General features: G+C 47.4%; 3 protein-coding genes, 1 long non-coding RNA gene and 1 other non-coding gene across 15 annotated transcripts; 2 read left to right on the top strand and 3 right to left on the bottom strand.

Annotated features, from left to right (window-relative positions):
* Positions 1–52,094: 52,094 nt before the first annotated feature.
* EVX1 (even-skipped homeobox 1) lies at positions 52,095–101,446 on the bottom strand. 9 transcript variants are annotated; one of them, XM_064575126.1, is made up of 7 exons: positions 101,337–101,446; positions 85,877–85,970; positions 59,879–59,987; positions 56,982–57,824; positions 55,958–56,014; positions 55,120–55,367; positions 52,095–54,478 (listed from the first exon to the last, which is right to left on the bottom strand). In XM_064575126.1, exons 4-7 carry the CDS (start codon positions 57,406–57,408, stop codon positions 53,933–53,935), a joined length of 1,278 nt encoding a protein of 425 aa, XP_064431196.1. In that variant the 5' UTR covers positions 57,409–57,824; positions 59,879–59,987; positions 85,877–85,970; positions 101,337–101,446; the 3' UTR covers positions 52,095–53,932. The 9 variants fall into 9 exon arrangements, with proteins under 9 accessions (XP_064431196.1, XP_064431197.1, XP_064431199.1 ...); XM_064575127.1 differs by lacking the exon at positions 59,879–59,987 and having other exon boundaries at positions 56,982–57,722; XM_064575129.1 differs by lacking the exons at positions 59,879–59,987; positions 101,337–101,446 and adding an exon at positions 99,021–101,212 and having other exon boundaries at positions 56,982–57,498.
* Positions 78,337–78,443, bottom strand: LOC123836245 (U6 spliceosomal RNA). Its single transcript, XR_006788919.1, has one exon. It is a non-coding gene; the product is annotated as a U6 spliceosomal RNA (small nuclear RNA).
* A 63-nt stretch (positions 101,447–101,509) lies between the features above and the next one.
* On the top strand, positions 101,510–109,040 carry HOXA13 (homeobox A13). Of its 3 annotated transcripts, XR_010406455.1 has the most exons (4): positions 101,510–102,553; positions 103,289–105,486; positions 106,849–106,947; positions 107,782–109,038. XR_010406455.1 is itself a non-coding variant. In XM_045865126.2 (2 exons), the coding sequence occupies exons 1-2, from the start codon at positions 101,629–101,631 to the stop codon at positions 103,531–103,533; spliced, it is 1,170 nt and encodes a 389-aa protein (XP_045721082.1). In that variant the 5' UTR covers positions 101,510–101,628; the 3' UTR covers positions 103,534–106,832. The 3 variants fall into 3 exon arrangements, 1 of the variants encoding a protein (XP_045721082.1); XR_010406454.1 differs by having other exon boundaries at positions 106,849–109,040; XM_045865126.2 differs by lacking the exons at positions 106,849–106,947; positions 107,782–109,038 and having other exon boundaries at positions 103,289–106,832.
* Positions 109,041–112,529: 3,489 nt separating this feature from the next.
* On the bottom strand, positions 112,530–115,672 carry LOC135362095 (uncharacterized). The gene is made up of 3 exons (XR_010406456.1): positions 115,534–115,672; positions 114,935–115,125; positions 112,530–113,248 (listed from the first exon to the last, which is right to left on the bottom strand). It is a non-coding gene; the product is annotated as an uncharacterized LOC135362095 (long non-coding RNA).
* Positions 115,673–116,472: 800 nt separating this feature from the next.
* On the top strand, positions 116,473–120,615 carry HOXA11 (homeobox A11). The gene is made up of 2 exons (XM_045865127.3): positions 116,473–117,362; positions 118,827–120,615. Exons 1-2 carry the CDS (start codon positions 116,624–116,626, stop codon positions 119,057–119,059), a joined length of 972 nt encoding a protein of 323 aa, XP_045721083.1. The 5' UTR covers positions 116,473–116,623; the 3' UTR covers positions 119,060–120,615.
* The last annotated feature ends 2,501 nt before the right edge of the window (positions 120,616–123,116 follow it).

A 123,116-nucleotide genomic window follows, 5' to 3' on the forward strand; every position in this document is an offset into this window, starting at 1 on the left:
ATGGAAGTAAATAAAAATGACGGAGGGGGAGAGGGTTTTCTTGTCTTTTTACGAGAAGGAGGCACTGGGGTGTCCTACAGGGAATGTAGTGAAGAAGGGAAGCCCTTCGAGGCCGCTGGCTCAGCCAGGGAACAGAGACTCCAGACACACGGCCAATCCCGAAATTTCCCATCCTCCGGTCTCCCTGTGACTGTTTTCTCTTTGGAAACTACCCAGGAATTGTTCTATAAATGTTTGTGGAACTGAACCGTTGCAAAACAGAACTGGCTGACATAAGGACTTTTCTCAGCATCTCTGGAGCCAAAGTATATACTAGCAGGCAGAAAAACACCAGGTATACTTAGGAAGGGGACTGGGTCAGTTTAAGTAGACCATCAGGCAATTTGGGGGAGCGATGAATAATAAAATTCAAAGCCAGTATGGTGTTAAAATGTTTAGTAACTCATATGGTTATAAATCTGATAGTTCTGATACTTAATATTTCTGATTTATTTTTGATTTCTGATTTTATTTCTGATAAATATATAAAATACTTAAATATATTTCTGATACTTAAAATATATCCTCTTATAATCACTGAATAAACTAAACGATATATGGGTTTGTGTGGAAGCATTATGGCAGTTGCTAGAAAATAGGCTTTGGTGTCTTGTCAGCCTGAGTTTGAATCCTGGCTCCACTAATTTTTATTACCTTTGAGACCCTAGGCCAGTTATTAAAATACCCTGAGTACCCATTTCTAGAGCTATAAAATGAGGGTGATGATAATAATAACAACCTCACAGAAATGCTGAGGATTAAAAATACTGGAGGGTATTATGCTAAGTGAAATAAGTCAATCAGAGAAAGACAATTATCATATGGTTTCACTCATATGTGGAATATAAGACATAGCACAGAGGATCATAGGGGAAGGGAGGAAGAACTGAATGGGAAGAAATCAGAGAGGGAGACAAACCTTGAGAGACTCATGACTCCGGGGAAACAAACTGAGGGTTGTGGAAAGGGAGGTGGGTGATGGGCATTAAGGAGGGCAGGTGATGTGATGAGCACTGGGTGTTATATGCAACTAATGAATCACTGAACACTACCTCAGGAACTAATGATGTACTACTATATGTGGGCTAACTGAATTTAAATTTAAAAAAATAAAAATAAAAAATAAATAAAATTTATGTAAAATGCAAGCTCTGGCAGTATTAAAACTCAATAATGTCAGATATTATTAACATATAATATAAAAATAATTCTTTTGCATTCTTTGAATGCCACCAAGACAATAAACTTCTTGGTTATTTCCTATGTCATTGTCATTACCAATATTTGCTTTAACAACAATTACCTAATTAAGGCCTTTCTGTCTGAATTATCTGGGTAACTGTTTGGCTTTGGCTAGGAAGGCCTGGCTGAAAAGGGAGGTCAGGAGGCACCTCACTGTGGGGCATCCCAAGGTAGGAGTGTTAAAAGTGAGTGTCCAGATCAGACATAATGCTGAATAATGGAAATGTTCTATTTTCATACAAAGAGATAAATAAATGGAAATATTTTAATTAGTTATTTTAAAAATGAAATAAATATTAATAATAATCAAAACAATATCCAAGATCTTTTGTTGAAAAGATCAAAGTACTGTAGAGCACAGATAAGATAATTACATGTAGGTTTATAATATAAATGTATACATGTATGCATACACACACACCATGCATATATGTTTGTAAATGCATGGACTGTTTCTGGAAGGATATATAAGAAATAGTTTCCTTCCTCTCTGGGAAGAAGAACAGATGGAGTCAGAAATGGGGAATGAATTCACTTTTCATTGTAGGTTTTTCTGCTCTGAATTTTTCTTAATCATGTACTATATTCGTTTTATAAAAAATAATTTTAAAAATCATAAGCCAAAAATGGCTGTAAATTGCATGGAGAAAAACAGCTCAATACATTATAGTTGAAACAAAATTTTAAAGTCTGAGAATACCAGGTGCTGGCAAGGATTGGGGAAAATACAAACTCTTAGACTCTTTTCTCTTGGCACACTCATTTTGAGAAGCATTATCTGGTAAAAGCTGATAATGTACAGACCTTACAAACTAGCAATTCTAATCTTAGACATTTATCTAAAGAAATTCTCAGCTGTGTATCCAAGGAGATGTGAACAAATGTTCACAGCAATTTTGTATATCAATAAGAGAGATGAGAAAATAACCTATAGTATAATTATATATTGGAATACTATATAGCAGCTAAATGAATGAAGTAGCTTTACATATATCAATGTGAATAAAAAAACATACGTAGTTTTAAAAATTGTAAAGCAACCCAATGAGTATAATATTATTTATGTATCATAGAACACATGAACACCCAAAGTAATTCTATATAATATAGAGAATATAGAATACATAGAATATATATATACACACACACACACATATATGATATACACACACGCACACATTTATAGTTTAAGCACAGAAACATTCAAGGGAAAAATACATCCCAGTGCCTCCATGACAGTAACTACCTAAACTAAGGAGGGCAGGAAGGGAAAAAATTGTAGGGAGTTGGAGGGTGGGGGTTAACTGTGTCTCTAAAGTCTATAATCCATTCTTAACCAGGATCTGTGAGGTTGGGCAGAAAGAAGGTTGATACATTTGAACCCTGTCTGGGGTGAACACCTGGTTGATTTGCCCAGGGGCAGAAGAGTCACCTGTGGATGAGACTGTGGGCTGCAGGGCACAAGGTCTGTGCGTAAGATCCTGGCTTGGACATTTGGGAAGGCACTGTGTCACTTTAAAGAAAGTTATTTAACCTCTGGACACCTTAATTTCTCCACCTGCAAGAGGAACTAGTAATAGTACCCAATTCACAGGATCGCTATGTAGATTCAAGGAGAAAATAAATATAAAATGCTTAACTCAAAGCCTGGCACATAATATGGGCTCAGCAAACATTAGCAATTGTTGGTCAGCCATGGGCGAAGCCATGAGTTCCTTCTTGCCCACCTCCCTCCTGAAGAAGAGAGCTACAGTTTCTAGAAAGACTCCCAGAAGGAAGGTGTGTTGGGAGATGACCTTCCCAGGGAAAAATCTCAGACTCCCCCAGAGGTCTGATTTAGTGCCACACCTCCAAGGAAGCCTGTGTGAGAAAAGGACATTCCAGGCAGTGAAGTCAGCAAGTTAGAAGATAATACTTGCAGATAATTGGCTCAGGTTTTCCCAATGCATCTCTAACAAATCACCAAGTGAGAAATAAACCACTCCTAGGGAAACAAGAGCATCAAGACAACTTTTCAGTGACTTCAAGGACACAGCTTGTTTATAAGGGAATCATGGTCACCCCTGTTTGAAAAATTCAGTTCTTATGTGATAATAGGAATCTAGGAGCGGCCTATTGTGACTTTTTTTTTTCATGAGGTTTCTGAAACTCTAGAGGCTTTGAATATTTCAGAAAATAAGAAAATTACATTCTCTAAAAGTATATCACAGCATCTCATAACAAGGCAGCTTCTGAGGCCCAGATGTGGGTATCCTGCTGGTCACATAAGGGCAGAGTTAGAATCTTCCAGGAAAACTCAGAAAGAAGTCATCTGGGAAATAATAGCAGTAATAGTAACATCAGTGGCTAATACTTAGCTACCAGGCACTGCACTAATTACTTCGAGTGAATTATCTTCACTCAATCCTCAGAGTCTCTGTGAGAAACTAAGGCCATGAGTGGTTAGGGAACTTGCCAGGGATCTGAGAGCTAGGATGCAGTAGGGTGCACATGGGCCACAACCCAGCTGTGAGCTGGGTACCTGGTCACATCGCCTCTCTGGATCTCCATCTTTCCACCTGTAAAACTAAGGGTGAATTAAATGATCTCAAAAGACCCCTCTATCACTGAGATTTCAGGCTTCTATGAAATCAGGGAACCTCCTCTCTGCCAACAGAACTAAACTTTCAAAACCTTTTGTAATGCAGTTTGCCTAAAAAGGACAAGGCTCCTTCCCTCATACTACTAGTAAATAAAGGTTTCAGTGTTTTGGTCAGAAAACCTAAGGGCACTGAAGAGCCCTATACAGCAGTGCTTGTGTTTAGGGATTTGGAGGGGGGGGGTAGTATGGGAGAGGTAAGGGGTTGGAGCGGGCAATGTGCAGGAGGAGCGAGCTACTGGTTTCTGGAAAATCATGAAAGTATCTCCTGCTTGAAGTCATCAGTTCCACTAAACCAGGACCCCTGAAAACCAACCTTGTGACCTTTCTGCTGGGAATACTAAATGAGCCCCTAAGGTCTTTAGAAATATGGGACTTACAAATAAGGCCAAATATTTCACCTCTGATTCTGATGAAAGGTTTATGAGCCCCAGAATAGTTCAAGCACGACATGTCTGGATTGAATATTTGGTGTGCACTTAACACCAACGGGTTTCAGAGGCTTCGTGTTTCACAACTAAACTTTGGCAGAACTGTGTTAGTGACCTGATACCCATGGTAGGGGACATTTTCTCACTTCTCGGTGCCATAAATAGTGCAGGCTCCTGTCTGTGGCATATGCGAGTTAATTAGGCACATTAAGCTTCAGAGATTTGCTGGCATTGCTGTCCCTTGACTTTCTGACCATAGAAAATGAGGCTAAGGAGATGATGACATGCAGCAGACTGAGGTCCTAATAGGGTAATCATGGGCAGGAATGTTCCAGAAAATGCCATCTAGAGATGCAGCTAAGGATGCGACTGGTCAGGATCAGATTTCAGAGACCAGGCTCTCTTTACTCTGACATGCTAAACAAGGTCTAGGTTAGAACATGAAAATAGAGATACACAAGGGCATGGCCAGAAATAAGATTCTCGGAATCTCAGAGAAGATTCAGTTCCATGCGGAGATAAAAGAGCATAACCAGCCCTGATTTATTCTCAAATCACTATTTCATTAATTGAGATCTTTCCTTAGGAAACATACCCAAGGAATTAAAGGCAAGCAGCTTGAAGGCAATAAATACAACTGATTTCTTAAAAGTTGGACTTTGAATATGCATGGCATCTTCCAGTTTACAAAGCACTTTCTCCCACATAAAGTAGCCTGCTTAGCCAGCAATGGAGAGATGAGAACTGGAGCCTCTTTATTCCTAGGTCCCTTCTTTCCACTGTTCCTGGCCGCTTTCCTTCTGCACTCCATTAAGTACCTACCATGTATAAGAAACTCTGAGGAATACAGGGGCTCCTGGGTGACTCAGGCGGTTAAGCATCTGCCTTCGGCTCAGGTCATGATCTCTGGGTCCTGGGATCGAGCCCTGCATTGGGCTCCCTGCTCAGTGGGGGGGTCTGCTTCTCCCTCTTCTGTGCTCTCTCTCTCTCAAGTAAATAAATAAAGTCTTAATAAATAAATAAATACCATCATTGAAAGAAAGAAAGAAAGAGAAAGAAACTCTGAGGAATACAAAGATAAATAAAATGATACAACCTCAGGGTTAAACTGAAGATCCACAGGAAGCATTGAAGAGCTAGAGCAGAAGAAGGGAGTGATTCCATTGCTCCTGGTGGGAGGCAGGGAAGTCCTTAAAAAGGCTTCAATTTTGAGACTTCCTCAAAGGCAAAGAGCTGTCCAAGTGGAGAGTTGGCAGGATGGAAGAGTATATATGTACAAGGAGGGAAGGTGAAAATGGGAGAGCATTCCAGCATGCAGAACTGAAGCAAGGGCATGCCCATGACACCGGGGTATGACCATTCATTGGGCAGGTAAGGAATGTGGTTGGAGAGGAAGCTTGAAAGTGTAGTTGGGGCCCAAATCCAAAGGCCTTTGAAAGGGATGCTAAAAAGTTACAACAACACTTAAAAGAAGCCCTTTCTGGGGACCCCTAAAACATGATTTTTAAGAATTTCCTTCTGCCCTTTTCTTCTCCATTTTTTTTAAGAAGTTGGCTTCCTAAATTCTCAGAGACCACAAAATTTCTCAGAGGTCAGACATTGTATATACTATCTCACATTAAGAAATAAATAATACTTTCAGAAAGCAAAAGCAACAAGAATGGAAGAGAGGACAGAGTTGATCTGGTTTCTCGTTCTGGCCCTCAGCCTGGTTTCTCAAGGCATGGGCAAGAAGGCAGAGTCCATTCTCATGTGTAAACATGTGTCCTGCTGAGACGCTGGCAGGCCCATCTGCCTCACCAGGTGTATCATGCCCCCTTTGGCACCCCTCCTTACCAATCCCTAGTTCAAATAAACAACTCAGAGTCAAAGCCAAAGAGAACTCTCCATGCAGGGAATCTGGAATCTGCCCAAGGGCCCACTGCACCTCAAATCTAGTGTCAGGTTGTGGCCTGATGGGCACCCAGAGACCTCTGGTAAGGGAAGGAGGGCCCTCCCCTGGAAGGCACCCAATCAGCCTCAGCTGACTCCAGTCTCTAAACCCAAGATGTTTGGTCTGGGATGGAGTTTCCAGAAGCATTCTGACAGGTATCAAATTATACTGGTATCAAATTGTATCTGCATAAGCACTTGCTCTTCTTCAGAACCCTTCCACATCTAGGGGCACCTGGGTGGCTCAGTCGTTAAGCGTCTGCCTTCGGCTCAGGTCATGGTCCCAGAGTCCTGGGATCGAGCCCCGCATCGGGCTCCTTGCTCGGCGGGAAGCCTGCTTCTCCCTTCCCCACTCCCCCTGCTTGTGTTCCCTCTCTTGCTGTCTTTCTCTCTGTGTCAAATAAATAAATAAAATCTTTAAAAAAAAAAAAAAGAACCCGTCCACATCTAGTGTCTTTCATGATCCTGACAACAACCCTAGCAGGGCAGATATTACCATTTTAACTTGGGGCCCAGATTATAGGAATTACCTGAAGTCACACAGCAGAATTCAAACCCAGCATATCTAATTCAGAAAGCATTGTCATTTTCATACTGTTCTTTTTTTTTTTTTTTAAGATTTTATTTATTTATTTTGAGAGAGAGAGAATGAGAGAGAACACATGAGAGGGGATAGGGTCAGAGGGCAAAGCAGACTCCCTGCCGAGCAGGGAGCCTGATGCGGGACTTGTTCCAGGGACTCCAGGATCATGACCTGAGCTGAAGGCAGTCGCTTAACCAACTGAGCCACCCAGGCGCCCCATTTTCATACTGTTCTTAAGCAATGATTGGCAAACAATGGCCTGGCCTCTGACCAAATCCAGCCCACCACCTGATTTTGTAAATAAAGCTTTATCTGAACACAGTCATACCCATTCATTCAAGTAGTGTCTATGTTGCTTTCCCTTACAGCAACAGAGCTGAGTGGTTCCAACAGAGACCAAATGGTCCACAAAGCCTAAACTACTTACTACCATCTAGCTCTTTACAGAAAAAGTTTGCCAACCCCTGTTCTGAAATATTATCATTTTACCTTTAGAAATTGGAATCATCTGGTATAAACTCATTAGTAGGACTGACCATATACTGGTCCTGTGACTGGTCACAGGACACTGCCTCTTAAAGAAAAGGGCCTTTTACCAGGTCTGTGGCCTTGAAGATACTTAATCGTCTGAGATTCCATTTCCTCATCTGCAAAAGGGGTAAAATAATAGTGCCTACTTGCCTTAGTCTGCTCCAGCTGCTATAACAAAATATCACAAACTGGGTGGCTTTTTCTTTTTTAAGATTTTATTCATTTGACAGAGAGAGAGCACAAGAAGGGGGGGCAGCAGGCAGAGGGAGAGGGAGAAGCAGACTCCCCCCTGAGCAGGGAGGCCGATGCGGGGCTCGATCCCAGGACCCTGGGATCATGACCTGAGCCGAAGGCAGACTCTTAACCAACTGAGCCACCCAGGCGCCCCACAAAGTGGGTGGCTTACACAGAAATTTATTTTCATGACTTGGGAGGCTGGGAAGTGCAAAATCAAAGTGCCAGTTGAGTCTGTTTCTAGTGAATACTCTCTTCCTGGCTCGTAGATGGCCGCCTCCTCTCTGTGTGCTCACATGTGAGAAAGAAAAGTCTCCAGTGCCTCGTCTTATAAAGACACTAGTCCTTTTGGATTTGGGCCCCACCCTATGACCTCATTTAGCCTTAATTACCCTATCTCCAAATACCATCACATTAGGGAGTAGAGTTCCAACATATGAATTTCAGGGAACACAATTCAGTCCATAGCTCTTCATGGGGTTTTTGCAAAGCTTAAATAAAGTAATACGTGTTAAAAGATTAGCTGAGGGTCTGGCTTTTAATAAAAGTGCAAAAACAGTAACAAGTATTGCCTTTGACTTATTAACAAAATATAGGGAAAAAATACAGTACTTGAAATCAGAAGACTTGTTTGCTTGATTTGAGCAAGTCACTCAGTCACTTTGGCCTGTTTTCTAATCAATTTGTTTCATATGTTTAGTGTGTTGGCTTCTTTCCTGTTGCCTGTCATCTCATGATTGCAAGACAGTTGCAGCACCTCCGGCAATTTCATCTACAGTCCACAAAAGAAGAAGGTAGAAGTAAAGACCAGGCACAGGCCAGCTAGGTTTATCTCTTTTTACCAAAAAAGCTAAAGCTTTCCGAGAAACTGTATTCAGCTGACTTCCATTTATGTCTCATCGGCCATAAAAGTGCCACATGACTACGTCTATCTGGAAAATAACTAGGGCGAAGGGGTTTGTGTTACTGTCTGCTGTAAAGTAGAAAGGTTTCACAGAGTGAAATCAATATTCACATGTTATTGTGGTTGTACTAGAGATGACAAGGCAGCCTTATTGTGGGGTCACCCAGGATTGTTGTCACCTTTATCATGTGTGGTCATTGGCAACCTTCATCGAGAGCATCCTGATCCACACATTGTACCAAGAACTAACTTGGGAAAGAGAGAAAAGGAGACATTTATGCTTAGACAAATCTGAAAAGAAAAAAATGCCACAGCACGTGCCATACAAGCAGAGAAGCTAGCTTCCTCTGTCGAGGTAGCATGGACAGCTCCACTCTGTTCACCTTCCTCCTCACACACCCCCATTTTCAGAGACCATTCGAGCAGTCCCAACAGAGACACGACTCACTTTTAGGTTCACACCATTCCCTAACCAAGGCACAGTGAGAAGCCTCAAGCCCTGACTGTGACTTGTCCTACCCCAAATGCTGAAAGGCTTTTTAATGATGCAGGCATGCACTCGACCTTAGCCAGGGCATCTCCTCCACAAAGGGAAGATCAAGGTCCCAGAGGACAGAGTAAGCATCATTTAAAGCACAGAACCTAGGCAAAGTGGGGAATCTCCATGTCATGGGAGACAAAATGTCTAAATAACTCTGCAGACATTCCAAAAAATCTCCTGTTCCTAAGGGCTCGACTGGAGGTGGCCAACTTGATGTTTTTCATGAGCACTGTCATGAAGGATCAATAGGCTTCTCTTTCCTCTACTAGCGTAAGCAAACAAATCGCCAAGCCTTGTTTATTCCAGGAGATTTCATGCAAATATTTTAAAATTCAGATTTTTGTCAAACTGGTTTAACCAGGAAAGCCTAGTTGGAAGAATATGCTAATAAGTCATTAAAGTGCACTCATATCATGCCATATGGTACACTTGAAACATAAAACACTGGCCTCTATTCTTTGGGCAGGGTTGTTTGATAAAAGAGAGCCCTGGGGAAAAGATTGTTGCTCTGTCCACCCTCCTTTATATGCTAACTCTTATTACAGGAGCTTGTTTGTTTTGATGAGGCTTGGCAGATACGTGTAAATGGCACTCCATTTGAGAAAGCTATTGCAGATAATGTGTTAATGTAAAATCCAAGCTGGCAGAAATATGCTTGCATAAACTCAGTTTCCAGGATGGCTTTTGTTTTGCTAATGATTAGTACAGTTGTGGATAATTATATTCTAAGCTTCCTATCTCTGATGTCTGGTCTTCAAAATAATTACTAAAAAAGAAGGTATCCTTGGGATCGGTGCATATGACAGACAAACAGATTAGACATCAAAATTTTTAGTTTAGTGGATGTCTTTAATATGCAAGTCAGGCCTAGGGAGATGCACATTCAGAGGCTGAACTTGGCAGTGTGGGAGTTTAATTGTATTGTGGCCTGCGCACCACAAATGAGGCAACCGCAGATGAATGCAGAAGCCCAATATTTGGTCTCCGGCTTCAGCGTTCCCTCCAAACCCATCCCACAGCCTGTCAGTTCAGAGAAGGGACACGGACTGGAGTCACCAGAAAGACTGTCAAAGTAAAGAGAGTTTCATGTCAGCCCTGGGTTATTGAGGAAAATACTATTTTGGAACTTTGGGACAGGCACTCTGCTTTTTATTTTTGCCTGAACCTCAGTGCCCAAACTCACTTCACGTCCCGGACACTCAGGTACTTTGATGAATAGACAAGTATGTTTGCCACAAAGTCTCCCCTTGACATATTGTATGGGAAAATTAGTTTTGAGTTATTCGGAAAGAAGATCCTCTCTCCTAGTCTATAGAAGCAAAAGATGAAAAAAGAGAAAGAGAACCACTGCCCCGCACTCTGCCCATAAGAGAAATAAGCGTCCTGAAAACGTCTACACGCTGCAGGGCTTCCTAGACTGTGGTTTGTTGGGCCCCAAATCTACGCAACGGCTAGAGGTAGGACAACCTAACAGCAGGATCTAAGACCGTGCTTCTGGGTTCCCGGAATGAAACAGCATGCCAATTATTCGTCCTAACGAATTTTATAAGCCTACTGCTGATCAATGAATAAGAAGTATTTTTTATTTTTTACCTCCATGATTACAATTTCTAAGCAATGCTGACTTACTATATACAGGCATTGCTTAGAAATTGTATGATAATTATATAATAATACAATAATATTTATATAATAATAATTATAATTATTTTATATTATTATCAATATATGAATTTATAGTCTATATTTTATATTCTTATAAATAATCATTTGTATTATAATAACTATTATAACTATATAATTATGTCTGTATAGTAACTATTCCATTTCCCCAAATAAATTATTAAGTGAAGAGGGAATTTATAAAAGAGTGTCTACTATGATGTCATTTTATTATAATTATTTTTAATCACATCTGTATTTTTGGTTTGGTTTTTTGTTTTTGTTTTTGTTTTTTTACAGATAGAATACCTGCCAAACAAACTCAAACACAGAACGAGTTAGTACTAAATATAAGCTCTGGGTAATTCCTTCTTTCCACCACTACGAGGGCTCTGTCATGTAGAATTTCTTTTTTTTTTTTTTTTTTTTTTTAAGATTTTTATTTATTTATTTGACAGAGAGAGAGATAGCGAGAGCAGGAACACAAGCAGGGGGAGTGGGAGAGGGAGAAGCAGGCTTCCTTTGGAGCAGGGAGCCCGATGTGGGACTTGATCCCAGGACCCTGGGATCGTGACCTGAGCCGAAGGCAGACGCTTAACGACTGAGCCACCCAGGCGCCCTGTCATGTAGAATTTCCATGTTACACATTCCTGAGATGGAGGGGTTGTGTGTGTTTGTGTGTGTGTGTGTGCATGTGTATCTTAATGAACATGCGATGCTGTTGTCTGAAAAAAGGCTTTTGCGACTTATTTTTTAAAATTTTTTATCACTATCTTTTTAAATTCCAGTTAGTTAACATACAGTGTTGTATTAGTTTCAGGTGTACAATATAGTGATTCAACAAAGAAGTATGCAATTTAAAAATTTGCATTTTTCATCTCAACCGCTTTTTGGAAAAAGCAGCAGAACAAAGAAATGACAATATTTTTTAAGTCATCAAAATTATTTATTAACAATCTGGGTAATCCCTCCATTAACCCCAAGAGTAGAGCAGGGCATTCAAAAATCACAGAAACCTGAAGGTTTCTGCATAACCAGGTGCCTGGGACTCCTTAGAACATAACTGCAGGAACCCAAATGTTCCCGGATCCCGTGGCTTGCACTTTGCTCCCCAGGGAGACCAGGGTCCCTGCAGTCACACTCTGCATCACTGCATTCCTGGATCATTACAGCAGCCGCCCGCTGTCTTCCTGCCCAGTGGAGTGATTATACAAAAATGTTGAGATGAATTTGTCTCCCTGTTCCCAGCCTCCAGCCCTGTAGATTCTTCCCATTCTTCGCTGCCAGATTCATCTTAGTGGGTGATGGGAGAGATGGCCAGAGCACAGTTTGGGAACCAGAGAGACCTCGGTGAAAACCCTGGGGCTTCTTGACTTACTGGCTGTAGACTTGCTTAAATTAGAAAATACACACCGTCACCTGTAAGGATACTTGCCAAAAAAAATGGACTTTGAAATCTGATTAAGCAGGCTGTCGGCACCAATTCATAGGACATCGAGGGACAGAGGAACATGTTACACGGAACAAGGGGATGTAGCAGCAAAATTCGGAATGTGGAAAACTCCAGGGACAAAACCCAGTTTCTTCAACAAATAATTCCAAGGAAAAAAAGGAGAAGGCTGGGGACTTTCTCAATTAAAAGGGACTTAAGAGACTTAGCAACCAATTTCAACATATAGATCTTACTTGGTTTCTGATTGAAATGAAAGAAATTATTTGTTTTTCATTTATGAGACAATCAAGAAAATGTGAATAATGACTATTTGGTGATAGTAAGGAATTGTTATTAATTTAGGTATGATGATAGTATCACATGGTTTGTTTGTTTGTTTTTGGAGTCCTTGTTTTTGAAAGACATACACTGAAATATTTATGAAGTAATATGACAACTGGGGTTTCCTTCAAGATAATTAGTGGCGGGTGGAAAGTGAGGGGTATAGATGAACCGAGATTGGCCATAACTGATAATTGCTGAAGCTAAGTGATAAATACATAGAGGGTTCATTATACTATTTTTTCTTCTTTTGAAATTTTCTTAATATAAACTTTTTTTAATCCTGCAATTTCTCACATTCTAGATTCTGTTGTTTGCATTCTCTGTATCAACCAACATGCTCCTCTGTTCTCTGCGTGTCCTGTAAACTATTAGAAATGTTTAGAGGCTTGATCACATACAAATTCTATTTTTGGTAAGAACATTTCACAGGTGATTTTTGTACTCCTATCAGGAGGCACTTAATGTCCGCAATAAAAAATATTTTTAAATTGGTTTTCCCAATTGAAAAATAGGGATGCTTCCTAGAGAGGTCATTTTAAGTTAAACTGTTTACATAAGTAAAGAACCAACACAGAGCCTGGCACATCATAGATGCTTCACAAATGTCACATTTTTTCCTCCAACCTCTCACTAACCTCTCTAATAATTCCCATTACCTACTGGATCAAGTTTCAAGTGCCCTTAAAATGCCAGGTCTTCCAGGATCTATTCCTAATCTACCTTTCTAGTTTTATCCTCTACTTTAAACACATGCACTCTTGTGTGCACACGCATGTGCACGCACACACACACACACACACATGCACGCACACACAGCATTCCTTAACGCCCACCCTTTACTTACACCGATCCCCCAATTGGAATGTCTTTCTTGCCTCTCCTCTGCCATCCTCCGAGACTCTGTTCAAGCCCCACCTCCTGCAGGGGAATATTGTGATCATAAACAGCCTGCGAGGCCTCCCTTAACACTGCCCTGAATTGCTGCTATTCAACCCTTACTTATTACATTTCTCATGATAAGCTTTCCTTCCCCGATGGCCCCAGGGCATTGGAAGGACACCGGCCTTCCCTGCTTCTTTCACAGCACATGGTCCAGCACCCCACACACCGTGGCATGAGTGTCTGCCAGATGAAGAGAACGAAAGAATGAACCATGGGCTGCCTGGGTGGCTCAGTCGGTTAAGTATCTGCCTTCCGCTCAGGTAATGATCTCAGGGCCCTGGGATAGAGCCCTGCATTGGGCTCCCTGCTCAGCAGGGAGCCTGTTTCTCCCTCTCCCTCTGCTGCTCCCCCTATTTGTGTTCTATCTTTCTCTGTCAAATAAATAAAATCTTAAAAAAAAAAAAAATGAATGAATGAACCAGGAAATAGCTTCCAACCTGAATAGAAGAGGGCAAACTTGCCCAGTCACACTTAAACAGATGCTCAATATGGGGAAAGGATGGAATGTATGAAGATGCTTTAATTTCCTCTGAAAGAGAAAATATCGGCCAAATTTATCATCCTTACTTTGCTTATCTCACTCTGACTTCCATGTATGGAGAAGTCAAGAAATTTTCCAGGCCCTGATACCATTGCAATCATGGGCAAGATGGGATAAAATCAAATGACAAGCTCAAGTGTCTGAACACACACTCTGTGTCCCCAGTTATGACTAGGTGGAGAGGGAAAAGGGCAATTAAAGCACAGATATGGGTCCATGTGCACTGCTGGTATGACCTTAGCCCCACAATCATTTCAGAAATCAGCTACTCTTGTTCCCGTGAGATGTACTTCAAACCTACCTAAAAACTGTCTCTATAAAAAGAAGTCATGACTGCTTGAGTCATAAGGTGGCAAAGCGATTCTGGAACATTCTGTGTTTGAGGAGTAAAAATTCCACCTTCTCTTTTCTCCCAAGACCCCAGAGAGGCCTCCAGGCAGCAAGCTGTCCCGTGACAGACAGTGGTGACCTTGAGCTAAGCCTGAAGTTCCCATAGCTCTTTGCCATATAATGAAGGAGAGCTCTGCAAAATGGGAATGTTGGCTTCACCGCTGGACTCCAGCTATTCGGTCTTTTAATACTATTAACAACAGAGCCTCCTACGACTCTATGTGACACTGCTCCTTGGTGCCTGGCATGTAATGGGCGTCTGTCTCACAGTTTACCAAAAGACTCGAGGGCAGAGAAGGCAGAATCTGATGCAAGTTCTAGTCCTCCTGAGAAAAATGCACAGGTGCATGCAAAATTTTGCTATATCATTGAAACAACCAGTTTATTCCCTCATCACTCCCACCAAACCTACTTCTTACCACTGGGGAATAGTGAAATACTACTTCTTTAAAAAATGAAATGTTCCCAAACCATGCCAAGTTCCTTCAGAAAAGTTACCTTGCTCTTATGCTGTAACAATTCTCCAACATTCCAGGAACTGCTTGAAACAATGGTCAGGGTCAAGCGGCCTTTGTGAGAATGTGGGGCAATCCTGGGTGATTTTTTAATAAGGTAGTCATCACTTTTTCAGGGAGGACAAAAAGACAACACATCACTTAATCGGACATGGTGAGTGGGGACCTAACAGATGGTAGGGCTACAAAAGCAAGGCTAGAAATAGAGTGGTATTGATTTGGGGATACTTCAAGGGGGCAGATAAAGGGCCCTTTCCAGCTATAGTGTGCTCAGAGCTTGACCCCTTTTGCTCCCCAATACGGTCCAGGAGAAGTGTTTTCACAGTCCCCATCCGTTATTAACGGAGTGACAAAAAAGGGGACCCAATTCGCAAGTCATTCTCTGCTATGCCGAATTCCCCATCGTAAAATGGCTACTTGCTTCCTCGAGCACTAAATTCACAAAAGATTCATCCATGTCCCTGTAACCATGTTTTCACTCCAGCTCCAAAACAAAATCATCATGTTCCCTATTATCTTAACTGCCCATAGTTGATAACTTTCCTAATTAGCATTACACATGTTTAAGTCTCTCTAATTACTTAATGATGGTCACCAGGTAATCCATAATAGCAATTACATATCCGAACTGTCATGGACTATTGGACAAATATGTAATGGGACATTTTAAAGGCATTTAAAATGTAATGCTAATTAGAGAGTTTATCAAATATGATACTTACCATAATAGGGAACATGTTGGAATTTTTGTGTAGAAAACAAGAAACTAGTGTTTATTAGTACTTAGCTTTTATGAATGTAAGAATAAAATCAAAGGATATGGAGAATTATCCGGAGCCAGATACATAGATTTAATGCAAGATTCTCATTGTTTTATTTGCCCATTTATTAGAAAAGCATCAATTAATCACCTACTGCATTTCCCTACATATGCAAAGCTCATACCAAAAAATTAAGAAGAATATGTTGCTTGCTCATGCCCTTGGAAAGTCTGAAATCTGGTTGGAGAGACAGGCCATACAGAAATTAAATTACCAGAGATTAATTAAACAATTATAATGTTACCACTATAAAAAAAAAAAAAAGAAAACAATTCTGGGGTGCCTAACTGGCTCAGACAGTAGAGCAGGGGTCTCTTAGTCTCAGGGTCATGAGCTCAAGCCTCACGTTGGGCATGGAGCCTACTTAAAAATTTTTAAAAAAGGGGGTACCTGGGTGGCTCAATTGGTTAAGTGTCTGACTCTTGATTTCGGCTCAAGTCATGATATCATGGGTCATGAGATCGAGCCCCTCCCTCTCTAAAAATAAATAAATAAACCTTTAAAAAATTTTTTTTAAATTTTGCTCCCCAACTATATACAAAGCCTTGAAGAATCATGACAAAGACTCCTGCATGAGACAAATCACAAGAAAATTCTTAAAAGGGGCAGGAGGTAGAGTTGATGTGTACTGACAGAACACCAAAGAGAGAGTGTTCTAGACTGAGATAATTGAGACTGCAGGATAAAAACTCAAGAAAAGATACTGGGCTTAGCAATCAGAAAACTTCAAACTTGGGTTGAAATCTTGGTTCTGCTTCTCACCAGCATTTTGACCTTAAACAAGGCAACCCCCATAACTCTTAGTTTTTACGCCAGTGAAATGAGGATGATAAAACCTATCTCATGGGTTAGTTGTAAAGATTAAATTACGGAGCCTATGTGAAAGTATGGTGTTCAACAAAGTGTTTGACATAAAAGGCATGTAGGTGCTCTTTAAACAAATGAAAATAAAGTTGTAACCGGAAGTCAAAGCAGAGAATGTGTTTAGGGAGCAAGAAGTCTATGAGGTTGTACAAGTAGAGTTGGTTCATCTGGTAGCATGCCTTGAATACAAGGCTGAACCACATTAGGTTTGTTCAGAGTGACTATCAGGACCTACTATCAGCCCTTGACTGGGGGTGTGGGAAGGCGACCTTGATATTGTCCCGACAATTATGGGAAGATTGGATGGAGAAAGGATCAAATGGAGGTTGGAAACTAAAAACCTGTAGAAGGATTTAGACATGGCAAGATAAAACACAAGCAAATGTAGCTACCAATCAAAAGAGAGACAAAAAGAGAAGAGATCAAAGTTGAACATGAAGTAATCTGCATAAAGTTGGTACTTAGCACTATCACCCTGGTCCAAATCACTACCTCTCACCTATAGCCTACAAGATCCTCTGCATTAGTTAGAAATGCTTTCAGCTGCAAGTAGCAATTCAGCTAACTATAAGGGGGCTTAAATAATAAAGGCTTTTAGTTGTTTCCAAATCAAAAAGTCTGGACAAGGCGGCTCCAGGGTTTTTTCAGTGGTTGCATGTCTGTGTCTCTGTAACTTTCTTGGCCTTTCCCTCATGGTCACAAAATGGCTGCAAAACAACTCCAGATATCATTAGATCAAAGGCAGAAAGCAAGGGTACATGGCAATGGGGGGGGATGCCGTACCAGCCAACCCTCATATCTGTTCCTTTTATCAAGAAACACAGTATCTTTTCTGGAAGCCTTCCAGCAGACTTGTTTTTATGACACAAAGCTCAGATCTGGGTCACATGGCCGCCTCCAAATGCAAGGGAATTGGGAAAGTAAAAACTAGACTTTCAGACAGTGTGGTGAAAGGAGGAAAGAGACCAGAAGTAACTTTTATGTAACCAATCAACAATATCTGCCGTGCATCTCTAACTAGTTCCTTGCTTCCGGACTTGTTTCCCTGTAGTCCATTCTCTACACATCAGCCAAAGCGTTCTTTTAAAAATTTAACTCTGATTTTATTATTCCCCTACTTAACGCTATCAAAGATTTCCTATTTACTTAGGCTAAGTAAATAGGAAATCCTTACTTAGGCTACTTACCTAGGCTACAATGCCCTGCACTATCTGGGTCCTGCCTATCCCTCTAACTATACTTCTCATGGCCCCTCTCCTCCTAACTCACTATTTCATGGTCACCATGACTATTAGTTCCATTTGGAGATGAATACCCCTCCCACATCTCACCCAGCAGCTCCTTCTCATGCTGCTCTCTCCTCAGAGAAGTCCTCTCAGACTATGCTATTTCAGGCAGGTCTCGTGGACTCAAGCCCCATTGTTCTCTTTTACCAAACCTTGTTTATTTCCTTAATTGTACTTACCACAATCTATAATTTCACTTATTTTGCCTGTTTTCTTATTGTCTATTTCCCCTTTAAAATGGGAGCTCTGTGAAGGTGGATACCACCTTCTTGTTCACCATTTCATGACCACTTCTTAGCACACTGCCGGGCACATAACAGGTGCTCAAAAAATATTTGCTGAATAAATAGATGAGTGAGTACATCATCAAGAACTGGGTCTTAAATGATGAGATGATAAAGGAGAACCAGTGAAAGAGAGAGAAAGCGTGATCAGAGAGTTAAGAGAAAAATCAAAGGAGTGTGTATCATGTCGGCCAAAAGAGCTTGGGGTTGGGGGAGGGAGGATTCATCAACTTCTGATGCCGTAAAAACAGCAAAGAGAGAAAGAGTTGAAAATAACAGTGGATTCAAGTAGGAGGGGGCCTGTGGTAACTTGGGTGTAGAGGTTATATAAGAAGTGCATATTCTACCTCTTGTCTTAAGAGTTTCAGAATGAAAGAGAGGACACAGTGGCCCTGATAGCAAGTGGTTTGCTTTCTTTCTTGGCTCCAAAGACACTGTATGGTATCTTTTTATGCTTTAGTTCTTCAGTGATGAAGCAGTAAGAGAAATATCTTAAATCTTCCTCCCTACGTTGGTAGAACACCTCAAATGATTTAAGCACCCAGGATGCTATAAGACAAAATAGATTAATAATAATTAATTATTAATAGATTAATAATAATCCAGGAGACAGGTGTGTTTTTGGAAAAGGACCCAAAACAAGCATGTTTATTCTTCTCCACTGGAATAACCACTGACTCCATATCACTCAACAATCTTTACCATGCCTAAATCCACTCTGCCTTATATAACTTTCATACACAATTATCAGTAGTAGGCTGGCAGAAAAGCCACACAAACTAGTTTTGAGTGAGGAGATTTTGAGAGTAATTGCCCTGTAAACTTCTATCTTTTTCACTTAATTGCCATGTGATACGGTTCAAGTCATTACTAGAGGGAACAAAGACAATTCTGACTCACAGCTTATGAATCATATCATACCAAGAATGAAACTTGGTAACATTTAGTAAAGAATATCTGAAGGAAATCAGAAACTTCCTGGTGGAGTCTTTCCAGAGTTATTCTCATGCCACAAATCCATGTGACTATTTCCATTATATGTCCATGAGCTTTAAAATATTATCCTACATGCTCTTAGAAATATCAGTAGAAACAAATGCCTTACTTTCTGTATATATGCTGCCAAAATGAACACATAAATAAATGTCTTGCCTTCTGATCCTCTTCAGAGCAGGATTTACTTGGACATCACCAAAACTGTTTCTCGTGAATAGCCCAGTAGAGAGGGAAAGAAAGTGGATCAGAAGTTAGGCAGCCAAGATTTCATCTGCTCTGCAACCATGAGAAAGCCTAGGAACCCCCTCTGGGTCTCAATAAAAGTATGGGTCTATCTAGATGATCTCTTATTTAATTCTGTCTAAAAATTAATAAGAGCACTTAAGAAGATTCAATTGTAGCACAAAATGATTTGCTGGAAATAAAACTGATATAAAAAAATTTAAAAACTTAGATGAACTTTAGAAGAGGATGGTTGGTCACTGTGGGGGTGTGAATTAGAGGCAAAAAGAAGAAATAGTATCAAGGAATAGAACAAAAATTCAAGAGGCAGAAAATATGAGGGAAAAGGCTGAGTCTTAGGGGTTATCTATTATGTGAAGACTAGAAGTTCTAAAGAGAGACAAACGAAGTGATGATGATGAACAAATGGAAGAAATGTTCCTTCATCTGCAGCTTAAAAAGACAGATCAAGTTTCTAGCAAGTTCGGTGATAGAGGACACACCCCTAGGAATATCACTGTAAAATTCCTGAACTCTTAAGTACAAAAAGAGAAGCTTCACAGCTTCTAGACAAAATAAGTAACTCAAAAAAGAGCTCTACTGACACTGATCTTCTCCTCCAGAGGGGAGATGAACTAACATCACAGGTGTTTGAGAAAAGGGAAGCTGGAACCTATGAATGCTAAAGTCTTTCTAGATATCACTCACTTATAGAGGTGAAAGCAAGATATTTGCATACGTAAGAGGACACAAAGAATATATCACCCATGCATCTCATCTGAAGAAACATAGTTTAGAAGTACAATTACTAACCATCTCAGCCTAACCTAGGAGATAAGAGCAGAAGAGAAGTAGGGAGAGAAGTACCAAGTACAGGATTTCAAAGATCTCATCCAGGAGAGGAAGGAGACAGAGAAAGGGGGATGCACACGTACATGTACTCCAAAGGTCTAATCTTTGGGACTGCGGGATATCAAGAGGAAACATAGCATCTTATCAAGGAACAGAGTAGACATCTTGCTTCAAGTAATAGTAGAGATACTTGTGTGTGATTATGAATGCTAAGAAAGGACAGAAACCACTAAAAAAGTCAATCAAATGTGGTTCCACTTTATTCACACATGAAGAAAGGCAAGTTTAAATCATTTTTAAAATGCCATTCTCATCTATGAGATTGGCAAAACATGAAAAGTGTGACAATATCCAGGCTGGCTATCAGTGGGGGTGGGGAGGCACCCTTACATACTTCTGATGGGAATATAATAAATGTAATCATTTTGAAAGGCAATTTCCATTACCTAGCAAATGTAAAGTGAACATACTCTATACTGAATCACCCCATTTGTATTTCTAAATGCACATATATGAAATATATATTAAAGTTATGAGGATACTAAGAAACTCTTAACTGTGGTTATGGGGGGGTCAGAGTTTGAGAAGGGAATTTGTACTTTTCACTTTCTGCACAGGTTTTCTTAAATATATAAAACTAGTTCATCAAAAATATACGTGTCCTTTACCCACAGATTCCATTTCTAGGAAGTTATTCAGCCATTAAACATTATCCCTGCACATGTGTGGATAGATATTGGTATAATGAGCATTCTTATTCATGGGTTCAGTGAAAAGAAGAAAAAAAAAAAAAACTAGAAATGACCAAAATGTCCACCAATAGGGAATTGGTTAATAAATATGGGTACATTCTTACAATGGTGTGTAATGCAACCACCAAAAAGAATGAAAGTGATCTATATCTATATGTACAAATGTAGAAAGATCAAGTTTAAGACATTGTTTGCTAAACAAAACAAATTGCTAAACAGTATTACAATCATATTTGTAGACAGAGTTTTTTCAAGGACATATGTACATATGACAGTAAACATTTATGGCAGGAAATTTCACTCTTGTTCTCCTCTGGTGGTAGAAATGAGGATTGAGAACTAGGGAGATAGACTTCTGTTTTTCCGCATATATGCTTCTGACTTTTATATAGTTTTAATTTTTTTCCCATGAGCATATTCCTTTTATAATTTAAAATATCAGTTAACTTTTTAAAAGTGCAATAAATGGTTTGTGTATCTGTATATGTATATTCATGCACACACATATATGGAAGTAAGTGTGCCTCGTAGTACATTAGAAATGCCACATGGTATGAAACATCAAAATGCTGATTACAAAAATACCATATTACCACATGGCATCTTTGTTAAATAGTTTGCACTTAATTGTCGAGCATTTTTATCTTGGTATTTGGGGATCCCTTTTCACACCTTCTGTAACTAATTACTCAACACTAGTTGTTTCTTTCAGAAATGTGTTACCCCATTGGGAAGCCCAATTGCAGGGCACATCTACCATACTGGATAAAATCCCTGTCTCCTGAAATCTTCACTATTCTGCACAGCATTTGAGAAACATTTAAGCCGTAATATCTAGCAATGAGAAAATCAATGTAATGTGCTATGTGTGAAGTACAGCATCTTGAAAATCTATTGCTGAGCAGCTTCGTCATCAATCGTATCGATGTAAATCAAACCCTCTAATAATAAGGATAATTACAAGAATCTCACTGGGTCTGTTATAAGCACATTTTTATTTGAAAAGGTCTGTTAATAAAGCAACCTTATCTGCACATTCAAGAATGTTACTTCTTAGTAGCTTTCTAATATAAAATATTTGTCACGTTTCTCTTTTGCAGTCTGTGAGATTCCACACATCTTGCTCATGTCTTTCTCCAATGAGACACTTACCTTCCGTGATGAAAGATAAATGTCCTTGACACGAAAGGAAAACGTTTTAAGCACAGAAGTGAAAGGGTCCTTTAATGGCATAATAAGCTCAATGCTCAGAATAAAGATAAATCTTTAGAAAATTAGGTTCTTTCATCTAGTTAGTCTCTAGAGGTCTTTTCAGGATATCACAAATGAAGAGCAAGCAAATAAACTTTCTTCTTTCTTTTCACTTATGTGCGTGCTTCTTGCCCTCGTGAGGGAGGAGATAACAATCCAACCAAATCTAGCATCTAGTTTATTTGTTATTATTGGACACCACCAAGTGCCTACAGAAATCAACTAACCATTCAAAAACGTTTCCAAATATTTGGAAACCGCTCTCCAAAATACAGACCAAGATGGTCTATAATAAACTCTGATTCAGAGGCAAGCTTGCCGGACTGGAGTCACATGACCTGGGTGCAAATTCCAGGCTTCTCATTTTCCGCTGCTGGGTGCTTTAGAAAACCACAGGGATTCTTTTTGAGCGTCACTTTCCTAGTTTGTCAAAGAGAAATGATAATTACGCCTATCTTCCATCAAAAACACTCAATAACAAAAGCAAGATTATGTGGAGAAACAGATGAAATAACAAACTTGCAAGCATGCAGCAGGTAAAATAAGAGTATACAAAGATTAGTTACTGCCAACAGAGCAAACCAAATATAGCAATGAGGTTTCCCAGCCCCAGCACTGAACTGCCTGAACGCCATCTGCCTTCACCTCTAACTTAAACTCTTCAAGCTTCACCTGTTAAAATTGAGATAATAACCTTTCTTATTTCATAAGCTATGGGGAGGATTAAGTGGAATAATGCATGTGAGCATTAGAACAGTATCTAGCCTATGGTTAAGTACTCAGTACATGTTTGCTATTTTTAGTAACTACATTAAGTCAGCTTTGAAGAGTGATATTGAGGACTAACTCTAATCCCAGCCCCAGGTCAGACCTTCTTCCCTTGTGGGATTGGGAATTGCTGATTGTCTACATGCCGTGTGTTTTGTCACCTTGAGCAATGACCCCTCTGGTTCCTCCCACTGCATACATCTAACAGAATCGTGGAAATTAAAATACTGTGTAGTTGCCCAAAAGCTTTCAATGGCCTACGTGCAATAGGAGACATTCTGAACTAACCCTTTACAAGGATAGTCAAATTCAATGCAAACAGAAAAATGAAAATGCTGAGCCCTGGCACAGTCCCAGTAATATACCAACATCACCCACATCTCTAGGAAAAGTGCTTTTCTAGAGTAGTGGAAAAAATACAGTGCAAATTTACTGTGATTTTTAAGATGTTTAGAGTCATGGATCCTTTTGAGTGTCTGATAGAAAGTATGCTCTCTCCACAGGAAAAAAAATGCATATGCCCATATGTGCAAACAATTTCACATATAATTTCAGAGAGATCAGGTGTTCCCTGAAGTCTACCCATAATTAACTTCAGTTTAAAACGTACTTATGCATGTGCCAAAAGATATATATACACATACATATATATATATATATATTTTAAGATTTTACTTATTTATTTGAGAGAGAGAGAGCACAAGCACGGGGAGCGGCAAGGAGATGGAGAGGGAGAAGCAGACTCCCCACTGAGCAGGAAGCCTGATGCAAGGCTCGATCCCAGGACCCTGGGATCATGACCTGAGTCGAAGACAGATGCTTAACCGACTTAGCCACCCAGGCACCCCAAGAGATATATATATATTTTTTTAAGATTTTTATTTATTTATTTGACAGAGAGAGAGACAGCGAGAGAGGGAACACAAGCAGGGGGAGTGGGAGAGGGAGAAGCAGACTCCCCACTGAGCAGGAAGCCTGATGCAGGGCTTGATCCCAGGACTCTGGGATCATGACCTAAGCCAAAGGCAGACACTTAATGACTGAGCCACCCAGGCACCCCCCAAAACATATATTTTTAAAAGAACAATAAAGATGAAAAAATTTTAAATCTGAAAAGGAGAACACCAAAATATTTCATTGTCTCCTTTGATGAACTTGTACTACTTTTATGACTTTTTAAGTTTAAGTATATTAATATTACACTGTACAACACAGAACAGATTTGGTTGGTAACCTAAATTTGAACTGGATTCAAAGGTAAAAATTCTCACTCGATGTTTAGTAATACGTAGGTGAGTTTGTTGATACAGGTAGGGTGAAATTCAAGAGAAGCTTCAAGGAAGTGAGGGAAAAGTTCAACACTCATTTCTTTTTTTAAGATTTTATTTTATTTTTTAAAGATTTTATTTATTTATTTGAGAGAGAGAATGAGAGAGAGAGAGCACAAGCAGAGTGAAGGGCAGAGGGAGAAGCAGACTCCCTGCTGAGCAAGGAGCCCGATGCGGGACTTGATCCCGGGACTCTAGGATCATGACTTGAACCAAAGGCAGACGCTCAACAGCCTGAGCCACCCAGGTGCCCCTTAAGATTTCATTTTTGAGTAATTTCTGCACCCAACATGGGACTCAAACTTACAACCCCGAGATCAAAAGTCACATGCTCTACTAACTGAGCCAGAGAGGTGCCCCAACACTCATTTTTATTCAGTAGCAGATAACTTCTGGAAGAGGTGGGATCTGGGTCCATGAGGAAAGAGGATTCCTGATAATCACTCTCCATGGATATGGTAACCATAGCAATGGAGCCTAGTCTTCCCATTTTCAACCCCAGTTCTGAACCAGTCAATACCGGGAAAGTATGAATGGTCAGGGAAAGAACATAGTACTCCATCCTGCCTGGGATTCCCAAGGACCCAGGGTTCAGCTGGGCTGTGAGTCATAGCCAGTCAGAAACAAGGAGAAGGTCAGGTTGGCCTTTAAAAACAGAGCACATCAGAACATGCATTTACCCACAGTATTCACCACCCCATGACAGTGCCAGTGCCAGCAAGGACTGGTCCAGGTAAAAGATCAGTCTACAAATCAGCTGCTGGGGTGAAGGACAGGCATAAAAAATGTGAGCAGAGCAAAAACTGAAATGAAGGGAGGTCCTATTTGCCCAGACTTTCATAACAAAGTACTTTCCTTGGGGCACCTGGGTGGCTCAGTCGGTTAAGCGACTGCTTTCCTCTCGGGTCGTGATCTCCAGGTCCTGGGATTGAGCCCCCATCAGGCTCCCTGGTCAGCAGGAAGCCTGCTTCTCCCTCTCCCACTTCCCCTGCTTGTGTTCCCTCTCTCACTGTGTCTCTCTCTCTCAAATAAATAAATAAAATCTTTTTTAAAAAAGTATTTCCTTGATTAAAGTATGTCATTGATTACTTGGTCCTCACTACTACCCTTCCAGATATTAATAGAAGGCATGGCAATTCTCAGCCTTCTCTATTAAGTGTCCCTGCCTATGGAGGCTGAACTTTGATCATGAAGATCTTAGGAAGCAGTTCAAAACAGTCCAGCAGAGCCATGAAATTTCTTTGTAGTTCTTGCGTTCTTACAGATTGCTCTTAAAATCATGCAAATTTCACATTCTAGCCAACAGCATATTTTTGCTCATTCAGAATTATTACAGCTATATTTTTTAACAAAATGAATGTTCATGTATGGTGACTAACATAACATAATAAAATTTTTAAAAAATGAATGTTTGAACATTTCTGCTTATTTGAGAAGTAAAGAATCAGGCATTAAATTTTCTCCATTTTACAAATGAGAGCCATAGAGCTATTTGGTGGGAGAGCTGAGATTAAACATGCAATTCATTCCAAATTGGCAGCGTTCTTTCTATGATTACATGTGGCAAATGAGGAGAAGGCAGAGGGATGGGGAAAGTAAAGGACTTCTTGGTAGAAAGTCTATAGTCCAAAAGTGGAATGGTTAATGAGGGATCTGCCGAAGGCTTTTAAAGGACTAAATAATGAAGCTGTCAACCAAGTACATGATAGTTCCAAAACTCTCAGCACCTCAATTTCCTTATATATAAATTGGAACCAATAACACTGACCTCCTAGGGTTGTTGCTAGGGTTAAATGAGGAAATCTATGGAAATTCCTCAGCCCAGTGCCTGCCCCATGGTAGAACTTCATTAAATGATAGTCTTAGTTATCCTTGGTCAAGTGGTCATCTTTACTGTACATCTCTTAAGCACCTTAAATTGAACATTTCCCAAACAAGAGTTATCATTCTTTTCCTCACCCTTCCCCTTCCTCTAACCTCCAAGAGAAATTGTTCCCCTTCTTGTATAGTCTCAGTTGTGGTTAATGGCTTCACCATCTACCCAAGTTAGAGCCTCAAATTCACCCTGGGGATGCCTGGCTGGCTCAGTCAGTGGAGCATGAGATTCTTGATCTCTGAGTTGTGGGTCCAAGCTCCATGTTGGATGTTGAGATTACTTAAAAATAAAAATCTCTATTATATATATATAATATAAAAATATATAAATCTATTATATATATAACATATATATACAATAAGATCCTTAAAATAAAGAACAAACAAAAAAACACAAAATCATCCTGCACGCCTCCCTTTTGTCACCCACCACACAACACTATTAAGAAATTCTGAACATTCGATCTCCTAAATATATCTGCATTCCATTCCCTCAGCTTCTTTGCTACTGCCTTTCTCACCTCCTGGACAACTATAATAATTCCCAACTGATTTCTGTCTATTCTCTACACTGCTGAAACAGTGAAAGTTCTAAAATACAATCTGATGATCTCGCTACAAGATTAAAAGCATAGAAAATCTCAAGTTATCTTCTACAAAAGGCCAAAGTCTCCTCACAATCTAGACCCAATATACTTTTCCAACTTCTCAAGTTCTCCTACATACACACACACACACACCTTAGAACCCTGCCTCACAGACCTTTGCAACGTTTCTCCTAATACCTAGAATCCCCTTCCTCTCTATATTACTGGGAAATGCCTACTTATCTTTCAAACCCAGACAAAAATGCCAACTCTTTGAGAAGTTTTCCTAACCCTTAAACGCTTCTCTCACCAAAATCATCTCCTATCTGGTCTCACCACATTTCCTTTTTTTTTTTTTTTTAAGATTTTATTTATTTATTTGAGAGAGAGAGTGCACACAAGTGGGGGAGGGGCATAGGAAGAGGGAGAAGCAGATTCTCCACTGAGCGCCAGGCCAGGGAGGATGCAGGGCCAGGCAGGATGCAGTGCCAGACAGGGGGCCGGGTTCAAGGACCCAGAGACCACGGCCTGAGCCAAAGTCAGATGCTCAACCTACTGAGCCACACAGGTGCCCCTCACCACGTTTACTTCTAACCTATTCTAATCTGCTCTCCATGTTGTAGCCAGAGTATTCTCTTCAAATGCAAATTCATCCTGTGTCAGCCTCTCTCCCCTTTTTGTTATTTTTTATTTTTATTTTTTTTAAGATTTTATTTATTTATTTGACAGAGAGAGAGTGCGTGCGTGCACAAGTGGGGGGAGGGGCAGAGGCAGAGGGAGAAGCAGGCTCCCTGCTGAGCAGGGAGACCGATGTAGGACTCGGGGATCATGACCTGAGCCAAAGACAGACACTTAACCAACTGAGCCACCCAGGCACCCCTTCTTCCCTTATTTTTTTAAAAGATTTTATTATTTTATTTGACAGAGAGAGAGAGAGAGCACAAGCAGGGGGAGCAGCCGGCAGAGGGCTTTCTCCCCTTTTTAAATGGCTTCCCATTACTAAGCCCCAAATCCCTACCTGGATCTACACAACCCACTTCCACAGACACATTCTATGTCTCTTTCCCACTAATTCTCTGTGACTCAACCACACTGGTCTTCTTTCAGTTCCTCAAACACAGCAATCTCACTCATACAGCAAAGTGTTTGAATATGTGCCTCCTTCTCCTTTGCTGGTTAAAGCTTACTCATCCTTCAGAACTCAACTCAGACATGATTGCTTCTGGGAAGCCTTCTTAGACCCTCTGCCCTAGGCCAAATCATTGTATTCCCACCACCTAGCATAGTGTCTGGCATATGCAAAGTATTTAGTAGATATTTGTTGAAATCCCTTTTCTCCCATCCTTAACCCTTACTCTTTGGCATTTATCACACTGAAATAGAAATATTTATACTAGACTGTGTACTCTTGAAGGATCTGGAAAATAGCATCTCTCTCTGTCTTTTTTCCTTTCTTCTTCTTTCTCCCTCTTTTTCCTCCTCCTGTTCCTCCTCCTCCTCAGTATCGCCTCACATATCCTTGTGCTTGCTGGCTCATGGTTGACAATGTCAAAATGTCAGTCAAAAGAATAGACCCTAACAACAATATAGTTTACAGATGACATGGAGAAAGTCTAGGTCACCATTATTTGTTCTAAACAGGAATGATTTCTACAGACTTTTTCATGGACCAGGGCTCATTAAAATAGTGTGGGAAGGGAACATGCCATCGTATTTCCCTGGGAAAGAGAGCAAGTATGTGGAATAATTCTGTTGCTTTGGACCAGGAAAATCTGCCTCAGTGAATAGATCCTGCTGCAAAGATATTTTTAAATGGCATCCACAAGGATGTTAAGAAAGAGGGTCTGGTATTTTCCCAGCAGGAAAAATACTGGGTTAGAGCAGCCTGTTTAGCAAACATACTCTGTTAGACATTAGAATGTAATATTTCCATTCTGATTCCAATATTCTAGGTCAGCTTCTATATGGCACAAACACAATTTATTTCTACTTAGGGCCCCCATTTTCACACAAAAAAATCCAGAAACACTAAAGGACACCATGGTCCTCAGAGGTACATGACGTTAACTAAGGCTAGAATGGAAGGAGAAATTGAGTCATGTACAGTAAGAACAGAAAAGAACCCAAGGCCATAGATGTTCTACTTTTAAGAAAATGGCAGGTCTGTGCCAAAGACTTTCCTTCACTTACCGATTGCAGAAATATTTATTGAGCTAGCTAGGACATGCTTAATATTTGATCTCAGGTAGCAATTCCTTCTTTATCAGATTGTTCCTCATGAACAACCTCTTAGAGAGGAAGGGAAATCCATGCTATAATGGACATTAATGCACAGAAATGATATTGGTTCTCATCAGAGCTGGATGAGAACTTGAAATTCACTTAGGCTATTTCCCCCCTTTTATCATCAGTAGTAGAAGTAAAATTCCTCCCATGTTTCTAAAGTAGTAGGAGAGAGGTCCCAATTCAGGACAAGTAAGGATGAGCACACTCTACTCTGTTTCTCCCACGGAATACAGCCATAAAACCTAGTCATAATTTCAGGATTCTGAAAAGCAAATAGTAGTAGGCAGAGAGGAGGAAAAGAACATAATTCAAAATACCACTGAACAGATGATAAGCCTCCTATATTTCCTCTGGTATTCCTCAGCCTGTATTCAAGACAGTCAAAACCCAGAGTGGGTACCAGGCCACTAACAAAGACAGCTCCAGGAGAAGCACTCTAGTATGGCTTGAGAAACATAAGAGGGAACTCATAACCTTCGAGAAAATGAAGAAATTGCCCCATTTTTCTTTTTTTGCTTCTTTTCTCCATTTTCTCATGCTCCAGCCACCCCCAAGTGAATCCATAGTGGTGGCAGCTGTGTCAGCCACTGTGGCAACAGCAGAAGGCTTTGGGTGTCTAAAAATCTAAAGGAGATTCTCTCTGATCCAAGCAACTATGGTCTAAAAGGGGTGATGTGAACTCCCAATACTTTATTTCTCTCTCTGCTCTTGCTACTTGGCTCCAGACACTGGCACAGTCATAAGAAGTATATGACAAAGCAGGATAAATAGAATCACAGCCTTCTGGTCATAGGACTAAAAAGGTGAGCTTCAGGGCAACAGAAAGTTCCAGACAAATTGCAGAGAGAGTGGAGCTTGGGAAAATGATACCATAAAGCTTTTTAGAACTCCTGAGCCCACCTCTACCCTGTGTCTGTGTGGATCTGATCTTAAACAGCTCATAAAAAACTTTGAAAACTGAACAAAGTAGATAGACCACTGCCCAGGTGCCAGACTGACCACTGGGTGGCACACATGTGAGACAGATCTAAATTGCCCTACAAAGGCTCTGAGAATGGTACTGACATTGAAACTACAACCCACATAAGACTAGGCAGAACTTGGAACCTAAGTACAACTGGATTGATTGGCTGATACAAAAAAAATATATATATATCCAGGATACAATCCAAAATTACTTAAAATCTGAAGAACTAGGAAAATCTCAATTCACATAAGAAAAGGCAATATCAACCTCAAGATTAAACAGATGTTGGAATTATTGAAAAAGACTTTAGGGGCGCCTGGGTGGCTCAGTCGTTAAGTGTCTGCCTTCGTCTTAGGTCATGATCCCAGGGTCCTGGGATCGAGCCCTGCATCGGGCTCTCTGCTCAGCGGGAAGCCTGCTTCTCCCTTGCTGCTCCCCCTGCTTGTGTTCCCTCTCTCGCTGTTTCTCTCTCTGTCAAATAAATAAATAAAATCTTAAAAAAAAAAAAAAAGAAAAAGACTTTAAAGTAACTCTGATATAGATGCTCAAAGAAATAAGGGTAAACACTTTGAACCAAAAGGAAAGATAGAAAATCTCAGCAAGAACAAAGAAAATATAAAGATGAACCAAATGGAACTTTTAGAACTTAAAAATATAATAATCAAAATTAAAAACTCACAAGAACTTGATAGCAGAAGAAAGTCAGTGAACTGGAAAATAGATTGAGAAAGATCCAATATAAACAACAGAAAGAAAAAAGATTGGAAAAGATACCAGAGCTTTAGGAACTTGTGGAACAATACCAAGAGGTCTAACATTCATGTCATCAGAGTCCCAGAAGGAGAGGAAAAAAAGTACAGTGAAGAAAAAATATCTGAAGAAACAATGGCTGAAAATGTCCCAAAGTTAGTGAAAGACATAAATGTACAGATTCAAGAAGTACAGTGAACACCAAATAGGATAAAATCAAAGAAATCCATATTCATATCCAATCCAACAAAATCAAACTGCAGAAAATTAAAGACAAAGAAAATATCTTGAAAATAGCCAGAGAAAAATGGCACACTACCTACAAGGGAATAAAAATTCAAATGACTGCAGATTTCTCATCAGAAACTATGAAGGCAAGACACAAGTGGAACATTTTTTGAAAATCCTGGAAAAAAAAGAATCATCAATCAAGAATTCTATATTCAGCAAAAATGTCCTTCAGGAATGAAGGTAAAATACATTCTAAGATGAAAGAAAATTAAGAGAATTTGTTGCTGGCAGACCAGCTAGAATTGCTAAAGTAAATTATTCACATATAAGGGAAATGGCATTAAAAGGAAATTCAAAACATCCTAATTGAAGACAAAGCAATGGAAATTTTAATTATCTGCATAACCACAAGAGATGATTCTTCCTTGAGTTCTTTACAATGTTTGATGATTGAAAACAAAAATTATAAATTATAAATGTAACTTGTATTTAAACATAAACACAAATTATAAATATTATATAAGTATTTATGATGAGTTTTTCAATTTACATAGGTGTAATACATAAAACAAATAAAACATAAAGGGGAGAAACTATCTGGTAAAGTTTCTACATTCTGCTTAAAGTGATAAAATATTGAAGTGATAAAATATTGATAAAATGTAAAAGTTGATTGTGAAGAATTGTATATGTTATAATCACTAGAGCAACCACTAAAATAACTATACAAAGAGGTATAGTGATATAGTAAAAAACAAACTAGATAAATAAAATGCAATATTAAAAAATTTTTCAATAACCCAAAAGAAAGTAGGAAAGAAAAAATAAAGGAGTGAAAAGAGGGGAAAAAACAGAAAATACATAAAATAGGGTAAACATAAATCTAAGCATATCAATGAGTACATTAAATATAAATTTCTAAACATGCCAATTAAAGACAGAGATTATCAAAATAGATTTTTTTTAAATATTACCAAACTATGCACAATATATCAGAAAATTACTTTAAGTATAATGATATAGGTAAATTGAAAGTAAAAAGAAACAAAATAAAAACACTAATCCAGAGAAAGCTGAACTGGCAATATTAAAGTCAGGAAAAAGTAGATTTCAGAGTGGAGAAAATTACCAGGGATAAACAAGGACATTATATAATGACAAAAGAGTCAATTCACTAGAAAATATGATTCTAAATGTGTATACACTTAACAAAACTTCAAAATACATGAAGCAAAGACTGACAGAATTGACAGAAGAAACCAGGAGAACAGATCAGTGGTTGCCAGTGGGAGTTAGTGTGACTACAAAGGGATAGCTAAGGGAGTTCCAGGGGGTGATGAGTTCTTTCTGATTGGTGGTGATTACATGAATCTATACATGTGTGAATATTCATAAAACTACATGCAAAAAAATTTTTTACTGATTTAATTAACATATTAAAATTTTAAGGCAATTATTTAAAAAGAAAAGTATAGAAATGATTCAAAAACAAGATCCAAAGGCCTGGACTCGAGTCCTGCCATAAAAGATATTAAAACTTTGTCCTGGGGCGCCTGGGTGGCTCAGTAGTTAAGCGTCTGCCTTAGGCTCAGGTCATGGTCCCAGGGTCCTGGGATCGAGCCCCACATCGGGCTCCCTGCTCGGCAGGAAGCCTGCTTCTCCCTCTCCCACTCCCCCTGCTTGTGTTCCCTCTCTCTCTGTGTCTCTCTCTGTCAAATAAATAAAATCTTAAAAAACAAAACAAAAACAAAACAAAAAACTTTGTCCTTTATAAATCCTCATTACTTGTCACTGAAATCTTTTCCCTAAACACCCCACTCTCACCCCTGCCCCATTCCTACATCAGTATTGTGTTCATGAGGTTCCCTTCTTTCAGAAGATATTTTTCCCTCCATTCTGGTATTTCAGCCTGCTCAAATTCTACATCCTTCAATCCCCAATTTTAAAATTACCTTGTTCTTGATGACTTGCTGAGTCATTCCCTGCCCTCATTAACTGAAGTTAAATTCCCTTTTCCTTGTAAATAGCCAAATTATTCTGTCTGGACCTCTTGTACAGCACTTGCCAGTTTTTCCCTACTGTCATGGTTCTCTACACTGCCTTACTGCCTCTACCAGGCTATAGTCAAGAACTAGCAAGGGTCTGAGACTTTCTCCTGCTCACAAACTAACCAGTTAGCCTGCTACTGTTTCATAGATGCTGGCAGAAGACATGAGACTCCTGGGTCAGAGACCAAGGACTTTATTACTCAAGGTAAAGCAGGCAGCATCAGGTTCCCAGGCTGTCCAAGTCCTATGGAGGCAATGCAGAGTGGCTCAGGAGGATGCTGCACACAGTGGGTCTGTATCAGAGCTGAGGTTTCCTGAGCTTAGGAAACCCCCAAACTTATAAGAAGACTGCTAGCAAACCTGCCCCAGAGGAAGATTTTGCCCAGGAGAGAGATATTATCTGTATTATCCTGCCCTCTGCCGAGGAATAAGTATTATCTCTCTCCTCCCAGGCTGTTTACCAAACAAACAGCCTTCAAAAGATAGTCCAGGACAAACTCTGATACAGATGTGCAGAAACTCCATGAAGACTTGCCCCCCAACAGCTATCATCTCCTTGAAGATCTATATCTGATTTTCTCTTGAGTCACCTGTGCATCTCCCCAAAAGATACTTTTAGGGTAGGAGATGTTCAGTATTTGTTAATTCTGTAATCATAGGCTTGTCAAAGAAATTTTAAGTTGGGGTGGAATAAAGAAGAATGTGAAGTCTTGAGTGGAAGAGGACAGACAGTTCAAAAATAACTCTGAGTTTATGTGCCTAAATGACACCATGTATGGGGAGGGGGTGGAGGATGGGGTAACTGGGTGATGGAAATTAAGGAGGGCATGTAATGTAAAGAGCACTTGTTGTTATATAAGACTGATGAATCCCCGAACTCTACCTCTGAAATTAATAATACACTATATATTAATTAATAGACTTTTTAAATAAATAAATAAATAAATAAATAAATAAATAAATAAATAAATAAATAACTGACTCCATGTGTATAAATGAAACATTGTGACTGATGTCAGGACACCGCATCTACTATATTTAGTCCAATTTTTCTCAAAAGATAAAGGGAATCAGGGCACCTGGCTGGCTCAGTCGGAAGAGTATGTGATCCCATGGAGTTTCAGTTTGGCAAGATGAAAACAATTCTAGAAATCTGTTACACAATGATGTGGATATAGTTACCACTGCTGAACTATATGCTTAAAAGTGGTTAAGAGGATAAATTTTACATTAGCTGATTTTTTCACCACAATTAAAATAAAAATTAAAAAAACACAAAAAACAGATTTCTAGGCCCCACCCATGATCTGGATGAGAACTTTGGAGGTTAGTTTTGGAATCTGCATTTTAACAAGCTCCCCAAGTGGTTTGGAAGCCCATTCAAGTTTGAGAAGCTCTACTCTGGAACATCTTTCCAAGTATCTAAGCAAACTACTACATTCTTTGTCCTCTGCGCCCTCTCCCACCCTTACCACGTGCAGGGGCAGGTGGCAATCCCCTGTAACATATTACACACAGGCATCTATCTGATTTTCACAGAAAACTACTTCTTCGAATTATTTTTTTCTTCTGCAGTCTTTCTCCCCTCAACTTTTCTTTTGCCAACAGGAATCTCTGACTTTGTCCTCTACTAAAGGGCTGGATTGTTACCACTATCAGGTGACCTGTTCCTTCCCCTGGTAGTGCCCAAGCAAGCCCTTAATGGTTTCCTCGTGTTGTTACCTGCACAGACATTTGTGTGTTCAGATCTTCTCAGAGTGTCCTCCTGAGTCTTCACTCTCAACACCAGTCAACACAGTGCAGCCCAATTAAGAGAACCCTCTACTTTTCTCCAGTAACCCACAGCATCAGACCTGTTTCAAGTTTAAGTGGGAAGATACTTCTCTTGATTAAAAGACTTGGTTGGCCCTACCAGGTTGTATTTGTGTTTTCAAAGAAGAATGCATCTATACAAGTAAATCTCTAATGTAAGTAAATTCCCTAACAAAGAAGTTCAACAGAAGGTAGGATCTGGTGGTAGGTAATCCCCGTTTTATGAAAAAGAAAGCAGTCAGAAAATCTTTGGCTTGGCCAAAATTAAACCACAAAATGTGGAAATGAAGCTCTACCTTCTAATCATTGACTCCAAACTTCACCCTCTTTCTGCTAGTCAAAGTAATTCAGAATGCATATTTATAAAATTTAAATGTGGCCATTTACCAATGATCCCACCTCCAATTGTCAATTTTTTTTACATCTCATTTTAAAAATAATTTTTTTACAAGTATGATGTTTATTTAGTCATTCACTCATCAAATATTAAAGACGTTCATGTTCTAGGCACTGTTCCTCTTTTTAAGATTTTTTTAATTTTTAGGGGCACCTGGGTGGCTCAGTCATTAAGCGTCTGCCTTCAGCTCAGGTCATGATCCCAGAGTCCTAGGATCAAGCCCCACATTGGGCTCCCTGCTCGGCAGGAAGCCTGCTTCTCCCTCTCCCACTGCTCCTGCTTGTACTCCTGCTCTCACTGTCTCTCTCTCTGTCAAATAAATAAATTTTTTAAAATCTTTAAAAAAAAGATTTTTTAATTTTTAGGGGTGCCTGGGTGGCTCAGTCAGTTAAGCATCATGATCTCAGGGTCCTGGGATCGAGCCCCACATCAAGCTCCCTGCTCAGTTGGGAGTCTGCTTCTTCCTCTGCCCCTTCCCCACTCATATTTTCTCTCTCTTTCTCTCTCAAATAAATAAATAAAATCTTTTTAAAAAAAGATTTTTTTAATTTTTAGGGGTACCTGGGTGGCTCAGTCAGTTAGGCGTTTGCCTTTGGCTCAGGTCATGATCCCAGGATCCTGGGATCAAGCCCCACAGGTGGGATCAAGCCTGCTTCTCCCTCTCTTCCCTGCTTGTGCTCTCTCTTGCTATCTCTGTTGCTATCTCTCTCTCAAATAAATAAAAATAAAATATTTAAAAAAATTTTTTTAATTTTTATTTTTAAGTAATCTCTACATCCAATGTGGGGCTTGAACTCACAACCCCAACATCAAGAGTCACATGCTCCACTGACTCAGCCAGCCAGACACCCCTAGGCACTGTTCTATAATACATATTTAAGAAAAAATAATCTATATGTTGAGTATTTAATATCTAGCAGCAAGCCCAGGAAGCAAAATACTAAAGATGAAAAAATAAGAAACAAAAACTAAATGAGAGCTTTGAAGCACTATATTGCAAATATCAAAAAATAGAAAATATACTCCCTTTAGGCCTAGACTTCCATATCTAGCCAGGCCAATTATTCAGCAGCCTAAAGGATCTGAGATAGCCCACCAATGTAAGTTTTAGGACTTGCTATAAAAGATTAAGACAGAGGACCAGCATTTAACTTTAATTCAAATATGATCAATGCTTTCTCTCCTATTCTTTTAAATTAAGTAGGCTCCATGCCCAACATGGGGCTTGAAATCACCACCCTGAGATCAAGAGTCGCATGCTCTATTGACTGAACCAACTAGGCACCCCTCTCCTTTTTCTGACTTAAGGTCATTAACTTACCCTTCCTGGCCTCAGTTTCCTCCTCTATAAAAATTCAGGCCTTAAGAAAGTCCCTTCTGGTCATGTGTCCATAGCTTTATGATCCAAATCAGCTGTACACTAAGAATGGAGTGAGAAATCCAGTCTGGAACCTTCTGGGGCTCTCAAAACTATGGAAAGTATATGAATGGCCCCCAAATGCCTAATCAAGTTCAGGCCAGTCTCTGTGGTCCTGTGACAGCCTGGACAGGATTTGGGGTAAGGTTGGAGGCAGTACAGATAGGGAAGGTGAGCCTGGTTGCTCCCTAGTGTACAAATCTCTAACGTGCCAGTATCACTGAGGAGAAGTTATCAGAAGCTAGTGCTTTTCAAACTGTGGGTCAAGACCCTCTAATGAGTCAAGAAATTTAGTGGGTTACCAGCATGTTTTGGAATGGAATGGAATTAAAATGGAATGGAAAAGAAACCATCAGAGTGTATGAGTAAATATAAATATTGTTTTAGCAAACTTTTGTTTCAGTGTGTGTGTGTGTGTGTGTGTGTGTGTGTGTACTGGGTCGTGATATGTCTTTATTGTGAGAAACACTGAAGAGTTTGGAAAACACAGATCTAGTTTTGTGTGGAGGGAGGGGGATAAGAAGAGTCTTTCCAGGCCAGGGATGGACCTGGGAGAGGGAGGAGAACAGAATAATGAGATTGGAATTCATCCCGTGGCCCAAACCCCCAACCTGATACTCTGAAAATTATCTCAGGATCTTTGAGAAAAGGGAAGAGAGGAAGGCCTCCTGTATCCAGACAGTGGCCCCGGCCTGTTTGTTGAGCTCCCTGGGCACTGGCCTGTGGCCAGTGGCTTGGCTTTTCTGTGTATTTCTCATCAAACAGCTCACTGTGCAGAGCCAACCAGGGCTTCTAAAGTCTTTGCACCAGCTACTGTCCCTCACATCACCTTGATATTTCCAAAACTCAAAATGGTCCAAACAGGATTTTCAACTTATCTGTGTAGTGATACAGTTTGCAGTTCTTACTCCATTCTTGGTATACATCTCCTCCAGGGAAGATTATCCCTGTTGATACAGTCTGCACTTCAAAGCTTCCTACCTTATCTGCAGGTACAGGAATTGTTAGAAGGATGTGTGTTACTAATTACTCAGTCTTTAAGAGGGGGGTGGGCAGGAAGGGAGTAGTGTGCTATCAGTTTTACATTCCTTATTACACAGGAGCTAGGTAGGTATTCTTCCTCAAAGAGGACCCTGAGGTTGAGGAGGTTAATTTTCACACACAGCTAGTAAGTGGTAAAGGGGGATTTGAACTCAGGCTTTCCTGGTTTCAAAGGCTACACCTTTTCCACTACATCAGTTTACCCTTTTTGTTGCTGAGTAAGCAGCTTTGTTTCTTATGAATCTGGATCTACTTCCATTTGAGCTGTTCTAGAAAGTATTCATACTGCTCTCCCAGTTGAAGAGTTGAAATTACTCTCAAACAATAGCAAAAACCAATGTTTCAGGTTCCACAGAATTTACAATAAACAGAGATCACTGAGTGTGGTATTCAATGGGAATTGAAATTCATACAGGTTGATTGTTTGCTTGACCAGCTTCTTTGAAGAGATAGGAAGGACTGGGACTTAACTTCACAGATAAGGAGCTTCTTTAAAGAAATAGGAAGATCAAATGCACAGAGGCCGGGTGTAGAGAATACTCCTCGACATGAATCCTGGAAGTCTAAAGCTGGATTTTCAGTATGTGTCAGGTCAAAATTATTTACATTAAAAACATATTCCCAAAATTATAATGCAAATCATTAGTAAAGCATAACTGAAAATACACAATTCCTGGAGCACCTGCCTGGCTCAGTTGGTACAGCCTGCAACTCTTGATCTCGGGGTCATGAGTTCAAGTCCCACCTTGGGTGTAGAACTTGTATATAAAAAATACACATTTCCTCTTAATAAAGCTTTTTCATGTCCCCGCCAAGTACATAACATTAAGTCAACTTATATCAACGCTTCATATATTTACAACTAGAGCTTATAAAATCCTTGAAGTAAGAAGGTGCTTTTTTAAGATTTAACTCTTTGAGGGGTGCCTGGCTGACTCAGTCAGTAGAGTGTGTGACTCTGGATCTCCGGGTTGTGAGTTTGAGGTTTGACCCCCACATTCAGTGTAGAGATTACTTAAGAAAAAATAAAATCTTAAAAAAAAAAAAGATTTAACCCTTTGAAAGCCATTTAACAATCTTACATGAATATTCACTTTAATTTGGCTCATTTTTAGCTCCTGAGATAAAACATTTTCCTCTGAGATAAACCAGCGGAAGATGCTTAGTTTTTCACCTTTTACAAAATCAACATATACACTGACCTATTTTACTGTATCAAGTAACTGATAAGCAAAATTTTGGAAATCAATTATCCCCACCCCCATCCACACCACACTGTTAGGTCCCTGTGCCATTCACTGTTTTTTCATGATTCAGTGTCGTGGGAAATGAGACATTGCCTGAAGAATAGGATTAAAGGCAGAGTGCCTGGGGCGCCTGGGTGGCTCAATTGGTTAAGTGTCTGATTCTTGGTTTCAGCTCCAGTCATGATATCAGGGTCATCAGATCTAGCCCACTGCATCCGGCTCCACACTCAGCGTGGGATTCTTTCTCTTCCCTCCCTTCCCCGCACCCCCCCCCCCCACTGGGCGCATGCACTCTCTCTCTCTCTCTCAAATAATAAATAAATAAATAAATATTTTTTAAAAATAAAAAGATAAAGGCAGAGTGCCTAAAGCAAACCCAAAATGAGGCTATTTCACATACCCCTTCTCCCAACAATGTGTTGCCTTGCCCTGAAATTAGAATAATTGACTTTGAAGGGAGGAAGGAATAATGCACAGAATTTGTTCTAAACCATGTATATTAGCCAGTAGCTGAGGCAACTTTCTTTAACCAACAGATTGTCCATCAACAAAGCATTGGAACACTTAATAAGTCAAGGAAATCTCTTGGACAACATGTCTAAAAATTACATTGTAACAAAAGGACTAAACTAAATCTTTATGTCACTGGGACTTAACTTCACAGATACTGATAAAAATTAAGGGGTCCACAGTTGATCTCTGATCAAAGTCATCACTGATGCAAAGCACCATCCCACCACTAGGCAAACCTAAAGATACCACACATCCAGAAATGCATCCACTATGTTGAAATGGCATTCAGTTAAATCTGCAGGATAATTCAGTTATCCTTCAGCAGAAACTGCCTCTTCAAAGATTTCTAATAACCTTTAAAAAGTTTTCATGGATCTCATCCTAATAAGGTGAAGACTCCAATATGAAGAGTATTCCTGGTAGTACTGTGGATAGAGGGGTCATGGGAAGTGGATCTGAACCTCAGTTCACTGTAGGAAGGTCATAAGAAATACAAAGTTTGTATACTTGAAACTTACATGATGCTAAATCCCAGTTTTACCTCAAAAAAGAAAAAAGAAATGCAGAGTTCAAGAAATTTAGAGTCTGACAGAGACCTCCCCACAAATAGTTGAGGACACCAGCACCTGACACAAATAAAACCCAGAACTCCCCTCTGCTTCTTCTGAGTCTGTGTAAACTCTCACTCCATTCTTTAAAACGAGAGGCAATCTTGTGACATGCAGACAGAATAGTCCATTAAATGTCCACCCTCAATAGTCACATGAAATTAAGGAGGGCACGTACTGCATGGAGCACTGGGTGTTACACGAAAACAATGGATCGTGGATCACCACATCAAAAACCAATGATGTATTGTATGGTAACTAACATAACATAATAAAATTTTAAAAAAAAAAGAAATAGTCACATGAAGTCATCTAAGTGTCCTTGGTGCTCCCACTGTGTTGTCCACAAGCCTGATTCCTCCACAGATGGGGAAACACAATGAAACTAGCAAAGGACATTTTGTCACATCTTACTAAAACCCGGTTGCGGATAAAATAAGAGTGGGATTTTCACCAGGCCCAAATGGTAATTCTAGCTTACCAAGAGTATCTGACCTGGGGTAGAGTGGTCAGTATACTCTAAGAGTGTGATCAGTGACTTTCCTCTAAGTACCTTCAAGAGCAGAGCATGCACACTTTATACCATGAGCTCAAATCAAGTGTGGGTCTCCAGACCCAAGTGGCATTTCCTGTTTCCACCAGCCTGCTTTATGCCCTGAGTGATGTGCTGAGATTTGCAGTTATACTCTACTCTGCCTTTCTTTTCTATCTCCTCTGATCTGATCCAGATGTCCTAGCAAATGCAAGCCTCTGGCTATGGCAACAGAGAAAAGACATCCTTACCAAAACATCTCTGGTACTTCAAGAACTACTATGAATACATTGAACCAAATCTATTTCTTTAAAAAAAAATAATAACCTTTCCCCTGCAGAAAGTAGAATTATTGACTCCTTTACAGGGAGATCATGGTACTTCAGAAGCAGACCCTGTTCATGCAGTGCTAAGAGCAGTTTCCTAGAATGCTAGAAATTCTCCTTAGAAGTGGAAGACTGTTTTTACACATTTCTCTCAGAGTCACTCGTACCTCCAAACCTTATTTTTGATCTTAAACAACCAGGATTCCCAAAGCCACCTGGTCACTTCTGGTCCTCTAGATAACAGAAACTAGCAGAGCTCTCCAAAGCTTCTCCCCCCCCTCCAAGGCACACTGAGGTCAACATGCAGGCTTAACTTCTGGAGCCTGCAGGCAGAGCTTATAACTCCTCCTTTGCACTTCTTTCCCAGTAGTTTAGTGGGGCAACGTCTAGGAGAGATTGTGCCCCCCATTTCCCTGTTTCTCTCAGCACCCTGCCTTTCACTAATTTCAACTGCTGACCCCAGAGATGAACAACTGGAATGTCAACTTTCAATGAAGTTCCTAGAACGTCATTAAGAAATGCAACTTTGACCTTTGGATCTGGACATGTTAGCATTGCCCAAGTGAAGCTCCAAAGGAATGTGCAATCACACCCCCTTTGGCATCAAAATAAAATGAGAACCGAGGTGGTGTATTTCCTATGCAACATCCTGTGTCTGCTCTAAATCCACAGTAGCCATACAAGATCCATTTTGCCTAGAGAAAACTGAAAGACCTATAAAGTGAAGTCGTTGGCCAAATGATCTTAAGGGTCATTGCTGGTTCTAACTGGCAGGGTGCCTCCAGTTTATGTAGTTGGTATATCCAAACTACTAAAAGTTGGGTTAGTTGATAGATAATCTGAGTGGATCATCTATATTTAAAGATATTTAAAGATCATCTATATTAAAGATATATTTAAAGATAATAAAGAGACCCAGTTCTTTTCCTACTAATCCCAATCTCAGCTCAATTACAATTAATAGCATTTACTGAGTACATAATACATGCTAGTGTATCCTTATGCTTTCCCTTCCCCAATGGTCCCAAATTTTGCTGTGTGCTGGGATCACCCAGGGGAACTTTGATAACTACATGTCCACACTACCACTTTCAAAATTCAGATTCAGAAAAGTCTGCAGGTGATTCTAATGTGCAGCCAACTTCGAAACCTTCCACGGTTTCTTAGATACTGTATTAGTGAGGATTACGTTCCATTTCATGGGACAGAAAATTCAAGATAAGAGTGACTCAATGAAGATAGAAATTTACTTCTTTCTCCTGTAAAAGTAGTCTAGAGGTAGGTGGTCCAGGGAGATTCTACAATACTAGAGAACCATGCTCCTTCTATCTTGTTCTGCCTTGCACAACACATGGCTTCCTTCTCATGGTCCAAAACAGCTTTTTGAATTCCATCCATTATGTCAGGTACCAGCCAGAAGAAAGAAGAAGGGGTGAAGAAGGGCGCACACACACCTCTTTTAGAAGGCACTTCCTTTTAAGTCACACTACTTATATCTCATTGACCAGAACTTAATCACATGGCCACATCTAGCTGGCTGGGAAATATAGCCTTTATTATCGGTGGCCATTTGCCTCACTGAAAACAGGGCTTCTTTTACTAAAGAAGAAGGATCTGACAAGACATGGGAATCAAGTCTCAGCCAGGATTCCCTTCTTGGTACTTCAGTCTTCCCATCTAGAACCACGGCCCTAACCTGAACCCCAGCTACCTAACACGTCTGGGAACCTTATTTGTCTTGCTCTCCTTGCACCAATTTCTCTTACCAGTCCCACAGCTTTTATCTTTTACCTCAGACTGCTGAGTACTAATGCATCTTCAACTGCTGTCCTCTTGCTCCTGGGGTCCACCTTCCTGAGTAGCCCCGTACTGACAGTTTAGAGAATCAGGACTGAGCGCCTTTGGATGCTGCAACCTGACCTCTTTGTTGTCCATTTTTTAGTCCACTTTTAGCCAAGTTGATTTCACTAACTAGGTCAGGCAGGGCTGGTATCTGACATCCTGCCTTCCCACCTTCCCCACCACTTTCATGCCATATCCTCTTCCATGGCTTCAGCTGAAGCCATAACTTCATGATAAAACAAACTTAGGTAGCTGAGACAGCAGAGTGTAGCACAAAGAACCAAGGGCTGGAGTAAGACCATCTGAATTTGAGTCCTGGATTCCCTGCATTTACTTGCTGTGTGACCTTTCTGGGTATATCCATCAAGATTCTCCAGAGAAACAGAACATTTTTTTCCCCACATAATTATGGGGGCTGAGGGCCAAAGCTTTAAGTTCCAGTCCCAGTCCAAGTCTGAAAGCAGGAGAAGACTGATGTCCCACCTCGAAGACAGGCAGAGAGAAAGAATTCTTCCTTATCAGTCTTTCATTCTAGCAGGCCTTCAACAGATTGGATGAAGCCCTCCCACACTGGGAAGGGCGATTTGCAGATACACCCAGAATAATGTTTAACCAAATAGCTGGGCACCTTGTGGCCCAGTCAAGTTGACATATAAAATTAACCATCACACCGGGCTTTTCCCCTCATTTCTAAAATGGTGATAACAATAATTTTTGTCTCACATAACTGTGGTAAAAATTAAGAATGACAACACATGTGGAACTTTTTAATTAAAAAGTGTGAGCCCACTATACAAATGTCAGTGAGTATGATTACAAATAGAAGAGTACAAATAGTATTCACTTGATGCAGAAAAGAGTATCTTTTAAAAGTAAGGAACAAGTTAGCTAAAAAGAAATCTCCTAGGGGCACCTGGGTGGCTCAGTCAGTTGAGCGTCTGCCTTTGGCTTGGATCATGGTCCCTGGGCTCCCTGCTCAGTGGGGAGCTTGCTTCTCCCGCTCCCTCTGTCCCTCCCTCTCCCCATACTCTCTCGCTTGCTCTTGCTCTATCTCAAATAAATAAATAAAATCTTTAAAAAAAAAAAAAGAATCTCCTAGTTTACCTCTTATCTCTAGGTACCTCCCCCTGGACTTTTTCCAAATCTTCCATTCTGTTTTCCTTCTATTCTGCTTCCTCTTCCCCTTTTCCTTGTGGCAGTTACACTGCCCTGCCCTTCCTACAGTCTTTTATGCAGTTTTACAAGAAAAAAAGAGAGACATTGAAATAGGAGATTCTAGATGAAGAAATGAGTGCTAGCTGTATCAAAAGAATGATCAGAACAAACAGGTGCTGTCCTGAACCTGACTGGCTCAGTTGGTAGAGCATGTAGACTCTTGATCTCAGGGTTGTGAGTCCAAGCCCCATATTGGGTGTAGAGATTACTTTAAAAACAAAACAAAACAACAACAACAAAAAACAAACCAAGGTGCTGTCCTAAGCTCTTCATATATATAAAGTCATATAATCCTCACAACAACCCTATGAGATAGGGTCTGTGGGAAGTAGCCTCTTAGATAGCCCCCAGTGATCCCTGACTCCTGGTTTTGATGCCTTGTATAATCCCCTCCTTTTGAGTGTGCACTGGGTTAGTGACTTGCCTCAAACTCATAGAATATGGCAAAAATGATGGAATGTTACAAGATTAGGTAACAAAAAGATGTGGTGTCTTGGTTTGCTCTCACTCTCTCTCTCTCTATCTTTCTCTCTCAAGTCTTTCCAGTGTGCATGTGCTGCCTGGTTTATTCATTCTGAGAAAAGCCTGCTACCATGTTGTGAGCTACCCTATGGAGAAGTCCACACTACGAGAAACTGAAATAAGCTCCCAACCAACAGTGGGTGAAGGACTGAGGCCTTCAGTCAAACAACCCACCAGCAAGAAACTGAATCCTTCCAACAACCACATGAGTGAAGTTGGAAGCCGATCCCCTGCCACCCACTCCACTTGAGGCTTTAGATGAGACCACAGCCTCAGTTGACTGACTTTGACCCAGAGACACCCAATTGTCACAGATATTGAGATGATGTTTATTGATTTAAGCTCCTAAACTCTGGGATAGCAGCGATAGGTATCTATTACAGACTTATTGTTGTCATCTCTATTTTGCAGATGAAGGAACTGTGTCTCAGAGAGATTAAGAAACTTTCAGTGGTCTAAGCTTGTAAGTGGCAGATTGGGGATTCAAACCCAGGAACTTTGGTTCCCAGAATCCATGCTTTTTTAGTTGTTTGAATGGTTAATGTTTTAATAAATAGATGTCAAAATGCTTATATTTTATATTTTGTATAATATAAAACTGCTGTTGCTAAAGATGTACAGTCTCTAAATCAAGTAACAGATGAGTTCTCTTTTGCCAGGGTCCCTGTAGAAGCAAGTGTATTTCCTACCATAAAATCACTCTAGCCACAGTTGGCATCACTAATGAGTTCTTCTCAAGCAAAGTACGAATTAGTTGTACTAACACAATCAAAGCCACATCAGCACCAGATTGGAGGACAACAAAGATATTGTATAAACCTAAGTCTGGTATTGGCCATATGGTAGGTTCTTAGTAGATTATTTATTGGTTCATTCATTGGGCTAAACTGCTCATTGACTGTCCACCAGAGAAATTGGAGATTGTATTTTGGAAGGCAGAGTGGAGTTGAAGTCTTTAAAAATAGACACACAAATCCATCCTGCCTCCTACACTAGCTCCCCTTATCTAACGCGTGGATAATAACACATGGAAAGCATGGAACAGTGAACGGCACGTGACAAGTATTCAGTAAATATTAGCTCTTCAACCTTACTGCCTAGCCCCACAAATCCAGTCTCTGGACTTGACAAGAAAAGGCAGAGAAATGTAGGAGCCACAATTACTGCTGATCTGAAGAAAACTCTTGGTGGAACATTCACCCCCCTCCTTCCTTGAGCCCAGATACCCATCGGCCAGAAGCATGAAGAGTTCCAGCCTAGCAACTGAGTCTCCTGTTTGGTGGATTCAAAACGTGATGTGTTTTGGGAATTAGCTAAAGAGTGGAACTCTAATGAAACAACATACAAGTAGAAAATTGGGAATATTAGATGCATAAGTCATAGGTCTCCCACTCAAATTCGGGAATCCTTCACCTTCTGTTCACTGTCAAATCACCAAGGAGTCCAGGAGAGGACCTTCTCTCTATCAAGGAACTACTTCCATATTTATCCTCACTGACTTTCTTGCCATCTCAGCAAGATCTGTACTTTCACTGACTCCTTTTCCCTTCACTCTACAGTTTCTGTACCCGACACATACACATACATTCTTTCTATTCTTTCTTCCTTGTCTTCCTTTACAAAATATCATATTTGGGGGCACCTGCGTGGCTCAGTCGTTAAGTGTCTGCCTTCGGCTCAGGTCATGATCTCAGGGTCTTGGGATCAAGCCCAGCATTGGGCTCCCTGCTCAGCAGGAAGCCTGCTTCTCTCTCTCCCGCTCCCCCTGCTTGTGTTCCCTCTCACTATCTCTCTCTCTGTGTCAAATAAATAAATAAAATCTTTAAAAAAATATATCATATTTGGGAATGACATACACATGAATATACAAATCTATATCCTGCTCTCACAGTTTAAAAATACATACTGCACGGTGCCACACAGTAGGCCCTCAAATATTTGCTGAATATAACCCTCCTTGACTGAATCCCCCAGGCTGGATGGAGATGGTATCTGACAAGTTGCTCAGTTCCCTAACTCTAGTGAGAGCTAGTGGAAAGAAAACAGAAATATTATACATCATCTCTATCAAGCCCTATCTCCTCTCTATCCTATACAGTAGGAAAATGAAGCTAGGAAAATAATGTAATAATGTAATTTAGAAACAGAGCCCAAGCTAGAAGCCCCATCACCTGTCTTCCAATCCAGTGCTATTCACATGTGGATACAAATGTCCCTAACTTCCCAGGGGTATGACTTTGTCAGGCCTAGGAAGCAGCAGATAGTCTCAAAGGGGGGCCCTGGATTCAGACCCAGGCCTCCATTTCTGACCTCCAGCAGACTACTGGCAGGGTTTGACATCCACACTTCATTAGGGCTGGCTCCTCTGTGGATTTTCTATTCAGCACAGCAAGGGTGTGGGCCTGGGCTGACTTTATGTGGAAACATCCTGAAAAGGGGGCCTAGACCTTCCCTTCTCCTCTACCTCAGGGCTACTTGCAGGCTATTATTCCCACCTTCCCCTGGCTCCAACGAGCCCAGCGGCTCTGGTGCAGGTCTCCGTGCAACTCGGCTCCCAGCGCCTTGATGAGGCGTGTTTAATCTTCCACCCGGATTATTTAACCTCCGCATCCTTGTTAACAAACAGCCATTATTAACGAGATGAGAGACCACATGGGGTGGGCTTCTACAGACAATGCGTGCTCCCTTGGCCTTTCTGCAAGCAAATTCATAATCCTCAGCGACTCAGCCGCCCGAGCCCTCCTGCCAGGCCCGAGAGGGAGTCAGGAAATGGTAGAAAGCGGGCGATCTGGACCCTTGTCCATGACCCCCCGCGCCTGCAGGGTCCGGGGGCTGCAAGACGGAGCTGTACCTCTCCCTTCCTTCCCTGCCTCCCTCGCTCGCTCGCTCTCCCATGGGATTGCTACAGTGCGTTATAAATTTTACCTTTCCAGTGTGCAGGAGAGGCGAGAAGAGGCTGCGTCCCAGCTCCGGGCCGGCCTGTCCCCGAGGACACCAATTAAAGGCACTAATTGGACAGCAGTACATCAAAGTCGCTCCCGGGAGTGGGTCCTCAGAGCGCCAGGAATCCATTAGTTGGGCTTTTGTTTCAAAACACAGAAATACAGAGGAAGAAAAAACCCACCTCGACGCGGATGGGAGTGGCGCGTGTGCTGTACCGCATGGACTCCGCTCTGTGTTCGCTGGGCGCCTCTCTCGCTCTCCTCTCTTACTCCGGGCTCGGTACATCGAATGATCTTTCCTGCTTCTCTGTTCCGACCCACCTCACTTACATCCCCAAAGAGCGCCGCCTAGAAAGGTTCTCTCTTCCCTGAACCCGCACACAGACCGGGCCGGTGTAGACGGTGCACCCAGTTATACCTAAGCGCGCCTGTACCGATTCCGGAAGCACTAACTCACCTCCCCGCGCACCTTGTTCTGGGTCTTTACCTAACTCTGCTGAGGAAGGGGAGGTAGACACCTCGGGGAGGCTCATGTCGCCTCGAAGTCGTGACGGCCGCCTCGGCCGCAGTGGGCTCTCACGAGGCGCCGGGACGCCTGTCGGAGGGGGACGACGAAGGGGGACTGGCCTCACCGGGAGGGGTTATATCCGGATACGGGGAGGGGGCGCTTCAGTGCGGGAAGGAAAGGGCTCTTCTTTGGAGAACGTGGACGCTGCTCAAAGGCCCGAGGGCACCCAGAGAAGCCGGCTCGGGGAGGGGCCCTGGCCCGGAAGGAAGTGAAGTGACCCCAAGTGCACTTCCCGCCTCGGGACCTCGAGGATGAGGGGCCTTGCGGAAATGGGGGCCCTTCCCCCGCGGTCGGCTCAGGAGGCTGAGCTTCCAGAGTCCAGAGCCCCCAGCTACCCCCGCCCCGCGAGCACCGCGAGGCCGGCGGACGTCTGCAACGAAGGCAGACCGGGTCTGATCCCGGCGAGGCCGAGCCCCCAGCACAAAGTAGAACGCCCTGGGGGTTGGCGTCGGCGGGGCGCAGGGACTCGGGGTGCCTGACCCGGGCCGCACCCCGTAGCCGCCTAGGCCGGGGAGGCCGGGAACCGCACCCAGGGCGGGGGCCCCGAGGGCCATGCTGCGGTTTCCCGCCCGACCTGAAGCGGGCGAGGGCGAGGGCGAGGGCTAGGCCGGCCCGGGTCCGTATGGCAGCCAGGGCGGCAGCCAGGGCGCAGGCTGGAGCGACCGGACTCGGCCTCACCGGCACCGCGGGGAGGCCAGACGCCGAGCCCCGAGCGCCCCGCATCCTGCGGGGGCCGCGCCCGCTCCCTTCCCTTGAGAAGCCAGATTGGAATGGCTGCTTTTGATCCCATTTGTTACTAACCCCGGCATTTGTTTTCCATTTTATAAACGCTTCTCTTTAAGTAATTGTCCCTGTTAACAGCGTATACCTTTCAGCAACCCTCACTGCGCTATAAATAATCTCGATGAAGATGCAAGGATATGACTTTCACAAGATTGGACAATTGATTCAATCTGTGACCCGCAATCGCGAATAATATTGGAAGGCTATTTAAACAGATGAAGGCCTAAATTGTCTTGCTTGTATCTGAATTAATTTCTCATTCATCATCATTATGAAGTGATTGGTCTATTCAAGCTCTTCAGCCTGCTGGAACGGAGCGGGATTTAAATGAGATTGTAACACAATTTAAATGCTTGCCGACTTTAACGAGGCCAATTGAGCAGCTGTAATAAATACAAATATTTTTCTAAACAGCCTTGTTTTAAATAATTACTTAATGCTTTCATGTTATTTTTAAGTGGCAATCTTTCTCTCTCTCTCCTGCTCCTGCTCAGAATATCACATACTTATTTGCTGAGAAGGCGATTTTCGAAAGGACTTTATGTTTCTGTTTGCTTTGTAGAAGGTAGCTTACGTTTTGTGGTTGACTTTTTTTTTTCACCCAGGGTCAATATTTCGGGGTTCCACAAGCTGGCACACATGGTGAACTGCACCTGGGCTTTCTCCTAATACAGTCTGATGTGCCTGCCCTGGCAAAGTCAGGCAGAAGCTAAGTGATGGAAGAAATTTGCCCTTTGGACCAAGTCACTTATCCAGACCCGTTTAGCTGGGTCTTGCAAACGAATCCGGACGATGGGACTTACAAATGACACCCCAAAGAGTGGCATCGTTTCTGACTTGTTCTGATGACCATCATCATCTGGAACAAATCAGAATTCCAGCGTATCCCAAAGGTGTCCCCTAGGAAGTTCAATCTGCCAGCAGTTTGGCTCCCCTGCAAGTTGACTGGTATGGGTGCAGGAAGGCTGGGGGTTTCTTTGTTTAGGGAATAGGCAAAGAAAGAGAACCTGGCTACAAAGATTAGTTGGGGGTGGAGTAATTAGAAGAAATCCCCCCCCTTTTTTGCCCCACCTCCTTTTCCTCCTCCTACTCCCTCTCTCACTCTGGGGTGATGGTGCATGAAGAAGATGCTAAGAAGGAAAAGCTCTTCCCACTTTGAGAACACCATCCTCAATAACCCACCGCCGCGACACCCACGCCCTTCCATCGACATATGGCGGCGGGTGTTTCCTCAATTGGGGAATAATGGAGGCAACCGAGCGGGAGAAGCCTGGGGAACAAAAGAATCTTTTAAACTTTAGCCAAAAGGCTGGGTGGGGGTGGGGGTGGGGAGACACGCGACTTGCTGCGGGGGACCTCAGCTCCCATTTGCGTAGATTCGTCAGAGCCATGGCCCTTTGGGAAGCCTAGGGTGAGAGGGTGCATTCTGAATCACTTCTCCCTCTGCCTGAGAGGGCGCAGGAGGACTCGACATCTGAGGTGTGAGGGTGCACGGTTAGCGGCTGAGAAGGCAGAGCCAATATTGTCACTAGACAAACCATTCGTGGGGCCGACTACAGTGGGGGATGCGATCATATTGCAGACCAGGAAAAAAAAAAACCAACAACCGGGGACAAGGGTGGAGGAACCAAGTGATTTGCTATGTAACTGGGCAATTTAATGCCAGAGTTAGGGAGCTGCTGGCCAGAATCATTTTGTCTTCGGAGGCTCTGCCGAGCTCATCCTCTTTATCCTGTTGTTTAAAATGAGCATTATCCCAAACATATGCAATGCAATCAGTTTGGTCACACTTACAAGAACACGCTTTAATAAGGCAATCAATCACACGCTAACAAGCCGGCGACGGCCGGCGCTGAGCGTGCACTCCGGCTGCGGGGCGGCTGGTCTTGCCCGGCCGGGCGGACCGCGGCTGAGCGCAGTCTGCTCTCCCAGGCCCCGCCGGGTCGCCATAGGGTTGAGGAACCCAGGGAAAGTGTGAGTCGGGAGTGAGGTGTCAGACTTCGCAAGGGGTGACCGTTGGACTCGGGGCCCCAAAGGGGCCTAGGGGAAGGGAAGGGAAGCCGGAACTTGAAGCTCAGAGCTGCACGGGACCCTAATAGATGTGTGAAACCCAGGGCCTCTGTTTTCCCACCTGTAAAATGGGACCAAGATGGGGCAAAGCGAAGTAGAGGCTCTTAGAACGTTGAAAGAATAATAACACCATGTCAGCCCTGTTGCTTGGTTTAGCCTTCTTTTACAGATAAGGAGCCTGAGGCTGTGGAGTGGCAGTGCCTTCTTCGCTGTCATCTCTCCCCCTCCCCCACGTCCGCCAAAATGTAGGTATTAGGCCAGGTGCGGTTGCTGGGTGCAGGCGGGCAAAACCTGTTTTTAGGTGCAGGAGTGGAGAAGGGAAAGTGAGAAGTGGTGCCTAGCGCCAAACCGCAAACCTTGGCAAAAGGGAAATTTCATTATGAAGTAATGAGTAATTCCTCCTGGCAAGATGTATTGTTATATCTTCCACTTCAATTTGGAGGAAGAGAGGCTCAATTACCCAGAAAATACAGTCAATTAAAGGCTGCTGATTGGACACGAGGCCGGATCATCGATCTTGTACTTTCCAATATCGCTGCAGACACCTCATTTTCCCTCCCTATTAACTGAAAATACGCCTGGCATTACGGCAACCCGCAGCCCATTTACCTGTCGCAAGCAATCTCAGCCTGCCGCAAAGTAACCGTGAAATTTGCCTGGGTTTGGCACTGGGAGCGTCCCAGCTGCAGAGGTGGCTACGAAAGGCTGAGGGAGGAGGAGGGTGGAGGAGTGGAGGGGAAGATGCTGGAAACCTAAGCTCCAAGCTTTGCTTGGGAGGGCAGGAGCCACTGTGTGCAGGAGAGTTTCTCTGGAACCCAAAGAGGGACAGAAGCTAATTAAAGATTCCCCATCTGCCCACTGATACATAGTGACAGAGGACCCTTGAAGTCCACCCAGTTCTGAGCTCCCAGCCGGCCGATGACACCCATCTCTCCCCTGCCTATGCAGGACTCAGAGGCAGCCACGGTGGCTCTCCTTTGGGGACAGAGGATGAGGGCGAGATGGCTGCTTGAGCACCATCTGTCCCCTTGCCCCGACCAGGCCAGAATTCCATTCTTGGAGATGACTTTCAGGTGGAGGATGATTCAGACACCACCCCCCATCCCAACCCAAGAATCCTCCTCCCTCCTCTCCCTTGACCCTACAGTGCAGACTGCTTGACCCGCAAACCTAGCTGTCTGTAGTTCTGGAGCTCCACCCCTACTGCCTCATTCACCTCCACCTGGGGTTGGGGTGGAAGCAGGATCCATGGAGACCACAGTGGTCCATGGTCCCCTTTCCTCAAAGGGTTGGAGCAACTGGAGAAGAAACCATTGCAGGGGTGAGCCCCAGGTGGGCCAGTTTGCAGAGGAAGGCCTCTATTGTGCACAGAATTAAGAAAACATGCACCTCACGGCAGCTCAGAGCCTGCGTTCTCCACTTCTGGGCAATCTCCATTTGGAACCTGCTAATGCCCAACACAAGATTGGGAGACCATCTGTGGGTCCATCTTTTGGTTCCTTCTCTAACGAAGCTTAGGATGGTGACTGAACTAGCAATTCAAAAAGAGTCAATGCACTGCCTGCTTCCCAAAACATTAAAATGTTTAAGTGAGAATTATGTCCAGCTTTTATTGCAGTATGGTTAACAAACTGTAACAGCAAATTCTTTAGGCTTCAAAGGAAAACCAAACCAAATTCATTCCCTACAGGAAGAACCACTCCCTCCCAGTCAGGGTGAAGCTTGTTATGGAGGAGTAGACTTTCTCCTATCCCTCAAAAACTGGCTGCAAGAATGAGTGTGAGAGTGAGAGCTTGGGAGTGGTTCCCAAACAAACTCCGGTGAAGGGGAAAGACAAGGTCCCCAGAAGGGGCCAAAGGCTCCTGCTAGTATCTGAAAGCCAAGCCCCAGTGGTAGCTTGGGAGAAAAATGAGAGGAAGAAGGATGTAAAATGTTAACTGCAAAGGGAAAGCCAGAAGGCTCTTGGTGAAGAGAAGGTGAACAGGCAAAGGCTTGAAATAGCCTCTAATTCGCTGGCAGTTACTGAGGGAGGGAGACGAGGTCCCTGCTCCCTAAGCTCTTCCCTGGGCGCCTTGTTAACAGCTCAACTCTGGGCTCCGTGGCCCACCGCATGGTGATCATTATTATACATTCAACATTCAAAAACCCTCTTCACACACATCACTTGCTAATCAGGGTGTGTACTGGGCCCAGGGAGAAGAGAGACTTGGTAGAAGCTGCCAAGAGGCCCTGAGGCTTCTGCAGCCTCTCTGCCAAGGTTAAACAAAAAGTGGGGGTGGGATGGAAATAGGAGTAGAGACGGAGTTACAAGTTGAGAGCTATCAGGAAGCTAGGAGAGAGTAAAGAGATCAGGTGTTGGTAGATGCCAGAACCAGAAAATGTGTAACTGAGGCTCCAGGAAGGCAAGAGAGCCCCTCGGTTCCATGGGAGGGCCAGGGTCCTCTGCCACAGTAAATCACCTCTCTCACTCTCTCCCCATAGACGGCTGGTGCATTGCCATCCACCAAGCCCCTTGCCATGCCTTGGAAAGGCTGGCAAAGATTAATCTCTATCTGCTCTGCATACACAGCATTTTGTTCAGAGAGCCAGCAATTTCCTTTCCAGTGCTTGGGCTTGGCCTTGGGGATGGGAGTGGGGGGTCCCGATTGAGGCAGGGGTGTGAGGTGGGGGTGGGACGAGGGACTGAGGGGCTGGATATCGGTTGCTGTTGCTACTAGATTTGTTTGGCTTTGGAACCACGGCGTCGACCCCGGTCAGGGGCAATGGGTCCGGTGAAAAACGGCAAAGAGGGGCCGCCCCTGAGGAAGGTCTCTCAGCCTCGGCGTCCCCACCCCCACGCCTGATCCCCAAACGCGCCAGCCCTGGCCGCTTCCCGGGCGTCGCGATCCGCGAGGCCGAGTCCCCCCGGTCCTTTTCGGCCCTCTTCTTTCCCCTCGGTGCCCTGGGGGCGGGGAGGGGCGCTGGCTGAGTCCCCGCGGGAGGGGCCCCCCACGGGCGTCCTGGAGCCGGCAGCCCGCGGGCGGCCCCTTATCTGGTGAGGGGCACCTCCTCCCTCTGGTCCAGCGCGACGGAGGAGGCCTTGCTGAGCACCGAGGGCGCGAAGGAGAGGAAGGAGTCCGAGCGGGACGTGGAGGCACAGGTGAAGTCCGAGGCGGCGGCGGCGGCGGCGCGGGGCGCCAGCCCGTTGGCCGGGCCGCTGTGGCAGGCGAGGCAGGAGCAGGGGCCGCCGGCCGCCGCGCCCAGTCCGTGAGCCGGGCCGGGGTAGAGCGGCGGGTGGCGGAAGGCGCACAGCAGTTCGGGCCGCGGGTAGGGCTGCGAGAGCACGCGGAAGGTGTCGAGCGGGCGCAGCGGGCCGCTGAAGGGCGAGGCGGCGGCGGACGCGGCGGACGCGGCGCCCAGGCCCACCGGCGAGTAGTAGGGCAGGGGCAGGTGCGACGGGAAGGGGTAGGGCAGGCCGCCCGCGGCCGCCGCGTGGCTCATCATGTACGTGTAGAAGGCGGGGTCGGCCGGGTGCGGCCACGTCATGGCCAGCCGCTGCCGTTTGTCCTTCATGCGCCGGTTCTGGAACCACACCTGGCGGGGGGGGGGGGGTGGAAAGGAGCAGGTTCGGCGGCTGCACCAGGCCGGGTGCGCAGAGGCCAGAAGTCCTGCCCCACTGCAGCGGACGATGCCCGGTAGCGCAGGGAAGAGCCGCGGCAGAGACCCTCTGGGCGGGGGGCAGATCCCACCGCCACCACCTGGAACTGGAATCGCTTATGGGGGAGGTTCAGGGAGGGGCTTCAGTCTGCGTCCCTCCTTCCCTCTGCCCGCGGCCAGGACCCCTGGAGTGCCAGAACCCCATGTGGGCACTAAAGCAGTGTGGTAGACTAAGGACTCTGCCGGTCCCGAGGCGGCAGGCAGCGGTTCCCCAGAAACACCTCCCCTTCCAGCCGCTCTCTCTCAGGGCAAAGGCACCCCATTCCCACTGTTGATTTGGCTAGAAAGGGAACAGAGTCAACCGCGCGCCAGCAGTTCCTGCCTAGGGCCTGTCGGGAAGGTAAATCTGCACACGCCTGGCGCCTGCACCAGGCCTGGACACCCCCAGCCTGGCAGCCACGTGGGCAAGGGGACTCCAGGCCCTGATTCTTGGCTCAGGATTTAGGGAATGGACAGTCCGTATTTACTTCCTGCTCAGTGGGCGCACCCCTTCTTCTCCCTGTCGCCAGAGCTCATACCTTGATGGTGGTTTCCGGCAGGTTTAGGGCGGCGGCCAGCTCACATCTCCGCGGCCTGGACACATAGTTCTCCCTGTAGAACTCCTTCTCCAGCCGGGCAATCTGCTCCCGGGTGAAGGCTGTGCGGTAGCGGCGCATCTGGTCGCTGGCGCTGCAGGCCAGGGCGCCCTGTGAGCTGCCGTTACTGTTGCTCTTGGGGGCCTCGCTGCCGCTGCTGGGACTGCTGGCCAGTGCCTCTGAGCTGGGCCCTGCATAGGGAGCCCAGAGCACATGCACACACAGAACACACAACAGAAACACAAAACACTGCTGATGCAGGACTGTAGGCCCAGGGTGTGTGTGGAGGGAGGGTGGGGCAGAAAGGGACCCCCTCCTCGCAGTAGCCTCAGTTTCTGCCTCTGCTGGGGCACAGGGGACTTTGAGAACACAGGAAGAGAGAGATGGAGGCTCACCATTCAGATGAGCACAAAGCAGCCCTTAGGCCTGGCTGGGCTGCTATTTGGGAGACCTCGGTCTTAAGGCCTGCTGGGTACAGAAACCTCAGCCACCCGGCCACCTGCCACCTGCCCGGAGGCACAGACTGGATGCAGCCCCTCTGAGCTTTCTGCCCACCATTGGCAGGAGTGGACAAGGATGTGCATATCTGACAGGCAAGCTGAGATGCACCTTTGTGCTGGAGTGTAGTGAGCTCTGGGTCTTAGCACATTGTAGGATGCTGCACACAAACTGAGTCCTTGCTTTTGCATGGGCCAGGCTGCCAGTGTAGGTGTGGGAATGTGTGCTAGGTTGCATGCGTTGTAGGGATGGCATAGGAGTGTGTGAATGAATAGCATATTACCTGGGTATATTTGAGTGGCGTGTGGCTTCTTCTGAGGACATGCTGCGATTAGGGAATCTGGGTTGAATGGACAAGATGATAATGAGTGGATGTGGGTGCTCAACCAGGTGTTGGCTGCCAAGGTGAGGGGGTGGTTTTTCTTCCATACCAGGGTCTTCCCATCTACACCCACAGCTTTGTGGAGGAGTGTCTGCCAGTAGGCTCTCCCTCCTACTAGCTTTCCACCCCTCTCTGGGAGACTCCCTGCCTGGCCACCTCCCCCCACCACCACCACCACAAACTAGCCCCTGGTCAGGGAGGGGTTCTCCAGTTAAAGCAGTGTAACAGCACCCCTCCTTTTGGGTCTAACCCAAGGAAGGGTGGGACTCCTGCCCCCTGCAGCTCCTTTTCCTTTGGGTGGAGAAGTGGGACTAGCAAGGAAAGGGGAATGGGGGAGGGCCAGAGCTCTGCCTTTTCAAATGCAACCGGAGACCAAAGGCAATTAGATCATGGGGACCATTTCCGACCTGGCGCCACCGAGCCCGGGAAGTGACAAGGTAATTTGGACCTCTGACTGACGTGCAAACTGGTCGGAGGGCCCAGCACCCAGGCAGCCCGAGTCGGCCGGGATTTTACGGTCCTTTATGGACTCCGGGCTTCCGCGCCTGGATGCGCCTTACACCCCTCCAGCCACAAACTGCCCTGACCCACGTTTGATCTCGCCCAGGCCGGGGAAGGTGTCTTCCCGGAGCAGTTGAAGCAGTGCCACAAAACTCTGGGGGGCTGGGGTGCACTTTGAATCCCCCTCAAGCCCAGGGCTTGTGTCCCCCTCCTCCCGCAAAGCACAGCTGTCACCCTCGGTCCCGCCAATGCCAGAGCACAGAAGGAGACCCCCGCCAGGGCTCAGGTATCAGGGGAGAGTTGCTCAGGTGGGTCCCCCCAGCCACCCTGCCCTGGGGGAAAGGAGTGTCTTACTCCCCTCCAGGGCTGAAGTGCAAGGTGGGCGCGGTGGGGGGCCCGGGGAGAGAAGGGGCGCGGTGGCTACCTTTGCTGTGCTGGTACTCGGCGTTCCCCGTGGCGCAGTCCGGGGTGCAGCTCACCTCGATTTCTTCATAGAAATCCGACTCTGTGTCTGAGCTGCTAGGTTGCCCCTGACCCGAGAGGCTGTCGGCGGAGGGGGCCGGAGGTCCGGGGCCGAGCACCGCAGCCCCGGCTGCCCGCGGCTCGGCGCCCGGCCCCGCAGCGCTGCCTGCTAGTCCGTCGACCGGCTCCTCCTCCAGGCCTCCCCCGCCGCGCTCCCGGGCGCCCGGAGGGCCGGCCCGCGGGCTCAGGCAACCACGGGGCACCATCTTCTCGGGCGGCTCAGGCAGCGGGCTGCCCACGGCTTCGGACAAATTGGAGACCCTCTTGCCAACCAGAGTACCAAGCTGACCCGCATCCAGAAACATAACCATGTCCTTTCGGCTCTCCATCCCGGGGCTCGCCGGAGGGGGGAGGGAGGAAGCCCCAAGTGACTCCTAGCCCCCGTCTCCCCGGGTCCCCAGCGGTCCGACAGATCTTGGCTGCGGGAGGGAGAAAGAGAGACCAGGCGACTGGGCGGACGCCGAGCGGCCGGAGCGCGATGTCGACGGTGACGGCGGTGGCGGCGGTGGGGAGCTGGGGTCACCTTGTGATGCGAGCGCTCCTCTGTGCCGCGCCGCCTCTGGGAGGAAGCCCCATTGCCCTCTTCTTTCTAAGCTGTCATCCTCCTGCTGCAATCGTCATTACAGTACCGCTGGTGACGCCACTGGGCGAGCGCAAGTGGATAAATAGAAACGTCTGCCACAGCGAAGATGAAAGGAGACCCGCAGCTAATGGCTCGGCAGTGATGCGCCAGGTGTGGGCCTCGCTCGAATGGGGAGGAGAGTGTGAAAACAGAGAGAGACACACACACTGAGACAGGGAGACACCCAGGCAGAGGGCATGCAAATGGAATTCCGCAGAAAGAAAAAGAGAGCTTAACGCGCGCGGCGAGTTCCGCAGGAGCTGCGGGGACTCGGTAATTGAATAAGCTTCTGATTTTTTTTTTTTTTAATTGTTGTTTGGCTTTTGTTTTCTTAACTTGGTGCCTTGATCTAACACTGATGAGAGAATCCATAACTGCATTTTAAAAGTGTGAAGGCCGACTCACAAGCCTCGCTTCTCTCGTCATTATTACAACTGCCTGTCCTGGCGAGCTAACCTCGTAGGGGCTCCAGAGTCTTTTTACAAGCTACCAAAAAACATATTCCCTCCTCCCACCCTCCAGTTGTCTGGAGAGCTTGAGCCTGGGGTATCTTCTCTCTTCCTCCTACCCTCTACACCCAGATGCCTCCTTCCTCCTGGAAACCAAGAGAACTTTGCTCTTTTTCTTCCCCAAGGGGCAGGAGATAAATGCCTTAATATTTTTTCTTTAAGGACATGTCTTGGCTGCTGACTTCAAATGTTTGCTGATTTTTTTCTTATTCCCAATTCCCCATCTAGGTGGCCCTATGCTTTCCACAGCTCGGCTTGACCTCCAGGTGGCTATTCATAGAAGAAATCGTTTTCCCATTTGCTTGGGCCTCGCCTGCACTTCAGGTATGTAGGGTGGGGAGAGGTTCTAAGAGTGGCCTTTTTTCTTTTTCTTGCCCATATTTTAAGGTATTCGTTCAGAGTCAACGAATTCTTCAGGAAACAGGTTTTGCGAGTGAAAAGGCACTGAGAAATGCGGTCCCTACAGTGGCAGCACCCGAGGCTCCTAGCTGGGAGAAGGTGCTGTTCTCACCCAGAAATCGGGGCAGGGGTTGAGAGTGCCCCAGCACATGGCACTGGGGTTCGCAGAGCTTTGGCTCACAGGGTTTTCCCCCAGATCCTGCCCACGGGCTTCCGTGGCATTGGGGGTGAATAGAGAGAAGTCATCGAAAATGCCCTGAAATAGCAAATGACTAGGGGTGCTCATAAATCTCTGAGGACAGAGGGAGAGCCTCCAAGGCAAGGCTGGGGAGTTTGTAGTGCTTGATGTCTCTGGGAGCAGCCACAAGCTCCTTCTCAGGTCTTCTTCCAAGGAAGGTATGATAGAACCCATTAGAAAGCTGACCCGTTTCCAGCTCTGAACAAGTGTGTTGGGGCCAGGCTGGGCAGCTAGGTCTCTCCCCACTTTGCTAAGGGCAGAAGGCAGGCCCCTTCTCTACTGTGCTATCCCTAAAACTCTCCTTTCTCTGCCCCTTTCTCTGCCCTAGGCCAGGGCTGTCCCTGCACCCCGCCCCTTCTTCTCCACATCCCAAGACAAAGCCCCAATTTCTGAGATTCTAAAGAGAAGTGTATCACTATCTTTTTAAATCTTTTTCTGTCTCTTACTTTGTTCTCCTTTCTCTTTCTCTACTCTTCTCCCTCTTTCCCCTGCCTCAGTTTTCCCATCTGTGGGCTTGTGGAGGTGGTGGAAGAAGCAAGGGGTTCAAGCAAGACAGAAATTCTTCTCACTCCTGCTTTCTACTTCCCCTAGTCAATCAGAAGGCACTCATTAACCTCGCCTGGGGTGGGGGTGGGGGGGACAGGAGGATCCGGAAGGTAACGTCGGCATAAACATCCCCACTCCCTGGGACTCCCAAAGCCACCATCTGCTGAGCACAGCTAGCTCAAAACTCCTAGGGACTATTACAAAGGTGACAGGAGCGACGGGGAGTGGAGGGGATCAAATCCTAGAGCCTTTTGCTGCGTTGCAGAGTTGTCCTACGATTCTGTCACGCCTTGCCCTTCCCAGCCAGCCGCGGGAGCCTGAGGGAGCACCTGGCTTGCTCTGTCCTTCCTGTCAAAGTCGAGGCCGCAGCGCCTGTGTTCGAGCGGCCTCAGTTGGGCCCTTCCGGCACCGAGCCTGGGTTTCGCCCACCCTCTGCTCCCCCCCTGAGCCTGCTGCCTTCTCACAGCCGCCCCCGCTGCGCTCACCTCCTTGGGGCCAGGTTCGCAGAGGGACTCCCGGCTGCCCGCCCCGCCCCCAGCTCTGCATTCAATGGGAGTGCTCCGCGTTTGATCCTCTTTTCCTCTGGGGTTTTCCCTGCCAGATGAAAGCCGAGTAGGATTGAGAGATCAAGAGGTACCACTTGCGTCTCCTTCCTGGGTCCGGCCCACCCAAGCGGGGCTTCCCTTGCCGTCTCAGGGAGGAAGGAGGCTCTAGCGGGGGCTCAGCCTCTCCGGGAGGGGGGCTGCCTCCTCTGGGCTTCGGATCTGAAGCTTCAGGGACGCCCCCTCCGCCCCATCCCTCTCCCGGCTTCTGCCTCCGCCCTTTCAAAGCAGCCTCAACTCCCCCCGCCCCCGCCCCCCGGTCTCTGGGGGCCTATTGCACCCTCTGACACTGGGGGGAAAAAACAAAAATTTTTAACCAAATGTCACTTCTTTCAAAAGCATCCTTTCGTCAACATCAGATGAAGAGAGGTCGGATTTTTTACAAGAAGAAAATGGGCTGGGGGGCGGGGCACTGAATAAGAACACTATTTCTGTTTAGCCTTTTTTTTTTTTTTATATAGGGGGAAGGGCTATTTTAATAGCTTGGTTATCAGTGTATCATGAAGGTTATTCCCGAAGACACTGTTCCAGAAGGAAGGTGAATTCGCAGAGGGAGTGAAGTCCGCGGCCCCCAGAGGCCTGGGAAACCCCATGAAAGCCGAGAGGGGGTGATAGCCTAAGTGGGGTCCGGCCTGGGCTCGCACTGCTTCTCACCTCCCTCGGCAGGGAAGACCCCCTTCCCCCACAACCACGGGCCTGCTGTCCCCTCCCCCGCTGGGAAGACGGGTTTAGGTCCAGCCGGCTCCTCTCGGATTGAAATTCTCTGGACTTCAAAAGCTCGAGGCTCCGCTTCCGCCCGGGCTGGGCCGGGCCGGGGATGGGTGGGAACCCCCGGGGAGGAGACGCGGAGATAAGATGCGCGGCTTGTGTTAAATGGAATCGGAAGCCGGGCTTGGGTCCCCAGACGCGTTGATCCGCTGGAGCCGCTACGCTTCCCAAGAAAACCCCGCTCCAGAGAGCGACGGCAGGGGGTGGGGAATGCCTCCATGGCCTTCGGACCCCGCTTGGGTGCGGTGGTCTGCGGCCCTGGGTATCTATATCAGACAGATGCGGGGCCTCCGAGCGGCGAGCACTCGTCCCGGCCCAAAGGAAGGGGCAGAGGTTTCCAGAAGCTGGTTTGGCTCTTCGGTGCCAGCAAAATTTTGATCAGGAAAAAAACTGGTTTTGCCTCTCACTTAGGTAAAACGCAAGAACAAAGGGAGCTTCCTTTTAAACAATAAGCGTTGCCCAGCTGTCGTGGATATTAATCTAGGGCCCTTGTTTATCTTCCAAGCCGTGTCTCGGACGTGGACATCGAAGTTCCCGCGCGGCTGGGTCTCCAAGGCGGGGATCACGGGGTAAGGGGATTTGTGGGGTTGGTCCCTGTCTTGTCCCTGGCAGCTGCCAACGCCCATCTGGGAACCCGAAGCGCAGAAGCACCTCAGAGTGTGCCCCTCTAGGACCAAGATCCACTTGATCTCAGGCGCCCAGGGGTCCGACTTCCCAGTGCCACGCCTCATTCACTTCCCCCAACCCCTCTCTCACTCCGTAGAGGGAGTCCCTGGCATGCTCGCCTGCAGTGGGGACCACAGAACATTTTCTCCTGCAGGGAGAACCTGAAGCTTGCGGAACTCTGATCTGGACAAGCGCCCCTTCTCTCTGTGCCTCCCAGAGCCAAGGGCCAGGAGCCTGGGACAGGAAACTGGATGCTTTCTGACCCCTGCTCCTTAGGTCCTTGGAGCCAGACAGCCCTGCAGTGTCTCTTGCATCTACACCTGTCAGCCCCAAGTTCCTATAGGCCCAAGCCCAGTGGCTTTCCCACCCTGAGCTTCAGACAACTGCCTGAGCAGCCCATGTTCCTACACCCACCACTTGCCCATCCCAGAGCTAGAGGACCCAGGGCAGTCAGTACTGGAGGCCTGAGGACCTCCTCAAGCTCAGGGCTGGCGCCTGCCTCAAGCCACCAACTGGAAGGGTCCATTTTCCTGTGGAGGGGCAATTCCCCAACATCTAAGCAACGAAAGCCCAGGCATACCTCTCTTTCCCCTAGCAGAGATGGTATGGGTTTTTCCTTCACCATTACTATCCTGAAATCTGCTTTCATTACAAGCCCATTTCTCATTTAATCTATACAACATTCCTTTAGAAGTCCTCAACAGGCCACAGTGCCTTTTCTCTCACACTGATAGGGTAACCAGTGGTCTTGTCAGACACTAGACCAGTGCCCCTTCCAAGGCTCTGGCCTTCCCTGGCCTGCAGGGATGCCTCAACACCCAACAGTGCCTTAACTCTCCATAAGGCAATCCTCCACAAACCTCCTGCCCCTTCTGGGATCTAGGTGGGTCCTGGGGCCTCTCAGAGAGGTTGCCCACCTGCCTTCAGAAGCAAAAGGCTCAGGGCCCACGTTCCTGGACTGTTCTCACCCTGCTTCATCCATGATTTCCCAAGAGGGCAAAGAGAAACCCTATCTGGAAATCTGGGGACCCCACATGATAAGAGTAATCACTGTTCTAATCATTTCAGCTATATTAGCTCTTTCCATCCTCACAACAGGCCTGAAGAAGATAGTATAAATAATCCCTATTTTGCAGCTGAGTACTCTGAAGCACCGAGAGAAGGCTCACATATAAATGACAGAGTCAGGACTGAATCCTTATCCCTCCACCTTCAGTTCCACACTCACAACTGGAGCTACTAGAAAATGCCAAGCATTGCATTCTGAGTCTTTCCTTTCAAAAACTCCATTTGTGGTTTTTGCCAAGGCCTTTTCTCCTCCTCCTCACTCCCGATGAATTCACCAGGATTGGGAGAAGTGGGGGTAGGGGTTACAACTAACCTCTGACCACTCACTCTGAGCATGAAGAAGAGTAAAGAAAAAAAATGGTCCAAACCATTTGGAAATGTATCCTGGAGAAGGCCTCCAGGTCTTGCCCTCTTTTAAGACAGGGATCAGAGGCTGGGTGGGGATTAGGCAGGGACCTGCGGGAAGGCTGGTGCCATCCTTAGGGAGTTGGGGTAGGAGAGCCTAACTGTCCTGCCTGAGCAGCAGGGAGGTGGGGGGGAAGAGTTCTCAAGTGTGAGTTCCAAAATATCAGGAAGATAACTGCAGCATGGGATTCTGGAGACCCTAAGAGACAAAGTCCAGTCCCTCTATGACCATAACAGTCCACTGAGGTCCTAAGCATCTACCTGGACAGGGACAAAACTCACAGGAGTTATCCTTGCCTGCTTTAACCTCTTGGGAGTCATGGCCCCTTCACATATCTGGCAAACCTCTCCCTCAGAAAAATGCACAGAAGCATTGAAGTTAGCCTTCCATTTCTGAGATTCCTCTACCTGCTAGAGCTCCATCCCAACCCCCAAACCCCAGACACAATTGCCAGATCCCTTTGATAGGGGGTGTGGCTTTACCAGGGTGTTTTCCCTGTGGAGGCAGCTGCCTTCCTCAAACTGTCCTCCAGGATTTAGTGGTCCAAGAGACAAAACCTGAGGGTATGGCCAGGCCTCACCACCCTGCATCTTGGCCTGAGCACATTCTTCAGATTCTGCACCTGCCTCCATTCAAAACCTAGGCCCTGGAGGTGCATGCTGGGAGAGAGAATGGCGGGGCTGGGGCTTCTGTAAAAGGCACAGCTTGGTTTGGCCCAAGGATAAGGGGGATGGCAGTGCAGGGAGTTGGCCAGTTATTATCAGGGAGTCCTGTACACCATGGGGAGGGACAGGGCATGAGCAGGTTTTCAGTTTTTGTGTTTTTTAATAGATTTTGTCCAGGCACAAACCCTTTCCAAGCCCTGGACTGCCCAAAGGCCAGATGAGCCTGAAAGCCCTGCCCCTTCCCCAGTAAGGTGCTCCCCACTCTCACCCCTGCTCAGGAAGAGGGAACCAGCCTACTGCGGTCCGGTCAGGGTGGTCCAACCCCAACCGAGGGAGCCGGGACCCCTATCTGGGTGGAGTCCTTACCTTCTCTCTCTCTCCTACGACTCAACTAGCCCTAAATGGCCTTAAATGTTCCCTCCCGGGTGCAGGCTTCTTTCTGTGAGTGTTTCTGCGTGCTCACTGACCGTCTGTCTGTCTCTCCTGGTTCCCGGGCCAAGGAGCAGGCAGCACCCCATTCCTCTCTCACCACTGGGTCCAGGAGACGCGGTGGCGCCGGCCTGCAAACCGAGGAGTCGGTCTCCGGGTGTGGGGGTAGGAGAACCGCCCCCAGGCGAGGAAGTCCAACCGGTTGGGCGGGCTAAGCCTCGCCCTCCCGCGAAATGGAAAAACCCTTGTGTGAGGACTTCTGGGGACTGATTTTTATAGAGCCCTCTCCTGACCCGGACTGGTTCCATTCCTCCTACTGAGCTTCTCAGAGCCCCGATGGGGTACAGTTCCTCGCGTTATGCAGCGGCGAAACTGACGCTTAGAAAGGTCGAGGAACTTGCCCAGGGTCACACAGCTGGGGAGTGGCCGAGCTAGGATTTTAACCCAAGTCGTCCTGCAAAAGCCAGATTCTCTCTGCCGTTAGCACTGCGCGCCCAGGGCCGAGGACTACGTTCCCTAACAGCGCAGCCAGACAACTGAGGTGCCTTGGGTGTAACTGAAAGACGCGGACAGGGGCCACCCTTCTCAGGTTGATGCGTGGCTGCGCCAGCGGCCCCAGCAGCAGCTGAGGGTCGGCGGGAGCCGCTCGGGCTGTTACCGTAAGTCTCAGAGGAGCGGGGCACAAGGTGGGGAAAGGTGGCTATAAACGGGAAGAGCCGGAGGGCGCCGCGGCGTGGAGGGACCGCGTTCCCGGCTCAGAAGCCGGGTCCTGAGTGAGGTGCGCACGCGCCCCCGGCAGTGAGTTTCGGAGGGTGGGGTACCGGTTCTTAGGAGCTCGTTGTAGTGAAGGGAGAGCGGGAGGGATGTCGGCCCAGAGGACAGGGTGTCACCCGCCCAGGCTGGCTCGGGACGAATCCCCGTGCCTGCCGCTCCCCCACAAGGCCGTGCCAGGCGCGGCCTGGAGCCCCCGAGAGTCCTTTCCGGCCAGTCCAGTCCTCGCGGCCCCTTTCTGCGCCCTCCTCCCCTCCCTCCCCTTGCTGCGACGGTGACAAAGCGCAGCTCCCGAATTGCTGTCTTGGTGCGCCCCCCACTGCCGACCTCCAGAGGCGGAAGTTGCGGTGCGTCCCAGCATCCTCGCGGGCTCGGATCCCGCGGCTCTGCCAGGGGCAACGGCCCAAACCCTCCATCCCCTTCCCCCAGGGCAGCCTAACCTCGCCCTGAGCGCCCGCCTTCTGAGCTGGACCCCAGGAAGGGTGGGTGGCGGTTCGGCCGAGGCCTCTTAGGAACAGGTCATCAACCACGTGGGGGTGAAGAGTTGGAGGTAGCAAGGAGCTCTTAATACGCTACCATCCTTCCTCCTTTGGGAGGGGGCGTGGAACCCCGCCCGCAACCTGTTGAGGTTTGTAGAAAGCGGGGCGTGTGGGTGGGAGCGCCTTATAGATTCCCGCGGTCAGCCAGTATGATTAATCACGCCCCCAACACACGCGTCGACCCTATTTGTGGTGGGCACGAAGCCCAGGCATTGGGGAGCCTCTTGGACAACCCTGTCTCCACGGTCCTCAAACGCTTCCTTTTGGAGCCTTAGTTCTGAGGCCCACTGATGAACAACGTGGCAACTTTCCCCGTTCCCTTTGGCAGTGTTTCTTGAAGTGTGGTCTCTGTACCACCGGGGCACTTGTTAGAAATGTAAATTCTCAGGTCCCACTGCAGTCTTATTGAATTAGAACCTCTGGAGGGGAAAGCAGCAGTCTGTTTCAACAAGCCCTCCGAGTGATTTTGGTGTCCACTCCAGTTTAAGAACTGCTGCCCTATGGATTCCCTCACCCTGGTTTCTGAGTTCCCATGATTCTCCACTACGCCTGGAATGTTTGCTTGCCTCTGGTACAGAACATCATGCCTCTGTTTAGTCACTCTTGTTCTTTCCATTTTATCGCCTCCATGTATCTCTTTGTGCACTAACTTATTACCTAATGATGTCATTATCACTTAATGATGTCATTATCTAATGTAGCTCCTCACTCATCTTCTCATTCATCCACTGCCTAAGGACATGCCTCACTTGGTGGCAGATTAGAAACTGCTTTGCGACTGCAGCAGCTGGAGCAGAGTGGAAAACCTGCCCTACTCCGAGATTTCTCTCACAAAAGGGAGTTAGAGGCCCTGAGATGCGACTGGTTCGCTGGCTGCAGAGTGGAGAAGAGCAGCCCTCCATGTTTGGGTATGCATCCTGCTAGAGAACAGTTAAAATGGAATGAAGGGCCTTGGGAGTAACTGGGAATGAGGAAATCGAGGCACAGAAATAGATTTTCTATGGGCTCCCTCAAAGACTATGGGCAGGGACCCAAGGGACCCGGCACCAACTTGAGATATACAAGTATTTTTCTTTGCGGATATCTCAAGATCGTGATTTAGGCATTTGTTGGTGGCTGGTTAAAAGCAAGCAGCCAAAAAGGCCTGAGATTTGTAGCTATAGATATAGATGTTTTCGCATTCAGTCAGACTTTCCTAGTATCAGACATATTCTGGGATGCTATTTAATAAGTTAAATTTATAGCTAATGTTATGAATTAGGCAGCATGAGGCCAAGGTGCTACCAAAAGTAACCAATAAAGGTAGCTATAAGTATCTTCTGTGTATGGAGTGCTATTCTGAAGGCTTTACATGCATTATATCACTTAATCCTTATAGCTCCATGAAGTAAGATGGAGAAACCAAGTCAAAGATGGGTTAAATGCTTACTCAAGATCACATGGCCTGTTAGCGGCAGAGGTGATATTTGAATCCCAGGAGTGTGAAGCCAGAGGCCAGGCTCCTACTTCCTGGATTCAGCCCCCTCCTATGGAAGCTAGCAGGTCATGACCTGTAATCTCAAAGGATTGACTTAATTTCCCAATGTGACTAAACTAGTCACAGCCCTAGAATAATACTATTCTATTTTTTTTTTAAAGATTTTATTTATTTATTTGAGAGAGAGAGAATGAGAGCGAGCAAGCACATGAGAGGGGGGAGGGTCAGAGGGAGAAGCAGACTCCCCGCCGAGCAGGGAGCCCGATGAGGGACTCAATCCCGGGACTCCAGGATCATGACCTGAGCCGAAGGCAGTCGCTTAACCAAATGAGCCACCCAGGCGCCCCAATACTATTCTATTAATAAGAACTTCATCAGGCATGACTATCAGTAGAATTCATAATAATTAACAGGTGGTCCTTTCCTATGCAGGTAACATTTTCACAACCTCTGTCCATTTGATAAAACAGTCCCATGTAATAGGAAGAGCAGCTATTCCTATAATCCCCATTTTACAGATGAGAAACCAGGACCCAGAGGGGTTAAGTGCCTCCCCCCAGATCCCTCAGCCAACAAATGACAAAGCAAGGAACACTGTTACTCCTTTTGACATCTTTGTCTTTGTTTCTTCTTTTCTCTCTCATCTCACTTCAGACCCACATTCGTGTATCACCATCTTAATCCTTGACATGTATCATCATCTTAATCCTTGACATGTATCATCATCTTAATCCTTGACATGCCTCCGTTAGTTTGGACTGCTCCAAAGCCCTTCTCTGTCCGGCATTGGTTTGCTCCTCCTACAGTCCCTGATGAGGTCCAAGAGGCCAGGGTCGTTCTTTCCAGTTTCCCGTTGAGGAAGCCAAGATTGGAGAGTTCAGAAGACTTGACCAAGTTCACCGAGCAACAATAAGGATCAAAGTCTCAGACTTTTCACGGGCAAGAGTGACTTTTGCAGAGACTCCTACAGAATGAATGAATCGTTCTTACTCCCGGTCCCATCCTTAAAGCCTGGCAGTACTGACAAAGGAAAGACTGACAGTTGTGGGAAAAGTATCAACAATTTATAAGTATTCAAATCATAATGTGCTATTAGTGAAACTTTTTATTATAATGGACTTACAGTCATTTCATAACTTCCATTATTGGCAATATGTCAACTTTGGAATGTTTTCCTAATTATTCTAGAGTCAGCCTTACTGTTCTTGGAAAGAATTAGAAGAGGAAGGAAAGGTCACTGTTTTAAAAATAGGCCTGGAAAGGGCCAAAGGAACCCGGATCCAGGATGTAACTCTGCCTTGGTCTTCGACCCTGAGGAAGGGGTCTTTATTTTCACAAACGGCAGCAGTCAGACCATGATTTTAACCTTAAATATGGCCCATCAGCACCTGAAGAACCAGATCACCTCCAAAAATGGATCAGTTTTCTTTCTATTCCTTCATCACCACCCTCATGTTTTCCCCAGTACAGGCAGTGGAAAAAGGAAAAGCTCATGTGATCAGGCTCTGAGGTAAGAACATGATAGGCACGCTTTCACTTATGTCTCACAACAATCCTCAGAGGGGAGCACGGAGCTCCTCACTTTATAGGTGAGGAAACTGAGGCATAAGGAGGTTAAGCAACTGAGGTCACACAGAGAGGGAATGAGAGCCAAAGGAAAACCCAGGCTTGTAAATATGTAGTTTAACTTCCAATAGCTATAAACCCACTTTCCCTATGGATGTAGATTCTGGGATCTTCTGATCCAGCAGAAAGGAGCAGGCAGGAGCTGGTCTGCAGTGGTGAGGCCTGGGTTTTGAGTCCAGGAGGGAGAGAAACAGATCTCAGGGACCTTTGGGAAGATACAGGATAATCTGCAGCTGCTACGAGAACAGAATTGATGGTGGAGGAGTGCTCTCAGATTTGCCCAGCCAAGACTTCTTACAACTTCAAAGACAGTTGGTGACAAGGTAAGAGCATGTGCTTGGAAGCCAGACAGACCTGAGCTTGAACCCCAACTCTGGCACTTACTAGCCAGTGACCTTGAGCAGACCAAAGCTGCAATATGTCAGATTTAAGATACAGCTGCCTGCCTCTTAGAGCTGTTCTGAAGATTTAATGAGATATGACATGGAAAAGGCCTAGCACATGAAACGCCAGGGCGGCTCAGTCCATTAAGCAGCTGCCTTCGGCTCAGGTCATGAACTCAGGGTCCTGGGATCAAGCCCCACATCAGGCTCCCTGCTCATTGAGGAGTCTGCTTCTCCCTCTCCCTCTGCCTGCCGCTCCCCCTGCTTGCTCTCTCTCTCTGTCAAATAAATAAAATCTTTTTTTTTAAAAAAAAAGGAAAAGGCCTAGCACAGTGCCTGGCCTATGGTGAGTACTCAATGAATGCAAATTCCCTCTTGTCCCACGATGGCAATGCCCCTACTTCACCCAATATGTCTGTTATTCACCTTTCTCAATATTGTACCCTTGGTCAGTGAGCATCAGCAGTGAATGTAAAGTGAGGGGAAGTGGTGTCCAGGGAACCCATAATGTGTTTGTGCCCCCTCCCTACATGGTGACTAACATTTCCCAGAAATAAATAACTACATAGCACTCATGCATTTGTTGGAGTTCAACAAACATGGAGATGGTAGGTGCACAATGAAATAAAGAATTATCTGGCTTGCATCTTTGCAGTGGCCTCCAGGATCCTGTGTCCTTTCTGGAACTCCATCCACTGGGATCTAGGATAGTGAGAAGAAAATCAAGACATGCCTAGTGTGCTAATGGAATTTTCCCTTTGTGGTACTTTAAAGGCATAGCCAGATGACCCATCAATAGTAAAAAATGTAGTAGTAGTTTAGCATAATAGTTAAGTGCACAGACTCAAGTTAGATTGCTTGGGTTCTAATTCCAGCTCTGCCACTCACTCTGCTAGCTATGTGATGTTGGATAAATTGCTCAACTTCTGTAAGCCTCAGTTTCCTCATCTGTAAAATGGGGCCATAGGACAACAAAATGAGTTCATTCATATAAAGCGCTTAAAAGAGTATCTAGCACATACTAAGCCTCAATAAATGTTAGCTATTATTACTGTGGTGTGTTACTTCCCTGAATGTGAGCCTAGGGGAGCTCTGATAGTTTGTGGAATGAAGGGAAGGAAGGTGAGTGAAGCAAGAACGCTGTGCCTGGAGCAAATATATCAGTGGTTGCAACCTATATTCAGGGTTTCAGGGTCAGCTCCACCACGAGTGGGCTTGGAAGAGTTACCTAACCTTCAGGAGCTCCTGTTTACTTCCGTGTACAGTGGGTGTGAATAATAGCTGCCTTACCTTCTTCACGTAGTTATTGCCTCAAATAGAGACTGATTTGCCTGTCATTTTAGCTTTTAATCTTTGAACTCATAAAGGTTTTCTACTACTCATTAAGGAGTACGCCCTCTGGGAGGAGCCACATGGTAAGCCATTACCTGCTCAGTCCTTAGCGACACACCAACACTTCACCAGTATCATAGGAATGGGGGAGAGGAAGGTGGGAGACAGGATTGAGGAAATGAGAGCAGGAGATGAGAAGACCTCCGAGACTTCTCCCCTCCTTCACATGCTTCACGGAGGAGCATCCTTACAGTAACGTCACCGGCTTAATGCCACAAATATTGTAAATTGCCAAATGAGAATGATTCCTGCCAGTCTCTTTTCTATTTTGAGGGAACAGAGGAAGTTTTGGTGATGTGGGACTTTCTTCCATATCTATGGGACATGGATAGTATAAGCAATGAGAAAGAAGACGCCATGGTGGGCAGTTTTTCATGGAACTTCGAGAGATGGAAGGAATATATTACAAAGATTTCTCCTTTCTCCAAAGAGCTGACTTAAAGGTACAGCAAATTTGGAAAGCAAAATTACCCAAATCCTTCTCACCAGCTTCTACTCCCAGTTTCTTGTCCCTATGCCCAGCAGAAAATTCTGATGTTACTAATCTTCCTGGTGAAGTTTCCAGAAACACCCAAAGGACACTTTGGTTTGACTGAATCGAAATAATATTTACTGCCATCCTACCGTGTGCCCTACACTGTGCTAGTCACTTGGTAACAGAGTTACTGTGACAGAAACAGCTGTCTTCCCTTCTTCCATGATGAAAGAACATCCAAACTTCAGCTGTCCACATGGCTTTCACGTCTAAAGAACATTCGGGGCGCCTGGGTGGCTGAGTCGGTTAAGCGTCTGTCTTTAGCTCAGGTCATGATCTTGGAGTCCTGGGATCAAGTCCCACATTAGGCTCCCTGCTCAGTGGGGAGTCTCCTTCTCCCTTTCCCTCTGCCTCTCCCCCCTGCTCCTTCTCTCCCTCTCTCACTCACACTCTCTCTCTCAAATAAATAAAAATCTTTTTAAAAAGTAAAATAAAGACCACATTCCTCTGCCTCTCTTGCAACTAGGAGTAGCCTTAGGACTAAATTCAGCAGACCAAATATCAGCAGAAATGTCATATGGCAGCTTCCAGGCACTTGCCATAAAAAAACAAATATATAAGCCCATTGCACAGTCTTCTTTTTTTTTTTTTTTAAGGTTTTATTTATTTATTTGAGACAGAATGAGATACAGAGAGCATGAGAGGGAGGAGGGTCAGAGGGAGAAGCAGACTCCCTGCCGAGCAGGGAGCCCGATGCGGGACTCGATCCCGGGACTCCAGGATCATGACCTGAGCCGAAGGCAGTCGCTTAACCAACTGAGCCACCCAGGTGCCCTGCACAGTCTTCTTTATTGTTCCTCTGTCCTGCTGCCTGGGGCTTGTGTCCTGACATCCTGGACCTATGTATGGCAGAGCAACAGGGTGGAAGAAGTCTGGCTCTCTGACATCATGGAGCACCACATGAAAAGGACCAAAGGCCTACTAGAGAATGGGAATTGTAGTAGGATCAACAAAGAGGGGTGCCTGCCTAGGTCGGTTAAGTGTCTGCCTTCAGCTCAGATCATGATCCCGGGGTCCTGGGATCAAGCCCTAGTGGGGAGCTGCTTTTCCCTCTCCCTCTGTCCCCCTACCCACCCCCCCCCCCCACTCAGGCTCTCTCTCTGGCTCTATCTCAAATAAATAAATAAATGAATACTCTTTAAAAAGATCAACAGAGAGGAGGGAAAGAAAGAGGCCTATAAGAAATGTAAATTTATAAGTTTTTCTGGGTGGTGATAAAGTGGTGTGTGGGGGGGTGGTATTTTCCACTGACAAATTATATAACATCTGCATAGAACTTCAATCTATACTAAATGTTTTTCCAGGCAGGCCAAAGAAAAAGTTACTAAAGCACAACCAATGAACTAATTATTTTTATGCATACATTATACCACTTAAAAAATTATTTTGGTGCACCTGGGTGGCTCAGTCGGTGAAGTGTCTGCCTTCAGCTCAGGTCATAATCTTAGGGACCTGGGATCAAGCCCTGCATCGGGCTCCCTGCTTAGCAGGGAGTCTGCTTCCCCTCTCCCTCTACCCCTCCCCCCTGCTTGTGCTCTCCCTCTCTCTCCCTCAAAAAAATAAAAAATCTTTTTAAAAAAAACTATTTAAGGGCACCTGGGTGGCTCAGTCATTAAGCATCTGCCTTCGGCTCAGTTCATGATCCCGGGGTCCTGGGATCGAGCCCCGCATCGGGCTTCCTGCTCCACGGAAAGCCTGCTTCTCCCTCTCCCACTCTCCCTGCTTGTGTTCCCTGTCTCACTGTGTCTCTCTCTGTCAAATAAATAAATAAAATCTTTAAAAAATTAAATAAATTAATTAAATTAAATAAAAAATTATTTTACCTGCACAGTGATAACATCTAGGTGAGATATTGTTGAAGGGTTGTGAAGAAGGCAAATGAGAAGTTCCTCTAGAGATAGAATGAAAATGAACAAGCCTTTCTCAGAAGACCAATTCAGAAAAACAGCCACCTCTTCTGTTTCTATTCTGTTCTCAATTTGCTGTGAGACTTTAAGTGAGCTATTAAACATCCTGGACCTTATTAAAATGGGGTGGTAATTTCATATAGAGCGGGTATTGTTAAGCCTTCTTGTTTTTAAATCCAAACTGAGCCCCTCTCTCTCTCACACACACACACACACACAAATGCAGCTTTTGTAAGCTGTTCACTTACTGCTAGGGGAGGTAAGAGGCTATGTCTGAAGAGCTAATACTGTTATAGATAGATATTCCATATGCTAACTTAACATAAATGCTTCAAACTTTTATTTCCTTGATGGAGAAACATTAGGATCTCTGGCCTGTTTTACATGCTTTAGCCTTGGGTGGGAAATGCCCCTAAGTAAAATAAGAAGCCATTTCAGGAGTAGTTCTCCTTTCCCACACCACTTATTGTCTCTAACAACTCATTTTCCGTCCACCGGTGTTTCCCCATACTGGTTTTACAGTCCCTACTGTAAAACTCCACCACTGTGGGCCCTCTGCAAGTCTAGCCAATTCTTTCTGGCTCCCCAGTGAAAAATGGGAGACAAAACTCAGAATTATGACAGGGCTGCCCATGTGATATGGCCGTTAGTTTTCTGGTTTCCATCTACCCTGCAGGTGGCAAGTTTGAAGGTTTGGGGAAATTCCCTGATGGCTAGATGCACCAGTTTCCAATGGGATCACACTAGCATATTCAAGTATAATTGCTATGGTACCCGCCAGGTCTATTTTCAGGCTGTGCATAAGGATAAGAAACAGCTGCCCACAGATCTATAAAGTTTCTTACACAAGAACCCAGCACCTGAAAGCTGAAAGTAAGACACATGCCAGCCCTTAGGGATTCTCTCCATTCAGTAGGTGTAGATGGAGGCAAGGGAAATTTGGCTGGTCTGACCAATGACTACTAGGTCAAAAGCCCTAGATTCCAGGTCAGAGTCATGTGCAACATCTTTGGCCAATGGCTGTGCTGTATTGAGGCCCCAGGCAGCCAAGAAAATTGGCCAGTGGTCAGGAAAGTGGGCTCTATGCCCTTGCCATTGCCTGTCTGGGTGACCTTGGACAAGTCACTTTGCTCTTCCGTGAATAGAGTACCAATCCCAACTCTGCCACACACTGGGAGACCTTAGCCAATCACAGCATCGAGTCAGAGGAAGCCAAAAGGATTTGTTTTCTAGCATGCCCCCATTATGGCAATCTGTGACTCCAGCCCGGATACACACTAATGCCTATAGGAGCAGCCTGGTAGTAGCAATGAGAAAGACGTCCTTGGCCATGTTAGCAAATTGAGAAGACGGGATGGCACATTCTCAGCTCCAGAGCTGACTGTGTTGCCAGATATTTCATTTTCAAATGTTTTTATGTGTTGCCAACTGTTTCGAATTGTTATAAAATTCTGTATTGGCCAATGACTCTAGGCCAGAAATGGCCTACTAGGCCCATTGCAGAATCTTCTGCAGTCCACTGACCCAAGGAAGAGTTGCACTAGGTGGGGACCTGGCAGGGAGGAGTGATGGATGCAGTATCCCCTACGTGGAGAACGCAGAAAATTCTGGCCAAGGGTGGGCTGGCTGGTCTGACCCCCAAAGCGCTACCGCGCCTACCCCGGCCTCAGTTTCCCCAGCGCACCCGAAACGGTCTAGTTCAGCCTGGGTCTATTTTCCTCTACCCACAGGTGGGACCTATTCTCCACGCAAAGGTGGGCCTGTCGGTCGCAGGCAGAAAAGGAGTGTGTTGCAGGCAGGGACCGAACCGTCGCGGCGCTCAGGCGTCGGCTGTGGGTCCCCAGCCTCCTGGGTACGGCCAAAGCCGAGACGCGCGGGGATGCACGTTGCAAACACCGCTGCGGGCAGGTGCGGCCCCGGCGGCCCGGCAGTTCCGGCCGCGCTCACCGCCAAGGCTGCCGAGAAAGCCCAGCGCGCGGGGCCGCAGGGCGGCGGGCGGGCAACTCGCGTCCCGGGCGCGGCGGCGGCGGCGGCGGCGGCGGCGGGGCCGGGAGCCTGAGCTGCAGCCGGTGAAGGTCCTGAAACGAACGGTACGTATTTGTTGGGAGGAAATTCGATCCTCCAGCCCTTTCCTGCCTGAGCTTAAAAATGGATTCTCCATCTGCTGCGAAAGCCTCGGGCTCTGGGCGGCTGTACCCTGGTCCCTGTGATTTGGGGGGAGCCCTGCAGACCCCCCCGACCCCCGGGGGCCCTTGTTCCACCTGCCCCTCTGCTCTGACACACACTGGCGCTCCCTGACGTTGGTGTTCCTTTCAAAGCCCCGTCGTCTATTCCAGCCAAGCCCAAAGGAGGTGATGAGCTGTCAAGTTCAAATAAAGAAACCCATTTCCTATATAATTCAATTTGTCCAAAAGAACTTTGAAGACGGATGACAACATACAAGGACACTGTTACCCTCACGCTATTGGTGAGACATAAAAAATAAGTTAAAAAAAAAAAAACAGATAAAACCTCCTTGGAGGCAGTTTTGACATTTATGAATTTACAGTTGTTATTTCGTTTGTCCCCAGAATCTCACTTTTTTGAAAATTTTCCTACACAGTGCATTCAAAAATATTTACTATGTCATTTTAGTGATAATGAAAAAGTGGAAATAACCCAACTGTTCATCAATACATAAATAAAATGGTTGAATAAATAATGAGTACACAAATCAAGAAATACTGTATATAAAAGACTTGTGTTCACAGGCAAAGAGATCTAAGCTTACGTTAAATGAAAAAAAGTGAGTTATAAAAGACAGTGGATATGGTAGGATTCTATATTTGTTAAAATGCCAAAAGAAATTGTAAGTAAATGTCTACAACTCACTGGGATATGATTAGTGACTTTCTATTTCATGGATGATTATACAAGAAATATATGTATATTTTATATGTACATACGTCTGGAGAAATATATACCTGTTACATTGTTTATCTTTGGGGTGACCTGAGAGGAGGAAATGTGGAGCATTAACTTCCCACACTATGTATTTCTTCAAAGTTCGATTCCTTTTAAAATAAGCACGCAATGGGGCGTCTGGGTGGCTCAGTCATTAAGCGTCTGCCTCCGGCTCAGGTCAGGATCCCAGGGTCCTAGGATTGAGCCCCGCGTCGGGCTCCCTGCTCCCCGGGAAGCCTGCTTCTCCCTCTCCCACTCCCCCTGCTTGTGTTCCTTCTCTCGCTGTGTCTCTCTCTGTCAAATAAATAAATAAAATCTTGAAAAAAAATAAGCATGCATTAATTTTGTATTTCCCACACACCAAAAACAATAAAGATTTTTAAAAATCATACCCCTTCCCATCCCAAGACTACCAGATTGTTATCACTTGTCCACTTCTCTCTGATCTTCCCATTACTATGTTAACTTTGCTTTCAACCTCCCCTCATCCCTTCACAGTATCCAAGAAATTCACATTCCTTTCATTTCAACTTACAAATTGCCTGTTTCATGTGTGCAAATAGTTTTTTAGATCCTTTAAACCAAAAGAATGAAAGAAGTGAGAATATTACTTCCACTTTGTCTATTCATACTACTCAAACAGAAAGATTAGGTGCAGTATTTTTTTTTTTTAATTTTATTTTTGGCCCTTGAAAGCATTGCAGTTTTTAATCCATCACTTCCCAAGTTCTTTGTGGATGTGGCACATATTTTCTCTCAATGCAGCCAACCGTGAGAGATCTTTAAAACACGGTTTTTGTTTCTATCTAATCCAGAAAGGCAGATAGGTGTTATATTCTGTGGAGGAAATACCATTGAAAAGTTGAACAGGATTTCCAGGGATGAGAGTTGGAGTGGGAAAGGCACTCTTGGTTGAAGGAGGGACACTGTGAAAGAGACTAGGAGAGGGGAATGTGACTTGGACCATGGGCTGTGATTCTGGGATTGTTTAAATTAGCCTGAACGTTGTCTCAGAAACATGGGCTCAATTCATACTATGGGAAATAAGCATGGCCACATTTCAAACACGCAGAAATGAAGGGCTTGTCTGGCATTTTAAAATATTCATATAGAAAAATGGCACCCAGCAGCAATAAAGTGAGTGGGTCCACTCCCACCAACATGTCTGATAGGGTTCTTATTTACACACAAAACAACATCATATTTCCTTAAGCAAAGTCTCAGGGTTTTCCAGGATCACACACATAACTCAGTTTTGCTCACACCCCTGATGTCACTCTCCTGCTTTTCATATGCATTAATAACATCATTGTAAAATGCAGGTGTTCCGGAACAAACTACCCGGGTTCCAATCCTGACTGCCATATACTAGCTTATGATTTTGGTTAAGTTATTTAACTCTTCTGTGCTTCAAGTTCATGTCCTCTGAAATGGAGATAATAACACCACTCACTTTATACGATGTTATGCAATTTAAACAAGATGATGTACACAAAGCTTTTAGAACATTAAGCCCTTCAGAATACTAAGAATAAAGCTTTCGAATATAAAGCTTTTTATTTATTTATTTCAAAGATTTATTTATTTGAGAGAGGGAGAGTACATGAGCAGGGGGGAGGGGCAGAAGGAGAGAGAGACTCCCCACTGAGCAGGGAGCCCAGCTGGGCTGGATCTCAGGAGTCTGAGATCACGACCTGAGCCAAAACCAAGAGTCCAATGTTCAGCCGACTGACCCATCCAGGTGCCCCTATTTATTTATTTTTAAGTAGGCTCCATGCCCAACATGGGGCTTGAACTCAGTTCCCTGAGATCAAGAGTCACATGTTCAACTTACTGAGCCAGCCAGGGGCCCCAAGAATATAAAGTTTTTTAGAATATTAAAAGTTGAATCACAGCCACAATTACTACTTATTCTTGCCCCATTCTCCACTCCTTAAGATACTGCCATCTCTACATTCTCTAAATTGTTTGAGTTCCATCCCTTATTTAATGGAGATTCTAAGAGTAGCTCCTCCCCTGCTGTCTGCCTTCTCTCTCCTGTCCAGTGGGAGGCAAACGACTGTACCATAGTCTGAAGACACCTCATTGATGGGGCACCTGGGTGGCTCAGGCGTCTGCCTTCAGGGTCCTGGAATGGAGCCCTTCATCTTCCTGCTCCGTGGGGAGCCTGCTTCTCCCTCTCCCTCTCCCACTCCCCCTGCTTGTGTTCCTTCTCTCGCTGTGTCTCTCTCTGTCAAATAAATAAATAAAACCTTGAAAAAAAATAAGCATGCATTAATCTCCCCTCTCCCACTCCCCCTGCTTGTGTTCCCTCTCTCACTGTCTCTCTCTGTCAAATAAATAAATAAAATCTTTAAAAACAAAAGCAAAAACAACACCTCATTGAAAACCTGGAGTCTGTTCTTCCTCTTCTTCTGTGATAGTTTCTGAGTTTGGGGTTTTTTTTAAAGATTTTATTTATTTATTTGAGAGAGAGAGAATGAGACAGAGAGCACGAGAGGGAAGAGGGCAGAGGGAGAAGCAGACCCCCTGCCGAGCAGGGAGCCCGATGCGGGACTCGATCCCTGGACTCCAGGATCATGACCTGAGCCGAAGGCAGTCGCTTAATCAACTGAGCCACCCAGGCGCCCAGTTTCTGAGTTTTTAAAACAACTTTATTCACATATATTTTATATATCTAAAACTCACTTATTTCAAGTATACAATTCAATGATTTTTAGTTACTTGACACAGTGGTGCAATCATCAAAATAAAGCAGTTTTTTTTAAAAATATGGAACATTTTATGAATTAGCATGTCATCCTTCAGCAGGAGCCATGCTAACCTTCTCTGTATCATTCCAATGTTAGTGTATGTGCTGTTGAAACGAGCACAGAATAAATCAGTTTTAGATCCTTTTCATCCCCCCTACCTACCATAGGATCCCTTATGCCCTTTTACAGTTAATCTCCCTTCCCACCTCCAGCTTCCAGCAAACACTAATCTCTTTCTGTTGTGATACATTTGCTTTTCTGGACATTTTAGATACATGGAATCATACAATAGGTGGTCTCTTCTGTCTAACTTCTTTTACTTAGCATAATTTTTTAGATTTATCCATGATACAACACATGTTAGTAGTTCAGTACTTTCTGTTTTATCACCTGTCAGATCAGAATGATTTCTGCCATGTCTATAAGAATTCTATTATAGAACAATATTGATAATATAGAACTCTCTCTGTCAAATAAATAAAATCTTCAAAAAAATATTGAAAGCTAACTATTATTTGACCTACAATGCCCTAAGCACTGGCTAAGTGCTTTATTTGCATCATAGAACTTCAACTTCACAACAGCCTATGTATGGGCTATCTAGGTAATACTATTATATCCATTTTTTAGTTGAAGACACTAAATTTAGAAATGTGAACAGACTTGCCCAAGGTCACAAAGCAAGTAAGTGGCAGAGGGGGACTCAAATCTAAGTCTGTGTGATGCTAGAGCTAAAGCCAGAGTCCCCTTCAAAATTAACAAGGGGTCTTTGTATTCCATACCTTTTCATCATCACAAAAACAAAACCCAGGAAAGTATTCATAGTAAGTCCACCAAACAGATGGAGAAATGGTCAGTGCTTTGTCAACTGTAAATCCCCACTTGTGTGTAAGGAATTGTTATTCCATCATTTTCTCCATACCTGATGCTGTTCCTGTTCTGGTGACTTCTAACTCCTCTGGAAAAGAACTGGTGTCCATGAAGGACTCAATTCTACTGGATAAAAATTTCTGATGTTTGAGGAGATTTTCCTGGGCACTGTCCTGATGCCATCCCCAGGCCAGGCAGCCTAGGAAGATAGGCTGGACCTTTACCCATCACCCCATCTAACAGGAAATGAACATGCAGGGGGAAAACTCCTTAGGATCCATGCTTTCCACTGTTAACAATTTTTAGGTTGGAACTCATGGCAGTGCATGGTAACAATGAAGGTGGGCCATTCTAATCTCCCACCCCGTGGTATTTGAGGGGTTGTTCAGTAGGAAGATTCTGCTGCCACAGGCAGAAACACTCTTCTCTGAAGATTTCTAAAGAAAACCCCAGTTGTTATTTAAAGTCATAGAACCTCTTTGAGGTTTTATGATGAGCCTCAGGCCCCACATTTATGAGGAGCCTCAGACTGGAGACATTCACCTTCAAACATGTGTTGTTATTATTATTATAAATATATTAATAATATTGGTTTTAGTAATAGTAAATACTGCAACGGACCATGCTTCCAATCTGTCCTAGTATTTCTGGATAATATTAAACCACCCTCATTAGTCACAGAAGGAAGGATCCTCAAAGTGAAAGGTCTTCATTCCACCAAGGAACCCCAGGGGCCCCAGGAGGTGCCTAGGTGTTCTGTGAAAGGGTGGGGGCGAGAACCCAAGTCTTCAGTCCCTTGAACAATTCCAGGAAAAGCAAGTACTCAGACAAATCCCATTCTGGCTCAACAGCAACTAACTTAGATAATGGAGCCTCTTATTACTAGCACTTCATTGGTGGTGTACAACGCCCTTCCAGTATCATTTATTTGTTGAATGGAAAGAACTATTTGTTAGGGGCGCCTGGGTGGCTCAGTCGTTAAGCATCTGCCTTCAGCTCAGGTCATGTTCCTAGGGTCCTGGGATCAAGACCCACGTCGGGCTCCCTGCTCCGCGGAAAGCCTGCTTCTCCCTCTCCCACTCCCCCTGCTTGTGTTCCCTCTCTCGCTGTGTCTCTCTCTGTCAAATAAATAAAATCTTCAAAAAAAGAAAAGAAAAACACTATTTGTTGGTGTTAAATGTCAGGAGAGTGGCTCCCCTTGAGGGGTAGTGAGATGCTGGGTATTTTCTGTTTCTTGATCTGTTGCTAATAACACGGGTGTGTTCACTTTGCGATATTTTGTTCATTTTATGCACTTCTTTGGTACATAATATTTCAGTAAAATTTACCCCAACAAGACACGAATAAAGATAAATATTTGAAAATGAAAAGAGCCTAGTGCAGTGCCCGTCGTGTAGGAGGTGGCTATCACACGCGTTTATTGAATGAATGATCTCATTTGATCCCATCGTGTGGGGTAAACAAACGCATATAGTATTGTTGCTGTTGTCACTATGACCCTTTCCTAACAGATTAGAAGTTCACCACTTTGCTCCGTCCCGCAGCTGGTTAAGTCGCAGAGCCGGGAGCCCGGTTCCTCCCCCGGAACCGAGCCGGAAGAGGGGGGATCGCGGCCCCGTGTGGCTCCGGCCGCGCCGCCGCCCGCCCCGCCGCGGCCCTGGGCGAGGGGGCGGAGGAGGCCGGCCGGGCGGGAGGCGACTCTGCCAGCCTGCAGCGCGGAGCGAGCTCCCGGGCCGGAGGAGGCCTCGCCACGCCTCGGCCGGGCTCGCGCGGGGGACCCGCCGGCTCCGGAGCCCGGGTTTCTGCGGCTTCGGGTTCTCACCGGCGCTCGCCCCGCCCCGCCTGGCTTCCGGGCAGCGTCCGTCCGTCTGGCCACCTGTGTTTGCACTGTCTTCGACCGACCTTCACACCCTAGTCCCCGGCCCTGACCGACGGTGCCTCTGAGCCGCCCCGGAAAAAGCACCCAATTTATCATCACTAGTGGGTATCTTTCTCAGCATGGGATGGCGGCGGGGAGGAAGTACGGAAATGTAAGAGCACAGCTTTTTCTTACGCGAACCACGAAGGAAGCCTCCGACCTGGGCTCCCCTTAACCTGCACAAGTTCACCTATAGATGGGCCCCAGGGTAGCTGAGAGAGTCCCAAAGATCCTAGCCTCTGCCACCCACCTGTGTTACCTTGCACAAGTCATTGATCCTATGCCTCCGTTTCCTCATCTGCAAAACTGAAATAACAACAATGCCCAACTCATAGGGGTGTTACGAGGGTTAAATGAGACAATCCCTGCAAAGTACAGCATCCAGAACATAGTGGGTGCTGGACACTATTTGCCTTCCCTACCCCTCACCTTTAGCCAAACTGTGTTCCCAACATTCCTCTTGCATCTCCATGGGGAGAAAATCCCTCTCTCTGCCTGCCTGGGTCAGGGACATCCTGTAGGACCAGGACAAGTACCTCAGCCTCCTTGCTGTTTGCCCCAACCAGATCCCCATACCAGCACCCCGTTCATCCTGCTGCATCCCTGGGTTCTCATCTCAGCCCCCGGTGCCTTCATCTATGTAATTGTGTCACCCCATCTTTCTCTCATGCACAGACCCCCATGCACACGCTTATACACCGTTAATGCTGCTGAGGGTAAGTACCCCCTTGTTCATGTTAAATGCCAAGCGCTGCCTAGCACAGAGGCTTCCTGACTCAATAACCACAGTAGGTAGAAAAGGTCTGCTCCACCTCTAGCCTCCCCCTCCCAACCTCCCCTATGGCCCCTCCCCCCATTCCTGCAGCTGGTGGTGCTAAAGACTAAGCCTCCACCCCCTCCCCCCAACTCAGAAGCCATATTCACCCTAGCCGTGGTGACAGGTTGATGACTCCTATAACAGGCCCCTTTCCTCCTCTGGGGGGTTCCTGCCTTCATGGAGTCTGGTGGAGGGGCCACCAGCAGGGCCGGAAACCTGGGGAGAACCTCTCTGGCTGCCACTGATTTCTGTTACTAGAATTGATGTTTTTCTACAATTACAACCTTCCCTCCTTCATTATGTCTCCTATGTTCCTGAGGTAGTAAATACTGGGGATATGTATTACAGTCCACATAACTTACTTTCAATGATCAGAAAAAGCTTCCATTAATAGACCCATTGTTGACAGGAAATCTGGCCCTGAAGCTCAGAGTGAGGCTTCTAGATAGAGCAGTGTCTACCTGCTGAGCACAGAGATGCCCACCTCCCCAACTTCTGTCTTCTGGACCACTGTCTCTACCCAATGTATTAACAAGAGGCAGAAAATGGGGGTGCTGGGTGGCTCAGACGTTAAGCATCTGCCTTTGGCTCAGGTCATGATCCCAGGGTCCTGGGATCTAGCCCCATATCGGGCTCCCTGCTCCGCGGGAAGCCTGCTTCTCCCTCTCCCACTCCCCCTGCTTGTGTTCCTGCTCTCGCGGTCTCTCTCTCTGTCAAATAAATAAATAAAATCTTTAAAAAAAACAAAAACAAAAAAACAAGAGGCAGCAAAGATTAGTAGTTGAAAATATGGCCCCAGGACCCAATGCCTGGGGGGTCAATCCTAGTCCAAACCTGACCCCTTACTAGCTGGGTGATCTTGGGCAAGTTACCAAACCTGACTGTGCCTCTGTTTCCCCATTTGTGAGATAGAAGTGATGGTAATAATAGTTCCTAGAGTTGTTACGCAGATTAAATGAGTTATTGTTTGTAAAGTGATTAGCACTCTGTAAGCACTCAATGATTCTTGTCAAATATCTAAACTTAGTACATCCAAGATCCTGACTCCTAAAGATGCCTAGCTGCTCCTAAGTGGTTATAACCTGTTCTATAGGAGAGACTAAGGATCCCCAATTTAAGCCTATGCATATTATTGATTTTCAAGCCTTATAGAATTGTCCTTAGAATTAACCAATTTCTCTCAATCTTTATTTTTTTTCATTTGTGTTGTATGTATGTGGGCACATTTTGGAAGGAAAATTCAGAAGAAAGAGATAGGAAGGAAGGGAAGAGAGAAAAGAAAGGAAAGGAAAGGAAAGGACAGGGAGAAAGAAAGAAATGGAGGGAAGGAGGATTTGGTTGAGATGGGTGGATTGTGGTAAAATTCTGTTTTATTATTTTCCATCAGCATTATAATAATAATCAGGTCAATAAATTATGCCAAACTTATACGTTCCTGGACCTTACACTTTCCAGAAAATCTAGGTGAGAAGAGGTTGCTCAGTGTCAGATTGGCTGAGTTTAAGAGCTGGAGGAAAGAGATGGCTGCAGAGCTACAGGGCCACTTACTAGATCAGAATCTGCCTAACAATATCCTAGAGGCCACCTCTCACCTCACCACTTGCAGTAGGTTTTCTATTCCCTGAAAATCTCAACAGCACAGGTTGTACAAAAGCTCAGCCATTTCCCACTTCAAGACCATGTATGCTAAGGAAGGAACATCCTTTTAGTCAAGGCTGCAGGAAAAAGTGAGTTCTGGATCCCCCTCTCCCAGCATCTATCCTAAACACACACACACACACACACACAGAGGCAGCCTAGAGTCAGTGAGCCTAAATGTTTGGATTATGTGCCTTGGAAACTACATGCTTGTCCAAACGCTTCCCGCGGGTATTGCAATGGAGGTTTAAGACAGCCCTTGAGAAAGTGTTCATGATCCAACTGGACAGAGAAGCCAAAGGAAAAGGAGTCCCCCATCCTGCTCCTCTGGCTCTCTGAATCCCCACCAAGATCATTTCAAGCAAAGCACTCCACTTTTTTCCCCAGAAATGCCTGCCTTGGGGCACCTGGGTGGCTCAGTGGTCTGCCTTCGGCTCAGGTCATGATTCCAGGGTCCTGGGATCAAGTCCCACATCAGCTTCTCTGCTCAGCAGGGAGCCTGCTTCTCCCTCTCCCTCTGCCTGCCACTCCCCCTGCTTGTGCTCTCTCTCTTTGTCAAATAAATAAATAAAATCCTTTTAAAAATTTTTTTATTTATTCATGAAAGTCAGAGAGAGAGAGAGAGAGAGGCAGAGGCAGAGGGAGAGAAGCAGGCTCCCCGCCCAGCAGGGAGCCGGATGCGGGACTTGATCCCAGGACCCCGGGATCATGACCTGAGCCGAAGGCAGACGCTTAACCATCTGAGCCACCCAGGAGCCCCAAATAAAATCCTTTTAAAAAATGCCTGCCTCATAGAGACCTAACTGGTGGTTCTCCACGGGGGCTGGGGGGCAATTGTAGCCCCCAGGGGACATTTGTCAATGTCTGGAGACATTTTTGATGGTCACAACAGGGGTAGGTGCTACTGGCATCTAGTGGATAGAGGCCAGAGATGCTGATAAACATCCTACAATGCACAGGACAGCCTCCACAGTAAAGAATTATCCAGCCCAAAATGTCAGTAGTGTCTAGGTTGAGAGATCCTGACATAAACCAAACTCCCACTGCCTCAGAGGAAATAATGTCTCAGAATCCCTCCAGCTTCTTAAGCAGAGAGCAAACTAGAGTATCAGGAGAAGAGCCCCAGAGAACCCTTTCTCAGGCCCCACACTAAGAATGGGGAGGTCCCAGCAGACTCCTTCCTCCTTCTGCTTTGCCTCCAGAACACAAAACCCTGGCATCTCAAAAGATTAAATAAAACCCATGACTCCCAGCCCCTCAGGCTGCATAACCCTGCCCCTCATCTCCTATTTCCCTCCTGCACCCCCTCACTCTTGGAGCAGAGTTGGAAATTCAAACTGCAATCTTTACTGTCCAGCCCTCAAAGACTCGGCCTGCTTCCTCTCCCAGGGACAAAAATCTCCTCAACATCCTGCCTCCCTTTGAGATGAACCCCCCAACCCTGCCTCTTTCACCAACTGTAAGTCATTCTTCCCCACCTCCCTCTACGCGGCCTTCTCTTTCTAATTAAACCACATCCAGGGTGTTGGGAGGGAAGGGTAAAGGATCCCAAGACTTCCGTGCTGAAGGTTCTGGGGGCCTACAGCCTCATGTTTTTTTGTGAGGTGCCAACCACACTGTGATCATTAAACCCCACAGTGGTGGGGGGGATTTTCTCGTTGCTGTTAACCTGGGAACCAGCTACATCTTGTTTATCAGACTTGCTTTAATTCAGCTTGGTCAGGTTCCAAGTGTTGAGGTGGAGATTAAAGGCAACTGAAGAATCCAATTAGCTGCCCAGTCTTCTTTAAGCCAAAAAATCAGGTCACAAACTAGATCAAAGTGAAATTATTTCTCGACAGCTCTGTTCATTAAGGGGAGGGTAGGAGCTCACACTGCTAAGCTGAGCTCATTACTGGGATTGGCATTTTAAATACAGTATCTCCCCCAAATTACAAGTTTCAGAGGTCGGAGGGAGAAACAGAGATTATCTTATGTGAAGTCTCTGTTTGGCTAATAGAAAACAGAAAGTCAAAGAATAAGCATATAACTTCTAGGAAAAGAATTAAACAAGGCCCTAATTTTCCCGGGCTGGAAAACCAAATCTGGAAACTGGAATTGGCAACAGTCACTCCCAACCAGAGAATTTCTCCTCCAGGGAATCTAGAGAGCTGAGAAATCTAAATTTTCCAGGTGGCCCTATTCACCCATTTTCCTGAGAGCCCACCCCTTTCCCTGGCTCAGTGCAGCTGCAAGGGGGCCCCCTGGCACCTCAGCCCAGGCTTCCCGCAGCCACAGGACTCAGGCAGCGGGTGAAGAGAAACCACTCACCATTTCTGGATTCTGGGTCCCAGGCAGAGTTGTTTCCAGCGGCAAAAGACACCCCTTGGGCCTTTCTGTGTTTCTGTGGGCTCTTTTGAGGGGCCTGGAGAACAGAAGAGGAGGAGAATTAGGAAGGCCCTGATCAGATTCACTTCCCACAGGGAGGATCAAATATGGGATTGCGGGGAGGACATGTAGAACCCTCGACTCTACGTGAGAGACAGAAAAATTAGATTCAAGAGAGCGGTGACGGGACACGTGCCCTCTTTCTGTGAGCACTGATTTTGAACAGAGCCAGGATATCTGCAGTAACAGTGGCCTTTTCCCCCATATCCTGTTCAGCTTGCAAAATTCTGCTAAGCTTCTCAGGCAACCAGGAACCTCTGGGTTAGAAAATGGCATTTTTCAGCTCCTCCAGGCCACAAGCATGGGGGACACTGAATGTGGGTAAATCTCTTTTGGGGGCTTTGGGTGGTGGTCACTTCCAGGATCTCTGACATCTGAACCACTGGGGAGACCCTTCCTCAAACTTCCCGGTCTCTCTGTTCCATGCAAGCAGGGCCTGAGAGCAAAGCCAGTGTAAATATGGAGACCTGACACCCTCAAGTGGGGAAAAGATAAGAGAGGGTAAGGAAGACACAGGGGAGGGAGGAAGAACAGGAGGAGGGAGTCTGAAAGCTTTATTTTTTAAAAAGATTTTATTTATTTGAGAGAGAGAAGAACACAAGCAGGGGAGAGGGGCAGAGGGAGAGGGAGTAGAGCCCCCACTGAGCAGAGAGCCCAACATGGGGCTCCATCCCAGGACCCTTGGATCATGACCTGAGCCTGAGGCAGCCACTTAAGCTTCACCGACTGAGCCACCAGGCGCCCTGGGAGTCTGAAAGCTTTAGTCTGCATCTCCGGTCCAGGTCTTGCTGCCCCAAATTTCTAGCTGCTGCCTAACTAACCAACTCCCTCCTCCGGGTCTGAGAGCCTTGGCAACTTCATAATTTGGAGGCGCCCAAGGCCTAGAGTTTACTTTGGGGCTGCTTCCACCCAAGACCCCCACTAGGCTTTCCCTTTCTGCAGCCAGAAGCCTGTACCCTCAAGGGGGGAGGTTGGGAGCACACATTTCAAGGAACTCCTCCCACCACTGGTAGGTAACTGTAGCCCAGAGGGATTCTCCTTGGATGATGCATCTGGAGCAGGAACACGATCAGTCTGGTAGGTTTTGTTTTTCTTCTCTGAGTATTTCGCTCCCTGGGATTATGTCATCCTCCTACCCAGATCCTTCCACACCCGCCTATTATCCATGCCCTGGGGCCCACACAGATATCCCTAACGTGCGCCTCAACACGAAATGACCGCCAAATTGTTTTGTTTTGTTTTGTCAGTGGCCTAGAAAATCTGGTCGTTTCCTAAGGAGAAATGAGAGGACACGGGCCCACCGTGGAATATGGCACTAACGAGAGCCCAGACCCGTTGATTTCCGGGGGGAAGTCTGCTGGCCTCCAGTAAAGAAGCCCTGGTTCGGGAGGGCGCCCGCAGCAGCCCCTGACCCGCCTCGCAAAGAGGGGGTTCGCGTCAGGGAATCGCCCCGCCACAGGCATACCCAGCCCGGTACTGGCTGAGCGCTGCCCCTGCGCTGCACCGCGTCCTTGTTGTTGTTGTCCTAAAAGCCTGAGCTGAAATGGAAATCTGGGAAGATGAGAGCTGCTGTTGAGCAAACGTATGCCTTTGTCCCTCGGGGGGCCGGCCACCATCCCGGACTGCTGGTCCCTGCACTGGTCACTCTCACTCGGCGGGCGGAGCCGCCGCCCGAATACGGGAACCGAGGTGTCTGTGTCGCCGGGTGGGAGGTGCCAGTACAAGACCTTACAAGGTTTCCTGAGAGCCCCTGTCGCAAGGCCCTAGCCGGGTGGGGGTGGGGGGCGCTGGACCTGCCCCTGGGCGCGGACGTGCAGGCCCGGGGGGCGGAGGCGGGGGTCCCCCGTCCCAGCTGTTCTCTTGGCCCCCGCAGCACACGGGACTCAAAATAGCAAGTTCACCCCGGGTCAGCCCTGTAAGAGCCGACCCTGCACCCCACCCCAGTAAACGCTCGGCCTGCGCCTTTCGAGAACTGCTCCGGGCCCAGGGCCTCGGCCTCGCGGTCGCATTTCAACCCGGAGCGTACTCAGAGCGGGGCCTGCGGGGGCGCCGCTCAGCGCCCTGCTGGGGAGGTGGGGACGGTGCCGAGCAGACCTGAACGGCCGCAAAGAGTGGGAGTGCTCGACTCTGCCCAAGGTGGGGGCCGCCCGCCGCCGCGAGGGCTCCAGGCCCCCAGCGCCAGCCGCCTCCCAGTGCCCGGCCCGGCCTCCGAGGGCCACGGGCTCTGCAGACCTATGCGGGCAGCTCCGTGCGCTCCTCGGCCGGCGCCTTCTCTCTGGCGCGCCCCTGAACCTGGCACAGAAGCCGCCCAATAGACACTTCGAACAATACGGGAGGGGAAAAAAGAGAGAGAGTGAAAGAAAGAAACCAGTTTGTCCGCGTGAGCTCTAGGAGTCACTCTCAAAGTTTTCCTGGCTTCTCGTAAAGGTGGCCCGTAAAGGTGGCCGGGGCCGTTTACAGTAAGAGCAGAATAATGTTTGTGACTGTGCGACATAATTATCTCCAGATTTGCCTCTCCCCCGCTCCCAGCCACGGTTTTCACCAGCGAAAGCGGCTAATGCATTTGCACACATTAAACATCTTGAACGCATAATTACAGGCTGCAGACAGGCGGGACAATAAAATATCTCGACTCGATATTTTTGGAAGCCTTTTGCGACCGTGCCTGGAATAAATAATCGCTTTCTATGTCCTCGGCCATCTAACTACAGCCACCGTTATTTCAGAACACCCCAGCTCCACCCCTGCCTGTGCTTTTGAGGTTTTTTTTGGGGGGGGGGAGGGGGACGGGCAGGAGGATGAGGCCACCTGGAGAGGTCTCCCAGGCCTCGGGCTCTGCTGCGTGTGGGGGTGCACCTAGAATAAGGAGAAGAAAATATGTTCGGAACCCCGGAGACCGCCTTCCTCATTAGAGGGCTGCGGGGGCTGGGCCATCTAGGCCTCACAGCCTCTGCGCCAGGTGCCCTCCCTATCTTCTCCCTACTCAAAGGCTTAAAGAATTTGAAGAAGGTGCAGATTGTCAAATTCCCTCCTCACAACCCTGAGAAGAGCATCTCTAGTTTGATACCTGAGAAAAGAAAAGGCTTCCCACCGAGGCAGCAAGACTGGGAGGAGAAAGCTGGGAGTGGTTATGTTCTCCCATGGAGGCCTGGGACACTGTAACTTCCCTTGAGTCTTAGTTGCCTTAGTTGTCTGTAAAATCGATATGATTATAATAACCTCGGGACCTACTTCACAGGTCGTTATGAGGAAGCACTTTAAAAAAATTTTTTTTATTGCCATATAACTTACATATAGCAAAGCATAAAAATCTTAAGCACCCAGCTCGCTGGATTTTTATATGTGTATACACTTGTGTAACTACTACCCAGATCAAGATATAGAGCATTACTAGCCCCCAAAAGGCTCCATGAAGAAGTACTTTTAAAAACTAACTTTAGTTAGTGATAATATTACTGTCCCTAACTCAAGAAGTCAACACCTCTAGTCAAGTGTGTGGAGCTTCCTGATACTTGGGGACAGGAATTGACAAACCAAATATATACATAGAAGATATTTACTATTCACGCCATTACTAGGAGCTGTTGGAATGAATCTCTAGCCTAAAGGAGCATGTAGGGCCCTTGTACTAAGGCGCTCAGAGCTTGAGGAAAAATCTATGATCAGGCTTCAATTCGTTTTGAGACAATGGGGTTCTCTTGTTATGAAAGGTTGGGCTCTATTTACTGGGGTTGACATATTCATTTCCAGGGTAGGGTGACCCCAGTAGAGAAAGGCCTGAGATCCCCTCCCAGAGGATGGAAATCTGAGTGGATGACTACGAGGCTAAGGTCTAAGCTCTAGGGTGACTTATTTCAATGTCTCCCCAAATCCAAGCCTGGTTTGATGTGTGGAGGGAATTCCCCCAGAGGAATGTTTGGCCATGAGATAAACAGGGCACCCTATTTTCTGAAGAGTGTTATCCCAATCACTAACACATGAAATTGGTACACGTTACAAATAATGTAAAAGAATTTACAGCAAGAAGTGAATTCTCTACCAGACCCTCTGACCCCGGTTCTCCCCAGAGGAAGCCACTGTTGATGGATTACTTTTCTATCCTGCCAGCCCTTACATGCGCACCCCCCCTTTTTTTAAAGCACACTGGTATTACTAAAAAAAGGGGGGGCACCTGCCTGGCTCAGTTGGTAGAGCATGAGACTCTTGATCTCAGGGTCCTGAGTTCTAGCCCCTCCTTGGGGGGAGAGATTACTAAAAAATAGGTAGTTCTCACTATACCTGCTGCCCTGGCCTTGAATTTTCTTCCTAAATAAATTCCCAAGACAATTCTTCATGATGACTGTATTGGTTCAGAAAGTTATGTTCAGACCTGGTGGCGAGTGGTCTGGCAGGGGGAAGGCCCACTATAGCCTGGGTTCTAGATCCTGACCTACGTCTCCCTGGCTTGTCAGCCTTCAAAATGATTAGCTAAATCAGCTGCACCATCATTACCAGCCATCCTCACCCTTTCTTGGGTAACCAGAACCATGCTGGGCAAAATAATCAAGGCACTGGCTATGACTTTGGACCTACAATTCTCTGCAGTCAGGGGAAATTGGAAGTGCCTCTTGGAATTTTTAACTCTTCTGTCTAGTAGCTGTAAAAATTGTGCTGGGGTCATTAGCCCACCCTGGGTGTCTGCCTCTGATCCTATTTCCTCAGTCTTCTTTGGAGCCCAATGGGATGGCCCTCATCCTGACTCCCATCCAGGCCTGGGCAGAGGAGGGAGGGCACAGTGGGGCCCTCAGCCCCAGACCTTGGACGCCGCAGTGGAAGCCAGGAGATGTCGGAGGAAACGCGTTTACCACCTGGGCGACCTTGACTGCAGCCGATTAAAGTTTAATCCGAAGTGTGTACTCAGCCTAGCCATGTTATTTAAACACATCAAAGGTCATAAAGATTCCAAAGGCGTGAGCAGGTCCCGACGCGAGCCCGCGGGGAGCCAGCGTTTGATTCTGGTGGATTTCCAGAGCCAGGATTTGGAGCGCGGGGCGGGGAGGGCGCCTTAAGAAAGAAAGAAAAAGCTTTGCTTTCCCAGTGGAACGCGACTTCTAAAAGCGGCGGGGGAAACCGAGTCTCAGGCACCGGGAGCAGACAGCGCCTTTCAATTCCGATTAACTGGGAAGACATCTAGTGGGAAGACGTCGCAACTGCAGCGCGCCTGGAGAGCATCCTCGCCTCGGCCTCCAGCTACTTGACTGCCGCCGGATTAGGTGGGGGTGGGTGGACAGAAAAGAGGAGACCCTCTCTCCCTCGTTGCCCCTTCGAAGCTTGCGACTGTCTCGAAGATCCCTACTCAGCGCCCGAGGCGCTATGTCCAACTCCGCTAGGAAAGGTCCAGCTCTCATTGGCATTCCTCTCTCCAGGTTGGGGTCCTGGTCAACTGATTAAGGCCTCAGGGGCCCAGGAACCCGGGATTTCCATCTAAATCTTCCTGGGGCTCCTGAACCCAGAGGGGTTGGAGTCCTGGAGAGACCACATATGGGTTCTCCTGAGTGACTTGGGGAACCAACAGACCACCACAAAATCCAGGTGAGGCTGGAGGCCATCCCACCCAAGAGTTGCCTTTGACCCCTAACCACCTGCAGGCTGCTGGGAGCCCAGCTTCCCTGGGTGTGCAGGCCGTACTTTCGCCCCGTCTCTTTCATGGAGCTGTGGGATTTTGCCTGTCTGCTTCCTCTCACCTGGACTTTCTAGTTTCTGTGGAGGACTGGGTGTTCCCCCACAGCCCTGCAAGAATGAGCCCCGCATATGGAATGCTGTCTCCTCTTACCTTAGCTCTCCCTACCCCACCCCCAATGCCTGTTTAACCTGAAGGCAGGCAGAAAGATAGATGGGCTCTGTGCCATCTGCCTCACAGAGGCCAATTGCAATTCTCTGTTGGCCGACTTCACCTGTTTAAAGCAAGGTCTCTCTCCTTGGGGCCTCCTGGCTGACCATTCTCCCCTCTTGTTCCATTTATTGTGGCATTATGTCATCTTACAGTTGTCAGGGAGGAAGAGCATTACCAGAATGCCTTCTGTATCATCAAGGGATACATACGCACCACATTTCAGTGTATGAATCCCAGGACTTTGTGGAGCCACAATTCAGCGCCCGCAGCAGGGGGCCTGTGGCTCCACTGAGGCTTTCCAGACCCTGAGGTGGGGACTGCAGGGGACAGTGATGACTGCCAAGAATCGCCCTTTGTCGGAGGACCCCACCTTATGCTCAGTCCGCAGCTGTCCCAAGTGGCCTCTCCACTCTTCCTCTTGCCCATCAAGGTGACTTCCCCACACCTACCTGCACTTGGAGCTTAGATCCTCCCTGATTCTCAAAAGAAGGCTCAGGGAACCTCATTTCTTTGGCTTTGTGTTCTCCTCCCCCAAACCTGAAAGTAACTGGAAACAGTAAATGAGATTATTCGAGGCAAATGCATCATAGTCCTTCACGAAGACGTGAGCCAACCCCATCATACACCGAAGTGCATCTCCAACGGACTATAAGGCTTATGGTCCCTTCTGCCCTCCCTTCGGCATCACCTCACAGGTGGATGAATCTTGTTCTTCAGATGGGAGGCTCCCTTAGGTTTTATTGAATCTGATACAGAGCACTGGAGCCCCAGTGGGTGGAAGGTGGGAGGAAGAACTGCAGCTGGATTAACCAGCTTTACTTTCAGGGAACTGAAAAACTGAGACTTTGATCCTGTAGCAAAGGAACCTGGGATCCAAGGGCCTGGAGCAGTTGGGATCCCACATGAGTTCAATGGGCTGATGTGTATGCTTGGAACAAAGCGGGCCCTTCACTCCCCTGCACTCACACGCATGACCCTGAAAACACCCTTCTACCCACCTGGCTAAGTCAGCACCAGACCCATGGCTGGATCCTATAGTCCCAGCCAGCCCCGCTCTGCTCTGCTCCCAGCTCAGGGCCCACGGGGACGTCTATTCCTCAGGGTGACAAACGAGTGTGCTTGCTCTCAGTGACATCAAATTACTTTGCACTAGCCAAGGGTCCCATGACCTGACATAACCCCACATTAGGTCCTAGAAATGTAAAGAAATATGGCCTTTTTAAAAGTGGTTGAGAGCATGTAATTGCTAGCAGGCTTGAGGGCTTGTCCCAAGTCTGGCCCACGACCTATGCTGGGTCAGCTGATACCAGCCAGAATTCCTTGCCTGGGCTCTTCCGTGGGGAGAAGTTCACGCCCACATTTAATTCTGGTCCACAGTCAGTTTCTTAAAGCCCAGATTATTTTTGTGCTGTGAAAGAAATCAAATCACAGGGAGAGGAGGCTTGCAGCCCAAGTGCCCCCTCCTCACCAGCGGTGGCAGGGGGGGTGGGGGGGGAGCCAGGTTTAAGAGAATTGGCTTCCTGAGAGAACAGATTTCTGCAGGGCTTTAAAAACACAGGCCTACTTTGGGCTGCTGTAGCTTGACTTTTTGTTGGGAATTATAGTTTCCTTGCTTCTTGTTTTTTGCCCTACCATCTCTCCCTTCCTCTTTGTCTCCCAGCTTTTCTGCGGGCATTTCTCTTCCTTCTCCCTCTTCCTCAGAATCTCTTCACTTCTGCAGTCCCCACCCTGACCCCCACCCAGACCCTAAACCGCTGCTGAATTCCATCTTAGAGTCAGGAGACCAGGGACCCTCAAATGAGCTGCTGTGCCCAAAGCACCAGTAGGATTCGACCTTGCTAATGCCCCACAGTCTGCAGGGATGGGACTCCTGACTAGCGTCTCCAGCGGCTTCTGCTGAGTACAGTTGGAGCTATCAGAGAGTTACACAAAGTCTGTGCACATAATTTCTCCACTTGTTTAAATTACACATCCCTTATAAGTTTAGACAAATAGCTCTTTTCTAATACAATGAGTGGCTACTTTAGCGTATATTGTTAGAGCAAAAACATACCAAAGCAAAGTGTCTCAGATATTTAAGAACTCCTCAAAAGAGAGAGAGAGATAACTAAGGAACCATAAACAATCTAAATGCAAAATAACCCAACACTCTGCCTCAGAAAGGATGATCAATATTCACTCAGAAGAATGGGGTTAGAACTTAAGTAGCTGCCTGGTATAGGACTTGTCCAATTCAACAGATTACTATTTTTTAGTTTTGAATCCTTGCTTTCGAAAGTCGACAAGGCTTCTAGTTAGATCACCCTTCATAATTTGCTGGGGAGGATCATGCTCATTGTCAAGTAAGCCACTGAATTAAAGCCAAACAAACCACAATGTCTTTACTAATTTTTAAAAATCTTTTACTGCTGAGATTTTAGAATACATAGAATTTCTTCCTGAAAACTGTGTTTGCTGAGATGAGCTATCAATCCAGTACAAATATTTCCTTCCTAGCTCAATCATTAGAAATCAGCTATTTCTGACTTCTACCGGGGAAGGAAGTGTGTTGAAATGGGAAATGGTCATTTTTCCAATAAGAAGGGACATAGCTTAACCTGGAACCCAGAAAGGACTGAGGCATGGACTCTCACCAGATCCTACCCAGCAGTACAAATCTTCCATTAAAGGATAACAAAGTCATGGAAAACGGTAACATAAGTCTCCTTCATGCATATATATTTTTGATAAAGAAGAGACATAAAATTTCAGGCAAACAAAATGCACTCACACTCCAAACCCTTTTTTGTCCAAATCTCTCTTGGGTGGACCCTCAAATTCTTTCTAGATTATAATCAGAATGCCTCAGATTCAAACACACTGACCCCTTTCCCTGAGACATAGGAAGAATTCCTTTTTATTGAGCAATATTGCTCAACCTTGAAATTTATCCTCAAAATCCAGGTGGGAGTGAAATGATTCGATGTCTGTGATTTACTTTAAAATTCTCCAGGAAGGGGCACCTGGGTGGCTCAGTCGTTAAGCGTCTGCCTTCGGCTCAGGTCATGATCCCAGGGTCCTGGGATCAAGCCCCACATTGGGCTCCCTGTTCCGCGGGAAGCCTGCTTCTCCCTCTCCCACTCCCCCTGCTTGTATTCCCTCTCTCACGGTCTCTCTCTCTGTCAAATAAATAAATAAAATCTTTAAAATAAATAAATAAATAAAATTCTCCAGGAAAAAAAAAAGAAAAGGAAAGGAAAAAGGGAGTGGAAGTAGATGATGAAACATGAAGGACAAAATGACAGTTGTGGTTGAAACTAGGAATTGAGTATATAGGGGTTCATTATAGTTGTGTGTGTGTGGAAAGTTCTATAATAAAAAGACTTCTTAAAATGTTGTGTTAGGCAAAGGTGAAAAAAATTATCCCTGGCAGGGGTTTCGCATAAAAACTCAGTCCTTTGGGTAGCACCTGGAGTTACCCATTTAATCTTCTTTTTCCACGAACGGAAAACGATCTTACTCCCCTTTCATTTCTCCGGCATCAGCCGACCATCCTCAGGCTTTCTTTCCGGCAAGCTCCCTTTCCCAACCCATAAACTGAGCATCCAAACTCGAGGTTGGGGGCTGATTAGTGGAGCTTCCGTACTCGGCTCCCCTGACTAGAGTGTAAATACCCATAAAAACTAATATCAAAAGTTTTTATTGAGCTGCTTCGTTTCCCTGAGCGTAGGGCTGAGTGGGGGCTGGAGCAGCGGGACAAAGGAGCGGCGGCTGAGCCACGAGCAGCGTCGGCGCTCCTGATGGGCTCCGCGCGGGTCCCCAGAGCCAGCCAGAGTTTCTGGGGAGAACACCCGAACCAGGTAAATGCCAGTCGCCTTCCACTGGGGACAGGTGTATTTACAAAGCCCCGGGGGAGGGAATGGAGAGAGTGGTCGGAAGAATCAGAACGGGTAGGGAGACGCCAGCCACCCCAAAGTATGTCGCCAAGCTGGTGCAGCAGGAGGAAACAGTTTTCCTCGGGACTCGGTATGCCTGTATTTCAGCCCCATGACGTTGGCTGGCCGCGTTCACTGTGTGCGTGCGCGCATTTGATGTGCGAATCTGTGCGCTTATCAAGGCACACACATCGTTATGATTACAGCATATAACGTGCCGGGAAAGTCGGAGTACGCCTCTGCGTGCTCTGCTCCGTTCCCCAAGCTCGGGGCTGCGCTGGTGAGTTTCCTTCCCTCGCCGCTCTGTGCGTTACGAATTCGCAATCCGGGGCGGGGACATGGGAGTCTTCAGGGTTGGGAGCAGCGACCGACTCCCGCGGGCCCAGGCCGCGTGGGCGCCTGACTGCCTGCGCCGGGTGTCTCCGCGAGAAAGCGGGGGCTCCGCGGGGCCAGGCTTACGTCCCAAACCCCTATTTCCTTCGAACGCTCGAATGTCTTCAGTGCATTTGTTGACATAATGAATCCACAGCCGGGCGCTGGTTTCCTGTTTTGTTGCGGGCGTGAGCATCGAGCTAGGATGGGGGTGGAGGCCGCCGGGTGGGACTCCTTTCGGGCAGTGGCAGGGGCAGACGGCGGCGGGGCCAGAGACCTCTCGCCCTTCTCGCGTCAGCGCCGCGGGGAATTCTTCGGGCCCTCCCGCGCTCTCCCAGCGCCCTGGCCGAGTGACGGGGAGCTCACTCCCTGGGTGGCATGGGCCCCAAGGTCCAGCGGGCCCCGTACCTCCGCCGCCAGCTGGGGACTGCGAGAAGGCGTTTCCTCCTTCCGGCTGAGAGATTCTCTGGGTTCTCTCAGCTTCTAACGCTACCTCTTTTAAGCGAATGCTGAGTTTCCAGGTCCAGTCAAGAGCAGAGCGTTGGCACCGTCGGGGCAGGCGGCCTTCCCCTCACCATCACCACCACCACTGGCAGCTTCACCCAGGCCTCGCTGAGCCCGAGGGAGGCCGGTCTCAGAAGCGGCAACGCTCCCTTCGCTCCAAGTTTGCGCCATCCGTGGGGAGTCCGGGCTCCGATGACTGGCACTGTGCAGAGGGAATTGCTCCTCCTGGGAGGCTGGGACCTGGGACTGGTTGTTCTAAAGGGGGAGGGAGGCTTTTCCTGCTCAGGGACTTTCTGGGGGAAACACTGCAGGGTAAGCGCTAGAACTGGGGTCCTCCCTAGGCTTCCGCTTTTGCCAGGCAGGCACTGCGTCCTGGTGGCCTTGAAGGCCTGGGGCTGGAAGGATCCCACCTGGAAGGAGAGGTGCTCCTCCAAAACCTTGCCCTCCTCAAAGTTCAGGAGGTGAGGAGATCTTAAAGGCAAGGGGGAGTCTACGACGTCCTCCAATTTTCACCGTGTTAGCATCTGGTCATCACAGTGCCAGGTGACTTCCCACAGTCCAAAACTATCCCTACATCCTTGGGTCTTTTGCTGCCTCACTAATGCTTCAAATGCACAAAAATCTAGAGTGAAAGCTTAAGCAAGTGACTCAGGATGTGCCATTTCTCTGCCTACTGGCCAGCGAAGTTTCTTCAGAAGCTATCCTTCCTCCTTAAGCTTCTGCCCTGGTGCAGATGAGGGTGGGGAAGCCTCAAACCCCACCATGAACAGAGCAGCCCCAATTGTCTCTTTCCTCAGTGGTCTAGTCAACCACAGATTCTGAGATGCAATTTGGTTTGGGTGTTTTTCCTTCTCTCTCTTTCTCTTTCTCAATTAGCCAGCTTCAGGTCCTCAGCCGTCGCCATTCCTCCGTGCCATTATCTCCGTGCCCCCCACCCTACTTGCGGTGGGAGAGAGAGGGTTAAGATGTTCTGCAAATGCAGCTCGTAAAGCTGCTTGGATACATTAGAAACACATGAATATCCTGAAATACAAAGTGTCTTTAAAACCAAGGGAGGAATGTTTATCCTAATGCTGGATGGATGCAGAGAAACAGTGCCAGGGAGTAGTGCTGACAGCCTCCTCCAAGTTAAAGTGAGAGCAGGTAAATTTCATTTGCTTGTGAAAATCAAACTCGATTAAAACCTGGTTTCCTTTTGTCCTTTTCTCTTCCAACCCTGAAAGCCCAGGGCTCCATGACCCAGGCTGGCAGCAAATACCAGCGCCCCCCCCCCAAAAAACCCCACAACCAATGTCTCTTTCTTCAGCAGGAGGTTCCAGGGCAGCCAAAGCCCCGCAGGGCACCCTGGTCTGTACTAGGAGGTAAGAAGCCATGCCTGCCAAGGATCTGGCAAGAGAAAGGGTCTGGCAGCGCCTGGAACAAAGGCCAAGCCACCAAGCTGTCGCCCTCTGGTCTTGCCCATGTTGCCCACTCAGAGCCCACCTCTACCCCTGCCACCCTCTTGCTCAAAGGCCGCCGCCGCCCGCAGATCCCAGTGGGTATCCGACTTCATCAGCCTAGCCCACAAAGAGTCTGAAGATAAAATTGCCATCTCCAGGATTCAGGTTGATTGCGCCTCCCTGCAATCCTATAGGAATCCCTGAGCCTGATAGACAAAAAAGCAGAGAGTGGCTCAGAGGGTTAGACCCAACTAGCTGCGCGGGCAAGTGAATCTTGATCCCGCCTTTAGGAAAAGAGGAAAAGCATTGGGAGAGTCTGTGCTTGCTTCCCAGGGCACACTCCAGTTCTTCCCTGCCCTCCAACATTTCTTTTTCCACAGAAAACCAGTTTGGTGGCTGCCTGGAGGGCTAAGAGGCTAAGAAATAGTATTAGGAACCAATAATGAATCTCTTATGTCCCTGGGCAAAGGACAAGAAGGGGTAGAGATTTTCTTGCTTCAAAGTGAGTAGAAATTCTAGAAACAGATCCAAAATTATTCACAGAGCTCATTCAAATTCTAGAAACTATCCCCACTGGTTGGTGGCTACACCTCAGTATCTAACAGGACCTGCAGATTTAAAAACAGTGAAGGCACACCAGGACGCCATTGACTTGCCTGGTAAAAAAATCATTTCATATATATATCGAGATCCAAGACAAAAAAAGGGAACAAGCAGGCTGCCTCTCTCTAAGTAACCATGTCTTGAGAGTGTTCATAAGTTGATAGAAAGAGATGGGGAACGAAGAAAATATCCAAAGTACTTGATCACTAAAGATCCACCACAAAGCTCAATAAATAATTCAGGAGCCGCCAAGTTTCGGGAGCAAAACCTAATTCGAGATGCCACCCAAAGTCTTCCCCCAGCGCCATCCCTCCCAGACAAACCTGCTTGTGGCTTCTCATCTTGTCTCACCATTTTTGGTGAGGAGGGACCCAGTCGACTTTGGCAGTCCGTGGAGCTGGGGCCCTTCCTCTGCGTGCAGGGCTCGGTCTCCGGTGAAGTGGGGAGAGGGAGGGAGGAATGTGGAGCCGGCCTTGGCCGCTATATGCACCAGCAGCTGCGCCATGGCCAGAGGTGGGCTGGCAGAGGCGCCGGCTGGTGGGGGCTTCCTGTGCTGTGTTGTCCTTTTTCTGGGTCTGGCTGGAAAACAGAAGAGGCTCGAAGCCCGGGCCAAGAGAGCAGGGTGGAGGCAGAGAAGAAGAGTCTGTAAACACCGCCCCAAAATCTCCAGGAAGGCAGGGGAAAAAAAAAAAAAAAAAAAAGGCTGGGTAACCAAACAGAGCAAGAAAGAGTAATTCCAAAAGAAAAAGGAGTCAAGAGTGAGAGAAGGGAGGTGAGCAGTGGGCCCTGCCGCAGCTGCCTGACTCTCCAGGCTTGCAAGGCTGTTCTCACACGGGCTAGACTGCAACTTTCAACTTGACCTTGGCCTCTAGCCGCGTCTGACCCGTATGTAAAACAGCCCTCAAGTCCTCAGGAACTGGGGCCTCGAACCCTATCCTGTCTCTTTGTCACTGTGAGTTTTACAATGCCACTTGGAGGAAGGAAGGGGGGCGAATGGGGCCGGAAAGTAACACAAAAATCAAGTCCCTACAAAAGGCTAGTTCCTTAGTCTGCAAATGGCCATTCAAGGAGGAGGTAAACTGGAGGCAGATCAATATTTACCCGGAGCTACTAAAAAGGCAGGAGGGAAAGGGCACACTGTGTATATGTATATTGGGAGGGGGGTGTCATAGAAGGTTTTATTGGGCAACACTTACATTGGTCCCAGCAAACCCGGGGGATCAAGGCAGATAAAAGCCGGAGCCCAGCCTCATTGGTCTGGACTCCGCAGGAAAACCAGGAGCCTTAGAGAGCAGATCAGGCCAGGGAATAGGGGCTGGAGGTATTTGCAACGCTCTGAGCTTCTGGCTGAGTCTGCAAGCTAGGACGGGAGGGAAGGTCCACGCTTGGATGCTCATCAATCCACCTGGGATGAAAGGAGTCCAGCGCTCTCCCCAAACCTGATGTTCCTGTAGAATACACCCACTTTCACTTTGAACGTATGTTCCCCTTCTGGGTATCTGACCAGCTCACAGCCTCCACAATCCGAAATGGAAATATGTAACCCCAAAGCAACAGGACCCCCAGAATCCCTCACCAAAACATGGTGGCTGCTTGCCTCTTTCAGCACCAACATCCCACCGTGTTCTCAGGAAAGGGTCTGTATTTCCCAGATACAGAGGAAAGGCTTCTCCAGCTGGTTCTTGGACAGAGGAGGATTGGGCACCCTCAGCAGGCTGGAGACAGTGCTCTCCCCAGTCCTGCTTGGGGGGAAGGCATGAAGTGGTCCCATTGAGCCCCCTTCTCCCGTCCCAAAATGGAGTGAAATGGGGAGTGCCCGGGTGCCTGAAGAATGAGCTCCTGCCCAAGATCTATGAAACCTCATTAGGCCCCAGAAAGGGAACTCAAGTCCCAACCAGCACCCGGGGCTGTCCCTTTTAAACTTCCAGGACATGACAGCCTGGCTGGGGATGTAGGAGCACCAGAGAATACTGCACACAGATTGCTCCAAAGTCTCTGGAGGAGGAAGGGTTGTTATCGGGGCAGAGTGTGGAACAGTCTCTATACCTAAGGGTGAGTGTGTGATCAAAGTACACTTGAATGTGTGTGCGTGTGTCAGTGTGGGTGTGAGGGAGTCGTTCTGACACCCTGTGGGCCTAAGTGCAAGTGTATGAAATTGCCCGCCAACACTGTAGACAGGAAAGCGGAGAGAGCTCCTAAACACAGTCCAAGTGTCCCAGTGGAATGTCCTGGGACCCCTGAGCCCGGCGCATCCGTAAATGCCCCGTCGCGGTTCCCCTGGAAGGAGCCAAATCTTGACGCTCTTGAAGCCGAAAGCGCTAGAGTCCACGCTAGGGTCCCACTGCAGAAAGACTCGCGGATACCTGGAAAGAAACCAGCTTCAAAGGCCCCAAGAAACACCCAGCCTGGACTACGCCCCGTTTTCGGTACTATCCCATCCCCAACCGCCCGCAGATTTACCTGACCCACTCCCACTGCTTCAGGTCTCAACGCAACAGCGCGCCTCCGTCCCCTCCCCGCCTAACTCTGCTCTGGGCCCCACTGGGACAGAAGAAGGGAAGGGGAGCTGCGAGGAGGCCGCCCTTCTTTCCCTACCCTACCCGCCCAGTCCTCCGCCCCCACTCGTCCGCGTCCCCCACCTCTCCCCTGGGTGAATGGTTCGCGGCCGCGCGGCGGGCGCTGGCGCTGGGGACGGCGCGGGCGGCGGCGGGGACCGCGGGTGCACAGCGCAGAGCCTGGGTTGGAGCCGCCCGCTTTGCATACGCCGTGGGCGGAGCGGGGGGGGCGGGCCAATGGGCGGCCGCCTGGCGCGACCCCGCGGGGCGCGATCCGCCCCCCTCGCTCGGGCCCCGGCCCCGCGCCGCGCGCTCTTCACTTCTTGGGGGCTTTTTAAAACAGCGCCACTGGGGTCTTCTCCATGCGGCTCGGGCTATGACAGCCTCCGTGCTCCTCCACCCCCGCTGGATCGAGCCCACCGTCATGTTTCTCTACGACAACGGCGGTGGCTTGGTGGCCGACGAACTCAACAAGAACATGGAAGGGGCGGCGGCGGCGGCGGCAGCGGCGGCGGCGGCGGCGGCGGCCGGGGCCGGGGGCGGGGGCTTCCCCCACCCGGCGGCCGCGGCCGCGGGGGGCAACTTCTCGGTGGCGGCGGCGGCCGCAGCGGCGGCGGCGGCCGCAGCCAACCAGTGCCGCAACCTGATGGCGCATCCGGCGCCCCTGGCGCCCGGCGCCGCGGCCGCCTACAACAGCGCGCCCGGGGAGGCGCCCCCGTCGGCCGCCGCCGCCGCCGCCGCCGCCGCCGCCGCCGCTGCAGCGGCCGCGGCGGCGTCGTCCTCAGGAGGGCCCGGCCCCGCGGGCCCGGCGGGCGCCGAGGCAGCCAAGCAGTGCAGTCCCTGCTCGGCGGCGGCGCAGAGCTCGTCGGGGCCCGCGGCGCTGCCCTACGGCTATTTCGGCAGCGGCTACTACCCGTGCGCCCGCATGGGCCCGCACCCCAACGCCATCAAGTCGTGCGCGCAGCCCGCCTCGGCCGCCGCGGCTGCCGCCGCCTTCGCGGACAAGTACATGGATACCGCCGGCCCGGCGGCCGAGGAGTTCAGCTCCCGCGCTAAGGAGTTCGCCTTCTACCACCAGGGCTACGCGCCCGGGCCTTACCACCACCATCAGCCCGTGCCTGGCTACCTGGATATGCCGGTGGTGCCCGGCCTCGGGGGCCCCGGCGAGTCGCGCCACGAGCCCCTGGGTCTTCCCATGGAAAGCTACCAGCCCTGGGCGCTGCCCAACGGCTGGAACGGCCAAATGTACTGCCCCAAAGAGCAGGCGCAGCCTCCCCACCTCTGGAAGTCCACTCTGCCCGGTAAATGGCGTCCCCTTCTCAACCCCGGTCCTCCGGCTCTGCTCCAGCTTCTCTGCCGCTCGCTCCCGGGTCACCCTCCTGGCCCTCTGCTCTCCCCCGCTGGCCTGTCCCGGGGGCGCTGCACCCCGGGGCGCCCGACCCCGGCTGGCTGGCGCGGCCCGCACTGCCCTTGAGTTGGGCTGGCTCCTCGCTCTTCCTGGGTGAGGGATGGCTGGGAAGAAGCTTGTGAGGACCCTGGCTGGCTCCCTTCTCCCTCTGCGCCCCGCCCTCCCCAGCCCTTGACATCGACTTAAGGATGGAAAATTGACCTGGAAACGGTTTCCCAAACTGCCCGTATTCGATCTCTCTCTCAAAAAAAAAAAAAATGGCTTCAGTGTAGAAGCATCAAGTGTTGGGGCTTGGGGTATACAGAGAGGAGTCAGGCATAGCAGAGTTGTCCCCTGAGCCTGGCGCTAAGGTGTGGGCCGCTGGGCCAGGCGATCAAGAGAACCCAGGGTGCTGTGCGGACAACGTGGCCCGGTTGGGGTGGTCATTGGGGCCCTAGGCGATTTCATTTCGGTGCAGAACTAACCACCCTCCCCACCGACCCTCCAGGTTGTAGCAGAAGGCTGGATTGTGCAATGCGTGGCAAAGGGCAGCTGGGCGCTGCAAGGGGGGTGGCTCAGATAGAGCTGTCGCCTGTGTCTTAGCCTGGGTGTGATCCCTGTGTAACTTGCCTTCTTCCCTATCTTCCAGACGTGGTCTCTCATCCCTCAGACGCCGGCTCCTACAGGCGGGGGAGAAAGAAGCGCGTCCCTTACACCAAGGTGCAATTAAAAGAACTCGAGCGGGAATATGCTACAAACAAATTCATTACCAAGGACAAACGGAGGCGGATATCAGCCACGACAAATCTCTCTGAGCGGCAGGTTACAATCTGGTTCCAGAATAGGAGGGTCAAAGAGAAAAAAGTCATCAACAAACTGAAGACCACTAGTTAATGGATTAAAAATGGAGCGAGAGGGCAACTTGAAGAAATGCTTCAGAACTGGTTGCTTTGCCCAGATAATGAACATAATGCTTAATAATAATAATTGAAGAATGGGAAAGAGAAAGAGAAAGACACTGGCATTTTGCTTTCCTAAGGGGGATCTCTTTCTCCTTGGTGGAATCTACAACTCTTTTAAAACTTTAAGAAAAGGTAAAGACTTCCAGTCCTCCCGCCAACCCCACCAGACCGTTAAATGACAAACTCTAGAGTCAAACGTCAACCCCCAAATATGCAATTTCAGATAAGTTACACATTTACTGAAATCTTGTAAGTATTTATGTGACCATAATATTTCAGGATACTGTGTTATATGGTAATAATCCAAAAGTTGGTTACAAAAGCAAGAGGCTGTTGTAAACATCTGTTTGTCCTTGGGTCGCCATTGCCATCCCCTCTGCATGTTAAGTGACTGCTCAGGTAAATCTTAGTGAAATTCCTACCATTGTTGTATATTCTGCAAAACATCTTATGTATAGATTTAGAAAGGGAGAGAGAAGAAGGTACTGAAATAATGATCTTGGGCAATTTACAATGAAGAAAGAGAGAGAAAGCTTTTCCAAGGATCATTTGTCTTGGTAGTAAATACAACCAGCTGAGCCTTTGAGGCTACAAGGAAACCCCAGGTTGGGAATGTCCTTCTGACAATAATTTTAAATTGCTTATAACAAACATATTTTGTGGCATTTGGATTACATTTTCTGCTTGATATAATTTACTTTCCAAAGAATTTAATAATTTTTAAAAAATATTTAAAGCATCAGATGTTTCATAGAATTCCCTTTATCAGATCTCCTGAGAGGTCCACCCCGACATGGTGAACTTTGGTTTGAAGAGAATTCATGTTTCATTTAAATTGGTATTTCCAAATATTTACTAAACATTTTGCTAGAGAGTAATTTTGCTTTTTTATTTTTTAGAAAACTCAGAGCGGAAATCCATTCCCCCCGAAACATTTAGATGTTTACATTCTATATTTTGATCTATTAGGGATTAGTATTTTTTCCTTGTTTATTGTGTTATAAGACTGCATAAGGAAGTTTAGGGATTCATCTTTATAGCACATTTTTAATCAAGCAGTTATTTCAACCAGCACATTCATTTTGTTCACATTCACTATAAAATGCTATCTTGTAAATAAAGACATTCAGCACACTGTGAAAATGTATTTGTGCACCTGCTTTTCAAACATTTCTACTAAAAATAATAATTAAAAAGAACCTTAGACCTGTAGATAGTGATATAGAAGTATTAATTATGGTAATAAAATAGTCACTGCCATTAAAATCTGAAGGAAATACTCATTATTTTCCAAGCTAAATGTGCACTGCACAGAAAGAAAAGGAGCGGGTTTGTCCTATACAAATTATTCTATTATTATTCAGCCTTTTTTTTTTTCACTACAAATTTTTTAAATAAAAGGAGAAATCCCTCATAACTAAAATCTTAAAATTTGGATAAATGCTTCAGGAGAGTTAAAGTGTTAAGCATTCTGAAAAGGAGAAAGAAGAAAGGAGGAAGGGATAGTATAAATTCCCAGGCTCACTGTGGAAAATGAAAACCAGTTGTTTAGTATCAGTGATGCCCGGGCTGTAGTATTTTAAAATCTGCTATTGGATCTGCATGTGTCTGAAAGGGCAGGTTTTGATATTTGTTGAAATGACAGGACTAGGAAAGGCCTTAAACCTTGACCTTGACGAAAAAAGACAATTTGTGACCTTGACTTTTGACAGCTCATGAATTGGCCTCGGCTGGATTAGTAGATCAAGGGCGCCACCTCGCGTTGACAAGCTTCCTTGTAATTCTTCAGCTTCAAGGGAATCAAAAGGTCTTACCTCCTTGACTCCTTGTTTTAGAGATTTAGTACTCATTTCTTTGGCTCCAGATGGAACAAATTTGAATATATGTAAGTTATACATGTGCCTGTATATATGTGAATATATATTATATATGTGTATACATGTATACTTTGCATATTGGTGCTCGTGTGTGCTTGTATATATATTTGTAGAATCTGTACAGATATAGGATCACTAATTACTGATGATCCAAGATGTTGTAATTTAAGGTGATTTCTAGAGTTGAGGTACAAAATGTACTTTACATGATGAAGTTTTGCTCCTTTTCTTTAATGGCCAAGTTTGATTTGTCTTCACAGTCCTTGTTCTGCCTCAGATTTCTGCAGATCTGCTTTAAAGCTGTACATTTTTGTTACAGTCTAAAGGTGTTCTTAAATAACCATTCTTTCCTGGCCCTCACCCTCCAAGGTGGTCTACCATCCTAATTAGAGCTATAGGGGAGTCTATACGGCAAATAAAAAGTTTCAGATGCCTTGCTAACTCTAGAGTTCTAGAGTTACATTTCAGAAATTCAAAGAAACTCACCTCTTAAGAGGTCAGTATGGAGAGCTTAAAGATCTCATAGCTACAAAATGACCATAATATGGATGCAGAAGGAGAGTTATCCTGGATAGCTCAGAGCCGAGTGCTGCTCCTGGGTGGTGCGTGCAATCTTATACTGGAGCTTGTGAGGCTGCCATTTGATTTGTGGAAGAAATAGATAAAGATAGTATTAACAGTCACCATCAAAACTATAATAAATATTATATCTACTACTTACTGACCCCCAACAACACATCAGTTGCTGTGTTTAGAGTCATAAATAATACATATGTACGTTTTATATTTAATATACACATAGGGTAATGTGTTTTTGTCAAATCCATGCTATGCATGTATATATATGTTGGTGGAACCAGGAGCCTTAGGATGCAGAATTTTGAGATGAGGTCAATTTTATCTTTATGTTAGAGGAAAGTAATTGTGAATCAAAAAACCATATTTATCGGTTTATGGAAAGAAATACTGGTTGGTTAGAAACCTGGCTGACGGAAACCTCCCCGACCTGAAGACTTAGAGCTTCTTTATAGGTGGAGAATTACAGAATCTCTAAAGCTGTCTCAGAAACAGCATGGTCTTGAAAACATACATATGGAATGGTCTTGTGAAGTGCAATCCAATTTTGCTGTCCTGAAAGTGGATTTTCACTCCACTTGTGGAAACAAATGAAAATGATGCTTCAGATCAAGCTCCCCACATCGTGTGCCCCAGCACTCCCTTTCTAAATGAGCTGCCATCAAGCCAAAGTAACAACTTTCTCCCCAAATGTTTAAAGTGGTGGAAAATCCCCTCAAAGCTGGGTCATACTGTGTGTTTACGGAACAGCTCCAAAGGGGACTCTTCTGTTGACGGGGGATATTTTTCTTTAGATGTAAGAAATATTCTGAGCTTCAGGCCTAGGAAGGAGGCCAACAGCAGCTCTGCAGCCGGAATACCGCCCCTTCCACAACCCATCGCAGGAACTCTGGGTAAAGTAGTAGTTTTCTTTTCTTTTCTTTTCTTTTTTTTTCCCCCCTCTCTTCAATTTTTGAAACTAATGACAGAAGACGTGTCAGGGTTTTTTTGTGGGTTTCCCCCCCCCCGTTCTAAAATGGTAGTTGATAATGGCGATCTTACCGAACTCCCCTCTTATTTAAAATTCCCATGGATCTACCAGATAACCTGAGGCAAGCATGGATTATGAGGGCTCCCTAATGCCCAAATAGCAATTAGCCTAAACCTTTAGAAAAAAAGATATCCAGGAGGACTCCAGCCACCATATAAGAATAATAACACCGGACACCAGGATAGTGTTGTTGAATAGCTTATTCAATTTTTTTTTTCCTAAAAGGGAAACCTTTTCTGAACAAGACATTGTAAATATGGAAACAGCTAGACACCGTTTTCATCTACTAAATTTGCAAAGATTTTTAATCCTGTAGTGGCCTACCATTTTAAAAATTGTAAATGTGGGACTTTAAAAAAAAAAAAACACTTTTCCCATATGCTCTTAATTCTGTCAAATTTATTAAGGTATTTGAAGTGGATGATTGTAAAATGTCACTTTGCATTTAACTACTATTTATGCCTGATGCAGAACTGAAGCCATCCGCTTAAATTGTTAAAAAAAAAAAAAAAGAAAGAAAGAAAGAAACGATGATTTTTAAAGAAAGGGAGGGAAGAAAATTATTCTTTTTTTAAAAAACTTAACCTAATTGAAGTGTTTTCTTAAAAATTCACGAGGCAGTGAAATTCAGCTGAGGGTGATACGCATGTGTGCGGGTAGTCCGTGACACAGATTTCACCGTATAATATATGTGCAGATTACACCCCGCTGCGTGGGCTTGGAGGACTCGGTGAAGATGCGGCGTCTCGCTTCCTCTCTACGAATTCCGGAGATTCGGAGCGGAGACGATCGCTGTCCCGGACTGCTAAGCCCCAGACCTGGTGGGCTGAGAGGCGCCCTTCCGGATTTGCGGACCTCTACGCGAGAGACGCTAGGGGCTTCCTGATTTATGCGCATTCCTTTAAAGTTGATCGAATGCGTGTCAGCAGCCCAAGACCCGGAGAATCAGAGAAATGTGCAGCGAGTAGCTCACATCCCATTTTTCATAAGCAGTGATGTAGCGTTATCCAAGCGGTCTGGGGAGATTTATGCCTAGGTTTTAGGACCCGCACACAATAATTAAGTTTTCAACTGCTAGGCCGCCGGGTAAATAACAGCCGGCCTCACTCTTTATGAAAACACCCGCTTTCTGATCGGCTGCTTCGACCCTCGCCCATCTACCTAGCGCCGCCGAATGCCTGCGAGGTGTTCGCTATTTTTGATTTGATTTTAAAGGGAAGAGAAAAGACGCCGGCACGGAAAAATCCCTCCACCGAAGCAGCTAAGGCCTTGTCACAGCTGACTTCATTTTTCCCCGGCTCCGTCGCGCCGCTGAAGGCTGGATGCCCCGGGCAGAAAGCATTACAACGGCCTCTCCGAGACGCTCGACCCTTCGCGGGCGGCGGTGCGCGGCGCGGGGCTCGCCCCGAGTGCGGGGCCGTGGACGAGCAGGAGAAGCGCGGCTGCGGACTCCGAGCGCCTGCTCCCCGGGGGGCAGAGGCGAGGCTCGAAATCCTCCGTGCTTCTAAAGGAACCCTCTACTCAAAATGGAGGCTCAAACCCTTCCAGAGCCGGCCTCGCTCGGAAGGCTTGCGTGTGGAAGGAGGAGCGCCGCAGAGCGCTTGGCCGAGGTCAAGGCGCCGGACCCCCAGGCCCGCGCCAGGCGGACTCTGGAGGGCCCGGCCGGGCACCCGCGCCGCGGAGTCGCCCCGCAGCTGCAGGCTGACGTCACGGTCGCCCGAGAGCGGGCCTTCGCGGGCCTCTCTAGGCGTTGATGAGGACAAGCCGATTCAAACGAATGTTTTGTGCGGGTGCCCGCTTCTCCGCCCCGCCCCGCCCTCCCCAAGAGAATAATCGGGTATTTAATCTCTCCCGGTCTTAATTCTTGGCAGCGTGGAAGGTGGTTTGCACGGGAAATAAAACTTGACAGGAGCATTTTCTCCAAAAGGGGTTCTGAGACGGGCTGAAAAGAAACCGTGTTTTTGTTTTTCTCTACCAAATACTTCCGCTTTCTGAACCCCGGGCCGAGGGGTGGGGTGACATCCGAGGGAGCAGAGAGCGAGCTGGGCACGCAGGACAACGCGGTGCACCCGAATCGGGGCGCTCCGGGCAGCCCCGGGTCTCCGCCTGGGCCTGGGCCGGGAAGCAGCCTCGGGCCTCGCTGCGCCCAGCGCTCTGCGGCTCGGCTCGGCTCGGCCCGGCCATAGGCCCGGCGCCGCCCGCAACCCGACGCCAGGACCCCGCTCCCGGGAAGCTGGCACCCAAAGTAATACCCTGGCATTGGCTACGGGCGGCTGGGCTCAAATGAGAGAAGGAGGCGCTGGGGAGGGTCTTGGACCGCTTGGCTTTCGCCCTGAGCCTTTTAGCCAAGGGGAGTTGGGGACCAGAGCACTGCTGGGGGCTTTGTTTCGGCTGCGGGTCTGCAGCTATTGCACAAAATGGAGGGGGGCGAGGGGGCGAGGGGGTGAGCGGCGAAGCTTGCGTGGGTTGTCTGGGCTGCTATTGGGTGGGAGAAGCTGGAGACAGCAGAATCCCCCTCCCGGCAGCTCAGAGAGCGCCCTCCCCTCGCGCCGCAAAGGTCAAGTCCTCCGCACCGTGGCTGCCTTCGCGGTCAGGACCGCGGCGGACGCAGGAAGCCGCAGGACCCACACTTGGCCGGCTGCATGCAGGTTCTGATAGCCCGGGCTCTCCGACTGGAGGCGGCGGTCCTTTCCTGGCTTCCAACTTTGTCGCTCCAGCCCGACTGAAAAGGAGTTCCCGCAGCCAGGGTTGGCCCAGGCTATGTCCCCGTCGAGTCCTGGAAGAGCGGGTCCAGGAGACTTCGGAGCCCGAGGAGGCCTAGCCCCGAAGAGAGGCAGAGCCTGCAAGCTCAGGAGAGCGGATGTGGCTGGATCGGAGCTCTGGGCTCCGGCAGAAACAAGGGACCCACAGGGCCTGTGGGCCAGCAGGGCCAGGAATAGGTTAGGGGAGCAAGGACCCTGCTGCGAACCTCTCTTAAGGTCCTTGAGTCCAGGTACGCTCTTTCAAGTGCAAGCTGATGCTTTGTGCACTTTGATGCTCTTCTTCTCCTGCCTAAAATCTGGGCCAAGAAGTGAGGTGCACTCTGCCAAAGGTAAAAATCCCTGACTCCGGGGGGGGCCCCCCAAACCCATTCACTGTGTTCTGGCGGCATGGGAGCCCCTGCCCTCTGCCCAAAGCTTGCCTGCAGCAGGTCACACATCAGATGCAATGATAAACAAATAATTTTCATGAGGTCTGCCCTGAGCTTATTGCCCCAGGTGAATCAAAGAGGCCCTGCAAAGGATTTCATCTTTTTTTTTTTCCACAAAAGACACAAAAGCTGGGTTTTATCCCTAGAACTGCATGGGTGAGCAGGGCCTTGAGGGGACACTAGCTGGAGGAATTGTGCATGGATAGGTGCCATCACAGAACTGCCTGGAAGGGCATGAAGGGGAGACTCCTAGGGCAGGGTTGGGATGGGCATGGGCTAGCTCTTTTCAAGTACGGAATGTGAACCATGGATCGCTGCTCGAGTAGAAACAGAGGAGCCTGGGGAACTGCCCTAAGAGGCAGCTGGAGCTTGGGGCATGGAGGCTTCCTGCGAGCCACAGCTGAGGGCCAGGGCTGCCCTTCTGGTTGGGCCGCCCCCTTTCGTCCTCTTTATTGCAGATACCCTCGGCTGGAGAAACCCGTTTGAGCCGAAGTTTCAGGGAGAATGGACAGCAGACGCCGAGAACCAGGGCTTTGTCCTTTAAAGTTTCCCATACTCCATTTGTTCCCATTTGATAAGGGGGGGGAATTTTTTTTTATAATGAATCTACAATAATAAAAATAAAAATAGTTCTTCTCAAAGGAAGTAACTCTCTCCCATCAGTTTGGGACCCACTAAACTAAATATAACCAGATCGCTTGGGTGTCTAAAACCCTCAACTGAGCCCTATGCCCCACTCTTCAGTGGCCAGGGGGAGGATGTGGACTTCTTCAGATGTTTAGGGGCCTTGGAGGATTGAATCTGTGAGTCAGATGAGAACCAACCGTAAGGCCAAGTTCAAGGCATTACCTGTTCCTGTGCTATAGGGAAGTGTAGAGGAGCTTCTGGACAGGAGGGTGCCTTGCCAAGCCAAGGGGATAATGAGCTAACCCCTGCCTCCACCTAGTAGTGAAGAGAGAGTCTCCTAATATTTCATTGTAGCCTCAGGGCCACGTCTGGACAGCGCCTGGAAATGTGATAGACTGGCCATGATCTGCCGATAGACTGTTCCCTGAGAACAAATACTGGAGATGTCTTGGCCTCTCACAAACAACCCGTTACCCAGAATCACCATGGAGGACAGATGCACCTCCAGACACCCCCCACCTGGAAGGAGACAGCCCCCAAATAAAAGCCTGGCCTCCAACCCTAGGAAAGACTCTGTGGCTGTTTTTACCTTGGGCCACCAGTTGCCTTTTGCACCTGTGTGCAGTATGGTCACTGGGGTTGAAATAGTCTTCAATGGAGCTTTCTAGAAATAGGTGTGACATTTAGGGACCGAGGTTGCTAGGGGCTCAGTCCAACAAGAATAGGGAAAAAAAAATTGGTGCCCTAAGTGATCCATAGATAAATGACTATAGATCTTTGCAAATGAGTTTTGGTTTGTCCAGTGAGCCTGAGCGCTCCCAGGCTGGCTGCCATCCAGGAGCTAGGTCCCAAGAAGAGAAGAACGGAGTACTGGGGAGAGAGGGGAGAGAGAAAAAGGACATGGTAGAGCCTTGGGATGGAGTGTTCAGAAGAATGAGGTAAGAGATCGAGTTCAGACCCCTGGTGGAGGCCTAAACTGGCAGGGGGGGGGGCGTCCAGGAACCTAACAGTCCTCCTTCTCTGTGCTTGAGGACTGGGTGCCCTCAGTTCTTGCTCAGCCTAGGAGGGGTATCAGAAAAGGCAGGAGGCTGCAGAAGGGGAGACTCTGCTGGAAAGAGGAGGACAGGGAGACAGGTGAGCAGGGGCTGCCAGGAGACAGGATCAGCTAAGGAGGGAATGTGGTGAGCGCGCAGCCTGGTATTGGCATTCACACTACTGACTACATGCAGAGCAGTCAAGAGGCTGCAAGTGCAGGCATTGGGGACTTCAGATTCTCAGAGTTGGGGGTCAATGAGCCGGTCCCAGTGCCCGAGCTGGCACCAAAGAGAAAAGAGAGCAGCCCAGCAGCAGTGCCACATGGGGTTGGGAACCCAGAGTCTGGAGTTACTCCCTGCCCACTGCTCTGTTTCTCCCTTGGAGTGAGCAGGTGTTAAGCTGCCTATCAAGTGACAGTCCTTTCAGCTCATGGCCCTCAAATGACTGTGCTGGAAACGCCCCCAGCATGACAACCCCCGGTGGAAAAGCTTCACGTCGCCCTGGTGCGCACCGACTGCACCAAGGCTACCCGGCCTGGGCACCGCCGGTAGGCACCCTTCGGCTACAAGAAGAAGTAGAGGCGGCAGTGCTGGGCAGAGGCACCTGGACGCAATTTATTCCAGTATCTTGCCTGGGAAGGTGGGTGGGGCGCAGGACGCAGGAATCATCCCCACCAGGGCCCACTCAGCCGCAGCAAGGAGGATCCGGGAGGTACTGCCGAACCCCTCAAACTCCCCCTCCCCCATTTAGGGCCAAATCAAACGGAGCCTTGCGAAGGCTTGGTCTGCTTTGCTGAGCAAATCGCCTCGTTAGCCGTTTCCACTTGACAGGGCGGGCTCGGGACCCATCCTTCTCCTCTCCGGGTGGCCGTCTCCAAACGCTGCTTGGGGAGCGAAAGGGCCCGGCCCTGCGAGGGCTGCCTAGACCTTGAAGTTTGGAAAAACAACAAGAAGAGATTGAAAAGGCTCCCTCCCTTCTCCACGGACACACACGAACCGTCAGGCCGCCGCCACTTCCTGCCTTTGTTTTTCTTCCTCCAGAACATTTTTGGCCTTTTGCATTAGCTGCCGTGGGGTTCTGGGTTGAGGATAAAAGGAAATACATGCGGGAGACTGTTTTCTGGAGATGGCCCCGCGCTGTGGAGCTCCGGAGAAAGGACAGTTCATGGGCAACCAGCTGCCAGGGCCAATGTCCTAGCCTTGCCCACTCAATCTCTTCAAGAAATACAACTCGGATGTGGCTTTCCAGGGTGGCCTTAGCACCCGTCAGGTCTTCCCTGAGCCGGGTGGGCTCCCTTCAGATGTTGGGCCTCCTGCAAAGCGGAAGAGTCAGTTAGGCTCAGAGCAAAGTCAAAACCGAGGAGCTGCAGTTCTGCCTCCCCGGCTTCCCCAGATTTGATCTGATCCTCAGATCTGTGACCACCCCCAACTACACACCCCCCATGCAAACCTTCACTCTGCCAGTGTATTCCGGGCAAGAGGGCCAGGAGCGGACAAAGCTGGGAACAGTGCGAAGCCTTGGGGATCGGAGCACCCCCTCCTGTCTCTGCTGGGGGAGTAAAAGCATTCGCCACTCCAGGCGTTTTCTCTTCTCCTGCCATCAAAAGCCTTTCCCTTCATCCATCTTCACCGCAGCACCCCCACACACCCTCTTCCAGGCTGCGTGCCCCTCCTGGCACCCCGCATTGGTACAGCCTTCTGAACTGCCCTGCCGACCGCTTTGGGACAGCCTTCCTCCAGCCTAGCCTTTCCTCAGAAATTTGTCTTTGTCTCCTGCAGACACCCATGGGATCCAGACTTGCTGGCACCCTCTCGGCTTGGCTCTCAAGGACATGGGAGGCATTGATCATGCAGAACAGCATATACCCCCATACTGACCTTTCTGCCGGGACCCCCTCTCCCTGGCACCTAGGGGAAAACCGATCTAGTTAGGAGAGGGGCTGCGTGCAGCTGGGGGAGGCAGCTTGGCGTCCCCCCGCGGGCGGGCCACCGCAGCCGGTCTGCTCAGGCACAAGCTGAAGTTGACTGCCAAAACTGCTATAAAACCCCAGGTCTGTCTAGAACTGTTTTCGGTTCTCCTAGATGCCCCCGGGTTCAATTATAGTCTTAAAAGCCCTAATACAAGTGCAAGAATTTGTTTGCCTTCACCCAGGGGCGGGGCAAGCCCCGAAATGGTGGCGCCTTTGTTATGGCAAAGTCACTGAAACCCCTCAAGCATTCCTTTTGTTCGAGGGTCGGGGTGGCGGGGACTGGGTGGGCTGCCGGGAGATAGTTTGGGAGAGCCAAAATCAAGCCAGGGAACAGCTCAGATACTACTGTTCGCAAACCTCTCCCTCTCCCTTTTATATTCTGTCTCCAAGAAAGAGATGCTGTGGAGAAATAAATATTTTGCCTTGTTGGTCACTGCTGGAAATCGAAGTTTTTTCGCTGCAGGGCAATCCCGTAACTGTGATTCCCAGCTTTAGGAGGTCTCAGGCTGCCCTTCCCCAGCAACCTTCTTCCCCACCAGACCTTCTCACCCACACCGCTGATGCCCTCTGCACAAGCCACAGTGGACAAATAGGTCAAGCTGAAGATGCACAAATAATTTTAAGTTCAACTCTCAGGGATTCAAGGGATATGAAAGTTCTTGAAGCAAATCCTGAATAAAGAGTTCATTAAACCAATGTGCCCGAGTAGTTTGATTTGTGATAAGAAACCCTTGTAAAGGAAGGGGGTAGGAGCCACATAAACATTAATGCTAATAAATTAGTTTACTCCACTGCAGAGTAATTACTTGATATTATTGATATTTACAGCGGGTATTCAAACGCAATGGTGGGCCATCATTTGGAGAAAATACATAATGAGAATAGTTCTTTTCCAGTGCAATACATGATTAGATTTGTTATTGAGTCAGTTACAGTCAGCTCAGCAATAAATAAATAAATCGATGTTGACACTTAAATACCAAAGATCTTAGAGTTTATACTCTAAATCTCCCCAAGATATATAAATACCTTCAGCTATTTCCTGGATGGGGAAAGGGAAAAGGTTATCCTTTTTCATTTTTCGACTTTCCTTCAGCGACATCCAGCTCCTTCCAAGAAGATAGGTGTGGGGAGGCCTCTGGGCCCCTCCCAGTCGCCGGTCCTGCTTAGCTGCTCTATGCCCTCTTCTTTCACTTCTCCCAAACGTTGATCATCCAATCCTGCAGGATGGCAAGCCCTTTTCACCATCTTAATTTTTTTCTTTCCTTTTCCCAAGAAAGCTAGTCTACCAGCAGCTATGACCCCTGTCTCTATCTTTGGCTCAAACCTAGCCTTTTCAGGGCGTTCTCGTCATCCACAGTGCCAGGAGTTGGGGAAGCATGGCTCTTTTCTTTAGCATTATGTTCCTTCTGTGGGATGAGTAGCAGAAAAGGCGCCCAGCCTTCTGAGTTTCTTTCTGCTTGCACATCACTGGCTCTCGCGCTTTGCAAGGAAGGAGAGGAGGCGGGTTACCCCTTTCTCAGCCACAGCTCCCTGGCCCTAGCCTCCTTCCTTCTCACTGCCCTCACTCTCCTTCAACTCTGCAGCTCTGCTGGCGGCCTGGTGGGCCCCCGGAAGGTGCAGCATACCCAGGAAAGGCTCCTCGGATGTCAGCGCCTCTAAGCAGCCCAAGGCTCGCCTCAACTGCGTGGTTTCCCGAGTCCTCAGCTCCAGAAGACCAGGCGGGCGTGCACAGTGGCGCAGCCCCCACGCGTCTGGCTCCGCTGAGTGACTCCGACCCCCGGCAGGCAGCGAGGAGGAAGGGGTTTCTTCAAGGGCAAGGGGTGGAGTGAGGAGGCCGGCGGGGAGGATGAAGTGGAGGTGGATCCCGGGTAAGACGAAGGCCCTTCCGGGACCTGCAGATGCCTGACAAACCGCGGGGGAAGCCGCCCTGGTTGTTGGCGGTTTAGGGACGGAAGGCACTAAAGCGCTTCGGAAGTGACCATGAATGCGAGCGTGTAATCAAGTCACCGTGCAAATCGGGCAAGCCACGAGGCAGGCACATCCACGGCTGCGAACCCTGGCCCCGAAGGGGTCCGGCCAGAGTCGGAGACAGAGGTGGTTCCCAGAGCAAGCTTGTGGGAGGGGGATAGCGAAGGAGGTGCGAGCGCGAGCCTGCAGGAGAATAGATTCCAGGACCGCGCACCGGCCACTCAGCGACGAGCTCCCACCCGGCCACCCCCAGCCTGGGGCATCCCTCACCCGGGGAGTGATGGGTGGCAGGAGTTGAGCTCTCTCACCGCCCTCGGCGCACTTGAGGGCCAGGACCGTGCCGCTGAGCACAAGCGAGTGGCATGGGGCGCACCTCAGCCTCGCCGCGCACCGGGAGGCCCCCCAGCCAACATGAGTTACACCGGCGATTACGTGCTTTCGGTGAGAACACCGAGTGACGATCTGTTGCTTCCCCTGAGGTGGCTACAAAGAAAGGAAGCCGGGGAGGGGGGGTGGGGGGGAAGGAAAGGAAAAAAAAAAAAAAAAAAAAAAAAAGCCCGGACCAGCTTGCAGCTTGTCAATTTCAACATCGGGTCACATGACCAGCACCTCCCTGCTAAGGATGGGGATAGATTTCCACGTCAGCTTACGTCTCCAAATTTCTACTTCACGGATCCGCTTCAAAGAGGCAGCTGCAGTGGAGAATCATGTTAAGCTCGGCTACTGCGGAGAGCCCAAGGTAGCCCAATGATGGATTTTGATGAGCGTGGTCCCTGCTCCTCTAACATGTATTTGCCAAGTTGTACTTACTACGTCTCGGGTCCAGATTTCTCCAGCCTCCCTTCTTTTCTGCCCCAGACCCCGTCTTCGCGCCCAATGACATACTCCTACTCTTCCAACCTGCCCCAGGTCCAACCCGTACGCGAAGTGACCTTCAGAGAGTACGCCATTGAGCCCGCCACTAAATGGCACCCCCGCGGCAATCTGGCTCACTGCTACTCCGCGGAGGAGCTCGTGCACAGAGACTGCCTGCAGGCGCCCAGCGCGGCCGGCGTGCCTGGCGACGTGCTGGCCAAGAGCTCGGCCAACGTCTACCACCACCCCACCCCCGCCGTCTCGTCCAATTTCTATAGCACCGTGGGCAGGAACGGCGTCCTGCCACAGGCTTTCGACCAGTTTTTCGAGACGGCCTACGGCACCCCAGAAAACCTCGCCTCCTCCGACTACCCCGGGGACAAGAGCGCCGAGAAGGGGCCCCCAGCGGCCGCAGCGACCTCCGCGGCGGCGGCGGCGGCGGCGGCGGCAGCGGCCACGGGCACGGGCACGCCCGCAACTTCAAGTTCGGACGGTGGCGGCGGCGGCTGCCGGGAGGCGGCGGCGGCGGCGGCGGCGGCGGAGGAGGAGAAGGAGCGGCGACGGCGCCCGGAGAGCAGTAGCAGCCCTGAGTCGTCTTCCGGCCACACTGAGGACAAGGCCGGCGGCTCCAGTACGTATAAAGGCAGCGCCCTGCGCTTTATGAAAGGGGAGTTGGAAATCTAGCGCAGCACCGCTGTTAAATTTTTATATGCTGTTTTATAAGCATATAAGGTTTATGAAGGGCCTTTAGGTTTCCCCCAACAAAACTTTGTTATAAAAGGCGGGATCACGTGGCGAGTGCTGAAATTGGCCGTGAAATACCCACCGGCCAAGGCATGCCTGCAAAAAAAAAAAAAAAAAAAAAAAAAATCAAAAAAAAAAAAAAAAAACCACACACACAACTCCCTTTTTCCCTTTTTTCCCTTCTCAGTCCCAAGCCCAGCAGCTCGACCCTGCTCGGGGCCAGCTCGGGCTGGGGAGCCGGAGGTGGGCGCCTGTAAATTCCCCCTGCAAGGGCTCCGGGAGCCTTTGATAGCGAGGTAATCCGGAGATTTTTATAAAAGCCATGTGTTGCGCCGGGACTCCAGTCCCGGCCGGGATTCAAAGGCGTCGCTGTTTAACGATGGCGCTAGGAGCGTGTTTAACGGATAAAATAGCCCGCTTAGCTCGAGCAATATATTAAAAGAAACAAATTAAGCCAAAGCTGGCCTTTTTATCCAAAGGAAGCCATTTTCCTCTGGCGCGGTGGCAATTACGTGCCGCCTTCTGTCCCACTGCATGTTACTCACAATTGTTATTCATTCTGTCAAAAGCGGTTTTTTTTTTCCTCTCGGTCCTGTGAAGTTTTATTGAAAAGGGGGGCAAGTCGAGCCTGCCCGCAGCTTTAGGAAACCCCTCTTCCCTCCACGCTATCTAAAACAGCACCCCTGGCCAGCCGGGTGTTGGGGGGGGGCGGGATGGCTGTGTGGCCTTGGTGCTCAGGGAGGGCCCGTGGTAGGGGGCTTCCGCTGCCACCTCCTCAGCTCGCGGAAGCCAGGAGGCTGGTCAAGGAGGCAGGAGCTGGTGGCCAGGACTCAGGCTGACAAAGACCCGGCAGCGGCCTCAGATGCTAACGAGGGCCAAGTCACGGCCGCAGCCGGGAAAGGCTGGGCCTGGGGTCGACTGTACTGCCTCGGGAACCGGGAACCGGCCGCCCAGGTGCTGGAAGGTGAAATGTCCGCGGGCGGTTGTTTGTTTAGTCTGGCCGGGCTGGAGGCAGCCGGCGACCCCCTCTCGGCGGCTTTAAAAGCCGCTTCTGAGGCCCCAGCCTGCCCGCCTGTTGCTGAAGGAGCCCTCCTTTCTGCTCTGGGGGCAGTGTGAGCAGCTTCCCTGGGGGCCTATCTAGGGAGCTGGCTTTTATCTGGGGCTGAGTCTCCGCCTGCAGCCTGTCCCCAGCGGGCAGTAGGAGACTGAAGGCAGGGGACGGAGGGGACCCTGATGGGGCTAGGACAGGGCCTCCAGTCCCATGGGCCAGCCCTTTTCCTCCACTCGGGGTTCTGGGATGGATTGCAGCCCCCACACCTGGCTCATTCCCTGCTTCTTTCTCCCTCCACAGGTGGCCAACGCACCAGAAAAAAGCGTTGCCCCTACACCAAGTACCAGATCCGGGAGCTGGAGCGGGAGTTCTTCTTCAGTGTGTACATCAACAAAGAAAAGCGCCTGCAGTTGTCTCGCATGCTCAACCTCACCGACCGTCAAGTCAAAATCTGGTTTCAGAACAGGAGAATGAAGGAAAAAAAAATTAACAGAGACCGTTTACAGTACTACTCGGCCAACCCGCTCCTCTAAGGCTCCAGCCAGCTGGAATTGGGTGGGGGGCTTGATACACGTGAGATTATATGCAGATTTTGCCCTTGACAAGGTCAAGGCACGTGGTGACTTTTGAAGAAAAGAGATGTGCAAAAGAGGGGAGGCTACACGGAGACAGCCTCTAAGAAGGCGGCCCGGGACTCTCTTGGGCATCTGTGGTTAAGATTCCTAACAAAAATTGGATTTGGAGAGTTGTGCATCAACTAGAATGAATGGTTTGGGACCCCTGGTGGTTCATTCTTGGAGACTGTGGAGCTTTGGGCTGGGTGTGGTCTGCATCAGGACTGGGCCTCCTGCCAAGCGCCCTGGAGACCGACCTGGGCCCAGGACCCTCCACATGGAGCCTGCCCATCCCCAGGACCCCTGCGCCAAGAAGCTATTCAATCTTTAAACCCAGTTCAGCTTGGGGACAGGAGCAGGAGGAAGGGGTGAGGATTCCTAGATGTCTGGAGTGGGGCTGCTTTCCAAAGCCAATGTGAAAGACGGCTGGACTAAGAGGTGGCTATGAGGTGGGAGAGGGCTGCTGATCCTTGAGGGGGGAAAAATCAATTCCAGGTGGCATTAGGGGCTCTCCACCCCTCCTAGCCACTCACCGCACTGTCCGAGGCCAAAGCTTCTAGCAGTAGCCTCCTGCAGCCCACCTAGTTTTTCCTACCGATGAGGGCCTTCTTCCTGGACTGCCACTCAGGCCTAAAGCCTGGTCGCAGAGCAGACCTTTCCCGCTAGCCCCAAGATCTCTGCAGGAAATGCCTGTGGAGTGCGGCAGCCTAGCTAAGTCTCCACCACACTTAAGTGAAGCTTGGGTTTGTTCAGCGGAACAGTGGGCCTGGCCAGCGGTCCCCAGCTATGAGGGGCTTGAGTCCCCAAAACACCCAATCTGGCACCGCACTCTGCCCTTTGCGCCCCAGAACTGAGCTTGGAAGCTTCCAGCAACCTTCCAAGAACTCAAGAGCGTTTGGAATTATTTTAAAAAAATAAATATTATATTATATTATATATATTTCCCTGCAGGAACCAAAGCGAATTTTAAAAGATGCAACGTAAAGAGGGAAAAAGATGATGAAGAGAATATTTAAAGGCTCTATCTGTTTACAGTGTTCCACGGTTAAACTCACTCACTGCTAAAGAATATTTGAATGTACGCTTCATACAGGGATGGTGTTCAAAAGACTTGTAAATAAAAGAACCATAACCTATTTTGTTTGAATACTTTCTAAATTTTGCCATTAGTTGATTTCCTTGGGGTGTTGGAGGGGCGGGAAGGGTGTTAGGAATGATCTTTTTAATTTCTTGCAATGTCTGGAAAACATTAGGGGGATGCTCTGAAGTAGTTTGGCCCTCCAGGGTCTGGAGACCTGAGCTGAGAAAGTCAGGCACCCTCCCACTGAATCTCCTCTGCCTCCCTGTTTTAAGAAGTGTCTGGTGACTCTGTTTGTAACGGGAGTGTTGGCCTGTCCTCCGTTCTCACCCACCACGTATGTCGCAGCATGTACACAGGCGACAGGGCACAAGGAAAATAAAGACTGGAAACTTGAGTACTGGGTTCTGGTGTGACTTTCCTCTTCCTGTTTGCCTTTTACTGCCAAATGTCTGCCCCCCCCATCACTCCCCCCAAGGGGCAAGTTACCAGGCCCCTGAGGGGGTGGGGAGGTGTCTTAGTCAGGATTTTAACTCCACTAGAAAGCAAGCTTGGGAAGCCAAGGCGACTGGCCAGGTCCTTTGCAGAAGTGGGGGTCCCATGAATGGGGTATTTCAGGACCTGGAATTGGGGGTTTCATCCTTTCAGACTGGAGAGAGGCCTGGGAGAAAGCCCTGGAGCTTGAGGTGGTCAATGAGTTTGATCCCAGGCTGGGCTTGCTCACCTCAGGATTAGGAGGCCTGAAGTGGAACCACTCTAGGGTGCCCTGGGGATCCCCTTAGGAAGACAGAGACCAGTCTGGGTACAAAGAGCAGACTCTCAGGAGCCTCTATGGACACTTTGTCCCAAGCTCCCAGCTGAGGTTGCCTTTTCCCTTTGGGGAAAGAAAGATGCCTGTTTACTCTTTGTTTCCTGCCTTTGAACTTCTGCCTTAAATTTGGACATCACCCATAACCTTGAGGGGCAGGGCGGAAAGGCCAGAGCCTTTTGTTGCCCACCCCCCACCTCTACCCCCACCCTCTCCCCAGCCACCCAGGCAGGGCCAGAGTTGCAGAGAAGATCGAATTTGGAGAGAGGCCCCAGACCCCAGACCCTGCTTTATTTGTTTGTGTGTTTGTCTAACTGGCGCGACTGGGGAAATCGAGCTCAAAGGGGAATGGGACAGACCCCCCCTAGATGAATGTCTAGGTTGATGAACACACATAAGGAGGTGAACAACGACTCTCCTGGGGGCAGGGAGGGGTGGGCAGGGAAGCCCAGGGTTTAAGGAAAGACTTCCTTTGGGACGGTTAAAGATTAACCAAAGTCTTGCAAGTTGCTAGAGAGTGTCTAGCCAGGAGGACTGTTCGCTGGCGGGCGGCAAGCGGGCGCGGGTTTGATTTCTGAGCCCTATAAAAAGCCCATCCTCCGATGGCTGTGACAATGTGGTCGTAAACCCGTCCGGGGCCGGCCAATTTGCATATTTGGAATGCGCCGCTATAAACCCGGCTGGGGTTTTGCAGCAATTTCTTAGATGTAAAAATGAGATCTGTTTAGCAGCGAGCTGGGCACATTCTTTCCCTCTGTCTATGCCTAGAGCCTGCTTCCCTCTCCCGGCTCCCGGCTGAAGTTCGGGCCGGGCCTAGTCACTCAGCCGCCACGAGATGGCGCACGTCCGATCAATGTCAAAGCCGCCGGGGAGCCGGGAACCCCAGCGCGATTCTTGGCCTTTGTTCGCTTCTGATACTAAGAGCAGCACGTTACATTATTTCACTTGTCCCGATCCCCTTAGTATCAAAATAAGGGGGGGGGGCTCACCTTCAAGAAGTAATTGGTGTTGTAATTTAAAGCAACGCGCCTTCTCTAGGCCTCGCAGGCGTCGCGCCGCGGAGAAGCCTGCTTGCTGTCCCTTGGCAGTGATTTCGGAAATATGTCAAGGTAAGAGGCCACAAGTTTAGCAATTTCAGTCTGGCTGAGTCGGGAGTGGGGAGGTGGCCCATGTCAGAGCATGACTGGGATAAGTGGCTGGGTTTGTGCGCTCCGGGTGACGCTATAGGCGCTCAGCCCACCCCCTCCTTTCTCCCATCGCTCCCTAAGGTTGGAAAGCAGAGGGAGGCCTAAGTGGAAAAGTTGACGATTTTAGCTCCTTGCGCCAGCGGTGCACCCAAGGCGACCTTTCAATTTTGTAGAAATATGCAGAATGGGATGAGTCAGGGATGGGGGGCATCCAAGTGAAGGGGTTCTGGCAGTGCCGGGGTGGGGGTTGTGGTGGCAACAAAAAGAGAAAGAGAGAGAGAGTGAGAGAGATGGCGGTACTGGGGAAAACAAAGTTTCTACTCTAAACAATGAGGTGGTTAGCAACCGTGGCCGCTGAGGCTGTCTTATTCCCTGGGCAGATATCCGGGAGGTCTCTGGTTTTCTACTAGGTGCAGTCTCTAGGTCTGTCCAGCAGCCTGGGGAAAACCTTTGTTCTGAAAAAGGCCAATTCCAAAAAGTCGCATATGATTTTTGAGGCTTCCAGAGAAGCTGTATTTGCCTATTTGGGATGCACTGCTACAAACCTAGCTGGGGTTTTGCAGTGATTTCTTAGATGTAAATATGAGATATTTTGCAAATATGTGAAAACTGTATTGGTATATACCCATACATTTTCAAAAGCTAGCATGGAGGATAAACTCTGATCACAGTCTCTCCATCAGGGTTGTCACACAACAAGTTTTAAATACTCAGTTCACTTAACGTTTCGGAGGCTAGATTCAAATATCCTCTTTTCTTATGTTTAAGTTTTTATCCCAATATGTTTTCATTAGTTTCTTGAAATCACTATTTTCACAAATATATAGTGCATGGGTGAATGGGGGGAGGGAATCTCAGAGAAAATATGAGTTCCGTGTGTGTGTGTGTGTGTGTAAATCTTGC

This window comes from Mirounga angustirostris, unplaced genomic scaffold, assembly GCF_029215605.1.
Source record: "Mirounga angustirostris isolate CCGP_5_RB_7025 unplaced genomic scaffold, mMirAng1.0.hap1 SCAF_12, whole genome shotgun sequence".
NCBI lineage: Eukaryota > Metazoa > Chordata > Mammalia > Carnivora > Phocidae > Mirounga > Mirounga angustirostris.

Bases quoted from the DNA above. Each gene is read 5' to 3' on its own strand.
- HOXA11 (XM_045865127.3), top strand. From the start codon at position 116,624: ATGATGGATTTTGATGAGCGTGGTCCCTGCTCCTCTAACATGTATTTG. The intron at 117,363-118,826 runs GTACGTATAAAG...CTCCCTCCACAG, and splicing joins GGACAAGGCCGGCGGCTCCA to GTGGCCAACGCACCAGAAAA.
- EVX1 (XM_064575127.1), bottom strand. From the start codon at position 57,408: ATGGAGAGCCGAAAGGACATGGTTATGTTTCTGGATGCGGGTCAGCTT. The intron at 56,015-56,981 runs GTAGCCACCGCG...CATTCAACCCAG, and splicing joins CGAGTACCAGCACAGCAAAG to ATTCCCTAATCGCAGCATGT. The intron at 55,368-55,957 runs GTAATATGCTAT...CTCCCTATGCAG, and splicing joins CGCCACTCAAATATACCCAG to GGCCCAGCTCAGAGGCACTG.
- HOXA13 (XM_045865126.2), top strand. From the start codon at position 101,629: ATGACAGCCTCCGTGCTCCTCCACCCCCGCTGGATCGAGCCCACCGTC. The intron at 102,554-103,288 runs GTAAATGGCGTC...CCTATCTTCCAG, and splicing joins CTGGAAGTCCACTCTGCCCG to ACGTGGTCTCTCATCCCTCA.